At 40.0% G+C, this 144,179-nt stretch overlaps 6 protein-coding genes and 2 long non-coding RNA genes across 9 annotated transcripts in view; 6 read left to right on the forward strand and 2 right to left on the reverse strand.

Moving 5' to 3' along the window:
• Positions 1–3,287: 3,287 nt before the first annotated feature.
• On the reverse strand, positions 3,288–25,593 carry LOC146700007 (uncharacterized). 2 transcript variants are annotated; one of them, XM_085469998.1, is made up of 5 exons: positions 25,508–25,593; positions 7,645–7,826; positions 7,394–7,519; positions 5,481–5,828; positions 3,288–5,405 (listed from the first exon to the last, which is right to left on the reverse strand). In XM_085469998.1, the coding sequence occupies exons 3-5, from the start codon at positions 7,464–7,466 to the stop codon at positions 5,299–5,301; spliced, it is 528 nt and encodes a 175-aa protein (XP_085326124.1). In that variant the 5' UTR covers positions 7,467–7,519; positions 7,645–7,826; positions 25,508–25,593; the 3' UTR covers positions 3,288–5,298. The 2 variants fall into 2 exon arrangements, with proteins under 2 accessions (XP_085326124.1, XP_085326123.1); XM_085469997.1 differs by lacking the exon at positions 25,508–25,593 and having other exon boundaries at positions 7,645–8,360.
• Positions 10,699–13,725, forward strand: thy1 (Thy-1 cell surface antigen). The gene is made up of 4 exons (XM_085469994.1): positions 10,699–10,765; positions 11,282–11,325; positions 11,411–11,734; positions 11,871–13,725. Exons 1-4 carry the CDS (start codon positions 10,752–10,754, stop codon positions 11,975–11,977), a joined length of 489 nt encoding a protein of 162 aa, XP_085326120.1. The 5' UTR covers positions 10,699–10,751; the 3' UTR covers positions 11,978–13,725.
• f11r.1 (F11 receptor, tandem duplicate 1) lies at positions 15,239–23,844 on the forward strand. The gene is made up of 10 exons (XM_085469996.1): positions 15,239–15,516; positions 19,581–19,640; positions 19,985–20,101; positions 20,666–20,815; positions 20,910–21,112; positions 21,203–21,305; positions 21,424–21,531; positions 21,694–21,706; positions 21,838–21,895; positions 22,279–23,844. The coding sequence occupies exons 1-10, from the start codon at positions 15,465–15,467 to the stop codon at positions 22,312–22,314; spliced, it is 900 nt and encodes a 299-aa protein (XP_085326122.1). The 5' UTR covers positions 15,239–15,464; the 3' UTR covers positions 22,315–23,844.
• A 71-nt stretch (positions 25,594–25,664) lies between the features above and the next one.
• ubash3ba (ubiquitin associated and SH3 domain containing Ba) lies at positions 25,665–45,895 on the forward strand. Its single transcript, XM_085469995.1, has 14 exons — positions 25,665–26,516; positions 39,123–39,176; positions 39,425–39,611; positions 40,464–40,662; positions 41,365–41,534; positions 41,650–41,858; positions 41,948–42,092; positions 42,279–42,399; positions 42,497–42,619; positions 42,768–42,860; positions 43,164–43,308; positions 43,402–43,508; positions 43,779–43,888; positions 43,997–45,895. Exons 1-14 carry the CDS (start codon positions 26,389–26,391, stop codon positions 44,132–44,134), a joined length of 1,929 nt encoding a protein of 642 aa, XP_085326121.1. The 5' UTR covers positions 25,665–26,388; the 3' UTR covers positions 44,135–45,895.
• A 4,587-nt stretch (positions 45,896–50,482) lies between these two features.
• Positions 50,483–69,594, forward strand: LOC146700011 (uncharacterized). The gene is made up of 3 exons (XR_014922662.1): positions 50,483–50,778; positions 53,866–54,027; positions 67,546–69,594. It is a non-coding gene; the product is annotated as an uncharacterized LOC146700011 (long non-coding RNA).
• Positions 69,595–91,606: 22,012 nt separating this feature from the next.
• LOC146700012 (uncharacterized) lies at positions 91,607–103,614 on the forward strand. The gene is made up of 2 exons (XR_014922500.1): positions 91,607–94,035; positions 99,647–103,614. It is a non-coding gene; the product is annotated as an uncharacterized LOC146700012 (long non-coding RNA).
• A 20,061-nt stretch (positions 103,615–123,675) lies between these two features.
• LOC146700013 (carotenoid-cleaving dioxygenase, mitochondrial-like) lies at positions 123,676–135,337 on the reverse strand. Its single transcript, XM_085469999.1, has 12 exons — positions 135,183–135,337; positions 133,560–133,743; positions 133,262–133,473; positions 132,801–132,916; positions 132,601–132,703; positions 131,955–132,083; positions 131,693–131,853; positions 129,517–129,684; positions 129,133–129,270; positions 128,309–128,491; positions 127,359–127,469; positions 123,676–126,593 (listed from the first exon to the last, which is right to left on the reverse strand). Exons 1-12 carry the CDS (start codon positions 135,208–135,210, stop codon positions 126,477–126,479), a joined length of 1,650 nt encoding a protein of 549 aa, XP_085326125.1. The 5' UTR covers positions 135,211–135,337; the 3' UTR covers positions 123,676–126,476.
• A 1,584-nt stretch (positions 135,338–136,921) lies between these two features.
• The window catches only part of snx19a (sorting nexin 19a), an 11,831-nt gene continuing 4,573 nt past the window's right edge, over positions 136,922–144,179 (forward strand). The window contains exons 1-9 of the mRNA XM_085470001.1: positions 136,922–137,081; positions 138,968–140,461; positions 140,554–140,689; positions 140,777–140,877; positions 140,957–141,076; positions 141,380–141,498; positions 141,660–141,756; positions 141,863–142,004; positions 142,503–142,626. Coding sequence (XP_085326127.1) covers positions 138,992–140,461; positions 140,554–140,689; positions 140,777–140,877; positions 140,957–141,076; positions 141,380–141,498; positions 141,660–141,756; positions 141,863–142,004; positions 142,503–142,626 — 2,309 coding nt within the window. The 5' untranslated portion in view covers positions 136,922–137,081; positions 138,968–138,991. The remainder of the gene's footprint in view (positions 137,082–138,967; positions 140,462–140,553; positions 140,690–140,776; positions 140,878–140,956; positions 141,077–141,379; positions 141,499–141,659; positions 141,757–141,862; positions 142,005–142,502; positions 142,627–144,179) is intronic.

The raw sequence follows: 144,179 nt of genomic DNA on the forward strand, positions 1-144,179 counted from the left end.
TCCTGTACTGCAGGATGAGGGTGGTGGCTGGGAATTCATTATGTGTATACTTATCTTATTTAACCCATGAGTACTCAGTGTCAGTGAGATCTACAAACCTGTCCTTCATTTTAAACATAACTATATGACCTCATGTTAAACATGATATTATACAACAAAAGGCCTAGGAGCTATGCTGGAGATACTAGTTAAAATTTCCCTTTGGATATTCCTCACTTTGGATAATAGTCTGTTGAAATAGCCCAGCATATTACATTGCCTTGAGAAACTGGTATGTGTAATATGTGTAAACCGGTATGTAGCTTCATATGTTTTAACATTACGCTCAACAAATCTACAAACTAAACCTACCAGAAAAAGTCAGCAGATTTGTGTTGGGCTGATTATTTGTTGCAAAAAAGCTACTTGATAATAAATATTATACTGTTGCAAAGCCTTTTTATTTCCTCTTAAATGGAACCACATTTGTAAGAAAAATTGCATTTTTGGGTTGAGCAGCAGAGTTGAGTCTGTGGGTCATGCCCATGAAAAACTTGACAAATCGTCTGAGCCAATGCCAAACCGCTAATGTATAACAAACACAACCACACTGACTGAAATGCTGGTTGAAGAAATGGGAAGCCACCCCACAGCAGAGTGTGACCAGGCTGCTGATCAACATGAGGAGGAGCTGCTAGACTGTTGTGGCTGTGTATGGCTCCTCCACATGCTGCTCAGGCCCCTGTTTGTCAATGAATAAATTGTTAAATTGCCAATAGGTCTTGTTTCTCCTCCGTATTATTGTAGGGTCTTTATTTTACAATATAACGGCCTGATGGCAAATTTTGTTGTGATTTGGTGCAATATAAACAAAGTTTCCTAAAACTTCACCCCATTCAATAAACTACACCAAACAGTTAATAGCAGAATCAGCTGTTTGGCATTTGCAAGGAAGATATGGCAAGTTTTTCATGGTTGTAACCCTCAGACTCAACTCTGCTGCTCAACCCACAAATGCATTTTCCTTAAAATGTGGCTCCATTGAAAGGTAAATAAACAAGCTGTCCAACAGTATAACAATTTCCACTAGCATTGTTACAACAAAGAAATAAACCAAACACAAATCTTCTTACTTTTTGTGCAAAGTTTAAAAGAGGAGCTAACAGTTTGTCTTTAAAAGTGTTGTCAATGTTGTTTCTGTCATGGTTGGCTGTGTGGCAGGCGGGCAAGCAGAAGTGGTGGATCCAAAATGCAGGACTCAGACACAGAAATTCAACTTAAAGCGCAGCTTTAATGCTGGAAAACCTCTTACTAACTAAACTCACCAAAAGACAAACAAAAACGCTGGTGGACTAAAACACTGAACTGGAAACAAAACACTGGCAACACGGAGGCAAAACACACACAGCTTGTTGAGGGTACGACGCAACACTGACTCAGAGAAACACAGGGACTAAATACACTGGGAAGTAACGAGGAGAATGAGACACAGAAGGAGAGCACAGCTGGGGGAAATTAGAACTGACGAGACAAGCAAAGCAGGACACATTCATATAAGACACGGACCTTCAAAGTAAAACAGGAAGGATCACACAGAGACGCGAACTTGACACAGTGGAGACAGCAACTAAGAAACACAGAGACATAAACCATAAGGCAGAGGACTCTAAGAACCGAGAGACACAGAGGGGAAATCAAACATGCAGACACAGACTTACACAGAACAGAGGGGACATAGAGAAACATGAAGGGCAAGGGATCGAAACTAGAAACTCACACCAAGTACAATAATACAAAAATCACAAAGAACTAAAACGCTGGGTCAGGAGACCCAGGACCCTGACAGGTTCTCACTGTAAATTGGAAGTCTTTCTTCCACTACACTAAGAACCCATGCCCTTTCTAGACAGAAGACATTTCCTCTGGTTTTTCTGATCTATGTTTATTATTACAGGAAGTGACATCACCTTTACCGTCATTCTTTACTATTAGTGCGTCTGCACCAAAGTTTTGAGGCTTTGCAAAGGGCTTAGCTTTAGGCCTGTGTGAACAATCACAACGAGAAGATTACTCAATTATGACCTTTTTGAATGCTGAAACATCAGATAACCACCTATCGTCAACCACACTTTCAGTTGATTTGGAGGTGTCTAATGGAAAAAATGACGAAAGACTCAGTGCTGCACAGCTGAATTGCCTTTTTGCACAGCTAGGGCTGTGCCCAAACCTGCAGTTTCCTGAGCGGCCACTTTAGGGTGGCTCCAAAAATGAGTCAATCCCAATATGCTCACATGTGAATATACCAACTTATAGCGTGTTACAAAAAATGTCTTTGGTCTTTATATCTAAAATACCCAACTGGCCCTTTTGAACTCTATCGAGGCCTTTAGCCAGCTGCCAGTCAAAGCTCTGTTGGTGTCTCACTAAGAAATAACATGGCTTGCTGTCCTGTTAATGAACAGACTGTCCAAGAATGCTCTGCTCCAGTTTTAGCAAGTAAAGTTCTCCTTTTTTAGTGTGTTATTTGTGTGTTATCACTAATTATAGTAGGTATCTGTTTCTGGGTGAGGCACAATCAGTGGATGCAGTATTTCTCTCATCTAATTATGGGCACTTCTGGCTCCAAAAATAACACGGCAGATGTGAACATATTAGTTGAATCATAACATTACCACTTTAAAATGGGGTCTCACTGTGACAGCCAAGAAAAAAAATCATGCATATGACTCTGACTAAATAGAATAAAATAGAATTCAACTTTATTGTCATTGCACATGTCACTAGTACACGGCAACGAAATGCAGTTTGCATCCATCCAGAAAGTGATTAGCAATAATATAGACATATTACAAAATATATATTACCAATAATATAGATATATAGCTATATTACAAATATGGGTCTATTATAGGTATGTTACAATGTACACGGTATGAAGGTATGTTATGAATATGCTATAACTATAAGTATGTACAGGCTGTAGTGAGCTTACAAGTTATGTACAGGCTATGAAGAGGATATAAATATGAAAACTATACAGAAATATGAAATATATTGATATATATGAACTATACAAGTTATAAACAGTTGTAGAACTATAATTATTGTATTATGATCTATTATGTAAATCTATGTAAATCTATTATGTTCCACCAACTCGTAATCACACTAATTATAATCAGGATGCATGACACAAAAGATCTGGGCCCCCAAAAAACAAAAACTAATGTTGATAATATTAATAATTACACCTGAGATTTCCTGTAATATAGCCGTGTGTAGTGCCGGTAACAAAGACCCACAGGCAATACAATATGAGACAAGTTTATTTTTACAGCACCTTTCAATACCAAGACAATGAATGTGCTTTAAATACATTAAGTCATAAAAGGCATTTTATGTATAGGTCTTTATGGATACTATACTACACATATAATGGCTTTCTATATATTGCAAAAGTGCTCTCTCTACTGGACAGAAATAGTAAGGTAGCAAAACCAAAAAGAATCAGAATCAATATGGCTAACTTGTTTTGGTAGTGTTTAGACATGTGTACACGTGTTCTTCTATCCTAACCTGAAACGAGTGCGAGATAAGACTCACCTCTTGTCCTCCAACTATATTTTAATTTGTTTCATACATTTCATTTCTGTGAAATGAGTCGGCACAGGGCCAAGCAATAAAAACAAACCATAACACAATAAATTAAAAAACACATTCTTTCAAAATAGTGACTTGTGCCGAGAAAATGCAGGTAACGTTCATAATTCATTATCTTTATTTTTCAATATAGTTTAGCAAACCTTAGTACACCTTTAGTGTTACAGTAAAACAATCAAAAATGATGACTAGAAGAAAAATATCAGGCCGTCTTCCAAGAATCATTTTCTAAATAATACTGAAAAAAGGTGCCTTGAAAATAGTTAAATGGAGAAAAACTGCAGACACAATTATTCGTACACTGTGATCATTAAAACTAAGAAATGCATAAATACAGCCTAGCAGGGCCCCAAACGTTGGTGTTGGATAGTATGGAAGGTGAGTACATTTTAAAGATAACATAATAAAATTGAAACACTCTAATATTACTTTCATATTTTGCCAATACTATGCACATTAATGTTTTAAGCAATAGCTCGTTTAAACACCCAAGGTGTGCTGCAGCGATTACTTGAAATGCAAAAAGTTACACTTCCAATATCTATTGCTTATGTTTCATATCTTGGAGATGTGTTTCTGCTGGACTGCTGCTATTTAAGTTTTTATTTAATCAATGCAAAGCTGCAAAAGTCGAAACAGCTACACCAACTCCGTGTCTTTTTGAGCTTTGGGGTGGAATGATGATGATAATAACATGAGAAATCCTTTAAAGTAAAGACTGAAACGCGGTGGAGTGACTGCAAGATCTTCTCCGAGATCTTCGAGGGAAGGAGCGATCGTCCCAGCTATGTTATTGCTCTCCAAAAAAAGGTTTTATTTGAGTGATTTTCTTATTATCAGGTGGGCCGTCTGTGCAGATCCAGTGTCCAGGTTTAATTTAAATGAGCTAAAGGTCAAAGAGGTCCAGTGCTAGCAGGAAAGGCAGTGTTAGTGCAGTTATGTATTACTGTCATTCAAATGTCATAGCGGCCACATGAATACATCTTTAGGTTTACAGACCGTATGAGCTCTTGCGCACTCTCTATTCTTTTATAGATATGTCTCTATGATAGAAGAACAAAAGCCCTCAGAGATGACCTCCACTCTTAATATAGGCATATATAGACTTCTTCTGTCAGCTTCTCTAATATGATAAAACGTATTTGTAATAAATTTCATTAACAAAATATTTGTATATCCCAAAACTTATTTACAAGAGAGACCTAATAAAGACAGACAAACAAACGGAACCGATTACGTACTCCCACCATTTGGGGTGAGGAAAAAAAATCTGATTTAAAACAAATCATAAAAGATTTGTTAGGGAAGAAATCTTTTATCATAAAAGAGAACGAACACCCTTTAGCGCTGCATTCATTTGCCGTGTTTGCCATTTCCACTTGTCATGAATTCTTTTCCCTTGTGAAACAAAGGTGATCAAGGTACTGAGGTGACAGTGAGGTCTAATACATACAATCTCTTACACATCAGCGGTACATTTTTGAAGAGTAGTCCAATGCTAAGGGAGAGGTTATTTAAAATTTTTTATTCAGTCTTCATTTAGAGAGCTTCTACTCTCTGCCTATAACTTGATTTAATGCACAACCATCATGCCAGAGAGAGAAATAAATCATGTACTAAAAAAGGCCCACTGAGTTGCTATCCTGTGAAAGCAAGAGATCAAGGACTCAGAAGACCCACAGCCACAGGAAGTGAAAACACCAGCGATAAAAGCCAAGGTGCTGATTTGAACATAACACTGATTGCAGAGCAGATTGGAAGAAGCCCTGTAAAGGAGAAAAGCTTAAGTTTAGTTTCCACCGGTGTTTGTGGGAAACAGATAATGAGTAAACGCTACTCACTGTGATGAACGGCCATGCTGTTCTCCTTCCAAGTGCTCCCCTGATAAACCCTGCAGGTGTAGGTGTACGGCTTCTCATCGGCCATCGGCGCCCAGGTGAGGCGGCACAGATTAGGGTGGACCAGGCTTACGTTGCTCCTTCTACGGTCGTCTATGGACACGTAGATGACCTGGTTGGGGAAGGTGGTCCCCACCAGCCGGCTGTCCTGCCGATACTCGCAGTAGGGGCCGGGGACCTCGTAGGTCTCCGGGAACTCACAGTCCACCCTGACATTTCGCTCCAGGTAGGTGAGACATGGAAACATCTGGGGCCCACGTGGAGCAAACAGGAATGTAGTCACCGGGTTCACTGAAACAGAAGCAGCCAGGATGTTTGCTCTGTGATGGAAATTTTTAAGATAAGACGATAAGATTTCAAATTTAAGACAAGAACACACAGAGAGCGCAATTACCCTGAAAGTCAAAGGTTATACTAAAACTTTGATATTTTATGCTAAGGTCAGCAGTGGTAATACGGACCGAGCGTAGTATATTAATCTTTTGGTGTCATTGTGAAGTTATATAATGTTGTATTGAAAAAATAATAATTAGTGCTCAGACAAAGAATGTGCTTATCTCCCCCAATATTACTTTTAAAATTTGGAGATAGTCTAACGGAAATAAAAGCTTTTTCTTAATTTGTTTAACCTTATGGTTTCTTCTTTTTTTCAAGGTCACCTTTGATCTCAGGCGCTAATATATTGCGGTGAAGTTTGAAGACGATCCATGAATACAAAGTTTTTACCGGTTTTCACATTTGGTGTGATCTTGATCATTAAATCAGTGAGTTCAAGCTGTTATTAACAAATTATTATGAAATAGAATTTCATTACCCTTAGTGTTATAACATTACAACTGAAGTAGAATGTTTTTCACTTCAAGATACAGAGGCCATCATTCACAAGGCTACTCACTGAGCTAGCTAACAAGCTAATTTAGCATGTAAACATAAAATATGACCCCGCAAATGTTTTTATTCACATTCCAGTTCATTCACACAACAGTGTTGTGCGTCTTTCTCAGATGAAGAGATTAAAAGTAACCCTCAAATATCTGTAACTCTGAATAATAAATGAATGTCAGCTGCTATCGAACAAAGTGCTCATGTGCCAAGATATTCAACAAGCTAGCTGGCATGTGTATTGTTGTTGGGCCAAAGTAATTGTAATTATTTGATAATTTACATTCTTTATTTTGTATTAGTTTATTTTGAAGAAATAGCTTTGCTGTTCACACTAACTTAAGAGAGCTGCGGGCTTCTTGACTGGTTGAAAAGAGAAATGGCAGGGACAGCAAAAGTGTCATTGGGAAATAAAGCCAAATTTATTACAGCTTTGCTTGAAAAATATAGTTTATGTACAGCCTATTCATTAACTAATTATAATATTAGACAAAGACAACAAATAAATACAAAATAGAGTTTTTAAATGATTATTTTATTAAGTGCCGTTTTTATTTTGAACATTGCTCTCTCTTTCTCTCTGTATATATCTAACTATATCTATTCATGTGTGCCTGTGTGTTCTCCTGTCCACTCAGGTCAAAAGTTATAACAAATAATTTGTGATAAAAGACTCTTTCCTTGTATATTACATAATCTATATGAATCTTTACTGATCTCTGTGGTGAAACTGAGCAACAACATCTTCACTGCAGTAACACAGAAAGATTTTTGACTCGATCACAAGGACTGTGGAGCTTAAATTTCAGTAACGGTTATATATCTATATATAGATATATAGATATATCTATATAGATATATAGATAGATAATATCTTTCGTGTTATCAGCATTCTCGTCCTAGTAATAAATTCCACTTAAAACGGGGCTGGATGCCAATGGATGGTAACAAAAAGAGTAATTAAAGAGACATACTGTGAGTCGTCTGATGCGTTATCATTATGTTGCCAAAGAGGAGACAGCCTATGACGGACAGGTGCAGCTCCATGGCGATAGACAGGCTATCTGTCGGATCAGATCAACCTTCACACCAGCCGGAGCCTGGCAAAGTTCATCATGGGACAAAACGTTAAAGTTACGCTGCCGCAGAATGCCACCACAAGATATGTCAGACAAACACATATACGAGCATGCAACCTAAAGGTGGGATAACCTTCAAATCGCACCTATTAGCCTCCTGTAGCCTCTAATAGCGTAATTCTAACAGGCCTGGATGTGGGACTCTGTCTGCAGCCCGAATGCCGGTAGGACTACGCCCCTGCGGTGTCCGTGCACTGCAGCAGACTGCTGAGCGGTCCACGTTTCAGGCGGGTAAAACTGAATTCTTGCCGCAAAACAAGAGTTCCCCCTGCAGGTCAAAAAGTAGAAGCACAACCGAGAAATACAGCAGTCACTTCTCTGCAAGTACACGCGGGGAAGCATGCTGAATCCAAACTCAGGGGAGCTTTAAGCATACTGATAGCTGACATCATTTCACTTCAGTAGTCTTAAAAAACATTTTACCCACGGACAAGTAAATGTGTAGAGGTGGTGTTTGTTATTGCACTGTACTGTATATATTTGCTTCCCCTAAATACTGACTTCCTTATATTTTTAAGGACTAAATGTCAAATCAGGCAGTGAACCCTAATAAGTGGCAGAAGAAGCCTTTAAATTCTTAGGACAAGTAAAATGAGTTTGGCATTTCAGTAAAATAGAGTACCTATAGTATTAATATCCCTTCATGCTCTAGTCTGGTGTGATCAGTGTTTGTTGGTAAAACGATATAAAACACCTAAACTAAAGAGAAAGACATTCTAGCAACTGAAGACGCTGATATAGAGCTATATTTTATTAAACTTTAAGACATACATATGACAAATATATATAAACAATAACCTTTATTATAGGTATATCTTGTAATACTGGGCTGGACCTTCTTATACCTTCAGAGCTGTCTTAAATCTTAAAGTCATAAATTCAGCAAACATTCCTCAGAGATTTTGGTCCATGTTGCCAAGATGGACTGTAGTGTTTAAACGGTGCTCAGTTGGTAGTGAAGGACCCAAAGTGTCCCTTGAGCAGTGTTCTTAGCTGACAGCAGTGGCATCTGGTGTGTTCTTCTGCTGCTTCAGAGATGGCATTCTGCATACCTTGGCTGAAAGGAGTTTTTGTTGCCTTCCTATCAGTAGTCTAGCCATTCTGACCTCTGACACCATCAAGAGTTAATCACACTGGGGCTTCCCCCCCCCCCCCCCCCCCCCCCCCAGTCTGTGAGCTGGTTCTCTGAGAAAATCCCAGTAGATCAGCAACCTGTCTATCACCAAGGAGCATGGCATGTTGAAAGTCACTAAAATCAGCTTTTTTCCCCCCATTCTGATGCTCAGTTTGAACTTCAGCAGGGCATCCTGACAATGTCTGCATATATTAAATGCACTGAGCATCTGCCATTTGATTGGCTGATTAGATGTTTGTGTTAACAAGAATTAGAACAGGTGTACCTAATGAAGTGACTGGTGAGCATATACAAAACATTTAAAAATAAAAAAGGAAAACGAGGTAGTTTTTCATATATGGACATTACATTTTTAGATATAAATGTGACATTTAACAGAGACAGATGTATGTAGCCTATCCACTGTCACACACCTGCATTCAAAGTTTACTTTGGGGTCGCTGTAGCTCAGGAGGCAGAGCAGGTTATCCACTATTTGTAAGGCTGAATAGAAAGCACTTAAGCATAGAAAGTGTTTGTATGAATAAGTGTGAATGGGTGAATTAGGCATGTTGTATAAAGTCCTTTGAGTTCTATATAAGAGCCAGTTCATTTACCATTTTAGTTTCTTCCTTTCTTTCCTTGGAAAGGATAACACACAATACACATTTGACCCAGGAGGCATACCTCTGTACACCAAGAACAATAATGCTAAGTTTCCTAAAGTGGAAGAGAGATACCAGAAGCATGTATCATATTCTGCATAACATAAAACTGTTATTTAGTAACAATTTCTTGATGATAATATAATACTAGCTATATGGTATGGCAACAGTAAAGGAGGAAAATACTTATTGGAAAAGAACAGGCGAGGGCTCGTCTTTCATCTGCAGTGTATTAGCAGCAGAGGACCAGCAGGGTTCACAGCTACAGAGTCTCTAATGAATACTTTTGGCATGCGGGGATCATCACAGCCTGCACTCTCAGCTATTTATATTCGAAAAGGAGAAGACAATAAGAAAATGCAAGAAAACATAGCATCAGAATATTAAAAGGGAGGAGAGTAGCAGGCATCCTCTGCTATCAGAGACTGCTGAGGGTTGTGCGACCTCTGCAACACTTCTGTCAGGGAGACTGCTTCAGCATGGCAGCTGTTCAGGAAGGATCTTGATGAAGTGGATAAGCAGTGTGATGAGGATGCAGGGCACACTGTGGGTTTGGCTCTGGGAACTTTAACAAAATCTGGACGGTGTTGAGGATTTTAGACAGTATAAGATGATGTTGGACGTTAGATACAATTTTTACAACCCCCCACCTGATTAAAGTGTTACCATTAAAAGTGTTTTGAAAAAGTAGGTGTGTAGTATCATATTTATGGCAGCAATTCAGCTTTACATGATATGGGTCTTTACCAGATTTAACTTAGTCCACAGTGCGGTTGTAGGAGTGGAAGCTGTGGTCTCTTGTTTGGTTTTTAAAAGCTTCTTCTTTCCACTTCCAATAATGTTTGCAGATTTATCCTCCCACATGATTCGCTATCAGGTTAATTAAATGACTGCTGATAAAGTATCAGCAGAAAGCTACTATATGATCCTGTCATCAGCCTCGTGATCTCGTGGTTTCTGTCTCCTTTTCTTCGTAAACGAATCTCCACATCTCTGTGTTTAAAATTCATGTTGGTGAAAGTAGCAGAGAAACTGCTGACACACATAGCGCTTGCACATATTGAGTAGATCAGCTGCGGAGGTGTGCCAGCTAATCAAATCCTCGTCACCACGTATCCCTTCTCATTCATCTGCCTCCTTCATTCTTTTCAGAATGAAACCAGAGGTTTGTGTACTGACACGTGATCCTCCGTCCTCTGGTAAAACAGCCTGAAAATCAATAGAAAACCGTACACAGTCCTAAGAAATGTCCCCAAAGTCCACCGGAGCAGCATTTTCTCCCCCTCCCCTCTCTGTGTCCCCCCCTCCACTCCCTTCCTCGCGCCCTCCCTCTCTCCCCTGCTTCTTCTATAAGCCGACCTCTACTGTATCTACCCCCAGCATCACACTGCAGAGCACTGAGGAAGACTCAAAAATGCATCAGAGAAGGTGAGAGGGATTCATGCGCTATGTTTGTGCATGCTGTTTAATCTGAATGGCAAAATATCGAACCGTGGCATGCACAATGCATTTCTGTCATTCGGTTATTCTGGATGAAGTATATGGTCCAGCTGCTCTAAAGCAAATGTTTGAATGCAGGAAAGGGTTGGTTTGCATCAAGCAAATAAAATGAAGTGCTTAGTCTATTCTTTCTACATATCGAGGACGTGAATAATTAGCTGGTATCCTCTAAAGAGGTTAAGCACGGAAATGTGTCAGTAAAGTTTGTACTTCGATTCTTTGCATTGTGAACCGTGAGGCTGGATTGTGATCGATTGTGTAGCGTTAAGGGTACAGCGACTTTTCTGTGGTTTAGCACAGAGCAGCAGAAGTGTGATGTTCATGTCTCCGAAGTGACTTGACTCCACTCTTTACAGCTGACTCAGATTTATTTGGAATCCAGCTAATGTCGAGACAAACACAATAAAAAACTCTTAACTTCCTCTTTTTTGTTTTGTTTTTTAGGAACCTCGGGAGAATGTCTTTGTTTACCACCATATTACTCTTTGGTAAGACACGCATCCTCACGTGAGCAACCCCAAATGTATACGTTTGTGTTCTTAATTCGGATCATCTCTTCCTGCTTCATTATAGGCTTTGCATCTGCTCAGAAGGTGATTCAGTTGTCCTACTGCTCTATAGACGAGGACCACCTCAGGATGGACTGCAAATACTCACTTCCTTCTGAGTCATCAGAAGTCTTTTGCAAGTACACGCACGGTGAACGCCTCTTCGACACCACTGACCCATCGGAGGAGCAGCACGCCCCCTTCAAGAAACGTGCCAAAGCCCGCATCTTCCCAGGCAACATCTGTCGCCTGCTGTATAAGAACCTGCCCAACGGCAAGTCCACCTTCACCTGCAACATCAAAGTGGGCGACTCGGCCCCTGTGACCAAAACTTCGGTAGTCGAGAAGAGTAAGATGCTTATCCTCATGCTCGTTTGACCCATATGTGCACTTCCTGTTATTTTTACAAATAAGAATAGAACATGTGAGCTTGACAAACAAAACGCGCGTCCTTGTGAACCTGTGTTGCTTTTTTCTTATCGCAGAGCTCCTCCTCCCCTGTTCTGCATGGAGTGTCCTATTACAAAGCTGCAGTGGCCTACTGTTGACCTTGATGACCTTTCCCATGCTGCTGGAAATTCACTGGCTGTGAAGAAGGCGCCAAACTGCTGCATATCTTAACACTGCAACCATAACCATCTGGTCACTGATGCTGTACTCCCCCGAAGTTGCGTGTATGCACAAAGTGCAATAAGTTAAACTGAATGTACTCACAGTATATATTTGGTATGTCACACACTTGCACACTTGGCATTATGCACTCAATACTAAGCACACATACTGCTGCATATACACTATACTCTAAACTAATATTAGCTCTAAGCTATAAGTTACCTGTTGTATCTGGCAGACTTTCAGTAGGGTTAATGAGAAAAAAAGCATGATTTAAAATTGAAATCCTAGATTCTGCAGTGCTCACTATCTAGATTCTATCATTGTAGCAGATGTAGTCAAAGATATTGACAGATTGCTTCTTTAATAAGACAAAAACTGTCTGATTTAGAGGGTTTTTAAGAAGGGATGGAAACTAGTTTTGCTGTTCCATCTAATGAGTGAAATCTTCACAGCTCTAAAGTGCAACGCTGCACTCTCCAATGTGAATTATTGCTGAGTCACGTCGCTCGTTAAGGTAAGCAATCTATTTTGCCTGACTGAAATCTGTCCCTAGTGTCTCCTCCTGGCTGTCAAAAAATGACAGCAGATGGCAGTGACCTTGTGCTGCACAGGCCCACTAACGGGAGACCGTGCTGTGTATTTGTCAATAGAAATTGGATGGAGCAATGAAGATAGCTGACAGGGTTTTAATGTAAGCTTCAAATGATGTTTTGACTTACTATTGCATGCAATCAAGTTTCTCTATTCTATCGTGTTCTATTCTATTCTGAGGAGAGGATCAATAGTCTGTATCAAGTCCCTCAACTACAGTTGCAAAGACACCCAAACACAGTTTTTTTTAAATTTTGCCTTTCACGTGTGCCTAAAACACATAAGCCATGTTTGGCTGAGGCTTATTTAGTACATGTTTGAAACTATAAGCTAAGTCAGATACTCAGTCTTTATGAATTTATGAATTTACATTAAAAATTCTTTCACTGGTGCAGTGTTTTCTCCTGAGGTCAGCCTGTTCTGATGGCTGTTTCCAGCAGGATAACGCACCATGTCACAAAGCTCAGATCATCTCAGTCTGGCTCCTTTAACATGACAATGAGTTTACAGGATTCAAATGACCTCCACAGTCATCAGATCTCAGTGTCATCGGCAGCTGTGGGATGTGGTGGAGCAAGAGAGTTGCATCATGGATGTTCAGCCAGCAGTTTGTGCCAATACGGACCAAAATCTCAGAGGAACGTTTCCAGCACCTTGTTGAATCTGTGACATTAAGAACTGAAGCGATTCTGGAAACAAAAGGGGGTCCAGTCAAGTAGTAGAAAGGTGTATCTAATTAAGTAGCCAGTGAGTGTATACAGTGTCTGGTATTTCATACTATACTAAAGGCGCATATCCTTTGGCTGAGCCAAGTGAGTCAAATTGTATTTGAAGGTGTTGAAAAGCAACAGTGAAAGAGAAGGAAAAGAATATCTCGTTTCTATAAAAATCTGTGACTGACAGGATCTGTTTTGAAATTGCATCCTTTAACTGAAAATGAATGAATAATAAAATGAATGAATAAAATTCACACTTGAGTTCAGCTTCTGGAAAGTAGTCCTTGTAAACAAGAAATACAGTCCAACTACCATTTAAAAAAAATGATTTTACTGATTGTTTGTATTCTGCCAAAACAGGAAGATGATTAGTCTATAGTACTGGTACCCTGTATACAGAATAAAGAAATAATATGGATTTTCTTTTATAAAATACATTTTTTTATAAAGTTGTATCATTAAACTCTCTTTTAAATAGAAATAACGTTGTTAAAATGCACATATACATTTCATGATCACAAGTATGTGGTGTCTGTATGCCCACATACCTTTGGCTGCATGATGTCATTGTACACCGACAGGCAATTTTAAAAATGCGTCTTCCTACGATTGAGCAGAAGATCTGATAATATGTTATCGGCATGCGGTTAAACAGCAACATTTCCACTGAAGTGCCAAACGAACCGAGTAACTCCTGTCATCGTGTTGCCCAATCCCGTGTGCCTGTGAGCATTATTTGAACAATTACTCAGTAACATGCTGGCGTTGCGTAACAAAGCACGGTGTCATCTCGGGGTCCAAAGTACCGAATCATGTACTGATGAATCATTTGCACAGTTTTACTTTCCAGCACTTCTTGTGAACTTTATCTTACAAATAACAAGTGATAATATGACAAAGTTTTGAATATTATGATGCAAGAAACAGTCCATATCAGCCAGATGTGGGCTATATTTAAATCATGAATTAAATATTACTAATTGATTAAACATAAATTCCAATACAATTACTCATGCAGGGGAACTTGCCTTTAAAATGAGAGGAAATAAGAGACACACAAGCTAAAAATACAATCTGATTCATAGATTTTGAAAGGTGAAAACAGATGGCAGACAGAAAGTCAGGCAGCAGTTTGACTCTCATTGTTTGTCCAGATTGCAAAAGCAGTAAAACCAGGCTTACTGGAGGTGGTTTCATTGTTTGTTTGGTTCACATTTATCCACTTTTTTCTGTTTCTGTTTCAATAAGGATTCATTAGTTAATGTACCTAAAATAAACATGCATTTAAACACACATGCTTAAATATGTATTTTTTATATTGGTGTGTTTATTAGCAATTCTCTTTTTAATCTCTGTACATATGTTTAATAAGACAGATTGCTCTCTTAGGACTGAATTGTGCTGCATACAGCTCGGCTGTACCTTTAGTATAATGACAGCAAAGCTTGCGATTATAATGTTAAGCTATATCCCGATTAAAATGAAATGTAATGGTGCTAATAATAAACTTTATTTATGCAGGACTTTTCTTAACAAAGTTAAAACGTACTTCACATAAATGCATTAAGAAAAAAGGGGCCAAGAAGCACACACAAACATTAAAACAAGGTAAAAAAAAATATAAGAATCTGTACGAATCTATTCAAACAGTGCCATCGAAAGTCTACTCTGTTCCTCACTTCTGACTCAGCTGGAAAACACCACGGCAGGACCTAACTGCAAGCGCTTGCATGGCCTACAAACACGCACATCAGTTTCACGCAGAACCCACACAGCTGAGAATGTGTGAGGGTTAAAAGACTGGAAATGTCTACAGTATTGACAAACTAGCCATTGCACATGCTTTCCTATCGGGGAGATGTAGTTTCTATTGGGCGTGTTCTAGTCAAACCTGTTTTTCTCCATCAGCCTCTGGGCGGCACCTGACAGGATCTTATTACCGGAAGTTAGGTGTTTGTAGTCACCTGCGCTGATTCTTTAGGTAACAAGAGGTGTTTACTCGAGCTGGAAACGTCGAAATAAGTGAAATAGGAGTCGGTGAAACGGAGACCATTCGTTCTTTATTCGACACAAAGAAGATTTTTGCGTACTTTCGGCTTGTTTTACTCGAGAATTTTTAAAGGAGAACGCCGTCGAATAATAAACAAGAAACCCGACATGACTGTGAGAGGAGTCCTTTGGCTGCTTTTGTTCTCTGGCGCAGCAATAGGTGAGAAAACTTGGGATTTCTTTTTAGTTATCTATTAATTTTTTAAAAATGTTTATTTATGTGCTGTTCTTTTAGTCTTTGTAGCCATTCAACAGTTGAAGCTCCGTGTTTTGTTCTTTTTGTTTTTTGTTTTTTTTTGTTTGTTTTTTCATTTTTAAAGAAGATAGTAATCTTGTTTTGCAGTAGTTTTTGCCAAACCGTAATTATAAGCTTAACGGTTCTTTAAAAATATGGGCAGGTTCAGTTACAACGCCCTAGTCTTGAGCAGAACCATGAAAGGCCATTTTGAATTATTACATGACCGGAATTGTCCTACTCTTAAAACATCTTAACCTTCCGTTTCCACACCACCATTACTTTTACACAAATGTAAAGATGTTTAGCGAGGCCATATTCAATCAAATGTAATTCATCAAAAGAGCTGCTATTTACTTTGGTAAGTTCTTAAGTTTCCTGTCACATGCCCACTTTAAAGGGGTCAGTAGGTATCGGTCAGTATCGTTTGTCCTGTTGTAATTCTCTGTGAGGTGCAGTGTGTTTTATATACAGCTCGGCTTTTTGATAATCATCTCTGCAGAAAAACAAACAAACAAACAAAAAAGGTGAATCTTCATGAAAAAATCTCTTTATGGAAAAGATAAGTTAATCGTAAAAATAAGAATACTGATCAGGGACAAAAATCAGTTTAGTTTAGTGATTCATCCAGATAACCCCCCCCCCAGACCTGAACAATATGTGACAAATAAAAATTTGAATTTGAAATTTGAATTTGAATATGTGTAATATTATTTGTTCTTCCGCCTTAATTTAAATGTCATCTCCTCGTTATTCTGTATTTTCCTTCCAAGTTTCCTTCCGCTGCTTGATGGTCATTTGTGTAATAGTGTAGTTATCAGTTTTGAGTTTGTGTTGTTTTTTGTTTTTTTTTAAAAAGGTTAATCTGGAGCTGCTGCTGCTTTTGTTGTTTTGCATACAGTTTCACATTTGTCATTATACACATGTTGAGTGGTTTTTTTTTATCCTTATACTGTCTCAGATTTTCTGAATTGCTTGCAAGGTGTCAAGTATTTTTACAGTAATTTTTCTGGATTGGTATTAACAGTGAGTAAACTCAAAGTCTGTTCAGGTTATCACCTGTGTATGTTATGTACAAAAATAAAACAACTCCCCCTCAAACTTGTAAAGAAGTGAGGATTTTCGTCCCCTACCATTCCTCTGTAGCCTGTTTACAGCTTGTGCAAAATGTGAGCAATACAATAAGCACACTCTGCTGTATGAATCAAACTCTGGCTTGTCAGACGAGTTCCTTTAAAACTTGTTCCACTTCTCAGGTACATTTGCTGTCAGGACTTCTCAGTATGTATGTACACTGAAACTCTAAAAGTATGCAAACAAGGAAGTCATGGTGTGTTCTTTCAGTTTGCACTCCTACCTCATCTTTCCATCAAACTTATCTCGGTTGAGATTGCCTGTAAGAAATGCACACAGGCTTTAGGTTGGTCTGCTATGAAAACACATGCCAGCAGTGTATTTGTATCAATGTTAATCTGAAGTTTAGCTTTATTTTTATCAGCACCTTGAAAAAAAACGTGATGAATGCTCACAGAATGAATTTGCACTGAGTTAATGATTATCTGCCTTCTGCTGTAGTTGAAGCTTCTCTGTGCTACCTAAGCTTAGCAGACAGGGCAGTGGTTAATCATGTAACTCTAAAGTAATGGCAGCTGTGCAGTGTAATGTGGAGTGGGGCAACAGATGGACATGTGGTGTGACAGAGAAGCTTTTTACTGGCTGCATTAATGATTTAGTGTCCCCGAAGCTCCGCTGACGTGCCTGAAAAGACCCAGTTTCACCCAGAGAGCCGATAGTTTCACCGGAAGCTTCCTGGTTCAGCAGACAGGAATGAGCCACTTTTGTTTTGATGTTTTGCTTGACCACTCCCTGAAAGCTTCTGAGCATGCTCCAAGTGTTTAGGCAAAGGGTGTGTTTTTTCAATCCTCAGTGCTGTATGCCTGATTATTTACATAATGGAAGATTGTGGTCTACTGGGAATACCTTATAATTTTCCTGGTAATACAGAGGGAGGACTTGGGTTTTCTGATCGTGGCCGTCAGCCTAGAATGATTATTTTAGTTTATTTAAATGAATGAAAACCTTCGATTGATTTTTAGACACCATTAGGTCTCTTTTGTTAAACAAAGTACAAAAAAAAATTAACTTTGAAATGATGTTACCTTTTGAAGCCTGAGTAATAAAATCTCCTCCTGGCGTCTCTTCACCTATTCCTGCATGCCATGTTTGTGGAGTGTTAAAACTGGGTTTATTAAAACCCAATTTTCAAAGCAGCTTAAGCAGAGCACTATCTGTGCATGTGTGTAGGGGTTTTTTTCTTTTCTTTTTTTAATCTGCTTTTTGTGTTCAGCAAATGGTTGGCACAAACTTCCTACTCACGCCATGCTTCACTTTTCAGACAGGTTAGACCAGCGGTCCCCAACCCCCAGGCCTCGGACCGGTATCGGTCCATGAGTCATTTGGTACCGGGCCGAGAGTTGACGATCAGGTGTGAAATGTATGGTTTTCAGGGTTTTTATCGGTTTTCAGCGTTATTTTGTTATCGTTTTTATCGTTTACTCGGTTTTCCTGGGTCTTTTCACGTGTGTTATAAATAAATCTTCTTTTTTTCGGTACCAGTACTAGTTTTATTGTGTTGTGTTTATCCGCAACACCTTAAAGGCCGGTCCGTGAAAATATTGTCGGGCATAAACCGGTCCGTGGTGCAAAAAAGGTTGGGGACCGCTGGGTTAGATTACACAGAGTACATTGAGTACACAATGAGTATTTTTAAACCCAAAAGGTTCCTATCCTGCAGGGCCTATTGTTAGTGTGTGTTATCAATAAGCTTTTTTTAATTTTTCTTTTATAAACCATTATGGGGTCTGTGTGTGTCCAAGTAAATGGTAAGGATATTGCTTATAGGTTTATTCAGTAAGCTTATTGTATTTTATACACTGGCTTATTTTAATATTATGTTGTTGTCTCTTTTGGTCATGTATATATGTATTTTTTTTATTTACACTGACAGTGCACATGTAATGAAACGTGTATAAATTACATTTGCGTTTCAAGAGTGCTTGGCCCGTATGCAGCCATACACACAAGCAGCATATAGACAAAAGTATAGAGCCACCTGTATATTACGCATACAAGAGCTGCTTAGTTGTGGAAACCTATGCTGTAAAGCTCCTGGTGCACATTTTTTTTGTGTGTGCGCTGATATTAATGCTAGAGGTGGTTTGGATCGCTGGTGACTCAGTAACTGCTTCCACACAGTAATAATAGCACTTACAGCTGATCATGGAACCAGGGGCACCTCGAGAATGTTTTCATAGGCGTGGCCATACGGGGGCCACTAAAAATATTCGGGTGACACAACAAAAAACAGAATTTCCGGTTTTATTATGCTTTGGTCAAATATAGGTTACCTGGAAAATATAGCAAAAAAAAAGAAAGAAAATAAGTTGATATCACTAAAAATATGAAAACCAAACAAGATTTGATGACTATCATCCTTAGGCCCCCAAGTTATTGTTTCTGTTACGAGTTAGTAACATTAGTTTATGTTAGTTAACTATTGGCTGCGACCGACCAACCAACCTGATGATGAAATGTTCCGTGCTGACAGAAGATGACGCTAAACATGTTTTTAAAAATTTTACTTTAACCACTTCTTTCTTAAATAAGCTTCACAGACAGAGTTGCATCCATGTCAGCTTTTATGAACAGGGCTCCATGAAGTAAATTAGTCATGTATCGCTACATGTCCACTTCAACACTTGTACCGATCACTCATATCAAACCTTCCATTACACAAGTTATGCTTTCCCTGTTTTGTAGTTTATTTCAGAGACAAAGAATGGTAGCTCTATCATGACCGTGCATTCACTTGCATTATATTCCTTTAGGCTACAAGCCGGTTCGCTTAAAGGAAGTGAGTATTTTGGACTTGACACTTGATGCTGAGTGTTCTATTTATTTACTTGTTTTATTTTAATCTGTGTGTCTAGGTGTAAGTGGATATTCGGTCACTACTTCAAAGGCAAATGTACGAGCGGAAGAGAACACAGGTGAGTTTTAAAACAAAATTTTGAATACCATACCACCTTTATTTATAAAGCACTTTAAAATAAACCAGGGTTCACAAAGTGCTGTTCATGTAAAAAATAGCATAAACAGAAAATGAAATCAAACATGTTAAAAATAGAGAATTTAAAAAAACAAAACAAAAAATGGGATTGTGAATGATTACCCAGGAAAATTGCAAACTGTCTATGATGTGTCTGCTAAAATCACAGATTCAGAGGTTTTCAAGATGAAGTCATATAATAAGACAAAACTGCATTTAAATAATAGACTGCAGAATTATGCAGGTTAATGGTGTCACCACACAAATTTCCCTCTCTCTTTCCAGATGTGGATTTGACATGCTCATTTTCAGGAGACTTTGGTTCAAACATTTTACTTAGATGGAAGTTTAAGGACCGAAAAGGCTCTCAGGTGTTTGTGGTTCACGATGGGAAACCAACAGGTAAGTTTGACGTTTCTTTCTTTTAACTGACACTTTAATTAGTTTAACTAAAAAACAAAAACACATGATGCATGTGAAATAAAACCACAATTTTCCAAAAATTCTATTTTGATGTCACTGTTGACAAAATTCGGTGAATGTAATATCATCAATATCAGTCACGGTGATCACATTGGTGCCTGCCATGGTCCGTTTTATTTGACAGATCCAGATTTAGATTAAAAGAAAAAACTAGTTCTGTCAGCATTAATCTCGTTAAAATGACGTTAACGCCAAAACTGCATTAACGCGGAAAATCTCTGTTAGCGAGTTACCGCGGATCGCCCCATGCGTGGGGCTGCACGGCGTTAACGAGTTAACTGCACTAACACGTTGACGAGCTAACGGCGCTCGCCGAGTTAATGCAGTTATGGCGTTAACGTCATTTTAATTAGATTAACACTGACAACACTAGAAAAAACCTTTTTCTGTGACCAACCAAATAACCTGTCCTGAAACCCATCTGCTGAATGTGGTGTCTGAATACTTCCATGCTGGTTACGTAATGCTGCGTTTCTTCCACAGCGCCGTATGCTGACCGTTTGAATGTGTATGGTGGTAGCAATCTGAGATTCTCCAAAGTCACTCGTAAAGATACTGGAGTGTACACCTGTGAGATAACCAGCGCTGACAAAACCCAAGTTGGGGAAACAGAAGTGACTCTGACTGTTCTGGGTAAGACTATGTATCACATTTACTTGCTGTAATGAAGACCGTATGTTGCCATTTATAAGTGGTCCAGATAAAAACTAAACATTTTGTCCTACAGTGCCTCCATCTGTGCCATTTTGTAAAGTCCCCTCATCGGTAACAACGGGCAGCACAGCCATCCTGTATTGCATTGATGAAAGCGCTTCACCGCGCCCCACATACAAGTGGTACAAAAACAACGTTCTTCTGCCTGATAACCCTAGTAACGTTGCTGGCTTCAAAAACGCCACCTACAAGTTGAATTCAACCAGTGGCGAACTGGTAAGCTTTAGCTAGTTACATGTGTAACCTTTACTATGACTGATATGGTGTGTTGGCCTTTAAGTTTAAAATATACCTGTGTGGCCACAGAAATTTCCTGCTGCAGCCAAGACTGATACAGCTGACTACTACTGTGAGTCTGTCAATGATGCTGGCCCTGCTCAGAAATGTAGAGCTATGAAGATGGAAGTTCGTAAGTTCCTTTCACACTTTAAACTCCACAAAATGCTTTCGCCTGAGCCATTTCTTCCTTACCTCACAAAGAAAGTGTGCTGGTTCACCTTTTTATGTTTCCCTGTGTTTTCTTCAAGGCGACCTAAACACCGGAGGAATTGTTGCTGGTGTAATAGTGGCTCTGCTGCTTGTGGCCCTACTGATATTTGCCGTTTGGTTTGCCAAAAAGAAAGGATATCTGCCTGGTTAGTTTTCCACATTATATTCAAATCAGACTTTTACCGTCCTCATTGTTCTGACGATGATCAGCGAAAAGTTAGTTTGTTGATTCAGGCAGGCAGAGGTCTAAAAAGTGTATCTGTAAGAAGTACTCTGTGCTGATGTTGTTTCCTTTCTTCCTATTACAGCAAAGAAAGAAAGGTAAGTGCATATTTCTATGCATTTAAATGTTACTTAACATTAGTGCCTTTGGTTTAATAATGTAAAATTGATAGCGATCTATATTTGGTGATGTCAATACTGGGTTTTTCCCCCCCTCATTTTTCTTGCAGCAGTTCAAAGATGAACCAGTCTTACCAAGCAGCACCTAGTGGTGGTGGTGGTGATGATGTAAGTACAACGTTGCCTTTCATTCCACTAGCGGATTCATTGTTATAATAAGTACTTCTAGCTCTCGTTATAATGAAGTGTGCTTGGTATATTTGAACTTTGAAATTGCCAGAAAATTGAATTTTTTTTTAAAAAAATTGGAGTGTTACTTGAACCTTCTAAGCTAAACTAAATATCAGTTTGCTTTATCGAAGGTTAAATTTTACATCTGGTATTTTTTTATTTTTATTTTTTATTTTTTTTTGTGCAACTAGTCGGCATAAACTAACTCATGTGTCACATGTGATACACTTTGCATACAGGGCTAAAACATGGTATCTGTGCAAAAATGGATGAAGCAGAGCTTTATTTTGATTGTGTTGTTTGATATGCTTGTTTCTCAGGCGGATTTCACACAGAAGTCATCATTTGTGGTATAGTGTACGAGCAGCAGTGGCGACAGCAAGCGCTCTGAGCGAGATGTCTCTTAAGTGTGTGGTTTTCCAGGAGTTTGAAAGTTTGTACAATGCAGTTTTTATAGACCATTGCAATATATATATATATTTTTTAACCTGAGCCAGCTACAGTAGTCTGTCAAATGCATCAACACGTGAGGTTCATGCAGCAACACCCTACAGGAAATAAGGAAATAGATAACTAATGAACCTTGTACTGTATCTATCTTTACTGAAATGAACTGTGGCCACTAGTGACCTATTTTCAGCAGAGACCAATTTTCTGCTCATCACCGATGTGTGCTTTTCTGTGTGCTTTTTATCTTCTGTCTTATGAAGAACAAGATTTTAAAGATATGCGCTTACTTGTGAAAACAAGGTTAATTAGAGTACCCCTACACCACTACCAGCAGCAGTAAATGAATAAATATATTTATTTGTTATCTTTACATTGAGGACAGACGTATATTGCTGCATTTATTATATTTGCTGTCCCATCACATTCATTTCCGCTAGCACAACTCTCTTATCGGTCTTTGTGGGTTAGCTGAAATGTTAACAGAGCCTCAATATCACAGCCACGTTTTTAAAGGTGTTTCATTTTTTTGTTTTTCCTGCTTTTGTTTTTTTTGTTTTTTTAATTTCTTCTTTTTCCAACCACAGATCTGATGTAATGTACATGATAATTTTTTTCTCTTTCTTTGTAAATAAAACTAATTTTAAAATTTGGATAGCTTCTTGGGATTAAATGGTCACTCTTATACCCCTTTCACTGCAGGAAAATGGTTCAATACTGTTTCCAAATTCACATAATGACTTCAGTTTATTTTAGAGGGTATGTGTCTGCGTCTGTGCGCCTTTGGCAACTAAAGTCATGAACTGCTACATTCCTTGTGATGTTTGTGTGTGTGTGTGTGTGTGTGCGTGTGTGTGCGTGTGAGTGTGAGAGAATATGCCTTTCCTGCTTAGTAAAAAGGCTTCCACTTATTTGGCATAGAGCCTGTTTAGGAAGGGTGAGACTTAATGCTGAGAGTGCGCAACCCTAAAGCAGTATTAGCAGTAAGCTAGCACACCCACCGATTTCACCATGATTCACACTGGAAAAACTTAACATCCATTTTATTCCAACAAGGGACCGACTGTCAGGTCCCAACCAGTTTATTTTTGGCTAGAATGCTCTGAAGGCTTCAAGATTAGGTGTACAGCCAGTACTGAACCGGTTTCCTGTTAGTGGAAAAGGGGTAAAAGTTTACTTTGTGAATAGGATTCATGGAGAAGGTTGTATGAAGTCAATGCCTTGGATCTACTTGCTTCTTACACATTCAATTTTCACACAACATATCTTAATGAAATGCTGTATACCTCTGGACGCTAACATTTAGATAGTGGTGTGATGAGATCCAAGTATATATTGATGGCATTCGATATTTAAGTGGATGTTGTTTTGTCCTTTTTGTATAAGTGTATAATTTTTCTGTGTGCTTATTTATAATAAACTCTTTTAAAATAGGTCTACATTTGTCTCGGAAGGGTAATATTTAGCTTTTGTGTCATCTACAGACTGACTGTTTGACTAGCCAACCCTCACTGACCCTATAAATACTGCTCTTTTTATAAAAATTAGTTTTACTTGCAAATACATGCTGATCCAATAAAGTTAAAGCACATGTACATCAATTCCTTATAAGCCTATTGCCGCATGTTAGATTTTTTTTTGTCTGCCATGTATAGACTAAAATGACAGTGGAACAGCACTTTTATTTTTGAAACTGGGGAAAGTTCATTATACCCTTCTCAAAAAATAAATAAAGGAACACTTTATATCATATGTGTGGGGGAAAATCATGCTGGATTTCTATTTTAATATAGATTGGGTAATGTGTTAGGAACGAAAGGATCAACCTACAGAGGGCTGGATTCAAAGATACTCTTAAAATTAAAAGTACATTTTACTAAAATTTCACTGTAGCAACTTAGAATTGTACTCAGGAGTTAGACTGGACAGTCTAAGGTGCAACCTGGTGGCATTAGATAGACAGAAACGTAATGTCCCAGAGGAGTTCAGCTGGATTTAGATCAGGTGAACATGGGACCTGTCAATGTATTAATTCTTTCATCCTCCAGCAACTGCCTGCATACTCTCACCACATAAGGCCCAGCATTGTTGTGGACTCAGGAGGAACCCAGGAACAACTGAACCAACGTAGGGTCTTACAGTGGGTCCACAGATTTCAACCCGATACTTACTGGTAATCAGGGTGCCGTTGCCTAATCTGTAGCGGCCTTTGCTTCCATCCATGGACATTCCTCTCAAGACCATCACTGACCTACCACAAAACCGGTCGTGCTGAGCGATGGTGCAGGCAGCATAGCATTTTCCACAGCTTGTCCAGACCCTTTCATGTCTGTCACCTCTTCCCATGTGTGAAAAGCACAAGGCAAAAGTGTTGTACTTTCAATTTCTGGTATTCTATGGCAAATGCCAATCAGGCTCCAAGGGGCTCAGCAGTGAGCACAGGGCCACCTAGAGGACATAGGACTAACTAAGAACCCTCTCTGTTATTTCCCTGACCACATACAGTATGTTTAACTAATTTAATCCAACACTTTGATTAAAAAGTGTTCCTTTTGGTTTTTGAGTAGCGTCCATCCACCAAGCAACAATCCAAAGCAAATGCTGCCCGTCAGCTTTGAGTATGGAGCGAGGAATCCAGGTCATCGTAAAACATTTTTGTTATAATTCTGAAGTTTTAACTGTTGTTTCAATTTATAACTATTGGGATGTATGGAAAAATATGCCTACTGCTAAGTATGTGTGATGGACACGATGGGCAGTGGACTGAATAAGAAGTAAACATTTTTGTCCATTGAGCTGTATGAGACATGTCGCCCTTCATTTTCAATACATGGCCACACGTGCACAAATATATAATCATAGTCATGCAGATGAGTTTAAAAATTAATGCTTCGTTTCAAACACGATGGGGTGCTACTTATTATCATGATTATCTATTTTTATTGCAGTTCTTTGCTCTATTTTCTCCTTTAAAAGTGTATCTCACACACAAGCTGAAATGCTACAGCTGTCAATATGAAAGAAAATAAAGCTACCATTAAAAAAAGTTGTGCTATTCTCTACACAGATACATTTTAAAATGACAAAAATCATTCACTTAACTGCAGGAGGAATTCACACATCACCGCGATCCGTAAGAGTTAGAAGTACCTATATTTCACGTAGTAATGTAGGGCAAATTGAGCGGGTTACTGTGGCAACTGATGGTGCTCGGATCCCCTTTGGAGTGCACTGCGCATGCGGAGTAGTGTCGACACAGACTTTCGCAGACAGGAAGTGTGACCAACTTTTTCCACCATCCAGCCGTACCTCGGCTCTTTACATCACCCTTTCTCAAGTAATCTCATTACTTTCATCGCACACGTATATAAGCAGAGGAGTGGGCTTTACTTTTAGTTTCACCCTGGTTCCGTTTATAACAGCTTTCCTGTCCTCTCACAAACAAGCGTATGCCCCTTTAACTGAGAGAGAGGGGCCGCGCAGTCAGACCTGCGACCGTTTACAGGCTGAGCCTTCCCCTCGCTCCGGGATTCATTCATAAATAAGACATCGTTTCGGCGTGGAAAGGCTGACTTTCTCACTCGAGAGCACCGGATGCGAACAGCGAGCGGGAGTCAGACACTTTCGCCTCCGCGCTCGGCGAATGTGGATCGGGGGCACGGCTGACAGCGCAGAAGTGACTTTCCATGGCTGAGCCCCCTGCTGTTGAGTTCATGTGCGAGTCCGTCAGGAGGCAGCTTGACAAGCTAAGTGCGTTTAGACCAAGTCTCACCATGCTCGCTTCCCCGCACTGTTTCGTGATTTCTACGCGCTTCCTCTTCAGCCGGGGCAGCCTGCTTTAAACAGCTCGCCTCTTCCTTTCTTCTTCTGGTTTACTCTCTACACCCATCGGTCTATCTATATCTATACACATCTATTACTTCCAACAAATGACAGTACATCGGAGGAGGGGTGGACCTGACGTACCGATGGAGCAGTGAGTTATGGCAGCTAAAGAGGAACTGTATGCCAAAGTGACCCCGCGGAGACAGCGCCAGAACCGGCCGAACACCATCAAACATGGGTCCACTCTGGACGTACTGCTGTCCATGGGCTTCCCCAAGACCAGGGCGTGAGTAAACGCAGCTTCACACACTGCTCACACCATTAAACACTGTAGAGCTGACCATCAGCAGCCTGTCAAAGTTTTCCTTTATCTGCCTTTCGGCGTCAACACCAGCAGCTGATCAGCAGCATCTCTGCAGCTGGAAGGAGAGGCAGCGAGTCTGCTCAGCTGTGCGTGTTTATTGATACATATTATCGCCCGTGGGGTCTTCTCAGATGACTCCCGTAAAGAAAAATGCTACAGCAGCTTTACACAGTAGGATTTCGGCTTATCTATTGTGCCATGCGTTACTTTTTTTCTTTTCTTTCTGCGGTGCTGCAGAAAGTATTTAGTCCAACAATATGAACGCAAGCTACTCAATCTCAGCTAAAAAAGACAGCAACAATGACTTAAGCTCAAGTGTTACCTCCCCAGCAAACCAAAGTACCTCAGTGCTGCTGTGCACGCACCTGTCCGTGTGTTGTTAGGTCTTCTTCCCACTGCTAGGGTAATAAAAAAATGACAGGAGATGTTTAGTGCTGTCTGAGGCAGTCTTTTTTTTTGCTTTTGTTTTTTTTTTAATGAGAAGCTGACCCCCTGGGCCTCTCCTGGATGTGCCTTTCAATACTTCTTTTCATTCATCCCTGAGCAAAGAAGTTGCCAGGAAACAAGCAGTACTGGCTTGTGATTGTAGTCTGTGGATTATGTAATTATACTGGAAAATGACAATGTGTGATCTGCTTACTACTATTGCACCCCCGCCCTCCCCCCCTCAAAAAAAATCATATAAATAACACATTTTCTTATAAAAAAATGAGGGTTAATCAACAGAAGGATGTGTTTATTGAAACCAGGAAAGAAGAGAAGTTTAAAAAATGGATGCGCAGCTTTGTTAGTGAGTAAAGTTATGAACATTTCTGTCGCTGAGCCTTTTATTTCACTCGAGCCTGTGGGCAAAGGAGCGTTTTATCAAACATGATGTGGTTTGTGTAACCCGACATACTGAAGAGGTGTCAAATTTGAAGTTCTGCACAGAGCTCGGTTTTTACATCTCAGCCTCCTCTCGCTGCGCAAACTCCACATAATCACATAATCTGCAATCATAGTGTCTCTCATTGCTCGCTCTGCCGTTGACTCCCACATTACATATATTTCAGCAGCCTCATCTTCTCACACAAAAGCCTTTCTGTATGTTCAGCCTCTCCCCAGGTATCAAAAGAAAGCTGAAATTACTGCCACAGCAGACAAAAGTGAATTACCTGAGAGCGCCGCGATTAACGTCGAGCTCTGATGCTTGTTTTGCCGTCTGGATCGTACAGATAGAAAACTGTCTGACCATTTAGAACAAGGAGTCAGAATTTAGCAGTGACAGTTGGCAGAGTTTTGCAAGTAGGCCGAAAGTGTTGAACAGTCTTTCGCTTTTGTTTAAGATGCAGCGTCTCCAAAATTAAGCCTTTTTATCGTCTGCAAAACTGGCTGAGGTCATCCCGGCTTTGATCGCTCCAGGCTGAAGCTCTCACTCGTTCTGCACAAAGAACCGATGCAGACAGAGCAACCTGTTTGCCAGGGCTCGCTTCTATTATTGATGACAGACTGATACACTTTGATTTGATTGAGGCTATTACATTCATAATGGAGCAGGATTATTAGGAGCCACTGCCTTCAAGGCTGTCTGGCCTCTCTGGCCTATTTATGATATTAGAAAACAAACATAAAAGGTGTTTTGTGCAACACTAGAAAGCCTCATGAAGTGTGAGGCTCCTTTTTTACTTATATGACTAGTGATACCAAAATATAACATGACATTTTTATATTTTTGGAGCCTAATTACATGTGTGACTGCTTGCGGTTCTTTATCCCATTTTATTTTTAGGGAATCAAATATGCACAGGTTTTACTAACCATTTTCTGGTCTTGAAATAACTGCACACAAAGCTATTTGTTTTTTTCTCTAAGTGGAACATTAAAGACGTAAAAGATGAGGCGATAATGTCGCTCTGTATCTGATCGATGTGTAAACAGGCAACTGCTTTCGGACACGCTTGTCACGTCTGCTTTATCAAGCGATAATGCAATACGTCCCAGTGTTGTCTCTGTACCACAGACAGCTTTGCAGTAACCCTCTCTAAATGAAATACTCGTGTCAGAAACGGAGAAATCCACGATTAAGACATTTGGGGGCTGTAGTTCGATTCACTTAAAAGTTATCTGTGTTCTGCAGATGTGTTTCAAACGGTCAGAATCTACTCTGACGACCACGCCAGACACGTTGCTGTAAAATATCAAAAATAAACATCTGCTTATTAGGTTTTGTTGTCAGCTTCTCTCCCAGTTGGTATTGTGTGTGGGAGAGGTACTAATAGGAAAATCAGTTATCAGTCATGGCTCGAGCGAACAGCAGCTTCATTGTGCTAGAGTTCTTTTTTTTTTTTTTCAGGGAGTAGGGAGCATGAATCATGTACACACACGCATACACGAACACGGAGAATTGGGCTTTCTGTTTTAATTGGGCAGCGAGGGGTCTGCTGAGTCATCCAGGAACTGGCTTGTGTAATCAGATAGGACATGGACGGACAGTGGTCTCTCTTTCTCTGCGATAATGGTGTCAGATGGTTGGAAGACGGTTGGAAAACTGAGCCTTACAACACAGACTTGCCATAATAAAAGACCGAGGACATGATATAGAGTTAAGCTCCTTTTATTTGGATACTTTTTCTTTTCTAGAAAATAAAAATGGCAAATATAATTTTATTTTAAATAAAATCTATGCCATAGTGAGCAATGTAAAGGGGCTGGACCTCTACTGAAAACAACTGGTGTATGATCACAGCATCTTTTCTATGGTAAAGAAAAGTGCTGAAACTCTCCATTATGTAGGCTCATCATTAACTAATCCCTCTGCAAAGAGAAGACTTCAAGAGAGAAAAACGTAGAGATTTCAAGGCGCAAAACACTCATCAGCCTCAAGAACAGAAAGGTCATTACAGAGCCGAAAATGGCCAAGCCGATCACTTGACTGACTTGGCCAGTCGAGCATGCATTCCACGTACTGAATGCAAAAATGAAGGCAGAAGTACAAATAAAGAACAGCTACACACAGCTGCAGCAAAGGCCTGCAAAGCATGACAAAGAAAGAATCTTTGGTGAGGTCCACAGACTCCAGACATCGTGCAAAGGATCCTCAACAAGATCTTAAACTGAGTCTTTTTACATTATAGTGTGGGGGGAGGAAGTGCGTGCAAAAATAGCTGTAAATGCAATATCTTTGTTTACCACGTCAACACCTTAAGGGTAAACAAATTCTGCACATGAAACAGAAATTTGTGTCCAAAAATATGGAGCAACTGTGAGTATCGGGCTAGAACTACCGTTTTGTTTTTGAAGCTACACCGAGCCATCTTCTGGACTTTTGGTGATCTTTTGTTGTGATGTTATATCCAAGCTTCTGGCCACTTCCAGATATGGTCTGTATAATTACAGATATTTTGTAAACAATATGTTCTGGGAAATTCCTTGATAAAACATTTGCTTGCATTACTGCCACCGTAGTTAAATATTAACTTTTGCCATGAGTTTATATCCCCAGTATTCTCCGGCCTGCTATACTTTATCAGTAAGGCAGTTGCTCTGTCTTCCTTCCTCTGTCCTGACTTGGATCCTGACTTTTCTCTGACCTCCAATTATCAATAAGTGTGTAACGTCAGAGCAGTGTATTACCTGAGGCTAAATTTGACATAACTATGGTATCGGCTGACTGTAGGTACCTGTGCCGATGGCAGATTTAGGCGCAGTTTTACAGCTCGTGAGAAAGTCAAGAGAGGAATTAAGCTCTTGATTTAAACAAATGATGAACTATGTTAAGAGAAACTACGAGAAACAGACAGCGTGTCTGCGGCTTCTTCATGTCAGCCATGCATGAAGCACAGACCTGCCTTGAAGCAGCTGTAAGAAAAAAAATGTGACTGAAATAGAAACAAATTAGGATATGAGCCAGCATACTAATTCGTTAAAATGCCTTACCTCAGTGTTTATTGTGGCAGTTTGGAGCAACTGAAGCGTGAAGCTGATGACCACAATGCAGCAGAACAAGAACCGCAGGAACAAAGAGCAAAGCGGGGAATTAAAAGAGTAAATAAAATATTTAGACACCCTTTTGCTCACTTTTACTTTCATGCTAACAGGATGTAGACAAACTAGAAGCGGTGAAGGCTTTTGTAATGAATTATGCAGCATGACCACTTCTCAGTCAGAAGGTCTGTGCTTCATCCCAAAAGTCACATAAACTCTCGTGCATCCAGGATTGTCACACAGAATCCAAAATCTGAAATAAAAATATATGTTATGGGGTAATCAGGTGATCAGGTTTTAATAAGTGGCGTATTAGAAAATATAACATCATAACTAAACACAAGTTCTAAGAAAATTGCTGCTTTTGAAAGGCTGGGTCTGTCTAATATCTGGCAGTTTAGCATAATAAATGCCATAAATGTGCCCTTCATTTGTTTATTTGGCCTAAATCTGGTGTTGATTGTGAAATAGAATGCAGCCCTTCTGAGCTCCAGTATAAACCCTGACAAATGCTGACCAAAAGCCTCTGTTTTGTATTCCTTAACACGTGCAATTATCTTCAGGCACTGCCATGTCTGTTGGTTTCCGACAGTGTGTCTAAAGTGAAGAGGGCGATGGCACTGCGGTTGCTGCGCTCTAACGTATCTATGCTCAGATAGCATAATATGTGGTAAATTTGTCGTTTCTGTCTTTGTTTCTGTTCTTTCTGTCTGTAAAGGCTTTTGTTTGTTTAAGAGGAAGTCTGTGTGGGACAATGTTCTCTTGCCTGCATCGGTTTCATAACTCCCGCCTCAACCATAGCAGCTACATGCATTAACTTTACTCCCGTGTAACACGCACCAAAGGCATCAATGAGGAACCGTTTAAGTTTAACTGAGGAAATCTTACAGCAGTCACTCAGTGTAGCTCACGAGTACATCAGACGTGTTAGTGGCTGCTTGCAGTAACAAACTCTGAGCTTGCATTGCAGACGGCCAAGAGGAAGTCGCCCATTTCCGGAAGTGGCTTGTGACCTTTAGAGTGTGCTCGTTTGAGGGTTGAAGGGTGGCTGACGCAGGGGATTCGCACGTCTCTTCTGCATTGTAAAAGCCTTTTATACCTCTTGAGTTGCTGTACTTTTTTTCTCAGTAGACAAATGCAAAACTTTAGGAAATGTAAACAGTTAAAAACTCTTTTTAGATTAAGCTTGTATTTGTTAACCTGTCGACAGGCCAATTTTAATCTGACCTTTGAGACCTGGAAACAAAATTTTCAGGTGTAATTTAACCCCAAAAAACCCCCAAACTAGAATAAAGATCCTGATTTTAGCTTTCAGAAAGCATCCATGTGCGTGCCAACTGCAACTCTTGAACATTTGCTGTTTTGCTTTGCTTTGCATGACACATCCGCGGACTTTTGATGAATGCTGTGCTATGCGTCACAGTTTTGGCACCGAGCCTCACATATTCTTAGTGAAACATTTGCCCTGTGCACTCATTTCACTGACGTCACGGGGCACTAAAAATAGCATGCTAAAACAGCACACTTTGTTTTAGTTGTTTTAGAAGCATTTCTGATCAATTGCTCAAACGGCAAAGCTCGGCGAGCGACTAAACATTAACTTTAGTAACACAAACGGCTCACAGTTCATTAACTGGTGTCAATCTCTGACTTTCTCCGTCAGATCTTGTGGATTTGATGTGTCGATTGTGTGGAAATAATGAAGAGTAGAGGCCCATGTCACGGGCCGTACACTGCTTGCTTTGTACGGCAAGCAGTGTACGGTTAGAGGGGTGATACTGAAATGTTGCTTTGATAGCTCTAAAGAAAGCTCTGAATGTACAACACCAAGAGATCAAAGTATATATATTTATGTATTCTCTAAATTTATTTCTTAATTTTTTTCAGTATTGAGTTTTTGTTTTAATTCAGTTTAGTTTCACTTAGTTTCCTTATTGCACTTCAGTTTTTATTATTTGAAAAAGCTAGTTTTTGTTTAGTTTTCAATATTTTTAGTTTTTGTGTTTGTCTTTTTAATTACTTAAATATTGAGAGTATTTGTAAGGGGCAAGATTTAGGAAAATCCGAATTGGTATTTTAATAAACTGCTCAAAAAAATCATCAGATCTCAGTGGGAAAGTGATCATGCTGGATATCTATACTGATATGAACTACGTAATGTTTTAGGAACACGTTTGATGGAAACGAAAATGATCAACTTAGAGAGGACTGAATTCAAAGACGCCCTGAAAAAAAAGTGAGGTTAGGCGGGTTAGGGGCGACCGTGGTTCAGGGGGTTGGGAAGCTCATCTTGTAACCGGTTCAATCACCAGCTCTCTCTGTCTTGGTCGTTGTGTCCTTGGGCAAGACCCTTCACCTGCCACCTACTGGTGTTGGCCAGAGGGGCCGATGGCGCGATATGGCAGCCTCGCTTCTGTCAGTCTGTCCCTGGGCAGCTGTGGCTACAACTGTAGCTTGCCTCCACCAGTGTGTGAATGTGAGAGTGAATGAATAGTGGAATTGTAAAGCGCTTTGAGGGTCTCGAAAAGCGCTGTATAAATGCAATCTATTATTATTATTATTATTATTTTGCTGAAATGTAATTGCTGCAATTCAAAACCTAATGGCTGCCACGGTGCCGTTGCCTAGCCTGTAGAGGTCTGTGACCCACCACCAAACCAGTCATGTGATGTTAGAGGCAGTATAATTTTCTACATGGCTTTTCCAGATCCTGTACATGTGCTCAGGGTGAACCTGCTCTCATCTTTGAAAAGCACAGGGTGCAAGTGGACCTGCCAATCCTGGCATTTCATGACAAACGCCAGTTGGACTCCACGGTGCTGGGCAGTGAGGACAGGGCCCGCTAGAGGACGCTGAGTCCTCGGGCCACCCTCATGAAGTCTGTTTCTGATTGTATGGTCAGATACATTCACACTAGCGGTTCCTAGCAGATTGCTGCGGTCACCTCTAGTTTGCAAACACAAACACTACAAACACTCACAAGCTGAGATGCCGTAAAACTAAAGAAAGTGTCATTAAAACTTGAAATATCATTTGTCATATATAACCTGGCTTCTACACAATATATTATGTTGAGAACCAGTTAGCTACCAATATATCTTTATGTCATGTTATAATGTCATCATGTTGCCTAACAACTGCCTAGCAATGGCTTAAAATATTTATTTGTTGCGGTTATGCACCTACAGCACCTTATAAAAGCATCATATTGTTTTCATTTCAAGCCATTTCAACAGAACAAACAGGCCAAACAACACTGATGCACGGGCATCTACTAGTAGATTAAACAGACAAGATAAAACAAATTAGCTGTAGAGGTGTTAGCAGGCAAATGTCTAAACATTAGTGTGCTTACAACTTTGCGCTGCTTCCACTTTTTGTGCAAAGCAAATTGACCTCAAAGATGTGGCTAGTTTAATAGTGGGATTTTCAAACTTTTCAGGGTCAGAGATGGATCTCTTGATAGAAAATTTTGCAAGGACCTTTTTATAATCCTACCACAGATAGCTGGCTTAGTGTCACTAACTCTAAGGAAACAAAATAAAGCATCTCTTTCAACATATACAATAAACCTACATAATGGAAATGTTAAGTCGGTGAGCATTATTGCTTTGTTGGCATGAATGCATCAGCCTTGTTGTGTATAAGGATACTTGTAGGCAATGTATCGTGAACTATAATGATGAATCAGCTGTTCCGGCCTCATGTCTGGCGTGGGCTTACCACCCATTTGCATAGTCTGCTAGATTGGCCGAAGGGGAGCCCCTTTCCTCTCCTGATGGGGGCTTTCCTCAGGCTGCAGTCTGGTTTTAGCAGCATCAGTCCTCTCAGCCCTGTGGCTGTAATAAGTGGCAAAAACTGTGTGGCTTGTAAACAGGAAATGTTCATTTGCCTATTGAGTGAAGTCAGGAGGGGGCCCCTGGGAGCATTTAACACATTTGTGTGTGTCCTAAGATGTGTTGATATGCTTCTTTTTTTAACTTCTGTTCTTCATTTGTGGTTTGCTACTTCTTTGGAAATTTATGTAGCTAACCTGCATGGAAAAATATCCAGTTCAGCTGTAATAAATAGTCCGCTGTATGTTTACACGTGTGAAAAACCAGAAACACTGCTGTTTTAACATGCAACACAACACTTTATCTGAAGTGGGCTTAAATGTGGAAACAGGAACTAAACACAGTTGCCATGTGTGGCTGCCATGAAAAGCTGTTTTCTGTGTTGCGTGCAGCCGTGGTGCATGTGCAAATTAAGTTAAAGCTCCATTCAATAATAGTCACTTTCTCTTATACTTCGGCGTGACAGAAACTATTACTAATCCAGAGTGCGTTCACTAACAAATATATATACTGGAACGACATAGAAAAACCATTTGAAACATGGAATTAATTCATGGTAAAAGAAAACGCATCGACCACTATAGTCAAAAAGTCTTTGCCTTTTTTGGCATTTAACATTTTTAGTAAGTGAAGGCTGGAATAACTGTTTTGTTTTCTGTACTTATGGCAGTGTTGTCTTTATTTATCATTCTACTCTAAAGTGGTTAAGGTGCGTATATTTATTTTTAATGAAAAAAATAGACAATATTCTGTCTGTCAAGACTCTACATCTTGTCCTCACTTGGTCTTAAAATTAGTTAAATGTAACCATTATATTATTTATTTAACTTATAGATTCGCCTTTAGCACCAATCCAGCCGTTAAGTCTGACGTCACTAGCCGTGTCTGGGCCTAAACTCCGCTGCAGGTCCATATATCAAACGATCACTATGGCATTACTGAGAGTTGAAAAACTGTCTAAAGTCTTTCATCTTTAATAAAATGATCAGCGTTCTGCTCTCCCAGGTGAGTTTAACATCTAGGCATCCATGAAAACGGAATTTATGACATTCAACGGAGTTAGAAGTTAGAAGCTAGCGAGCTAACTCCCTGCTATCTAAATACAATATAGCATGTCCTGACTACCGGGTTTTGGAAACAAATTAAAATTATCACTTCCAACATAAATGAAGACAGAAAACTAAACAGCAGTGACGTTTGTAGGGTTACTGAAGTTTGGCTAGCTGGTATATAATGATGTGCTACGTGACCGCTAGCGACACAGCTATTTTAGGCCGGGAAATAGGATTCATCATGTCATCACTTAACGACCGGATAACTGTATGACTGTCTCAGTCTCTCACATTGTTGTGGAGGATGTTTGACCCACTCTTCTTTCCAGCGTCGCTTTAGTTCAGCTGACTCTGTAACATTTTGCCATACAGACGACTTCGTGGTCGACTCAACGGCTGCGAGGTGCTAAGGTCCTTTTACTGAAAAACAAGCTGAAATCATCACACCTACACCACTGTGCTTGACAACCAGTATGAGGTGTTTGTCCTTATTAGAAAACCTTCGAAATGTACTCTCTTTTTACCAAGACTGCATCCAAATATCTACACTGATATGATCTACATGGGTTGTGCGACGCCTAGTTCTTGTTATCAGTCATAACCACTCTGTAAAGTAGGCACTCGTCTGAGGTTAGATTATGAAATGCAGACAGGCATGTAGGAATTTGCGGTGGCGAAAGTATACATGACACCTTTAAGCATGCCTGTTGGTGTACTACGACTTCCTTGTGGTCCCGCATGTCAGTCAAAATCAGACCATGAAAGTAAGGCTTTAAAAAAGTTAAAGATATTTCTGAAAACGGCCTCACCACAGCTTGGAAATGATTGCAAGAAATACCAAGAACAACGCATACTTAAATCAGCTCATTTCTTTTTCCAAAACTATTAGAAATGTGGGAAAGTTTAATAAAGAAGGCACCAAATTTGAAAGTGGGGTTTTGAAAAAAGTATTGCTACATTTATAATTTAGTATGAGGATATTTCATTTTCAAAATGTGGAGCAGTTGATTATAATATTCCAATATGAGCGTTAAAAATTGTGGAAAGATTACCTTCTTTATTAAACTTCTGGCGAAGGAATACATCACATGCATGTGATTTCTTGCTTAATCAGTATCTTAATATAAAGATATTCTTTTCTAAGGGAACTATGCATGGAAGAGCTCATCGTGAGAACATTACACTTACAAGTTCCACCAGAGGAGTCACACTAGAGGTTTGAGTGTGAATACTCTGGCCACCTGTATAACGATTCCAAAGTGAGCCATCAAGCACAATCATGAAGAAAAATGGTAGCAAAAAAAAAAAAACACAGCACAAACCACAGTGAAACATGCTGCAACGAAGCAAGCCTGGTGGTATTTAGCACGGCTTCCTCACAGGAAGAGGCTCCTCTGTTTCTCCAGGCATGAAAAAACCTGCTCGGTTACTGTTACCTACTTCAGTCGAGGACACTCTCACAAAAGACATTCGGAAATCTCAAGAATTTTATTTATGGATTTAATAAAGGAGGAAAAATCGACAAGTTTCAGGCAGACATATTTCTGAATCGGCTGTTAGCTGAAACGTATGATTTGATCAAACGTGTCAGCATCGATGTTTTTACTTTGAAGTGTTGCCAGAGTCGGTAATGATGTCCTTTTCACGTGGACTGATCCACGAAAAGCTTAAGCTTAAACTCCAATCTTGTGCGTTACATTTTCAAAATACACACATACAAAAAAATCTTTTGTTTAAAACATTGCCCTTTTTAAAAATCTGTGCCACACAGATGAATAAAAAACGGCAACACCATCCTGCTTGATGTTGTGTTATTGTTTATACATGGATCGGGGGTTCTTCTCCTTTGAAAAGCTTTAAAAAAAAAGGAAGATTAAATTCAAGTGCCATTGCATCAGTTTGCTCTGTGACTCCGCACTAAGAGCATTACTATTATTTAATATCGCAAGGGTTCACTCTCATAAAATACCAAGGAGATAAGAAGCAAGAATCCAATGTTCCAGCCTGGATTGGATTTTGTGACGTCTCAGTCACATCTGCATGTAATCCCATCATGCCTTCTGAGAGAAAATCCCCTTCTTTTCCTCCTCCACACAGAACCAGGTGGAATCTTTTGAAAAGGACAACTGACTCTTTCTTAAAACCTCCTCCTTACAGTGGTGGTGTAGTGCTAAAATAGCATAAATAATAGATTAACCATAGACTAACCAAATTTTTTGACTCTCACTGTAGCTGATATATAACTCAAGTCTTTATGTAGATCTGTGTGAGCCATCTGTTAGGATCCTGTAGGCTTGACGCTCTCAGCGTGCACGCTATGCTCTTTCAGTGCGCACTGCCCCAGGGTTGGGGGATTTCGCCGTATCTAGGACCCTCTCACTGGGACAAATTTAAAAATAGCTCATTGAGTTCGAACATCAGGGCGGCACAATGAACTCTGTCCGCATCACGCTATAAATTCAGTCAAATGGTGACCATACAATGATGCAGAATACGACCCCTTGTTCAGTTTTATGGCTCATTAGAACTGCCATTAAGAGTACCAACAAGCAAAGCTCTCTTATGTGAGAATAGAGATATCATTTAGAAAAATGTGACATTATTTTGAAGGTTTTGCTTTTAGGGTTATCTGTTGCAATGAATGAGAGCTAAACAGACTCAGAGTTCTGCTTTATTTTCAAGCACCCTACAAAGCTCAAAGGAGATGGAGTTGGGTGGCTTGTAGCTGAGCTTTAAAGCTTAAATGCTACAAAGCAACGTGCAGTTACTTAACATGAATTCCCTGTTGTTTAAACATGAAACTGTCTACTTCCTTTCTTTACTCGTTTATCAGGAATCCAGCTCTTACAGGCTGTAATACCAAGCATAAGATATATTCGACAAAACAGCAAAGTTTATGCTACAGTGCACCAAAGATTTGCAGTGCGTGTATGCTCTGAACCTTCTAAATTACCGTCTCTTGCAGATATAATCTGTGTTAGTCCTCTAAGAGCTGAAGAAACCTCCTTGAATCAGCAAATCCCTTCAGAGGCAGCCTGCGATAACAGAGCTTTTATAAAAAGATGCTAATTAGATTTTGAACACTCGAGAGTAATCATTCAATCAGCTCTCTGTTTCAGGAAAAAAAGAAAGAAATTAGAGTATAAAATGACACAGATAAATCTTGTGGTAGGAACCGTTCATTTTATATCATTTTAGAACCAAAGGCGTTATTTTATCTGTCATTTATAGCAGATCTTGGTATCGTGACACAGGGGTTTTGTTGGCCTACATTTTTAAGCAATGAGACGAGTGATTTGAATGTGTTGTTACCGTACTCGAGTGTGCTCGGCTTCAAGTTCGACCTCAGTTAACACTAACACAGGGAGATGCATCTCCCTGTAGGTGGCCACACCTAACTGATGATAGAACCAGACTGTCCTAGTGCATTCTTAGTTCTTAGCAAAGAAGCTAGCTGCTTCAAGTCAGAGTGTTTCATGAACCTCTGGTATGAATAATGAAAGAATCATTGTGTGCTTTCTGTCTTTTTACTGGTCTCTCTGGATGTTTGTTCTTTGTTCACAGTCACACGGAGACGCAGCAGTCTCTTCCTAATAAATACAGTCCGGAAGAGAAAGTATTGATTTGTGTGGCTGTGCTTTGATCTCCCCCTCTTGCTTTCTCTTCCTGTTTTGCAGCCTAAAAGCTCTGGTTTCGACAGGAGGGAAAAACGTCCAGGCGGCTTGTGACTGGTGAGAGCAACACATGCGCACACTCATATTTACGCTCCCTGTTGTTATTGCTTAACAGGAAATCAAATGGATATTCTTGACATGGCAAAAATATACTGACCTAATGTAACATTTTATTGACACATCAGATTGCATTTACAACCATCGCTGCCCTCTGCTGGACATTAGCTGCTCCTTCCTTTTTATCTTCCATTATCACAGCTTTTTTTTCTCCCTCTTTCCACTTGACGTGATCTTGGTCACTCCAGGCTCTTTTCCCATGTCGATGACCCCTTCCTGGATGACCCTCTACCCAGAGAGTATGTGTTATATCTGCGACCAAGTGGGCCACTGCTCCAGCAGCTCACGCACTTCTGGAAGCAGTCCCGCCTGTCTTGTGGCAAGAACAAGGCACACAACATCTTTCCCCACATTACCCTCTGCCAGTTCTTCATGGTCAGTCTCAACTTCCTGTGTGTGTGTGTGTGTGTGTGTGTGTGTGTGTGTGTGTGTGTGTGTGTGTGTGTGTGTGTGTATTTAAATTATTTGTGCTCACCCAGAGGAAGTTGTTTTCAGTTTCTGCAAATGTACAGTAAACATTTAATGTATGCTGTCACATTTCCGCGTGAAGCTTGCTGCAGAGAACGCAGTGAACAGTTTAGAACTGAAAGAAGTGCTTGCAAATACAACATGTTAGATTTGAGTTTGCTGGATTGGTTAACCTCCTGTAACCTCTTTGTGGTCTTCAAATTTAAAATCTGTCCCTCAGTTGTTAGCTAACTTATGACCCAAGTTCCTCTTTGTTAAAGCATTACGTCTATGTGTAGAATTTCAGCCCAATTTCTCCCAGTTCAAAGCCTTGCATGCATAGACGTGCATTGTGAGACAGGATTTGAAAGTGGTGAGTGTCACAGATGTCAAGGTGCGGAGCTGAGCAACTGAAAACTCTACTGTAAACATCATGGTAGTCAAAGGGACTGTGAGAAGAAGACCTTTGGGGCCAGTCAGGAGAAAGTCAGAGTTGCAAGCAAAGCAGATTTCCTGGAGGTGTCACAAGTGGGAGAGTGGTGTTAGGTTTGGTAGACAGGTAGAGCTGGATGTCATCAGGATAACAGTAGAAGCTTATATTAAAAAGTTGATTAAACTTACAGAAAATATATTCAGTGGAAATAAATAAGTATGTATGTAAGTATGTTTGCACTAAACTCTATATTTGCCCATGTACAGATTGTTTCTGAGATCACTAGCAATGACAGAGTGTTCAGTATATCACTGAGTTTCCTGTGTTGTTATCTCCTTTACACTCAGTGTACTGATGCGAAGGTGGAGGCTCTGTCCGATGCTCTCCAGACCACCATGGCCAAGTGGAAGGGTCGCATACCTATGCCCCTCCCCCTGGAGCTCTATGTCTCCTCAACCTTCATTGGTCTCTTCGTGGAGGAACAGATGGCAGAAGTTCTGAAGAGTTTTGCTGCTGACTTTGCCACTGAAGCCGCAACAAAAGCAGGTTCAAGTCCTCTTTTTCCCTTTGGTTAAGAGGTTATACATGAACGCTGTCTTGCAGACGCAGTGTTGGATACTAATGTTCCCAGGCTCTCTGCAGCAATGATTTAGTTCAAAGGAGTAGACAGACATTTGCATGCCTAATTGCTTTCTGACTAAGAGTTTTATGAAAGGATCAATACAATTCTCTCTTGCTTATCCCATGTATTAGAATTATTTGGGCAGAACTGCTTAATGTATTATTATTTGGGGCTTGGTTCGCTAGTTGATACCATATCCTGGAAGTTCCTTTGCCTGGTTAAGAGAGTCCATCATGTAGCCATTGACGAAAAACTACAACCATGGAACTGTATCATGGTACAGAGCCAGGCTAGCTAATAGTAACATGAGAGATAGGCTGTATGCTATCGTCAAGGTTAAAGGTCAGAAGTGGTACTAGTATTTTCTATATTTTCAACTGGTGCATCCCAAGAAACCCTTAACTTTTGCATGGAAAAGGCACATATTAGAGTTAGGCTTAATATGGTTGGGCTGAATTGGGGGTACTTGTAGGCTTTGGAAAGATGCTGAAGGCCAGGATCCAGGTTTTCCCACATAAATATACCACTGTGACACGATCTGTAGTGTTAATTACTTTACCTGCCAGTGCTTTTATTATTGTGGATAACTGGTGTGTATATGCTGTTCTTTTTTATCCTTAATCCAGATGTTCATGTTGAGCCCCATAAGAAACAGCTTCATGTCACGTTGGCTTACCACTTTCAAGCCAGTAGCCTTCCGGCTTTGGAGAAGCTAGCCAAAAATGTTGACGTGTCTGCAGGGTGTGACTGGCTGGCCGTGCTCTTCTCCAGGGATATTCGGTTTGCTAATCACGAGGTACACTCTCATTTAGTGCCATCTCTTAACAAGCATGTTTCCGCTCCTCAGTTGTAGCTCGGGCACTTGAAATTGCTGCCGTCTTAATGGCTCTTAATCATCTGGCCCCCCGCAGACACTGCAAGTCATGTACCCGTACATGCCTCAGAACGATGACGAGCTGGAGCTGTTGCAAGGAGACTTTATTTTCATGTCTCCGATGGAGCAGAGCACCGCTAGCGAAGGCTGGGTGTTTGGCAGTTCGCTGAGTACAGGGCTGTCCGGCCTCCTGCCTGAGAACTACGTCAACCGTGCCGATGAGTCTGATACATGGGTAGTCCATGGGTAAGGAAGGGAAAAAGGGTTGCTGTGCCCTTTTTAAAACTATTAACAATTTAAATCATTTGTGTTTTGTTTTTTGTTTCATTCTCTAGGTCTTTCTCCTTTCTTAACTGTGCCTCTCCATCGAACTCTAGCAGCACTGTTGGTGGGCTATTTTTTGATGGACAGCAAAATGACAGTTTACTTGACAGTCTTGTGGATCCTCCCAGCCTTCCAGGCCTCTGTCTTCCTATGCAGGTACAGCCCGTGTTAAAGTAAAAAAAACAAAAACAAAAAAACACCACAAACCTCACTGTTGTCCTGTAACAATCCCAGTAAAGAGTTTGTTAATGACAATAATTACTGCGTGGGCTCCTAGCAGAGGCTCCAGATTAGTGCATGTTGTCTTTAATGACTCACAGTTTCAAACAATTCTAATCGTAGGTGTCAAGACCAGCTAGTCAGCCGTCCCTGTCCAAGATGAGGCTGTTTGTGTGTCGCCATGGAGAGAGGATGGATGTGGTGTTTGGCAAACACTGGGTCACTCAGTGCTTTGACTCCAAAGGTAAGGGTTTAATAGGGGGATGACCATGTTTTTTACACATCAGTATGGCATTAAATACGTTTAACTTGATTTATTATATTTTATTTGTGTTGTGCAGGCAGATACATTCGCTCTAATCTCAACATGCCAACCAGTCTCCCAGCTCGAAGTGGTGGGCACCGGGACTTTGATAAGGATTGCCCAATTACTGTCTTTGGCGCCACACAGGCCCGTCTTGTTGGTTGGTATATTTTACTTTTATATCATTTACCAGTGTAAAGCTATCTGAGATTCTGAAGAATTGAGCTTTTTAAGACTGAAATGTTTTATTTCCCATACTACATGACATTCTTGCCTGTGGAATCACACTGTATTTTGTCCTATCTCAGGGGAAGCCCTGTTAGAAAGCCATACAACAATAGACTTTGTTTACTGCTCTCCTTCTCTTCGATGCATTCAGACTACTCAGCACATTCTTCAAGGTAGGACCTCATCTTCACAGGCGTCAGTGTACTGACACCAGCACCTACTCAGCTTCTTTCTACTGTGTGATATTTTCAATGTTAGCTTTGAGTCATAAATCTTTAGTTCAGGTCTTATCACAGTGAGGCTTTTCTAGGTCCATTTTATAAAGTGTAACGGGACCTTCGTAGTATTTAGACACATCAATATGTCTGCTTTAAAAAGGCAAATCCTTTTTAAAGGTTACCTCGTTTGCACATATTTATACATTTCCTTTACATTTTACTCCAAAAAGAGTAAGTCTCAGTTCAACTCTCTGCCAGGTCTCCAGCAGGACGGAAAGACAAAAATCCGTGTGGAGCCAGGATTGTTTGAATGGACCAAGTGGGTTTCAGGTACATGTTTACCTTCCTGGATCCCTCCAGCTGAGCTGGCTGCTGCTAATCTGAGTGTGGACACAACATATAGGTACACAGCAACACTAACACTATGGAGGTTGTGCTGTTTTCTCTGATCCTACAATCTACTTCACCCCTAGTATCTATTTCGTTTTTCTCCTAGACCTCATATTCCCATAAGTAAATTGACAGTTTCAGAGTCCTATGACACCTACATCAGCAGGAGCTTCCAGGTGACCCGAGAGATCCTGACTGAGTGCAAAAACTTGGGTAAAGTATAATAATTAACATGTATCCAGGATTTTTAAGTAATTGCTTAGTAAGCATTAAATGTTGCCAACATTCACAGGTTAAAACAGCCACTTTATGTAGATAAAACTGTAGTTTTCAGTGTTGTACTTTTAAACTTCTTAGCTAGACTTTTTAGCTCGTAAAACACGCGTATCCAAGAAACTAAACATCATCAATGGCTTAGTTTGGGACAGAAAGCTTATGGTATCTGAGGAATGTGACTCTATGTTCTCTACCTCTTTCACACAGGAAACACGGTCCTGTTTGTGGCCCATGCTTCCTCCCTGGAGGCCTGCACTCGCCAGATACAAGGCCTCAACCCCCAAAACTCCAAGGACTTTGTCCAAGTTGTTCGAAAGGTCAGTGTAGCGTTTCAGTTTCGGCGCTTCTTTGATTTCCTTTGTAACTTCTCCCTTTCCCAATGCTTTTTTTGGACAACATGCACATCTGTGTCTTCTTTTGTCCAGATTCCTTACTTGGGATTTTGCAGTTGCGAAGAAATGGGAGAGACTGGGGTGTGGCAGCTGGTCGACCCACCGATTCTGCCTCTGACACACGGGCCCAATCACAGTTTCAACTGGAGGGAAATGCTAATGCAAGATTGAAGGATTTGCTCTTTGGCTCTCTTATCTTGAACTGCTGAACAAAAAGTGGCTTCCATCAAAAGACATCATGCAAAAAACAAAAAGAAAAAACAAAAAAGAAGCGCATAAATGAAGGCAAATGTATTCAAACACACTGCTCAGGAACGGGAATGTACAGTTTGTGTGGAGATTACAGAAAAATGTGTTACAGTTTGGGCGGGACTTTGCTGCATTATCCTCAGCGATATACTTGTTAACCCAAAATGTAGAGGTGCTGCGAGGAATGGAGATGGCTGTTTGATTTGTTGATGGTTGCCGATGAATCAGGTTTTATGTCACGAGAGGGTGCCTCATTAAACTGTGTCTGCGGGCCCCTCTTTGGCAGAGAGGGGAGTGGGTGATGACTTTGTGTTCTGCTGCCTTCTCACACACTGTGACCAGAATTAGTTGAGAAAGACTTGTGTATCAGAAAAACTATATTGCCGTGGGTCAAAAATAACTATTTAACTTGTAGCTGTGACCCTCTGGTGAAAAAAAACAAACACAAAAAGCACAAAAGAAATGTTGACAATCAGACAGGGAGGAACTGATCTTCATCGTTTTTTGGTGCTCAGGTGGGTAGCTTGTTATAGGTTTGATTCCTGTAAAATGTCATATCATTTTCTTCTGTGTTGACATTTACATGGCCACATGACTCATTTAATCTTGCTGTAAGCCATGGCCTGTGGGATTTGTCTGGAGACAACCAAGTCAATATGACCAAGAAAATTTATATGATAATATACAGAATGTTGCTGTGTTGTTGTTTTTTATCGACTGAACCTTCTGCTTGCTTTCTCTGACCACGACAGTACTTTTTCGACAACGTGATGAATTTTACTTTTTCTGGATTACATAAGATATCAGTTATTTGCTGCATGAATCTGAAAATCCACCGATACTCTAAAAATTAATAAAACAAGGTTGTGGAGCTACGAAGGCCAGCATATATCAGCCCTCCATGTCTTCTGTAAAGACCTTACTCCCTCTTCTCGTGCAGCAAGAAAACGAGCATAAGTGGACACTGCAGTGCAGTAGAGCAGTGCTGCCAATATCCCCTTACTGTAAACTGTCTGCACAAATGCATATCAAATAAGTTTAGTTGCTTTAGGGTTTATTCTGTACCAGTTGCAACATCTGATTTGTTTTTAAAACAGTAATGAATACAGGGACATCAAACTCATTTTACACTTTGATATTAAATCTCTGAGCACAGGTTTAATGTATTTGTATTTTATGTTATGTATGTGTGGTGCTTTTGCACCACTATATTTTGGATACAATGTACTCAACACCATTTATTTGAAGGCTTTAGGTTTTTCTTGTGTTGCAGATAAATTGCATTTTATTAGAGCAAGCTATTCAGCAACATATAAGTAATTAAAATTATTAAAGAGACATACACATGAATGTATAATTATGACAATATGTATAATAATAATATGTATGAGTCTGAAAATTGCCATTCTACATAATTAGTACAGGTACTATTTGAGGTACCTGTACTATATATGTACTTCAGGTATTTTAATGTTTGATTATACAAACTGAGTACTGTTAGGCTACCAAGTAAGGTTGTAATTTTTACTAAAGTAAAAAGTCTGAATGCTTTTTTCCACTTTAAAACAACTGTCCACCGCAGAGTTATATTTAAAGTCTTGTGCAGAACCCCTGCGCATGAATCTGAAAATAATTCTTTTCTATGATAACTTTATTTCTGATTAAATATCTGGATTTCCTGGAGCCCCCTGTGCCACCCTATTTTTTTTAAACCCAGTGGCATACATCTCTGATTAAAAACACTTGTGCAAGTCATAAACGAAAAGGAACTAGTTTTTTGCAGATACTTAGACCATTCACACATTTTATTTTCAGACATCATGCTGCCAGTTGTGGTTTATAACATTTCAGACTTCCGTTTCTTTCAATTGCCTACTATGAACCTTGCACTGCCTGCAAAGAGGATTTCTTGCTTAATGTGTGAAATTTATCAACATTTTATGAATCTGAAATATTAATTTAGGACATAGTATTATTTGTGAGTTTATATAATTCTTCTATGCTAGCTAAAAGTAATTGCGCTAACCTGTTCACCTGAATTTCCTCCTAATTGTTCGAGGCGCTTAGTATAATGCACTTTTAATATTGACGAAACTTTCAAAACTACATTTTATTTTAAATCCGTGGGACCACTAACAATATCTTAAACTCACTACAGGTTAAAGCGCACAGGTGAAAAGCACCTGGGACATGAATAACTACTGTATTAGCATGGTAGCCCCACAAATGAAACTTTCTAGCTAATACAGGCTCTTCCACGTGATATGAGAAGCTGAGGAGGATATAAGGTACGTTTGATTTATGGCCTACTGCTCATTGCATAGTCTAGTTGTCAGAGTAGTTAAAGCCGATATAGTGTATAGCAAATATTACATTAACAGTATATCTTGTAGTATGTTAAGAGGATTGAAGATTCAAGAGTCAGTTGCTACAGGTGGCGCAAAAAAAAGAGACTTAACATAAACATACTGACATAGTATAAATAGAAATACAATAATTAAACACAATTTACTGACATGTAGTAAAAAGTAGAAAGTGTGTGTATACACACACATATATACACATATGTTTATGTCTACGCTATTTACAGGCTGTGCGCATGTCTATGTAAAACGTATTCAAGAGGGTTGTAATTGTGTGAAGCTGAGCAGTATAAAGTGCACTTTACATGAGTTATTTAGCACATTATAAAATGTATATAAAGAAATATGTCAGATTGAAGCAACATAGCTCAATCCGCCTTACAGTGTTTTAGATACTGTCATATGAAGTGCCTTTAGTTTCAATTCTTGCTGTAAATATGTAGCCTCAAACCTTTTTTTGTTATTACTGGCTTTTTTGACAACTGTAGGGATTATCTAAGGATATGCATCTTGTTCTAAACTGTATAAAAAACGGAATTATTACAGAATTTTAAATATAAATTATCACTAGGAGTAAATTGAGTGCTTCTAAAATCTTTGTCTGCGTTGCCCGCATTTCACTCACACTTAAACTCTTGGCATGCAACACAGCGCCTTCTAGCACTCACGCTAGATGGCGCTGTTAAACCAATCTCAGAGTCCCGCGTAGTCAGTTACTCACAGGCTCACGAACACTATGAGCCAGCAATTTCTAAATTCTGCCCCGGGTAACATGTAGATTAACACTGATCCTGGTGTTTGATTTGTTTTGCCTCAGAGAGCTGTGTGTTGGGCCTGAGTGGCATTTAAACTAATTCAGTTGTAGGTTCCCTGCACTAAAATCTAAGAAGAAAAATAGGACTTTATCTAAAATTGTCAAATGTAGTTTTTTGACAGTGAAAATTTTTATTTTTTTAAATTGGGAATCGGAAAAACATGGATTGTTTTACTTAGCAGCGATTACTTAACAATTGCTTTTGATTGTTATTAATAATACATTACGAAGTAGTGTAAAAGACTAATGTTTAATGATAGCTGATCAACACATCATAAAGAAAACATCTACACAAAAACAGCACAGTAGATATTTTTTAGGGCTTACTGGTTCGGTTATGATGGTTTACATTTCATGTATACATTCTTTGGTAAGGCGCTGAGGGTAGTCGCAATCTTGACCAACATCCCTTTAAGTATTCTGCAGGTGTTCATAACTTGATCACACATGGAAATAATCTCAGTCTATTAGTTAATTAATTTAGACAAATTAATGTTCAATTCAGCACAAAGAAATGCTTTAACAAAAGTCTGTAAACACAGTTCTATCCTCTCTGTTGGTGCAGAGGTCAAGCACAGGCAAAGAAAGAAACCATGCAGAAACTGAGCAGATATTTTTGTTCAGAGGTGCGCGATTAGGCCTTGGCCCAGTATGCATTCTCCTTCGTCGAGTTATACAGCCGCTGTGCTACACTTAAGATTGAATAACTAACTAATTGGGGTTAGGGGTTTGGAAGACCTTAATTTTTAATGCTGAACAATGAATTGGTATTTTTAAAAAGGATTTCTTCCTTTATGCATGTATTTTCTATCAAATGAGTCTTGAAACATCAGTATGATTTTTTAAAACTTATTGTGTTATTACTACTTAGATAATCTCTTAACTATATGAGCTGTTTTTATACATCGAATTTTTAAGTCTGTCCTTCTTTCCTGTGAAAGCGCATTAAAGTTTTGGGTTTTTGGGGGGAACTTTGGGCATGGATTGCAGTGTAGAAACTGGAATATTAATTTAGTCGTTACGGTGATTATAATGTGAAACAGTTACCTGTTTGCACATCTGTCTGGCTTTCATTTTGCAGTTGTGTCAAATTAAACTCAACTCACTCTTGTGTGAGATATCCTGCTCTTCAGTTGCTAAATGCTCCACTGTGTTCACAAGCTGTTTTCCTGCTTTGACTGTGTGCTGTTTGAGCAGACCACTTAAAGTGTTTTCCAGAAAAAAAGGGTTTTTGGGTGGGAGCAGTGAATCAAAACTGTGGAGCTGCCAGCTTTAAAACCCAAACGGTAAGCTGAAAAATGCTAAAACGAAGTTAAAAACAGAGGTTTGTGACTTCTTCCATTAGAGATAAGTGCTATGAAGACTTTCACAGTCCAATATTAAGGTGATCTGTAAATAATAGAAGAAGATTGTCGTTGATGAATATTTATGGGCTTGATTATAATTTAGATTTTACTCTGGGTTACATGTGCCACAATTACATTGCTGGTTTTTTTTTATTTGTGTCCTCCGTCTAAACTTTTTGGAATTCAGAGTCATTGTGAGAGGTGTCTCTTGGCAACTTTGAAGGTCTTCAGACACATTGCAGAACAGCATTGGCAGTTTGCATGTTAGAGGAATCTAAAGTGGCTGTCATAAGTCCTTGGGCCTTCGTGTTGGCAATAACATGAACCAGATTACTGGGGGTCCTGACATATAGCTAAGTCAGTTTGGAAAAGAGTCAAAATTCTTGCTCTGTGTAGCGCCTTGGCTAGTTTATGACAAAACCAAGAATTATAAAAAAAACATTTTTATTTCAGTCATTTTTATTTCAGTCATGCTTGACAGCATGACATCAAATGTGAAGTCATTGGCTTGTCACTCGAGCAAAGCAGCTCTAGCAAATAAACATGAAAATGTCAATTTTTCACAGAAGCACAAGCTTAGGATTAGGCAACCAGTTCCTGCAGAGCTAGTCATTCTGACCAGCGATAAGGTTGGACACAGCTGTCACGAGTTAAGTGAGGCCATAACACATCATCACGATGAGCTGAAGTGCCTGCAGAGTACAAGAACAGAAAAACATGGATATACTGTACTGTTACAGATTGACGGATGTCTTAGTGTTAGTGCTTCTCAGTGTGGGGTACAGTTATTAATCGACTTTGGATATGTGGATGGACTTAAGCGCAAACATCATCAATCATAGTGGTAGCAAATGAACAAACATTTTTGAGAGCTAGCAGAAGCTATTTGAAAGCAGCATCCCTCCGAACAAAAACTTTTCCAGGAGCCTTCACCTTTACTGATTTATTAAAACAGGTTTCACCATCATCATGGCGAGCATTCGCATCTGCTCTACTGAGCACACAATGCAAGCCATTACTATAGTATAACTATACTATAGTCTAACTAACTAGTCAGTCGTACTGAAAATTCGTAAGAAAGGTCAGTTAATGTGAGAGATTTCTAGCTGTTTGCCAGGATTAATGCAGCATGTGAAATATATGACATATAGCCATGCTTATAGGTCTTTGATTATACAGATATTTTTCATTCATGTATCTCTGTGACGAGTCACCTGAAATTGTGTCAAAGGATCATGAAATCTGGGCTATTTAAAGTAGAGCAGCTAAAGGATTACTGTGCATATAAAGTGTGTATCTTTTTTTCTCCGCACCACTGAAAAGACAGAAGCAAGCAAAAGGTTTGAGCTTTTTTTTTAAGGATTTAAAACGCTCGTGAAAATTCAGTTTGACTGTTTCTGATTTTTATGTCAATAAAGAGGATCGTACTTTTAAACAAGTGTGGATAAAAACAAACATTTCACACTGTTTTGCTCTGCTTTGTCGTACAGAAGCAGTTCGGTGTTTTTTTGGTTTTTTTGTAACCAGGAAAAGACGACAGTTCTGCATTGTGCGTTGAACCGTTAACAGGAAAAAGTTGAAGAAAAAGAAACTTCTGAGCCCCTTTCTCTTTGTGTCTTGGAGCTGTTTAGGAGAGAGGGAGGGGAGGTGCGTGGAGGGGGAGGAGGAGGAGGAGGTAGGTGGAGTAAGGTTGGAGTTCCACACAAGGGGCGAACTGCTGGCAAAGGAGCTGTTTTATACTGTGCTTCTCTAAGCTGTCTATGCCTTCTCTGTTTGTGTTCACTGGGGGTCTGCGTGCACCTGTGTGTTTGAGCACTGGTGTCTGTCATTCCAGTTGGTTGTTTATCAGTGTTGTCATGTTAGCAGCTCATGCAGCAGTCAGTAGGAGAGAAGCAGAACCGGACCTGCTAATAACAAAAACTCAGAGCAAAGGAACGGTGTTTGGAGAGTTTCTGCCTCCATCTTGAGACGAAAGAAATCTGAGGAACAAACTTGCCTAGCTGGAATGAAAGACTGACAACAAGCAGACTTGTGGGGAAAAGGGTAAGTTTCACAAACAGCTAAAGTTACTTCAGGTTGTTTGGTTTGAGCCAGGATCACTGTGAAAGTTTTCACCTTGTTTATTTTGTTCCAAATTCTGTCACAAACCTCAGTAAACTGTACAGGACTGTGGCAGTGGTACACTTTTCTTGGACTTGAGCTTCTGTTTGTGCTCTTTGTGTATATGTGTGTGCCAACACGTTTGTGGGTGTGTGTTGAATTTTCTGTTGTCTAGTTTGTGGTTAATCTTAGCTGCTCTGCTTCTTTCAGGATGTGTCTTCTTTTGCTTTTCATTTGTTGCGACATCTCACATGTCCAGAGGTTAAAAAAAATAAAAAATAAATAAAAAGAACTGCACACAGGACAATGTGACGGCTTCACTCGAGAGCAGACAGCATTTACCCCTGCTGGCTTAAATTAAGGCAGTTCACTAGAAAACCCTTAATCCATTAGCCCTTACTGAAATGATGCTCACATGTTTAAAGTGGAAAAAAAAGTGTTGTTGCTAGATTATCTGCATTTGGAGATTTCAACATAGGGCCAGTCCGAGCACAAATGACAAGATATCGCAGCAGGAGTGGATCAGAGAGAACTGTTCTGCTAACTTTTCCAATGATGTTGCTGCTTTAAGGACTGTAGTGTAAAACATTTTACTTATTGGTAGCTTAAATGGATGCCAGCAGACAAGGGCAGAATTGATCAACCTGGCAATGACTAAAGAAGGTGGCACCAAATGACAGTTAACTCATGGGTCAGCATCATGTTTTTGAATTAACTATGCACAGTTATTTAATATGTTGCCCTTAATTATGTAATACTTGATACTTACCAAAACAATCATATATGATGGATTTGCATATCTGTGTACCAAAAGAGGGAAAAATTAGGAATTAAGGATTCGTTCTTTACAGTTCGGTGTGTTTGTGCATTTTGTTTTGATAACGTGTGAGTTTGATCTCTCCTCGGTGTCCACACTGTCCCCATCATTTTCCCCTGTGAATTCATTAATTTGATAAGCTCCATCACGAGGAGTCATGAAGTAGTGACTAAGTAAAACTGTTGGGGTAATGGGTTAGACCGCCTGAGTGTTTAAAATATTGATGCTGTTTGTTGACAGTATACTGATAACTTTTTGCAGGAGGAAGCTAATGGCGAAGCAAAGGAAGTTGATATTGCCTCACTGATATTTTTTCACCCCTAGGCTGGGTTCATATGGTCATAGAAAGCTTTTGGTCATGGAATTGGGAAATGGCAAATAAATATACTGGGAAACTTTAGAAAAGGCAAGACTGTGAATTTCTGAAGTACCTGGAAAATGCTAAATTAGGTTTCTATTGTAAAGTTATAGGGCATGACTTGAAAGACCAGTACCCAGGACATGGAGTGAAGACTATGTTGACTCATTTGGCGCTTTTAGAATGAGATAGCTAGCTAGCCATTCGATTGTAGATACGCTTTTGGTACCTCAAGAATATTAAGTCTCTTCTCCAGAACTGTCTCCCCCCCCTTCCTGGTGTGACACCTGCTAGCAGATGCACCGTTTCCTCTTGCCCACCATGAAGCAAACCATTGTGAGGAATGTGTCCAGAAATGTACCCCAATTTGCAAAGGAACTGTGGATGCTAAAGGTGGCTAACAGCTAATTTAGCTCTCACTTGCTATCTTCTCTGAAGATCGTTCCATTACAAGGTGGGGTATTTTTTCCAACGCTCCTACAGTAACTGTTTGTTAATTATGACTACACAATGAATTATCGTGGTTTGGCACATTTTCTTTCTATAGACATTTTCCTGGTGTGTTGACCTTAAATGTTTATTTTTTTTTATCCCTTGAAAGGCTACTTGAAGTCATCCTTGAAGCTCTTTTCTGAACCCAGTGATTTCTGTCATATTTGAGGGCTTCTTATTGAACAAAATGACTGGGTTTAAATCAGAAGTTATAGTGAGGGTAGTCTCTGCCTAACTACCCTTAGAAAAACCCAGAAACTATTTTAATGGTCATAATGATATAGACTGAGGTGTCAAAACTCATCATTATGGGTACTGGGGAGGTTGTCAAATGTTGTGTTTACGTGGGAAAAAGTTGAGACATATTAAGGTATCACTGTAATAGATTTAATCATTTTTATTTTCATTTTCAATGCAGATATTTTACACAACCATGCATTTCAGAGAATATGTGGTGATGAACATTTGCTTAAAAGTCAGGGAAGTTTTGCTGTATGAGCCTAGTCTGACTCAGCATTGTAATAGAGGACTATTCAATGCTACTCAATTTGCCCTTTCTCCCAAAAGTCTTCACATTGTTCTTCCATATAACTTTCAGATTCAGAGAAAGACAGTTGGTAGTTTTATTTATTTTTTTTATTATGATGCTAAACAGCCAAACCCATTTCTTGCTTACCTTACTTTCTTACTTACATGCACATCTTTTCCTCAAGCACACCCCACACATAATAATCTTAATCTTAAATTTAAATGTCATGTAAATTGATGCTTCTTTGGTATGGGAAATAAAATAAAAAACCCATCAACAACATAGTGACATTTAAAAACTGGTGAGTCTTTTGGATTGTTCAGAGCGACCAAAGAGAGGACTGAATGTTTGTAGCTAAGCTAATGAGCAAGGTACCGTCCATATAATGTTAAAATATTCTTCTGGTACTCTCTACACAATGTCTGTGTTTATGAGGGAAGAACCAGAACTTGGTGGTGCTGAAATCAGCTTCTGGGCGGGATCAGTGTGTGAAGCATCCACTCAGTTTATCTTCATTGAAATTTTGTGGGGATTCATTGAGATTTTCTACATTATATTTGTACACTTACCAGTAACCTCTACATTAGAGTGCTTTACAGAACAAAAACAAGAAGAAGTAGTCATGTTAAGGATGATTAAAAGCAATGAATTCTAGGTTCTGTGTACATGCAGTGCTGAGATGCATAATTTAAGATTGTGAATGCCACGAGCTTGAATGCACTCAGAATGGCTCGACTCAAGTTAATGTCTGTTGTGTGTGATTCTGTTTGACATGCTGTCCAAGGATATCCTGCAGGGAAACAGATTAAAATAGCTCTCCTATTTTTTTCTCAGGTCTCTCCAATGATTTGCTACTGTTCTTCAAAATACTGACCAGCGTCACCATGACATCCTATTTAGTGCTCACAATAGGGTGTGCTACAAACCTGAGGCAGCTGACAGTGTAGGACAGGAAGAAAAAGCAGAGGACATATAGGATGGTGGAGTTACCTCAAGGTATGCTTCAAAATGTGCTTGGTTTCAAACAGAAATGAAGGTACTGTATAGGTATAGTAGAAATGAAAATGTAGAAAACAGTGTTGGGGGTTGTTGGGAAGAGAAAGGGATCTTTCAGGCTCTGCATGCTTCACATTCTTAGCTGCTGATCTCTGTGGAAAATAATAACAGCCGTACTTGAAGGTCACACCACCACAGCCAGTGGTGGAGTCAGCCTCGTTACTGGCTACAAATTGGATGTTTATAAAGTTATAAAGTGCACTTGTCTTCTCTAATTATCTAATTATAGCGGGATATTACAGTTAGAGATTACTTAAGTTATTTGGAATGATTTTGTTGTTGTGAAACTGTCAAGTACTAAAGGTGTCTGCTCAGTACACTGTGTGGTCGATGAGACAGGACTATTTCTTATAGATCTACAGTAGTTAAGCAATTTCATAGAATGTATGAAGTACCCATCACAAGTGTTTGCCTGAGGTCATATTATTTTAGGGCTCCAAGGATATCTGGACATATTTTTTTCCCCTAGAAAATGTAAAAACTGAAAGCACCGTCACAGACTAAAGTTTAGGTGAAGGTGAAAGAATGTGACAGAGCACCTTTTTTTCCTGCGGTAATCAGCAAGAGGCTTAGGTCTGAAAAGACAGTATCAGGCAGTGATCACACACCATTTCACTAAACGGTTTAGAGTAATCCCTAAACAAACCAAAGGCCAACCAATGCATTAGTGTCTGTGAAAACCTCTGCTTGGCTGGTTGCAAATGTGGGACATATATCTCTTTAAGTATAATCCTGGGGTTTTTGGACAAATAGCTTCGATGTTCTACCTAAATCTTCCCTAAAAGATTTCCTGTATATTTTTTAATGTGGTTGATTTGATGTATGTATTCGGGAAACTAAACACAAAACATCTGTAGCATCATCAGAGTTTCCTCCACATCAGAATGACACTAGAGAGGACAAATTTGAAGGGTAACACTTTGTATGAATTATTATTTGTCGACATTTTGCAAGCTGTAATCCTCCATAACCTTTCATCTACTTTTCTTACTTTCCCTGCTCCTTGTGTCTGCTGAGGTAATGTTTCGTAAATTAGTGCAGTGATGCAACATGTCATATCCTTTTTTTTTGGCTTCTCTTTACATTAAACAAAGCGATTGCAATGACTGTCATTTCATCTCATTAAGATGAACAAAACTAATTTAATCCAAATTGTGCTGCTGTCAGACTTGTCAAGTTTTAATTGTTATGTTCATATCACAGCCTAGCATAGAAGTGTGTGCAGTCACTTACAAAGAGTAAGATTAGGTCTTGCTCATTTATGCAGTGATTTTTTTTTTACATGCAGATCTATGGATTGAGTCAAATAAAAGTATCATGCTTTTAAAGACAGTGGGCTGAGATCAGTGGTCTGAACCGGCTCTTTTTTCTTTAGGACAACCCCTCTTAAAAGGACTAACGCTAATAAACGAACTCCTTATGTGCCTGCCACACCGCACGCCTGCTATCAGTGGTAAAATATGACCGTTTTACATTCCTTTTTCACTCTTCACCTCGCTCGTTTGACGAGCTCGTCTTTTTCTCTGTCTCTTTATGTTCTGTTTTCTCTTCCTTTTCTCTCTCTTCCTGTTTGACTTCTATCTGGTTTCTTCACAAATATGTTGTCTGGCTGTTTTGTCTCGCCTTTTGTCCCATTTCACCACGTGGTCGTTGCTGTAAACTAACCTCTGTTCTACTTCACCCTTTTTAATGCCAAATGGGAAAGCTGTGTATTTATTTAAACAAAGAGTTTAATGAAAATTTTAGTTGAATTCTTAAAACAATGGCAAAATTAAATGATGACTTGATATGGAGTAAGTAATACATCACTGTATCCTTGCTGCAATGTCTCTAATAATATACGCCATATGGACAAAAGTACCAGGCTGCCTACTCATTACACCTACGGGAGCTGCTCAGCCATGGAAACCCATGCAGTGATGAATGTGCAAAGTTTTTGTGCTGATGTTAATGCCAGAGGAGGTTTGGAGCTCTGCAGCTATTTAGTCAGCAGTGTTGGCAACTTTTACGCACTGTGTGCCTCAGCACTCGGTGACCTCACTCTGTAACTTTATGTGGTCTACCACTTTGGGGCTGAGTTACTGTGGTTCTGAAACTCTTCTAATTTGCAGTAACACCACTTACAGCTGATCTCAAAATATCTAGGAGGGAAGACATTTCACAAACTGACTTGTTGTAACCGTTAAACCCTGTTACGGTACCACGCTCAAACTCAGTGAGATCTTTAGACGACCCATTCATCCACAAATGTTTGTGAAGGCTGACTGCAAGGCTAGGTGCTTGATTTAACAATACCTGTGGCGACAAGACTCAAAACACCTGCATTCAAAGATTAAGAAGTGTGGCCCAATGCTTTAGTGCACTTTTGAATTTATTCTAAAAACCTGGTAACACACAGATGAGACTTTTTACTCCCTGCTCCTTTCAAGTTATAGCCCCCCTTTATGTAATGAAGCTGAAAATCCCCCAATTAAAGCATAATTAAGTGGTAAATTTAGTCATTATGGCAGCTTGCGGGATGAATTGCAATGAAATCATTTTTATGGATCTTTCTGACTTGTGCTCTGCTTCTGAGAAAGAACTTTTTGTTTTGGGTTAATGCGTATTTAAGCTAGGAAAAGTTTGTAGAGTGGGATTTAATTACATTTCTCTGTAATATTGAAGTTTTTCCTTTTTAATTGAATTTCTTGGTGATTACTGGAAAAACGAGTACGCTGTGATATACTGAACTCAGCTGAGTTTCTTGGAAAAGATAAATCTGTTTGCAATGTTGGATGAAGCAGACAAAATGTACCTATAGATTAGTAATCTTTAGCTGGAAAAAATGACTGCTTTTATTGTTTCCAATCTGTTGCATATATTAGGCTCAGTATGTCATTCCCTTTGAAATGCTGCCTGCTTCTTAGAAAATCTGGCTATTGACGAAAGAACATGACCAAAATAAATAGCACACTGTGAGGGGATTAAGGTTGTTTAAGAGCTTCTAAAATTACAGCCCCCAGAACATATCCAGATGTTGTCTTCCTGATCCTCCTCAGGTAACACAAGTGGCAGTGGGGTGGTGTGTAGAGGAGCTAGAGCAGTTCATGCAGAGCACCCCTCAGGTGTGAACACTTAAGATTTTTGCTGTCCTAGACTCCAGCTGATGTGACTATCATGCAGTATGGAGTTGGCTCTGTGTGTCCTGCTGATCAGATGTTGAGCCGGTTAGAGAGAAAAAAGAGAGAGGTCATGATTTTTCAGTATATTAATCTTTGAAGTTACTCTAAGGTTAGCTTCTTAATACAGCAAAAAGCAAAAATTTGTTTTGGTGTAAAAAAGAAAAGAAAAACGAACATAAAAAGAAAAGTACTGTTGATTTTACAGAGAGAGTGATGTGACGAGATTCTGTGTAAGAGGTGGGAACTCGGAGAATTTTCTGAACTGATTTTCCGACCAGCACATTTTTTTCTGAGACTTTTTTTTCTCAATGCACAAAATATATGGAGAGCAATGTTTCAACCAACAGATAATTTACTAATGTTTGCAACACAGACTTTCCTGCTAATTGTATCAGTATTTTATTGATTGCACTTCACCTTGAAATGAACTGAGTGCACCTGTGTTTTGATTGGCGAAGATTAGGTATAAGTGAAGAATTAGTGAGTCTTCTTCATAATTCTAAAACACTCTTTCAGAGCTACATATGGGATATCCTCCAGCCTTCCACATGAAAGAAAACGAGAGACAGATTTGTCATTGTATAACTTAGTAGCCAATATATGAAAATTACATGTTCAAAAATATGTTTCATTGAAGAAACATATATCTGAGAGTTCCTCTTAATTAAGCATTTATAAGGCGTTAGACTTCTGTACTTCAGGAGGTAGAGAAGGTCATCCATTAATCGGAAGGTTGGTGGTTTGATCCCTGGCTGCTCCCAGTCTGATTGCTAAATATCCTTGGGCAAGATACTAACCCCAAGTTGTATGCATTTGACACATTGAAGTATGAATGTGTGAGAAAAAGCAAAGAAAAAGTGCTTGTATAAATGGGTGTGAATGGGTGAATGAAGCAATGTGTGTAAAGAGATTTGAGTGCTCAGACTAGAAAAGCACTATATGAGAACCAGCCCATTTATTATAACTTAGAGAAATCATTTACACAGAGAGCAAATTTGAACCAGGGATAAATGTATAACAGAGTGAAGCCATGTAAAGGTTATTGCACATTGCTCTTAATACATCAGCCTCCTTGCTATGGAAACTACTGGTGTTACAGAGATTCCAGTTGTTTTTCAAGTTGGGCAACATTCTCATCAGGATGACAGCTTTTACTTAAAAGAAAAATGTTCTCCATTCTTTACAGTCTCTTGTGTGATTCAGGACATATGCTTCCGGTGGAAGGAAACAATCTTGTAAGCTAGCATTTTGGTGTATCCACAGACATTCTGGTTGCATTCGTGAAGCCACATAAAGTCACACTACCACCTCTGTGTTTGAGTTGTGGGATAGTGCTCTCCCTGAGCGCTCACTGTGGTTGTTTTTTTCCCACCTCAAACATGCTGAATCCCATTTGAACTGAACAAATTTATCTTGGTTTCATCTGCATCTGACCATAGAATGTTCTCCTAATGTCTATCAGATGTCTCTTCATATTCTGTAGCAAAGACCAAACCTGCAAGGTTTTTGTTTGTGTCTGCAGTGTATAGGTTGACATTATTCAACGTCCTCAGACTGCCTGAGCGGTTACAGGAACATTAGTAACTCCTCTGCAACGTCTGAAGCACTTTTCAGTTTGTCTAGCATTTTTTTTCCACATATGGAGCTATGATGCAGGAGGGCCTAGAATTGAGTTCTGGTGCTCACAAATCATAATTATGATCAGGTAGTTGGACTAATTTGTATTTACACATATATATTTTTTCAGTGATCGGGGTTTTCTATGTTGTTGGAGTGGCTTCTACTTCTACTGGTGCTTTTTTTTTCACAGTCTTACAGTCTTTCAAAAAATATTGTTTTTTTATTGTTCATAACAGGAACTATGCTACTTTCAATTATACAGAGGTCAATCTCAGCATGATTGATTTTTGTATAGGATGGCAATAGGAAAAGTACTAGGTAACTCTGAGATAGGGTTTAATAATTGGAGCGTGGGCAGCAGGAGCTTCATTAACTGCTCAGCTGTTTAGTGTTTAAACAGGAATGTTGACTAAAGTGATGACAATGATGCTCATGCATTAGTGCCACATGGAAGAAACACAGAAGAGCATGTTTTTCTCAGGTGACTGATTCAAGGAAATTATTAGTCTAGTCAGCAAAAAAGTAATTTCACTGACACTTATGTAGAGAAGGATTTTATGGTAGGAATGCAGTGCATAAACCCCTTCGTTTTAAAGAGGCTATTGTTCATCTTTGCATAAAATCTCTATGCATATTAATTGTAAACTACTTTGTATATTGAAACAACATTTAATAATTAAGTCAACTTAATTTAAGTCTTTCTTTGGTTCTGTTTTGTGACTTGTACATAACTTTTAGTGACTTAACTTTACTAGTTTAAAGTTTTTTATTTTCATATTACCTAAAGTGGTATAGGGCACTAGGAGTAACTGTCTATTATAATTAAATCGGCTCTCCTGCTCTCTGTCTTCTACTGGTAAATATGCAGTGAAACAAAAAGTTGAGAAGAGGTGTGGCTACACCACACCAAACTAAAAACAATACATACCTTATGTTTTCTCTTATTTTCTTCTCATTTGATATACATGTGGCACATTTAATATGAATCTGTTAAATTAACCCTTTCACACATAGCGGTCACTACAGTGGACAGTCATCAAAGGCTTTTTTCTTGTATTTGTGTCAGTGTTGATGGTATACTTGCACATAAACCACTACATTGGACACTGATGTGTCACTCCATACCCTGCCACCCACTGGTCGTTTAATGTTACTATAGATGTATGAGGTGTGTCATTGCAATCATTGTTATTTAACCCTGTCAGGATTTTTTTCTTAAGTATTTTAATCATCTTTTCATGTCTAAAGATGAATAAAAATACTTGATTAAAAACTAAAAATCCTGATTGAGGTTGTCATAATTCATTCATGGAAGGGTTAATACAATAATGGAATAACAAGCTTAAAAGTTGCCATGATTGACAAGCGATTGGTGATTATCTGGACCATCATTGATCCCCAAGACACAGCACTATATGATTAGATTGCTTCACAACTAATTGTTTTTTTATGTCTTTGTGACAACAAGTAGTTACAAACAAATTCTGTTCCTAAGATGGAATTTGATTACGAAAACTTTTACAGTTCTTTAGAGAAAGTATTAAGGAGCTGGAAAAAAGCTGAAAAAGCTGTCAAAGCCTGGGGTCAAAATGGCTACAAGCACAACATCAACACAAAGACACAATGTGCAGGTCTTATTAAAAAAAACATCAAAACACCTGCAGAATTCTTTACAACTTCATTAATCATTTGCTCATTTAACCACTACAAGAAAAACTGTAAGGATGAAATTCTACCTTAAGAGAAAGAAAACACTGGTACCTTAAACCAAAAGGTATTTTGGCATATCTTGAGTTTGTAAAAGACAGACAGAATGTTCCACAAATTTTCTGTGGACGGATGATAAGTTGAAGAAGAGCTTTTTTTGTCAAAAATCCACAAAGCTATGATATGAATGCAAAAGGCACCACATAAAATCCTGCTCGCACATCTAAGCCATGTTGCTGGGAGCAGCACAGTTTTTCAACTGCCTTGATATCTCAGAGCCTGGACATCTTGCATCAGTTAGGAAGCAGTTCATTTTAAATTATATCAATAAAATTTACAGGATGCTGAGGAAGCAGTGCAGGATAATAAGCAAGATGGTTGAAAGGAAACCATAGGAAAAATCAGAGTCCCAATCTTAATCCAAAGGAAATGCAGTCACATGACCTAATGAACTAACACAATAGTCTGTTTTTTAAATATGTGAGCTACCAGGGTGTTTACTGCTAATTTTACAAGCTTAGCGTTAGATAAAGCAGCTATTAATCATCTGTGTATTCTCAGTAATAATAAGTTCAGTAGAGGAGTTAATCAATTTGCCACAATCTTCTTATTTTACTGCTCTAGGTTATGAAATTAAACTTTCTTCTTTTTCCTTTACTGTCTATTTCTCAAAGTAAGCCTCTGTGTTGTTGGCTGAATCAGCATCTTGAGTGGAAATATAGACCCTTGGGCCAGAGAAGAGGCATTATATCTGCCTGCAGGATGCCCTTGCTGAGTGTGCAAGCTATCTGGAGAAAAAACACAAAAGTGTACATTTCCAAAGATTATCCTTACTCTGAAGAACCTGTGGATACTATATATACTTTGAAAACTGTATCTGTGTAATTTCATTTTTGCTAAAATCAAGCACAAAACAAAATGTGAAAATTAAATAAGTGGAAGAAAATATGTGGCTAGATAAACATAAACATACATATTGAAGATTGTTCACCCAGTATCCGTGAGGTCAGTCTCAACATTACACATGCATATAAAGTGTGTTATAAATAGCAGTTTGCTGCAGGCTCTTGGTCTGGAGCAAATCATTTTTCTGAAATTCTTTCTAATTATCAACAGATACAAAAATGGTACTGTCATCTGCATAAATGGCAATGCGTAAGTTATAGCAGATGTCCTAAATAGCCGCCCTGATCAACTTTACATTGTCATAATTTTAATGTTTGATTGTAAATCTCTTGGATTACTAACTTTCATTCATGTACCAGCTGATGATTTCAATCCATATGCAGATTGTTTAATTAGACCATGATTTAAAAGATTAAAAGCAGCACTAATATCTACATGTGGAGTAGCAGATGTGGGAATTTAGAGTTGATATTGTTTTCAGTCAAACTGAACATTTTTGAACGCAATACTCTCCCGGAGTTTACTTAAAAAAGACAAAATATACTAGGAGCATGATCTTTATATTTATTTTTTAGTCAGTTTTGCTTTTATTGGATAGTTGATAGCACAGAGACAGACAGTGATTTATCCACTCTGTGATCAGAACATTATATGAAAGCAATTTAATGTCCCTGTATATGAAATAATGGCTGCAATGTAACAAATCATGGTCAGGTTTGTTGACCTTATGAGACCTATGGCACACACATTTTCAGTTTGCACACTTGGTTCGAAAGTGACGAAATTACAAAGCCAGTCTGAAGAATTTGCTTTGAGATTCCTTTTTTGTTTTTTATATTGGTGCATAAGGTTTTAAAAAAGCCACAAAGGTTTTAGTTGTGCAGTCAGCACCAGTCTCAGTGTTACGATGGCCTAGCAAAGTGAAGACCACATTTTTGCTTGATAACCAAAGGGTGGTTTGTGCACCATTAAAAAGCTTTTAGTTAGATTAAGATGCATCGACTGATTGGTGGAATATTATTTTAAACGGAGCCGGAGACACTGCCTTTAGTTTCATTAAAGAGATAATAATAGTACTTTGAAGTAACTTAACATTATTTCAGAAACTAAAATTGAAAACTACAAAGGCAAAACAGGTATTATTACCTTTTGTATTTCCTCTAAGTGTTATCAATTTATTTATTTTTTAATTCAAAATAAATCATGCCTACTTCTTCTAAAATTAAAGCTCTTTGTCCTTTTTATTCTGGTGGCCAAAAAGAATCTTTAATAACTTCACGGCAAATGTTTTCTACAGTTTCAGGGACAGGATAATAATTTATACTGAATAAGTTAAAACCAATTTTTTTTTACGTCCCACTCACCAAAAAGCCTGTTTTCACACCACCACTTATCCACTTTTCGCACTTTATTATTTTGTTGAAAGGAAGAAAAGTATTTCAAGGATATATGAGATTTTTTTTTCCCTCCTCCATCATTGGAGTGGCTTGTTGTTTGTGTTTGACAGCAGTCGGCATGCTGATCTCTGGTAGGGGCAGAGAGAAACAAAGTAAACATACTTGTGCTCGGACATACCTGTCGAGACATTGATGTGCTGTGTTAGCAGTTTTATTGTTAACAGCTGGATCGATGACTAAAAAACAGTCGGACCACTTAAAGGTTACAAAATAAACATTTGTAAATGAGGTTACAGAGTTGGTCCACCCTCTTGACATCTGTTGGATGGATTAATATGAAAATTTGTACATGTATTGGCCCAGAGGTCATCACTAATGGCTTGGTGATCCCCTGAATATGCAGCTAAATATCTCATGAAATACTTGGTTTGTCATAAATTTTGCTACGTGGATCAGTTTTAATACATGTTACTCAAAACGTCTGCTAACCGATGATCTCCCCGTTACTTTCAGCTGCAGTGTGAACATGGTAAACATTAAATCAGAGGGGTGTACTGTGAAGTGAGGTTAATGAGTCAGTGAGCTACGTGGAGCTTAAAGACATGGCAACGCATACTGCACAGCTTACCTGGTCCGTTGGAGGGTGTGCTGTTTTGGCTTGCATAAGTATAAGTAGTATTTTCACCAGTTATTTCCCTGAAATTATGATCTAAGTGCGATAAATGGTCTCATTTGATAAAATATTTTATGTACGCAAAACTGTTGAGTTGCTACTGATTGAACCCATGCAGTACAACTTCATCTGTGTCAGCTGTATACTATGTCTTGCGAGGAATTTACTCAATTGATGATGTTGGGGTTGGTTTTTTTAATTTAATTTATTTTTTTTGCTTGAATTTCTTGTTTGAAGCTCTCAGATTAAAAGACTGGTCATTTAGAGGTATTTATCACATTTTTTTCACTTTCATGTCTCATCTAACTATGTTTTTTTCTCCATCTCCTGCTAAGTCAGCATTATCCCACAGCCTACCCAAGTGGTTTGATTAGTTTGGTATCAAGTGCAAAGTTGTTTGGACCCAATATTTGAGTGGCGACAAGTTATTAAGAATGAGGCCAAATGTTTAAAATGCCCGAATTTCCTCTTTCTAAACCTGCCTGATTATTTGCATTTAATTGGCTGCAGCTGTTCTGGTCTCTAAATGAGACTGGTACCTCTGAATTGTGTACCCTTTCACTGTGGGCTGTTTGGATTTATCTGGATGAAAAAATCTCAGCTTGTACTCCTTTGTATACTTGATAGATTTGTTTGACATGTAATTGTCTGTGCATGTGACTTCATTTTTTCCCCCATACGTGCAAACAAACATTTGAGTACACACAGTCAAGAAAATACTTCCTACCAACCAGTTAGTGGAGCACCGAAGGGCCTCCTGGTTCCTGTGTATTTCACAGAGCTTTACTTTTAGGGCGAGCCTCGCTACTTAGTTAAACAAAAGGGCCTCCATGTTGGTCCTCTAGGTAAACACACTTTCCTGAGAAAACACGGACACAGTTACACTTTAACCTGCCCGGGAGGCCACAACTACATCCTCCCGGACAGTTTAGATCGAACTGGGCTATAGTTCAGACCCTCAGTGAGAATCATGTGCTGCACGTGAAACCATGCAGGCCTGTCAAACAATGGTGCCTTTGACAGCCGTGCTCCCCCTCCCTAGTCCACAGTACAGTCAGAGCACTGTCTCTCTAGGGCTTGGATGTCACTCCCCATCTCTGTTGTGCTCCCCTGGAGCTGACCAGCTGGCTTCTAGGCTCTGGGATGTGAAAAGCAGCAGCACAGAGGAGCTACAGTCAAAGTTTAGCCCGCATTAGCTCTTCAGAGAGGCCAGCAGCAACTCAAGCCAACCAAGTTGAAGTTGTTCCACGTAAATAACCTGATAAGTTCAGCCACTTGAGAGTAGCCTGAGCTGGTCCTTTGACCCACCTGACATAATATCATCTTTTGCCCCTTAATCCTGCTCTGCAATGTTTTTCACATTTTCACACACATTTTTTTTACATACACACTAACCACAGTGTAATAATCCTATACAGACAATATGCAGAATTTGCTTTCTCAGCATGGCAAAAATGTGAATTATAGTCTTTTTTAAGCAATGAACTACAATTAAAATCACTCCCGGTTAGCAAAGACTGCAGGGATTGAGCAATTGCCTGAAGATACACAAGTCAGTCAAATTTTAATAAAATGCAGATGGCTAAGCTCAAATGTGTTTCATGCTCTGGATTCTCAAGTATCCACGAGGCATTGCAGCATTAACAATTGTTCAGCTCTATAAGTCGCTGGCGTGCAGTGCAGGTACTGCATGTCGTGTCTAACTCACAGGTCATTCTAACTACATGCAGCAATGTCGCTTGTTGAAGTATCTCTGCCTGTAATGCAAAATAGAGAGAAGAAAGCATATTACTGTGCCTCCATTACTGCACAAACAAAGGTTTGAGTGTGCTTTGAAGCCATTGTGACTGGAGACCTTTTTGTACACTCAGAATGAAGTGGCTGACTGAAGTCTCAAGCTTGAACAGATTTCAACATTAGGAACACTGAATAAAGCATTCTTATCTCTCTGCTAGATGATGGACATATAGGCAAGCGATGAGAGTTATATGATGTTATAGTTATGCAGAGCTGCCACCTCCCCCAGGCAGTGGCGGTCATGTAAACAGACAACGCTCTAGAGGAATGCTGGACTCTGTGACCTCCCGCCCCGACTGCTGTTACAGTGCACTGAGTTCAGTTAAAACAACCCTCCCCACGCTGCGCCTCCCCAGAGCTCCGCCTCGCCCGCCCTAGTCTGAGGCCCCTCAGGGTGGAAAAAACACACCTCTTTCACCCAACACCGCAGCCTGTTCACATATACATATACACGTACATGAACAGACACACACAGAAAGACAAGTGGCCCTTTTTTTTGCCATCCCAGCCATCAGGACATCAAGCTCCGGTTTCAGGCTGCCTTGTTCTTTGGTTAAACGTACTTGGTCCTCCTTTTATTCCTTCGTTCCTGTAGAGTTAAAAAAAAAAATCATGGGTATACTGTTCAGTCCTATATTTTCAGGCTTAGTTGTTTGTTTTTTGGGAACCGGAGAATTTAATTGTAAAATTAGCCTGTCCCTGACACTGAGGAGCTCTGAGGCATTCTTTCCTCTTACCAGTCAGTATTTCAAATTCGCTAACTGATAACACTGACCTCAATTTTTGTTAGAAAATAGAACCGAATGAATTTTTAAAAAAATTACTTTTGTAAAAAGCTTGTTTTTCTGATTAAACTCTTTCCCCGCTTTAAATAAACATTCAGTGAAATGTGGTTTGGGAGGCGTATACTACAGTGTCAAGCAGACACTGCCATCTGCTGGAGTGCAAATTGAGGTGAAAGAGCAGGTCAGCAAGGATGAAGGCTCTAAGATGCTGGTTTGTAAAGTCAAACAGACTTACATCTGACAAAGTGCTGAGCAGCAGAGGAAAAGCAAGACAGACACTGAGAGCCACATCTAACAGAAATTCACTCTGTTTCTCAGTCACACACGAGTTGTAACCCCGCTAAGATCCCTTGAATAAATCAAGTCAGTCAGAGGGAAGACCTAGTTAAAACGTAGCATGAAGCTGAGCTGCAGCTGCTTATATGTCATGGTTTATGAATCTTAAGTGGATTTTGTAATTGATTGCAGAAGCAGAGTGATGATTATCGCTTTGCTGGAACTCGTCACATTAAACACGAGAGGCCTAACACATGTATGCGTTACTTGTGCACACAGTTAGACATGTGGATGCACACATACACAGAGGCACACACACATGCAGACACACACACACTCACACGCACACAATCACAGTTAGCCGTTGTCTGAGGAAATGAGGAGCTGTCTGGTGCCATAGCAACCAATGCGGATATCCCACCCTTCTAGAGCAAGACAGAAAAAAAAACCCAACAAAAAAACAAAAGTGGCAATGAGAGATTGACAAGGCCCTAATGAGATCCCTGCTACAGAGATTATCTATCTATTTATCTGTCTGTTTGTCTCATCTAGCTACTGTCTGTCTTGTGGTCCCATTCGGTTTATCACAGACCGAATGGGAAAAGTAGAAAACGTTAAACCGCAGCTACGGCAACATCAAGAAATTTTAGGAAACAAAATGTAAGGAACAGAATAGCCACGCGTGGGTGAGAAAGGTGAGCGCACACTGATGTGGAAGGAAAGAAATGAAACAAGGCAAGACAAAAAATGCTCAGACTACTCTCTGGGGCACGTCTGTCTGTTGTGAGCACTGAGCCATTGCCTAAAAACACAGACACTGCCGCAGTCTGCATCAGCCTCCCTTTCACCGCCGTGGCTCCCGTTTGAACTGCGCTCATATGTAATACTATTATTCTGGCCCATATACCAGGTTACATAACACTCCGAGCCAAATCCTGACCTCAATCTGCAAAACAGTCACTCTTGCACTGATCAGAATGTTAGATTCCTTATGAGCACTGACGTATGTGGAGCACAGCAACAAAAAAATAGTCAAGACGTCACAGGACTGTTAATAGCCAAAGTTTGCTGGTTTGGTACTACCTACTCTGCATATGAGCTAATGACCATTGTTATTGTTTTTTCCCCTTCTGTAGGTGGCTCTAAGAACTTCTGGAATGGATGGAGAGCACCAACTGCGTTACCCCCCACCCGGTAAGTTTAGCCCTTATCGAGTCTCACTTCCTGGGCTGGCCTGCAGGTGGAAGTCACACCCACGGCTATGTACGCCACAAACAACATCCCTGTTGGAAAAAGACTCCACTCCCATTTACTTTTCCTATCTATCAAGTCTGTGTGATGTGATAATCATTGTTTGTGGCCACTTCATATCAGTAGTACAGCAGAGTGATAGTCTGTGTGTCTGTGTGGTGCTGATGCTATTTATGTCAGCAGCGTATGGCAGAAGACCACAAGAAGTGACTCACAGCACTGACATGACCTAAATCTTTTTTTTCTTTACTGCAGTGTCATTGTGTTGTCTTTGTGTGAAGCCAGCCAGCTTTGCTCACACTGTTGGGCTTTGATGTGCTGCCCTGAAGTGAGTGTGGAACATGTCAGTGAAACTGTAGAGTCAGAGAGATGGCTGAATGAGACTCGAGAGAGGCCGTGACTTTGACTTGTGTGAAAAAGCGCTTTATAGATTAAAATAAATGTGTCTCTTGTTAGACTGCTAGTCAGGGATCATCGTAGGGGAGGTAACCCCTTAGTACAGATCCAACTTTTCCCTAAAGATATATATTATCCTCACATGACCTAGTTTTACCATTTCAATAATTCTTTGTGGATGAATTTACAGCCCTCGAAAAATCTTAGTAGAGGTGCCTCAGTCCTCCACTGCACCTTTACACTCGGTCCACTTGTGAATGAAGTTTATTGAAAATCATTGGGCCGTTCATCTGCCTCCATGCTGTTGTTCTGTTACCTGGCGTGGCCCCGAGTGCCTCCTTCTCCTCTTCAGGAGTGCAGCGGCTGCAGCCCCACCTGACGCACTTAACTGTTTGCCTACTGATCTACGCCTTGGCTCGAGGAGATGGATGGAGTGGGGATTGGACTACCAGCCAATAACAGTCCTCATTCTGACAGCACTGAAGTGACTTGACACATGTATTCAGCCAATCAGAGAACACTGCAGCAAAGGAAGAAGGAGCCGTTAAAAAAAGGGGGGTGTCTTCGGTGTCCTGTGCTTTCACAGGTTTTGCAAGTCACAGCTAAATTGCAAAACTGAAATCAAACCAAGTTGTGCGGTTATTAACTAGCACGTAAAACCTCAACACGGCACTACTAGATGGGATTATTCATAATCAATACTGTCTTTGAATATAAGGCCTGTAGTTGATAGCAAAATGTCGGTTTTATGCTACATTGTTTAAAAGTAATCACTGCAGCTATTAATAGGCTTTTATGAGCAACACATCCCTGTCACACTGTTACTCTTGACTGCAGTGGCTAAAGCACCATGGTTTGCTTTTCACTTTTGAGACATTTGAAAAGGTTGGTTTTGATTTTTGTTGGTTATCATTCACTCACTCATAGCTTGGATTCACTCTCGGCTTATCTGGATCTAAAAAGAGACCGTCTTCCAGCAATGATGATGCATATAAAGGAAAGAAAAGCTTTCATCTGTGGGGCCTTTAGGTATATTCACCACCTCAGAAATATGGAATGCCGTCCTAAAGAATCAACCCAGGATACAGGTTGTTATCTTTAGAGTCTGTAAAGTCAGTTACCGCAGTAAAAGGTCTATTACCTTGTCTGACACAGCGTGGCAGTGCCGTCTTAACGGCTGCAGACACATGCCACATATCAGTGTCCAGCCGGCAGAGGACCTCTCTATTAGTGTGCCCCTAACTGCACATGTTACAGTCCCCTTATCGGTCAATATTCCCTGGGAGCTTAGATGAGAGGTGGTTGTCTTGAGTTTTTATCTTGCAGTGCTGGTTGGCGATTGTGTTCGAATGATTTTTGCATTTTAACCAGATGGATACACGTTTATTTTTCACCAACGTGATGTGTGTTATGTAAGTAGGGTGTGGTCTAGTTGGCATCTGTCGGTTTACATTTAAGTACAATATTTTTAAAAAGTAATAAATAATCAACGCTGCTTTTTATTACTCAGAAATATGTAATATATTAACAGCGTGAGCATGCGCGCTTTATTGAGAGGTGATCCCGTGTGGTCGCTGCCTTTATCACCTTTGAAAAGGATATTTTTTGTTATTAGTTTTTAGCTGATTATTAATGTAACATGTTAAATGAAATTTCAACAAACTTTTTTGGAAAGTTCAGCTGTGTGGTTAAAAAAAACAAACAAGTAATTAGTTTGTGTTGTGAGTCTGGATCAGGATGCAGGTCAAGGATTATTTTTAATGAATTTTTAAACACTGAGATATGACAAAATTTTTAAAAAGAAGCATTTTGCTTTTGCTTCCTGAGCATGAGTGTGATTGGGTTATTTTGACAAAGATTATCAGTGTTTCGGAATTCTTTGTTTTGTTATCCTGACTTTTTGGAAAAATGTTCCTTCCATGAGCCTTGTAGGGTTTACTTTAAAGTCACGATATGTCCGTTTTTTTTTAGTCTATAAAAAAAAAACAAAGTTTCAGTTCTTGGGACGAAAGTCACAACAGCCGGTCCAATAATCCTTTGGTTCAGAACCTATAAAATCTACTTTTAAGTGACATATCATCATCTTCCGAACAACCATGTTTATATTCCTTTTGTGTTTGAACACTTACGTCGAAAAAAGGTCATGTGATACCTGGGCCACAGGATAAGTTTATTTGTCTGCGTGTTGTTTTCTCTGTCTATATGAAAGGTAAAGCACTGATTTAAAAAAAGAAAGAAAAAAGCTTCTAAAAAAGTTGCTTATTAGATCCATGTTCAGTTTGCTTCAGCCAAACCAGTTTCTTTCTGCTACGGTTTTAATGGCAAAGCACTTACAGGCTTATTCACAACTGGATCTAGTGCTGGGTGTATTGAAAACAGAGTTTGAAAAATATTTGTATTTAAAAAGTTAAAATGTTAGATTAAAAGATCAAAAACACCTCCTAGTCTCTTACTTAAATTGTCATTAAGGGAGCTTGTCATAAGCAGCGATTCACCTCTCTGTAATATCTTACGCTACTGTTTCTGCAGACCAGCATGAATTCATTACTCTGCACTGTTCTGCATGTTTACATGACTCATTTACAGACTGTAAATAATCCGTTCAAAATGAAGGGCTACAAAATTACAATTTGAGTTCTTTTTTTCATCTAGAAAATACATTTCTTGAATTGCTTCATAGCAACATTGTTATATTTTACAGGTAAAACAATCACAGGACAGTCTGTATATACAGTGCACTCTCTCATTCAGAACGTGTTGATATTTAATGATTTCTGCATATCTGTGCGACTTCAGTATTCAGGTACCGATCAAAAATTAACATGGTTTTTGATTTTATCCCGTGACCGCATCAGTATTCACGTTGATGATCAGCTCTTTTAAAATTGCATTGTGAGAGCCTGCAGACTGTAGTAGCTCTACTCACTGTGTGTATCTTTTTCCTGCCTCCATCCTTCCAAGCCTTACAGCTACAGTTCATGACTCACAAGGTACTCTGTGTGTGTGTTTTCTGTTTTATTTGTGTGCCTGAGCGTCTGAGTATACTGGAAAAGGCTATAGAGGACACAGTCCTGCATGGACTCTCAACGCTGCACAGGAGTACAAAAAACAGACAGATTAGAAAATCTATGTACTTTAGTGATCGAGGATATGATTCAATGTTCTTTGGGCGGTGTTAATGTGGTTGAATGACCAGTGTTTTTCATGTGGCCTCAAGAAGTGAAAGTGCGACTGAGTCATCAAATAGAGACACAATAGAACAGGAAACCACAGTGGTGCCTACACACCCTAGTGCCGTAAGCACACAGTTGGGTTACTTGATTGCTAAATTTGAAGAATTTTGCTTGCTCATTATGGCTTTCCACTGTTCAGAGTCATGTCTCACGTGTTTGGAAAGACACACCCAACAAGTGGTCTGATTTATTGCTTTGGAAACAAAAGGATTTGTTTTACAGAGAGATGTGCGGTGTTGAATCTTTCAGGCGAATTACTCACCGACATTTGAAAAAGACAGCAATTGTGCTTTTTTAGTGTTAACTGTGGATGAATATGTATCGAAGAGAAATGAAGTAGAAGAAGAAAAAAATGGTACTGTACTGGCTCACATGGTGAATAGTGATTTATATTTTAGGAATTAGACAGTCTATTAAAAGTCAGGTGAAACAGAGAGGAAAATTTGTGAGGTTGCCGAGAACTACTGCTGTCATTTCCAAAATGCGGCGTTTCAAAATGATTAGACTAAATGCAAAAGTCCTACAGGGGAGAGGGAGAATATGTCAGCTACACAGATGTAACTTTACATGTTACTCTGAACATGTCTCATGCAGAAGAATAGCTTTCAAAGATTAGTTCCCTGTAGGAAATAAATTAATCTCAAGAACTTCCTATTCAAAACAATACAACATATAAAAAGAAATGAGATTTTCCTGACAGTTTACAGACCATTTTTACTCTATATTATATCTTTTAAGGCATAGTGGCATCAACTATACCTATATGTCTTAAAGCGATATGTGAATGATTTAAAATTAGAATTAAAGGGCTGTTCCTATTTGTTGGATAAAAATAGCGAGGGATGACTTAGAGTCTGCTACTGATAATTATCATGATTCTCCTTGAATGTAGCTTGCGGTCAGTGTACCGCTGTCTGGGGAATCCTGCATGCAAATGTTAATTTTTTCTTGTTTGCTGTCTTAATCTGGCTTTCATTCTTCCTGACCAATTGCTGTCATCTCAGAGGTTCAGATTATTGGCTCTCCTTTCCCTCCTCCACAGCAGACATGTGTAACAGTCTGGTAATGTCTGTGTAATATTTGGCATTTTCCAGACTAGGGTGATCCGCTTGGTGTTTATTAAAATGACTCAGCTTCCAGAGAGTGATGTCCAAAATAAAAAAGAGCAACTTGTTTGAGGTGAAAGGCGTGACCACACGCTGTAGACGCTACAAAGATGCAGTGTCTATGACATCACCCACAGGTTTGTGAAGGGAGGTTTTCATGCCAGGATCTGGGTTAGCCAGCCCAAATTTAGGCAAAGAGGAGGTGCATGGAAGGATATGCAATAATGACTGACTGTGAGAGGCTGAGACGCCTGCCTGTCAACAAAGACACTAGAAAGATGTTCTAGATTTAGGAGCCTATTGGTCTTTGAGAGTCTGTCACCTGTCCTGAATCTTACAGAAACATTTATCAAAATTAAGCAAAATTCATTTTGTTAAGAGGGTAAACCTCTCTGTTTTAAGAATTTGCCAGACCTGCTGTGCTTTTTCAGATTCTTAAATATTTAGATTCGAATTTTGGTGACTGTTAAGTTACGTGCAGGTGACGCATGTTGAACGTGACACGCGAAACAAACGCAAATAGGTGGGATGATGAAGTGAACATAATACACAGGAAAATCAAAACAACTGGGACTTCAAATAAATGTTTTTTTTACACCCCCATAGATGTTAATAAGTGCTGTATGTCCGATTGGCACACCCATTATGGAGGAGATGTGCTACAATCTTTATAGTAAGATGTATTGTTTTCTGTAATAAAAGTCACAAAATGAAATCTTTGCTAATAGGCAACCAGTATGGTAACACCTAACAGCAGCCTTTTATGGGCAGATATTTTAAATTCCATAAATTAAATAGAATTTGGTCACTGAGATTAAAAGACTGCATGTTTAGAATTAACAGGGTTTCTTTTTGTTTGTTTTTATTTTTAAATTGAAGGCTGGAAAATTTACCCAAAGTAAAGTTTACAAAGCAAGTTACAATTGTGCTATGCATGTGCAAATTTATAGGTTATGGCTTTATGAATGGCTCAGTCTAATGTGTTGACACTATCATGTTTCCCAATATCTGAACAAATGCTATTCTAATGAGCACTAGCGAGGCAATTACCAAAGAAGAAATTATGGCAAAATGTCTTCTTTGTAATGTCTCTGCTAATACGAAGTAGTAGATGTGAAGTTCTGTTGTTGTTCTTGGATGATTTAGACTGAGTGTACAGGACTGTCTGGTTAGTCGCTCACGTTTTCCCTGAAAATCCTCACCTTGATGCGTGTCTGACTTCAGTACTTCAAGCCCTTCACCTTTAATCCTCATTTAGTGTCATGTGATCATTTTATCCTTTTCACACTAATGGTGTGATTTGTTTCTGTCGTGTAACAGTGGGTAGAATTTTAATAGGAACGCACTGTTATTGTGCTCAATGTTTGTGATCTTTGACTTTTTCCACTTTTTTGATATGATCTTTAGCAGCTGCCCAAATAGCATAATTGTGTGCACAGTTGCACAAACTCTCTTGATGATTCACTGAGACATTTGTGCAAATTAAGTTGTGGCACAAATATGACTCCCAAAATAATACTTGAACAGAGCAATTTAGATCCAGTCACAGCTGAAGCATACTTTACACACAGATAGATTGATCTCTCCGTCATGTGCTTGGCTCATTGGTTGCTGAGGTCCTGTGGTAATAATTACTTGGTGAAACTTGGTGTAAAGTGCACAGTGTTTTAAATTACCAAGAATAATTTAATGAGTAGTTCTAGTGCTTATTCATATCTATAAAGTAGCTGGGTCCTCAAGGTTTCTGGATAGTGACACTTTTTCTGTAATTTTGCCTTTGTTTGCAACCACAGTGGATTTTAAGTCAAATAATCAAGATGAGATTCAAGTGCAGGTCAATTCACGTTTAATTCAAGAGGTTTTACCAAAGTTTTAAATGAAAGGTTTACACTTCCACATTTTCAGAAGGTCGAAATTAATTGGACAAAAGAACCTAAATTTAAATACAAGAATCGTTTTCTCCCCCTAAAAGGGAGGGTGTGCAGTCGGTTCCATTTGTTTGTCTGTCTGTTTGTATGGCATCCACAGTTTTCATTATATAGTGTTCAAATGTTGTGTGATGGTAGATAACAACATCTTAGGCTAGGGCTGTTTGATATAACGATATATATCGGATGACGATATAAAGATGTCTATCATTTCATTTTACGCTATCGTTTGTTTTGCGGTGTCGCAAAATAAACTGTTTACAGCAATATTTTTTCGTCGTTCTGATGGTCACTGTAGTGGCTATATTAATTTCTTCTTTCTCTCTTTCTCTTATATTTAATATAACCACACTACAGATGGACAAGCGCATGTTTTATGCGTTGTCGTTAGCAACAACGACGGTAACACCATCGCATGTCCGCTTGTTTATGTTCCACGTAAACCTTTCACATCCTGGGCCATCTGACCTCAGGAATTCGCATGATAAGGTGGGGCCAGGTTTCACAATGAACACACCCGAAACTCTGGCTGATTGGGACCCACGCCCAGTTTCCCACCTTGGCTCAGGCGATTAGAGGATCATCAGGTGGTCCTTTTGTCCCTCTGTGGGGGGTCACTCCCACTAGGTTTATATCTGGGACTCTCCACCATTTGACCTTAGAACTGAAGAAGCTTCTCGGATGAGAGGTGAAACGTCTTCAAGCAACTTAAAGAAGTCCAGACGCTTTTCTTTGCAAGCTCCTTGGGCCTTTCACAATAAAGCTCAAGATCCTGTTGAGACTTTTCAAAATAAACTGAATCATGTGAAAGAGCAGATTATTTATGGATGAGAAGTAAAAAAGAGCCGTCAGGTGCTAAAAAATAAACCTTAGACTCAAACGTTAGAACAGGCAACTCGCAGCACGCCGTGTAATAAATACTCACAAAGAAAACGGCGGCCTTTACAACTTATGTCTAAAAATGTATAGTTTCATGCATCGGTTAAAACACTCGACTCCAGCTACATGACGCGCAGCTGGGAACACTTCCCGCAAGACGAGCTGCCCGAGATTCACATAATTTACAGAAAGTGTTACATTTTTGTGATTTATATCGTTATCGGGACGATAGAATTCTTATATCAGGATATGAGATTTTGGTCATATCGCACAGCCCTATCTTAGGCTGATTTCATTTTGGCAAAAATCGGGTCAATCATTTATGGATCCTCTTCAAACTTCACAACACTATACTAGAACCTGCAGGATGTGAATACTTCGGACGACTAAGCATTTAACCTTGATCTAACATTGTTAGCGCCCATGGACCTTGGAAAAAAAGTCAAGAAACCAAATCGAGTAATATATCATATGAGAGGGCATGAAGAGAGCGGTACGATACACTTTTTATTTTTTCGATGTAATGCCCTGTGACATCACAATGACACCATAAAGTTTCGCAAAATCACACACTGCATAAATATATGTTAACATTTACAGTTTTACAGTTTAGAAAAGCCAAAGATTTCAGCCAATTCTGTAACGATAATAAAATACACAATTTTAATATGTAATGCTTTTAGGTCATAGAGCAAATTTACAAATCCTTTACTGCCTTGACTGATTGCCTGAACCCTAGAAACCAAATATAGTTTTCTCCTTTGAGATGCTCCAGACCTTGACTACAGCTGCCTCTGTAGTAAAGGGTTTCTGTTTGTCTGTGCGTCTCACTGACCTCAGTCAGGTGACTGACTTGAATGTTGGAGAATATTATCTTTCTTTACTTTAAGAAACTCTTGGGTTTCTTTTGCTCTAAACTTTAGATCATTATCTGTTTGCACTGTGAAGCTCTGTTTGATCGGTTTTGCAGCATTTGGCGAAATCTGAGCAGAGAGCATTGCTCTGTACACTTTATAATTTACCCTGATGCTTCTTCTATCTGCAGTCACATCATCAATAAACACTATTGGTGTGGTTCCAGTCACAGCCATGCATGCCCATGCCATAGCATGTTTGACATGTTTGACAGATGATGCGGTGTGTTTCGGATCACGAGCTGCTCTCCTTCTCCAAATTTTTCTCTTTCCATCATTGTGGTACAAATTAATATCGGTTTCAACTCTCCAAATTATATTTTCCTGAGCTGTGCAGTGTCTTTTCAAATGTTTTCTGACAAAGTCTAATCTGACCTTCTTTTTCTTGATTGTACCCAATGGCTGTTTCTTCTTGGCAGTGATACACTTACCTCCTTGAGAGTGTTCTCGACTCAGTCGTGAAGTTGTTTTTCCTGATATAATTCTATATCAAGCACTAAAGTTATTTTCTGTGGTCTTTCATGCTTTTGCATTTTGCTGAGCTGGCCACTGCATATATGAGATTGACGATAAGGCCACTCCTGAACTTTCCGCTACCTCTCTGATAAGTTTATGTTGGTTTTTTAGCCTAATCCGGCCTCCTTCTGTCACACCTGTATATCTTTGGATCTCATATTGAGAGTTCCAGTGACTACTACCAAATGCAAGATCAACACTTGGAATCAGCTCCATATCTTTTATATCCTTAATCTGTCTTGGGATAACAAGGGACCAGGCCTCACCTGGCCATGCAACAGCTTGTCAACTTTCCAGTTACTTTATCTGAAAATAGGGGACGGTGTATAAATATGGCTTACTTCTTAAACACAGGTGATATCTTTGTTAAATCCCTTAAATTAAAGCTGACATTCGATTGTTTGTTTTAATATTCACTGTGGGACCATACCAAAATATAAATTGCATAGTCGTGTCTTTCAATGTTATAAGGTGAAAATGTAAAATCAGACTACTTTAGCAGATTTTAAAATGTTTGCTCTGTTTTCCGTGGATAAAATGGGATCATTCTAAGCAGTAATGCTGTTAATTTAAAAGAAAATGCACCAAACAACTTAATCGTCTCCTGAAATCCTTTCGCACAATATTACATGTCAGATGGAGATCTATTAGGCCGGTCCTTCTGTAAAGCTGGCAAGAGACTTGTGGCCATCCCATCATTAAGTGGGGAATTATAAATCCTGAGAAGTTGTTAATCGCCACAGTCATTCAGATTCCATATAGACTCTACACGGCTGAGGACATCTATGAGCTGTGGAAGGGGCATGGTCCTGGGGAAACTGGGCCAATGCTATTGGACCCAATAGTGTTTAATTAGAGGGAGAGCTTGGCAGGGACCGATGAAGGAGAAAGGCTCTCAGGATGTTAGTCCAGGGTGAGAGGGTTCGCACACAAAACAGTGGCTTTTCATCACTGCATGACTCACTCAGTTTGTGTGTAAAGTATAGTGCATGTGCGTATGTGTGCGCATGTAGGGGGTGGGGGGGGGAGAGAAAGTGAGAAAATGTGTATGTGTGCTTGTACTGTTTCCGTGTGTGTGTGTGTGTGTGTGTGTGTGTGTGTGTGTGTGTGTGTGTGTGTGTGTGTGTTTCTTACCTCACTGCTCAGGCATTCCAGTAGAGAAAGTGGTGTGAAGTGAAAGAGTGGCTCTCACAGTGTGGGTATTCATGGATCGGGCCCCCGTGGGCCAGTCAGGGCTCCAATGTTCACAGACAAAGCCTCTCCAGCCGGACCCAGACACACTCATATAGAAAGGGGAGCAACAGAAGGAGAGGAACGCAGAAGAGGGAGACAAGGTAACAAGGGGAGAGAAAATTGGAGAAGGGGTGCGAGGGGGGCAACAGGAGAATGTCTGTTGGCAGCTCCCTTCTCCCAGGAATGCAGGTGTGATCGGTTACCATCTATAAGTGGACCAACCCAAATATTTTCTGCTCTGAGCTACAGCCTGGAGTTTTGTTTGGGAAAAATCTAAATGGATGCCTGTCTTTTTTGAATATTGTGTTTCAGATTTCCTAAGGGTTAAACCCGAGATGCTTTGTAGTGCCTCTCATCTTTACTGTACCTTTACTTTAAATAACTGTTACACTGGAAACCACTTGCTAACCCCGTATTCATCGGCACCTTTGTCCTTTTTTTTCTCTCCCTGCTGCCGTCGGACTCCATAAATCTCTCTCTCCCTTCTGAGGAAGTGGCTCCTCCCTTTCTTTTTACATCAGCCAATCCTCTCCCTCTCCCAGTCCCCTCTACTCCCACTAGCATTAAGCCAGCAGCTTGAGCTCTTTGGATTCCATGAAAGTTTATTCCACTTGGCCGTCCCGTCACTGCTCCCCCTGCCCTGGCCCCTTCCCTAGATCGGGTAGCCTGGTTCACTGTGTCCTTAAACAACCCGTGTGCATGTACAGGAAAGGGGCCCCGAAGTAGGGAGGCCCATCTCTAATCCTTACTTTTCGAAGAGACAGACTCGCACTGGAAAGTCTTTATACTGGCTTCTCTTTATTTATTTCTGGCTACAGTCATCACACAGTCTAATTACCACAGTCATCAATAACAGTGTTATCTGGTAGAACAGATGTGGTAAAACAATATAATACAGTGCGTACGACGACTGCTTAGCATGTACTCTGCAACTGATAGGAATCTTTTAGAAAAGATACAAAAATATACATCCTGAAGAGAGATGTTTTTCTTCCACAGCATCTTTTCATGTTAATATCTGGAACATACAAATATTTTTTTGTTTTCCCTTTTGGACAGTTTAAGAAAGACCCCTACAGTGCAGTATTCACAAGGCGTTTGTGATGCTTTATAACAACTTTTACGTTCCCCATGAAAATCTCAATCGAAGGGCTCTCGTGCATCATGACTTTTGAATCGAATTTGCATTTTTAAAGAAATCAGGTGCAATTTTCTTTGAGATACATTACGTATTTCTTAAATACATTTATCTCATATTGAGCTGTAGCTCTCCTCCTGCTTGCAAACGTGGAGCCCTTATCAGTGTTAAAATGGATGGGTGGGTGGCACCTGCTACCATGAAATTGATGGCCCTGTCCTGAAGGTGCATAGTCACACAAATTCTAAGTGCACAGCAGCCAAGAAATGGCCAGAAGACAGATGATATTCGATATTTGAAGTTAAATTAATCACGAGTCCACTGATATCCAACAAAAGCTGTTGATTATGAATTAAAAATGTGTATTTTTTGAGGCTTTCCTGAAATGTATTGTTTACAAAAGTATATTGCTCAGTTTGTCATCAGTTAAGAATTTGTGGGGACGTTGTAGTAACGTGGAAGATAAGATTTTTCCAGTTACGGCTGTGAAAGCATAAAGTAACAAGGATACTTCCCATTAGACCTTGTTAAAATATTTTCCCGTGTGTTGGACAGAGCATCTGGTTTGTTAGAATTCCTCGCCATTAGAATTCCTTACTGAGACAAGAATTGTCTCTAAGCCATGAATTCACCAAACTGCTGAAAACTGGAATAAAAAAAATCCAAAAAAAAATCACCAAGGTCACAGCACTGGCACAAAAATAAGATTTGCAATATGCACATCTTAAAAGTTTGATTACAAGCTGGTTAAATGAATGTGCTGGCATTAACAGTAAGCTGTTTTTTGAATGATTCTGTTGACAACTAAATGCATAAACCTATTATAATGAATGGAGCACCGTTCGATTTGTGCAGATGTTTTAGGGTCGACTGATTTGATTACACTTTAGTAATAGTAATAATAGGTGATAAATTAATCAGGATATGGCAGTACAACTCACAGTAGCTATAAAGATGCATAAAGACGACTAAAAATATACCTAGTTATATTGGAAGGTATAATTAACTCAATTCATTTAATGATATTTTATCTTCCTGTTATGGATGGTGCTTTGATAACTTCTAAAATCTGTAGATGAAGCATACATGATGTGACTTCAGTTTCTGTGTATACCGAACCTACAGGTGGATGTTGGGTGTAGGTATGCCTTGTAAAATCCTAAGTTGGGCAGCTAAAGCGGGGGGTGGAGCATTTGAGAAAGGGGGTGATGCAGTATAAGTGGTGCAGGATGCTGTCTGCCTGAGCTGTCTTAAACTGCTATAGCTACACCCCGTGTTTAGAGATGTAGCTATTTATATTGGGTTTAACTGTAAAACCAGGAAAGCCAGAAACCACAGTTACAAATCACCTATCCAACAATGTTGGGCAACTGTTCTACAATACAAAACAGGCACAATCACTCTTTTACATTATAAACTAGGGCATGAATGGATGGCTATTAAATATGAGTATACTGAAGGCACAGTAGACACACTGTCATATGGCTCTACGATCCCAGTGACTCCTGATCCCCTCAAATCCCTGATGAGCTAGAAGCCATGACCCTGGCATCTGCCAGCAGTAGCAGAAGAAGCAGGAAGCTATGACTGAGTCACACCTAGACAGATGCTGCGTATGACAAAGTCTCAGCAGTGAAACTGCCAGCAAGCTCTCTGCTACTGAAACTCTCACAGGGCAAGATGAATCGTTAAACATCGATCCTGACTTCTTTGGCTCCAAACTACACTAAATTATGCGAAGCAGCTGCTTTACATATTTGGATCACCCTATAAGGTTTCTGTTTGGTCTAAAACTGCTGTAAAATGTGGTCGTCTGAGACGTTCATCAGTGATATTTTACAGTATTTTTTGAGTGTGTCCTAAAAAGGGATACTATTTAAAAGACAGCAATAGTTGTGTTAAACCTTAAACTCGTGTTGAAATTCTGTCCTTCAGATGAACAAAGTACTTAGAGATGCCTGAGAGAACGCCTGGTCAGTCACTCTGTGCTCCTGCTGGTATGTGTTGCAGAGGTGCAGCTGATTTCAGATGCAATCTTTGTGGAAGACTTTCTTTTTAGCAGCAGTGTTTAAGTTGATACTGCATATGTCTCAGATGGAAGTAACCAAGCAAACAAGCATCACACTCAAATTTAGCAACAAGCATTTAAAAGGTGCGGTTTAAAGTCGTACAAATACAAAAGATTTGTGGCGATTACTAAACCCAAACGAAGGCTTTTACACACCCATACAGGACTTTTTATTGGATTCCCATGCTCATGTTTTTAAAATATATGTGTCTAACTTGTTGGATTGGTCGGGATTGGGGAAACTAGTATCACATTAAGCAGGAAACATCGTTCCTGAAAAAATTCTTCAAATTCAAAGATGCAAATGAATATCCAGTGAGACATGAGATGTAGCAACACTAACGATCATCTATAAAATTTGAAATAGCAGAGACAAACAAATCAAATGTCTGACTGACAAGATTTAAACAGATACACTTCTTTAGCTGTATAAAATGTTAATGTTACTCATTGGATTCTGCTATAGTTACGGTATAAACCTAAATAAAAATGCTTGCTTTTTAAGAAGAGGTTTACTCTGGCTTTCCATTGACTGCACTGAACACAGAAATGTCACTAAATACTTCCAAGTCATTGCAAGTCAGGGTGAATTCAACCACCCCAGTGTGTCAGACAACACTTTGTCCAGTCAACCAGGTTTGAAGACTTTATTTTCCTAAATTAGTTCTTTGGTTTTTAACATCTGTGCTGCACTAATTTGTTTTTCCAAAGTTGCGATTATTTATTGTTATAAATTGCAGTATCACTCCTGACAGTTAAATGTATTGTGAATTTAGATTTTACTCCTCACAGTTCAAGTCTTTCTATCTGCGAACACCAGAATTTAGAAAGAGGATTCTGTCTATGATTAAATAAAGATTCATGTTTAGTTTTTAGTCACATGGATTTAAAAATGATAGTAATGAGATTATGACTTTATTTTTTTTCTCATAGCCACTCTGATTGTACACTGTGTGGAGGCCAACGGTATATGAATATTTAAATATACGCACATGTATTTTCCCATTTTTAGTTTGCTGTGTGTGTTTGTGAGCAGGTATGCATTTGTGCGTACATACATGTGGTGGTGCATGCATGCGAGTTAAGTTTGATGTGCGTAAGTGAAGCTGTTTGTCTCGTTCTGTCCTGTGTGTTCAGAAATCTCCTTTTGCTGCAGACAGTCTGGGGTGCAGAAATGGTGCGGGGCGTGGGGGAGGTAGGCAGCGGACATGGCGGCAGGCCAGAATCAATTGGCAGTGTAATGAGATGGCCTGGTGCCAGGTAACCATGGAGCTACCCTCTTTGCCTGTCTCCCAGTGCAGAGTTCAAAATTAAACTGAATGAATGAGAGAGAGAGAGGAGGGGGGGGAAGAAGGGGAAGGAGGGCAGGGAAATGAGGGTCTGAAACGGCAGGAGTGGAGGGTGAGAGAAAGAAAGAAACGGCAAAAGAGGAGGGTGGCTGATGAGGGGCTGTGTACTATTTCTAAGCTCCGCTGTAAAATCTAACTTGAGCCCTTATTTCTGAAAAAGAGGAGAATGGAGGGGGTAAACTCAATATCCAGCCAGGGTTTTTTATACTCTGGAATATCTCAAAATGCTGTTTCTATCCGTCTTCATTTTGCTTCAGTGCGCTGCCAGTTAAAAGTAGACTTTAAAGGGAGGAACAAGTGCACTTTACGTAGCAAAAAAAGAAATCAGACTCCATGAGTTTTTATCCTTGATGTTGTCCACGTTGAGCTGCTTCCTTCCTTTTGCGGGTCTCAATTTCTTTCTTTAATTTCCCTGCAAATCTTTGCATTTCTTCAACCCCCCTCACAGGCCCCACACTCTTCTTCCTGTCACAGAAGATGTGTTAATATTGAGCATTTGGCTGCTTTCTTAAAGTGATTAGTTCAAGTCAGTGGATCCTTCAGATGAATAGAAATTAAGTAATTAATAGAGTAATTACATCTTTTTCTTCTTCCTACAGCCTTTACCCCTGCTATGTCATTGTGCTTGCTCTTTTTTTGTATCTCTTCCTGCACATCATCTTCAAGAAGCCACATTGGGTAGTTTTTCAGTTCTGCTTTGGCTGACGTATACAATGGTGAAACACTGGTGTACAACCATGATTACACCAACTGAAGATCTGTCAAAACCTTTATTAAAATAATAATAACACTGAATGTGAAAATGTCACATTTCAAAGGCTCTTAGTTTATAATCTGCATTGATTTAAATGTGTTAAGTGAAAACCAAAGTGCAAATTAAACAATTTTTTGTTTTTGTTTTTGAATGATTCGCACTATGAAGGCAGTAAAGTCAAACAAATGAAGGAACATTTTTTTGCACAGTCCATCACAAATCCGAAACTCTGTATAAACTTATTTCCAGTGACAGCAATTGAGTTTTCTGCACTAAAGCTTATGTCTTCAGTGTGTTAGAAACTGGCTGAAACAGGGCAGAGCAAGCCACATATCACCAACATTTCTGCAACAAGCCACTAGTTTTTATGTGGTGATGAAAGTAAATAGATGCTATATTTATGTTGCCACCTGTCCTGATATGACCTGCGCTTTCACTGGGATGTCGTCTTCATTTTCTAGCATATTTAGAGAGGGGGAGTGCTTGATGTCCTGTCTGCACGGTACACCCTGTACAGTAGAAAAGCATGCTCAACAGTAGGCCTCATAGCCTGCGAAAAACGGCCAGGCACTCTCTGCTGAAATGGCCCAGACTTTGAGACTTTTGAGTGCACATTGACAGAGAGACGAGACAGTGGGCCAAGATGTCTGTGGTGTGGATTAATGGGGAGGACTGGAGAAAGGGTGCCGCAGTTGTGCGTGAGCAGAATATTTGATGGGAGAAGCGAGAGGAGGGAACAGTGAGGGACAAGCAATTGAAAGAAATGGGTGAGATGAAAGGGGGAAAAGATATAAAAATTGGACTGCAACATTCAGAAGCAAAGATGTAGGAGTGTGAATGAAAAAATATAGGAAAAAAAATATATGTTGCTGCTGTCTCATGTATCCCACTGGTTCTTTATCCTGCTCTCTCCTGCATGAGTGCGTCTTTTCCACATTCATCCTGCTGCACTGGGTTGATTATGGGGATGAATTCGCCATGAAGGCCGTCCTCACGGACACCTGAAAATACAGGCACAAAAGCAGAGAACGAACAGTTAATTTTTGTGGGTACTAAGTAAAGCAAATGTCGAAAAAACTGTCATATAAAACACTTTAATTATGAAAATTATGACAAATTCTTTAATCGACTGCACATCTTTAATCATTAAGCTATTTTATTAACTTTTATTAACTTCCTCTTGTGTATCTAATGCCCTTATCTGCTTTTATTTGACTCAACCAGCAATAATTTTCCAAAAAAGACAACATTTGGGGAGCTTAAAACATGATATTTGCATGAATGTATGTACTTGAGTAAGCTTAGTATGTTCTGTAACATTATTTAACAATTATACCAAACCAAATTATAAATCCTACACAACATTGTTTTTATTTCACTTTTATATATAGATTTGACCTAAAATCTCAGCCTGAACCCTAAACTCTGGTGGATTTCACAGGTGTTACTGCACGTTTGTGGAAGTTCATGAGAAAATACATTTGGAGTGGGCGGTTATTTTATATTTTGACTGCTATACCCAAAAAATTAAAATCACCCATTATACTTTTTTATTTTTAGGTACTCATGAAAGGATCATTATTATGTATAATGCTATTAGACAAGACAAGAATCATGGCTGACATCACTGGACCATCCTTTTACTGTGGGAAGCACTAGCTGCCAAGAAGTCACTTAGTGCCAGTAACAGGAGTAACTTAGGGTGATATATAGGTTCTTGTAGAAACTTCTTTATCACAGACGCAGCTATGACTCAACTGTGAATCATAGCCTTAACATGATTAGACATTTACCAATGAAGTAATAAAACAAGTGAGAGTGAACTATTGATGTTGCCTTTCCTGTAATCTTCCACATATCAATATTTGCAAAATACACAGTATATAATTCTGTCCCTCTAAACATTTGAATGGGTTAAACATATTATAAATAATGTATTAAGCCCAGAATAGTTTCATGTTAACATTTCAGTCTACTGATGTAATGAATTCAAAGGAAGCAGTGGTATTGTTCATGTCTCAGTGTTCTTATCAGCACATTCTTTCCAAATAAAAATATTACAGCTTATCTTAAAAATGCTGTGGCTTTACAACATGGATGAAATAACAGTTTAAACAGTGCATCATGATCCTGAGTGATCTGAGTAATAAATACCCCCTGTGATGTGTAAATATTCATGCATTTTAAGGCATTTTACATACTTTAAGCTCATAATGAGATTAAACTCCAGCAGCCTGTTAAGGGCCTGTCTTAAAAAATGCACAATGCAGTAAAAGTACAGAAAAGAAAACCAGTGTGAAGTTTTGATTCAACAATCCTACAGGTTCAGTAGTAACACCCCAATTATAATGCTGAATGGTGTTTTAAGCCCAGTGGATATCAAGAGCTATAGCTAGCATGTCATTATAGTAAAGTGTTAAAAAAGGTCATTATGTATTAATAAAAGCCTCACTCCTGGGGTGGAAAATGCAAGTTGGTTGGATGTACAGCATCCAAAGAGGCTACCGACAGACCGGTGCAGCAGGACAATAATAAGGGCACGTATTGTAAGGAGTCAGTTAAAAGGTCACAAAATCTAATTAAAACAATGAAATCCAGTTTTAATCTATGTGTCTAAGACCTGGATTATGCAGCGCACTTGTCACTGCATTCACTGACATAATGTTACCATATGAAAAATGTTGGTAATGATTTTTTGCCTATTGTTGGCAGCCCTCTTTCTCTTCCCCACTTTCCCAGGCTCTGAGAGTGGCTTTAAGGGGTTACCTTGTTAGAGGTTTGGGGTTATGCCCATGTCGGTCGCTCTGTTTTCTCCAACCTTCTGTTTTTGGAGAGGCCCTTCTCTGTGTCGGCACCGTGACAGGGTTCTTGGCAATATCCTGAAAGTCAAATCTGTTCATTTAGATTCAAGTGGTGACCATGGAGCAGACAGCAGCCCATTGGCATGCTGTGGCAAAACTAGTATCCAGGGCAGTTAATATCCTGAACCCAACATTTGTCCTTTTTCATAACACTAACAAGCTGATATGCATGGAGGGGATCCGTGTGTGTGTGTGTGTTAGTTGTTGTTTTTTTTAAGAATGCCGCATACTCAGGCTTTCTGTGCAGTTTTTACCAGATTAAATTTTGCTTTTAAATTAGCTTATTCTGCAGAGGTCAGGGTCAGATACAGCAGCATCTTGCTGTTTTTCTAATCTCTTGCTTTAGGAAACTTTGGTTGGGTGGTTGCTTATTGGTATGAGCTTCACTGAACACGCTTCCAGTCAGCAAGAATGTGAGGCAGCCATTTTAAAATCTGAAATGGTTCTTCCAGTGCTGGTGAAGATGACCTCACTGGGAGGTCAGTCCCTCAGATTTATGTTGGGTATATTATGTGTATGATTAGTGATTTGTGTAAAACAAATGTAGACGCGCATCTGCTGAGACGCATGAGAGAAAAACCTTATTGCTGTGAGTGATAAAAACAATTGTATAGATTTAACCCGGAAAAATTTCAGATGGCTTCGCTAAAATAACTGCAGCATCTTTACTAATTTGGTTATTAAATATGATGTTTGGAAAATAAAATCCCTTGCCCTTTTGAATGTTTCTAGTAGAATTTTGGCTTTATATCAGATAGGTAGTGCTTTTTATGCATCGTGACTGCAAGCAGCCAGTAAACAGTCTTCAGATACTCCACTAGAAATACCCAAATGTAAATGTAGTACTACCGACTGCAGCAGCCATGCTGTTTAACTACTGTACTGTTGTGACGTCAAGAGTGGTGCTGAGTTCAAATAGTCACGAGAGGAGACTGTTCAACATAATCAGTGATGTTTTTATTTGAAATTTGGGATTCAAGACGATAAAAGTGAGAATATAGCACAAGATTACATTTTGTTTTTAAAAACACTGAATTTATGTAATATAATAAAATATCCATTATTGATATGCACATATTTTTAAAATAGAAATTATATAGTGGTTGAGCAAAAGTCACCTGTCCTGTGAGGCATCTGAGAGCATTTTCTTAAAAACAGCAACAACAAAAAAACAGCAACAACTTGCAGAGCATCAGGATTCGAGCATGTGCACGACGAACAGTAAACCACATGAACCTCACTCATTTACAGTTGTAGCTTTCCCCTCCCCACGGTGGCCCGAAAAGAGTTTCCAATGGACCGACAACACAGCTGTACGCCATTCGTCCGGTGTGAAAGACGGCTAACGGGACAAAGGGCACGAGTGAGGAGAGGGAAACGAGGGAGAGATGCTCGCTGAATCGCCCAGCCCACCCCTGTGCAGGACGGGGAGCACCTCTCTTCCTCTCTGCTCATAGCCGCTTTCTCCCGGCCCTCAGCCATTTTGGAGAGAGCAAAAAGTGGCTGCTTTCTCTCTCCCTCTCTCACTACGTGGCATAGCTTTAGAAAGGTTTCGGCTGCTGTGTTTGTAGCAGCAGAGAAGACACACTTTGCAGCTTGCACTTTGGGAGATATTATGTTTGCAGAGAAAAAATTCTGACGCGAAAACAAAACCCTTCCATCTCGACTTTTTATTTTTTAATGAATTTTTCCTTTTTTTTTTCGTTTCCCTTGAATTCAGCTGCTAAGCCTCTCTCCTCCTTGCTGTGCACTTTTCACTCATGCTGTTTCCTTTTCTTTAATAACTTGCGCTGTAGTTTTGGTGGCCGGTCCAATCCCTCTTTTCTTTTTTAAAGTCATGTTTTCTCATCTCTCAATTTGAGTTTTTTTTTTATGTAACAGAGTTCAAGACAAAGGGATATGTCCATATTTTGGCAGCGCTAAGAAGAGACAGAGCAGCAGCCAAGGATCCTGCTGGGATCCAAAAAAGCCAAGCAGAATGAAGCACCAAAAAAAAAAAAAAGAAAACACCACCCTTTCCTTTGCTTGGTCAGAAATTCCACTTTCTCTGTAGCCAGCCCTGCGCTGCCACTCCTCCTCATCCACATCTTACCGCATTCAACCTTTTGCCATTTCTCTCTTGCCGTACCTTTTTTTTTAAAGCCGATTTGAGGTTTTTGTACCCCGGAAAATGGGGACTGGACAACGGGTTATGAGTGCGTAACTAGGAGAGAACAAGGGGATGTTTTCTTCTTACTTTCGGTTGTGATTTAGCGTTTTTTTTTTTCTGCTATTAGTGTTATTATTGTTGTGCTTCTTATAGTTTTTAGTAGTTTGTGTTTTTAAGGGTGTGCTTGGATCACCACGTGTTTGTGTGGTTTTGGGAATGTGTGTGAACGGGTGTATACTCCCTGTGAATGTTAGACTTGCTGCTCTGTTCCCAATCAGTTTCTGATGATTTACATTCTGCTTTTTTTGTTGTTGTTTTGTTTTGGGTTTTTTTACATTTTTATTTTAGGTTTCTTGATTTCTCCTAAAGCGTTGGCCTACACTTCTCTTCGAGCCTGACTTCATCTGAGTGTAGAGGACGTTTGACCACCAGGTCCAGCTTATGCCTTACTGGTATGTTGGCGATTTACGAAACTTACAGTTTTCTTTTTGTGGAAGCGGTTCAAAATAGGGTCTAACCCACACAATGTGACGCGTGCGTGATTTTTATTTGATTTTTTTAAACTTTGCTTATTTTTCGATGGTGTTCGCTTTATGTTTTCTCTCCAGAAAATTTTCTAAGGTCCAGAGAATTGCATTATTGAATTTACTTTATTAGGTCATTGCAAATAAGAATCACTTTTATTTTTATAATAAAAAAAATACTTTGTATTTGGCAGCGGAGCGATTAAATGTGCTTTGTATTTTGTCTTTATTTTGTCTTATTTAAGAATATATAACTGCATGTGCTGGATGTGTTGTAGCATTTGCTTTTGCTGCTCTGTTGGAGACGTGGTACTTGTTTTTATTTTAATCATAGTGTGATATTTCATAAAATTCGTGCAGCGCAAATATGCCTTTTTATTCAGTGCAAATTCATTTTCTTTAGTAAAATATTTCCTAGCGATGTGCGTTCTTGTGTTCAGATGTAAAACTATTTACAGTATACTATCCTGACATTTCAAAATTATACCTCAAAAGAATGTGATCAGTGGGGTAAACACACAAACACCGCATCTATTACAGTCATGTGCCCCGGCCTGTCCTGTGTACCATGGCCTAATTTCCACGCTCATCTCTATTAGATGCTTAAAAAGGACACATTGTATATCCCCACACTGAAGCAATCTTAAGAAGTACAAGAAGTGAAAAATACATGAAAGGATTGATACTCAACGCGTGGATTTATTCTTTAAATATCGGTGAAATAGACTAAACTTTTTAATGTTGATGCATATTTTAGTTGCAGAAAGACCTACATGCAATGAAAGCTGTGCCATGTTGAGCCTTATCAGAGTTACAGTGTTGTCCATTGTGGTTTGAGCACCCAGTAAGAGGAGTGCCATGATGAATCAGTGGAGCTGAAAGCTTCAGACAGTAGAATGAGTTGTCTGCTTAAATGTTTGTTGATTTCTCTGCTTCTTATCCGCTCTCAAAGTGTTAATGCCAGCTGCCACGAACCCGTAGATCCGAACTTGTGGTGACTGGCTGCACAAGCTCGTATCTATAGGTATGTGTCTTCCTGGTAAAAACAGCATCTGCCCAGTGCTTTTAAGAAAGGCGACTAGATCACTGGAATTATTTTGGAAGCAGGTTTTGACTGGATAACCATAAAGAGTGGCATTTCTTAATCCTTGATTCCCACAATTAAACAGCACTGACCCTGCGTGACCCTGTATCCTAGGATGCAGGATATTCTCTACCAAACTTATCCCACGTGTGCCGCCTCGATGCAGTGACCCCACCCAAATTTGTGGGTTGGGCTAAATGACGATGTGTCACAACATTGTACATGACAGACTATCTTTGGCCTCTACGTCAGTGTTGCAGTTAAGTAAGGAGGACGACTTATTGGTGAAATTTTTCTTCAGTTTCTGGTAAAATAAAATTACATTGCTTGTGGTAGTTTTGAACTGCTCGCCCGGCCCTACAGGGCAGCCATGCTGCAGCTTCCTCCAGTGTTCCGCAGGTTGAGGTAGTAGGTTGTATAGTTCAGAGTGACACCACAGGAGATAACTGTACAGCCTCCTAGCTTTCCCTGAGGAAACACCACACAATCTGTACACTGATGGATTATTTCATAAATGCCAACATCTGTGCAATATTTGTGTATGAGAGTTTTATCGCCTGGTTGTAAACACAGCTTCTCTGTCAGGTGGTTTTGTGTCTGTTTCTTAATACACTGAAATTTCTTCTGTTTAATTCAAAGTGTTGTTTTGGGGTTTTTCGTTTTCTCCTTTAAGCAGATATGGGAAGAGATAAAGATATTTTGCTAAAGACTTGCATGAACATGGCAAACACTGCATCTCGTTTGACACTTGGAAAACAAAGTTGAAACAATGACAGCACAGATTAGGGAGGGGGGGCAAAGAGAAATCATTTCAAAATATGAGGAAAAGCACTAGCATGCTGCTGCAGTGATGTTTGCGGGACGCTCTAATGAAGGAGATGTCACTGAAGGGAAACACACCATACAGCCGCAGGGGAAGAACAAGGTCTTGGCGGCCAATTATGCACAAAGTTCACTTTCACTTAACCAAAACGATATACTTCCTCTGCGCAGCTATGTGGTAAAGACACTGCTGTGATCAAAACAGCCAGTAACAACTTTCACTGCTTCAAACCAAGAAAACCACAGGCCCCTGAAATTATCTAGGTTCCTGACTGCAATTTAGAAATGCGCTGAATTACTTCTTAATTTTGGCTGTGTTCAGTTTCTCGGGCTTCGTCTCAGACCGTGTGACCTATATCTGCTCTTCGGGCATATTTTCATTGCATACTTTTGATCTCTGTTGGATACTACATTTTTTTAAACTCCCACTTTAAGGTGTTGACATAGACGCTGCCAGCTATGCATACACAAGAAATTAATGAAAGTGTTGTTATTTAATTTGTTTTAACTGTTTGGGGAAATATGGATCTTTATGAGTAAAAAGCAGTTTTTAGTTGTCCTGCCATGAAAGTATTTAACGTGCACGTAATCTGTTAAGCCTGAACTGTAAATATACATTAGACACTGGATGTAGCGCCGCTAGGTTAGAGATGGTATCCTACTCCTGTAGTGCGGTATGCTGCTGTGTACAGATGTGTAGTGCGGGGAGTGTCATGATGATGAAAGACTGTTTCCACTTAAACTCTATGCTCTCTGTCCTAAGGCCACCGGGTTCGAAAGAGGTGGGGTAAGGAGCTCTTTGGGCCAGAATGAAGAAGGGGCCCTTGGTACGGGGCAGCTTTTGCAAGAGCGCAAGCATTCAGTTACAGTAGATACAACGTGAATCGACTGTTGGGTTTTTCACTGTGCCTAATTATCCTTGCTTACTTTTTTCTCCCCCTCGCCCTTCTTCTAGAAAAGCGTATTCACACTTCTTTCTGTGCTCGGTGGTTTGTTGTTGCCATGTGGTAGTGCATTACATTATACAGCAGGAGGCATAAAGGAGCTCTCCCTGACTGACCCCCCACCCAGCACACACGGCCCACTCTCGCTGTGGAATCTGTGCAGGTTTTTTGTCTTCTTTGGAAATTTCTATAAATAGTCCCGGTTGACTCTTGTCGTGTTAGTGTGCGAAGACAAGGTGGAAGTAAAACTGAGCATAAATGAAGGGACCCTTTGCCGCACTGAAGCGCACGTGATGCCTTTCAGACATCGTGACATGTGATGTCCGCGAGCAAGGAGAGATGCCTTAAAAGTGAATTTTCGATTCAAAAAAACGAAGAAGAAGAAAGAAAAGAATGAGGCTCTAATGATACAGAGAGAAATACAGCAAAATGTAAATGAGAGCTGAAGAAGTGAGAACTGTCTGCCTGATTTATTATTTTTAAATTGACTTCAAAATAAAAGAATGACCTATTTAAACCAGCAGGGGGAAAGGGTTGGGGGGCGATAGTGTTGAGACCACACAGGCCATTTTTCTGCTGTCACTGATCTCAGCCTATTGTGCGCTGTCCGTCAGAAGAACCCTGGTAATTCCCTCTGCTCCCCATTTGTCTCGCTTTCCTACCATCTTGTCTCGTGTCTTCCCCCCCTCTTTTTTTTACAAGCCTTTTCCACTGCTTTACAGTGACTAATACTGATAAAATATAAGACCACCACACACACCACAATGCTTCCAGTTACATTTCCTTTGAAGCTCCCTGAACTGGTGCGTTCACTCTCTCTTGCTCCCTCCTTTTCTCTTGTTCCCACCCTCCTTTTCTCCATGAAACGCACGCTGTAATACCCAGTCACTCACAGACACAGAGGGCGAGAGACACAGGAACAGAATACTGGACATGCTACTGGAGCAGGATTTTTCTTTTTGTTTGCCTTAAATGAAAAAGGAGCTTGAAAGAGACATTGTAAGATAAAACTGTGACTTCCTATTTGACTGTCTTTGCCTTCTCGTTGTGCTACTGTATGCTTTTGTTCTCTTCACGTCTCTCTCCCTCATTTCTCTACCTTCCCTTATCTCTCTTTCTCCATATACTAGGCCTTTTGTCTGTGTAATTTCAGCTGTGGGGAGGGAAATGAATGGGTGATATTTAGTTCCTTTCCCACACTGCTACTGCCGTTTTGATTCTATATGTAACAAACAGAAAAAAAAGGGGCAAGCAGAGGCTCTTCGGTTTTTCAGCCTTGGGGACTTGAGCCTGCAATCTATGAAGCATGGAAGGCAGAGGAGGGAAAGAAAATACAGAGGCACAGACACAGGCCGAGAGGTGTGATACAGCGAGACTAAAGCACCAATCAAGTGCAGAAAGAAAATATGAGACAGATGAAGCCAAGAGACGAACAGACAGACAGACAGAGGAAGAAAAAGATGGGTAGTAGTGTCACATGGAGAAAGGGCTGAGCAGCAGTAGGCAGAGGGACTACAGCAACAGGCGTTACACATTTTTTCCTATTATTCACTCCTGTCGCTGTTTTGGCACACTGTGTCTCAGTCTTTTTTTTTTCACAGCTACTAACCAGATCTGCCAAATTCTGACGGTAACCTGAAAATCCTTCTTGTTTTTGATTTCTCATGTAAAGCTGTGACTCATATGGGGGAAGCTTTGGGGAAAGCTGAGATTGTACATTATTGAATGTGCGGGGCGATGAATATGCGCTTTAGTGCAGTAGAGCTCTTTTTAGTTAAAAATCAGACGTCTGGGGGGTTAAAATATTACTTTATCACTCTCTAAAATCCTGTTTTTCTCTTTCTGGATGGCTTCCTGTCATTTGCTCTTATTCTCTTGTATTAGTCAGCATACGTGTAACATTACTGGGCTGTGGTTTTGCTGTTTATTTTTGTGATTTTTACTGTTGGACCCAAGCTAAACAGAATATTTTTTCAATTCTTATGCTGGTTTCTTTTTCATGGATTGTTTTTGATTTATTATTGTGCATTTTTCCTTCCCCTGTAATACTAAATGTATTGTTGTCTCAGTCACCCTCACTGCTTTTCTATTCTATTCTCTTTTTCCCCCCATGTTCACCTACATTAAATCGTTAACCCAACATCTGCCCTCCCTGCCATCTCTCCCTTCATGTCTCTGTCTCCTTCTCTTTCTCTCTCTCTGGCTGCACATGGTACAGTCTTGCATGTCTGAGCAGCAGACGGCTAGACGGCAGCAATCTGCTAGAGCAGGCTCATGTGCTAGCCCGAATTATCCATTCAACAAAGCCTGAGCTAGCAGCACTAAAATCTTCCTCTATTCTTCTCTCCAGCATTCATTTTTTTCTCCCCTCTCTCTCTCCGATTTGTGCCCTGCTACATCCTCTCTCCCTTTGCTAGGCTGACCGGCACAGGCGTACAGAGAAGACTGCGGCAGCCTCCGCCACCTCGGTCAGCTGGGTGAGTTTTATCTTCTTTTTTCTTTTCTCCTTCCTTGCATCTCATCTTACCGCTCCTCCCAGCCTCTTATTCCTCCTCCTCCTCCTCCTCTTCATCTTGTGGGTAGTCAGATTTTATTCTGCGACCTGACAAATGAGCTTTCCCTCCATAAAGTCAAGGCGGCATGATTGACAGGTGCGGTCTCAGAGGACTGACAAGCCTGGCATGTCACGAGATCTCACTGGCATAGAGGGAGTAAGTGGTAAGGAGCTTGGACTTTTTTAGTGTTAAGGGTGTATTTTTATCAGCGTGAGACACTGGCGTCAATTTGTAGTCTCTGCTGCTGTAGTCATCTGGCTGCTGCTGCTGCTGCTGTATGCGTTCTCAGTGCGGGGTTTGGAAAAATATCAAAGATGTTTTACACAGATTATTATTCTAGGTTTGGTCAGGTTGTGACAGGGAGGCAGAGCTATCCTTATGATTAGTGATGGTAAAGTGCTTCTGATTGGGTGTGTATGGCTAGAGTACAGTGTGCACAGCATGAGTCTGTTCAGTTATCATAAGATTATATATGGTTAGGTTTTATATTACATTTTCAGCGTGTGCTTACTGATGCATATCGATCTTTTGACTCATATATAACGATTTTGTTTGTAAATGTGATCATGGATGAGCTAAATGCTAACGCATGGTGGGGTTGTGCATTTTACCGAGACCAGACTCGACTTAAGGGGCAAAACTGAGACTTAAGGTAGAGCACCGCACAAATCGAGGGATAGAGGGAGCTGTTTCAGTCTCAGCCACAGTGCTCGTGCAGCAGATGATCTGCTGTACGTTGCACAGAAAAGGCCAGACCAAAAAAAAAGAGCAAGCTGTACCTCTCTCATTCCCTGAGACCCTAACTTGTGACGTTTTGCTGTGATGTGCACGGGTTGGGTTCTTGGGAGCTGCGAGGGGCACTCACACATCTCTAACTCAGAACAAAAAAAGGAAAAGGCTTAACATGGCGGAAAGACACAAAGCACGATGAAGAAGGAACAGTTTCGCCTTTTCATTTATTTATTTATTTATTTTTAATAAAAACTAGACACGGTGACATAAGGTTCATTTAATCCACGAATAGTGCAAAAATAAAGCGCGAAGGGAATGAAAAGTACGAACATTGGGTTTCTTTCAGGATATTGAGAGTCTGAGAGCCAGAGGCAGGCACAGTGTGCAGGGCACTGGGTGGGGGAGAGGGCGGGGGAGTGGGATAGATAGAGAAATGTGGGTATAAGGGGCATGTGACTGAGAGGGGGGAGGGACGTCCAGATGAGGTGGGGTGACATGGTGAAAACACCCACATTTACAAAATCCTTGGTACAATGAATGAATGAGGAATTTGTGAGTTAGGTTACACCCTCAGTGACTAATGTTGCACATGCTAGCATAGACAAACCACACAAGAACCGCACCTCGCTGTTTAACCCTGCGTCATAAACCGTATAGTCATACATTTAAAGAAACATGATGTTGACAAAATAAATGTAATTTATACGCAGCGGGGAGGAAAATTATAATATAAACAGCATAACTTGAACACACAGCAAAGTGCAAAATGAAAGTCAGTGCTTTAGGGTATTTTATTTCCACTACTCAATCCGCAGGCTCTTCATGCCTTATCTTGAGAGCAGCACAAAGTACTAGTGAGAGCGTGACTCTGAAAGCTCAGTACACTTGTGTTTGACCTCATGAAAATAATCGTCTTCCTTTTTCTATTATATCATCGATACCTACCCTTACCTGCATTCGGCCCGCTGTTTTTTTTTCTTTTCTTGTTACAAGCGAGTGTGAAGATAATGGTGCAAAACAGAATTACACAGTCGAGTGGGAATTGTAAGACACCTTGGCGTGCATGTCATAAGGTGACCCCCTCATCAGCTATGGATGAAAGCACAATTGTAGCGGCTCTCAGGTGCATTAAAAGGCTTTTATATAGTTTGTTCTGTGTTTCAATGGGCATCATTGGAGAGTAGGATGAGTGTGGCAGAACTGCTTCCTGCTTTGACGCATGCGTGACAACTTCAGGTGTCAAACTGCTGAGGACTAACGTACAGTCCTCTTATGTTATATGTTTTCTATAACTAACATCCTTTGTGTCAAAATATGCACAAACGTGCGTCTGTTTGCGTAGTCGATCGGCGAACGCAGTAACGGCTTCGTTCTTCCTCTCCTTTTATTCATACTTGGATGTCCCCCTTTTGCATATCGCCTTCCTCCTCCTCACCCGCTGTGAAGTTGCTGCAAGTTTTCCAGGGAGCTTCAGCAGCATTTGAACCGGGATACTGTTTGATGTTTTGTCCTCATTCTTTCATTTGCGTGGATGGGATGTGATTATGTGCTTGAAGGACAGGTAGCTTTGAGCTCCGATTCTTTTTCTGAACCTTAATTTGAAGCTGTGTTTCACCATTTCTAACTCTAGCAGCAGCCTTTTTTTTTCTTTTTTTTTGGTCCATACAGCATCCTTGAGGAATTTTGAGATTCATTAAATCGGGCATTTTTACTATGCGGTCAAACACTCTTAATGAGCAATGACTTCTGTAAATGTGCAACTCATTTGCATTGTCACGCACTTCATATCTTATTGAGCGCTTTTGTCCTCTGCCTGGTTTCAGTTTACTGTGTGAGGATGAAGCTGGAAGTAAGGATGCAAGCAGCATGTGATGCAAGTTAGCCAAGTTTGTATGAGGGTAAAGAAGCAGAGCATGCTGATAAATAATTAACTACCCTGTAGAGTAAAATCTGACTTGCTGATTTCTTGAAGATGTTTTATCTTTTGTTAACTTGAATCCACTGCTGCAGACAGCTCCATATATTGAGGACGTTTTCGCTGTAATAGTTTGTTTAGAATAAGAAAACACTTTTTATTCTCAGTATTATCCCAACACTGTGATTTCCCATGTGTCTACAGAATATGCCCGCCACACACTGGATGCACATGGACGTTGTTTTCTGAGCTCATCTGGTCAGCCACTCATGGCCTTCATTTAGCCCCAAAACAATCAATGAAAATCAGGCTTGAGCATCTAGTCCATCTATTTGATCCAAATTAATTCCTAGATGGGCGTCCATTGGACTAAATATAACTGTACAAATATGATCACACCTCACCCAGCACGAACTGATTGAAAAGGGGCAGAAAAAACAACTTTGACAGACGTCTCAACAACTTTAAAACATGAAAGGTAAGAGTAGCTTCTTTAGGTCAGAGGGAAAGAAAAGACACTTAGAAAAGCGTTCCTTCACATTCAAACTTAGTTGAAAAGAGAATGATGAAAAGATGTCTTTTCAGGGCATTGAAAAGATATTTCTATGCATATAAAACTACTGAGTAATTTTCTGTTCTTTACAAGTCTAAAAGACATTTAAATAGTACACAGCTATTTAGGATTTCATCATTTAAAATCTAGTTGAATAGTGAAAGTGCTGTAGATGACTAGATTGTATAGTTGCAATAAGATACACATACATACATGTCCTAGGTGTGCTGTGACCGCTATTTTGGGCTATAGCAACCTGGAAATGTTATGTATATGCCTGCATAGCATGTAGAAGCTAAATGTGGTTCACCTTTAAACCAGTTACTAAATGGCTCCCTTTTTTCCCACTGTGAATCCACATTTAATGGTGCTTTGGTGAAAATATGTTATATAATAATGCTGGGTGCTACATCCTTGACTGTAGCTCTGCAATCAGCAAACTATTTTAGCACATTCAGTAGATTTCAGGTGTGCGTGCTACATATTGACACTTGTTTCTGCTCAACTCTGCTGGTGAGCTCAAGTCTTTTGATGCGGTTGGGTTTATTTGTCTATCAGTCCCAGTCTTTGGAGATCAATTCCTAGTCTGAAATAGGATCAAATTTTCAAAGGGATGGACATTGGTTATCTTTCACCTTTGACTTTTCAATCACATCTCGATGTTTCTTAGAACCCTGCAAACATGAACTTTTTAAGTGTTTTTCCTGGGAGTCTGTTTATTCTTCAGGTTTTGTTTTTTAAATGTAAATGTGGTAATGTGATTTTTTTTTCTCAGTTTAGTGGGGGTTCCTGCATGGAGCAGTGCATTTGCAGCAGTAGGTTATGGTGTCAGTGTTCACCTTGTTCAGCACAAACATGGAAAGGAAGATTAGTTTAGACAGGCGGCGAGAAGGAAGGAAGAAAGATGACTAGTTGTAGAGTGTTTGATTGTTTTCTGCCATATATATTTATTTATTTATTTATTTATTTATTTATTTATTTATTTATTTATTTATATACTGTATGCACTGTATCTGATTGGTGTCATTCACCCACAGTTGTAGGCACACCATGTTTTTTAACCAGTCCTCTATGCATGATTATAATTTAATCAAAGCAGTAGTGCTGTGCGATACTGAAAATGTTGGTACTGATCCAACGCCAAATAAATACAGGCCGCATACTGCCGGTAACAGTACCAATACTTTTAATCTATGAAGGCAGATTGTGGAGGGGAGAGCAGTGTGTCATCATTTATGAGAAGAATGTGATAATTCTGAATGCATTTTAATGACCACTAAATAACTCTGATTTTTACTTTCCACGATAATTATCCAACGCAGTAAAACACACCTTTTCAGCTTTTCATGCATTCTGAAATTTTTGACGACCCTGAAGCGTCAACCTCTGTTGTTTAAATGTGCTTTAGGCTCTAAATAAAATAGATATGACAGTCAACAAAAAAGGTTCCCACATTTTTCATAGTGCATGTTTGAGGTATATATTTCTAAAGAAATTATTTCTTTAACACAATTTAGCGGGCTACGTAGAGAACGTAGAGGATAGAGACGAGTATCGATGCTATTGCGCTGGTATTGGTATCAGATCAATACCAATACCAGCGCAATAGCATCGATACTGGTATCAATACTATTGATATTTGGATCGATAGTGATTTAGTGAAGCAGCAGGTAACAGTTCCCTGAGGTTTATGTGGATTTAAAGGTGCTGAATAAAGAGCTGATACTGTAAGTTACAAAACCATACACTGTGCACTTACTGTACTGTAAAACTCTTTAAATCTCATCAATTTAGAGTTTTTTTAAAAACTTTTTTTTAAATCTCTAAATATGTGAATAAATGTGTCTAATGTGAGTTATTAGTATATGTTGGGAACTGCAGATGTATCAGCTCTATATCTTTCTTCACCAGCCATTTCCTGCTCTCACCCCTTACGCTGTGACCTCACTGCTGCACTCTGAGTCCTGAGATGCCCTCTGATCGCTAGATGAGAGGCAGGACTTGAATTCAGCTTACTCTTTGTCTGCTGGTTGTTACACTAGCTGCTCCAACAGCAGCAGGAGCAGGTGTGTCTACCTCCTGTGCCATTCCTCTCCCCCCCCCTCTTCCTGTTCCTTCATCACTGCAGTACGGCAGCTCTGTCTGGGAGGCAGCCATTCCATTGTTCTCGCACCCCCCTCTACCTATGAGTGCTCCTGTAGGTGCTGGTGCCGCTCTGCCCGCCCCACCCCACCCTGTGGAACAGGCTGGCTCCAAATCACTGTTATACTTTTCACTTACGTGCCCTGAGTAGGTTACGCTTATGTCTTTCTGTCTCTTCTCTCCCTGGACAGAGCTTGCTACACTCGCTGCTGCACACCGCCGCCATCTTGTTACTGCCTGTGCTACTGGTCTGCCTGCCTTTGCTGCACTCAAACCAAATCATCAAACTCAGCCTGCGGTTGTTTCCATGCCACTCCTGTTTGTGCGCAGCTTTGTCACAACGCAGTGCTGCGCACCAGCTACCGGACGCATGTCGTTGCTGCACAGAAGCACCTGGAACTTTTATCTGGGTGTTTCTTTAATAGCTGCCACAGATTGGATGCTGCAGACGGTGTTGTCAGCATCTCTCAAACCATCAGTAAGATCTGTACCATTGTAACACACACTATGCCCGATGTAGATTTAGCTAAGGACTTGACATGCCGTACACCATTAAAACAAGTAAAAATAAGTGAAATGTTATTTTACAAATTTACAAATGATTCAAAGTGGCATGTCTTCTTCGCAGGATTTAAGAAAATTGCTCCCGTCGAAGAAAATCAATAACCACAATCTGTCCCTTATTCTGTGTATATATTTCTCTCCAGAGCCCATATGCCTGAGCACATATACTGTATATGCTATCTTTGTGAGCTTGTGTGCTGTAAAGAGAGGGTGGGAAAGAGAAAGGAGGGGAGTGAGAGAGAAAGAGAGGAATCAAGCGTCGGTAAGAAAGTCTTCCTAATTCTGTTTGGCAGAAACTGTGCTGTTTAACCATATGTGCAGAGAGCAGGCTTTGCACATGCTCAGAATGACTCAGAGGACACGACTTTCACATGTCTCAACGCAATTAGATTAACTAATAGATAATTTTCCAGCAAATATAAATAAGTTACAGTGAAGTCATAAATAATTTAAAAAGTGTGCACTCTACCTTGAATTATTTTTGTTGTACTCACAGTATGAGGTTAAAACATGGGCATTAGAAGGAGAGCGGGATACAAACACAGCAAGTATATTCCAGTTTATGGAAATCTTATTCCTGCATTTAACTGTGCTTTGGTGCAAAACAAGTGGAAGTGTGTAGGTGGAGGCCACAGTGATACAGCAGTGAGTTCAGAAGGTCTTCAATCCTCTAAGACTATATGCCAAGAAGACACCATGCTAATGAAATCATAAAGACGGTGAAGAAAACAAGCTGTCCCTGGAGAATACATCCATGCATCGGAGGTTGCCAGTTTTACTTTACTTGCTTCTAGGTATGCATGTACTGTAGCTTTGCAGTGATACTGTATTTATAAGGTCAAAGGCTGCTTTGCTTCAGGGTTAAAATGCTCTCAGCCTTTATCTTATGATTACCTTCATCAGGTCAGTGAAGATCACCCTTTGCCCCACCAGCTGAGTGGGACAGCGGGTTACAAGAGGTATGCAAATCACAGTAATATTTATTATGTATAACAAGGAAGAAAATGTAAAAAAGAAGAAGAGTTTAAATCACTGCTGATATTCCTATGAAATACAGGGTACAATTAGAATGAGATAGAAATGATCAAGATGCAATTAACGTTCATACTTTAAATATTGGACAGAAATATGACGTTGAATAATTTTGGCCACTTTTATACACAGTCCGCCATCTTTAGGTGCTTAAATGCAGTCGAACGAACGCTCGTTATAAGTTGGGGGCGGTTACAGTTACAGAACCAGCAGTTCTGGCCTATTCAGAGAGCTCAGGTGGTGGAGCAGGTGGTGGAGCAGGTTTGGGCAGGACACTGAACCCCTAGTTGCTCTCGATGGCAGATGAGCTGTCTGAACACGTGTGGCCTATAAATGCCGATCGTCTAAAATTTGTACTTTTAATACTTTGTCAGGAATCATTTGCGGGCAGTCTGATTTCTGAAACCTTCGGATATTAATGCTTCTGCGTTTCTGCAGTTGTTTGTTTACGCGTCTTGTTATCAGGGAGTGAAATTCATACTCAGTCAGACTGAGATTGGCCGAGAAAGTTAAATCGTCTGCATCATGGTTGACTATAATCAATGCTGACATTGCTTGTTGTCCTCATTGTGTAAGGACGGAATCATTAGAAACACCAAGTAACAGCGTATTACGTAGAGAGCAAAGAATTCGTAGTTTATCGAGCTACCAGGTCTCACGCAGAGTTAACTTTGAATTGATGATTAAAAGCAAACAATAGTCAACTGATAGTTTTCATGAATGTTATTAATCTAGTTTAAAATTTCAAATTCAGTTGGAGTTTCAGAGACTTCAGAGCAGATCGCTGAAACAATACCGAAGCAATATTGCTGCATTTTAAATCCGTCCGTCCAAGTCATCTTTAGGCAAAATGCAGGATATACTGTGGACTCATTACCAGTCTATCACGTGGCTAATACAGAACACTTGCAGTCCATCAGCTAAGAATGGCTGCATGATTAAATCCCATTTAGAGGAATTATTCACTGTCAAAAAGTCCAATTTATGCAGAAAGCACATAAGAGCAAATATGAATTTCTTACTGGAAGGTAAGCTCCATACTGGAACATCACAATACAAGTTCAGAGAGCCTGTCCAATGAAATAATTCATTATAATCCAAAGTGAGCCTTCATCAGCCTGGGAGTTGTCCTGCTATGTTTTTATGATCCAGTTAACAGAAATAAAGCCCTCAACTCTCCGGCTTGAGTAATGACGTAAGCAGTTAACGATTGGAAGAATTTCTTTTTGGACAAGAGCGGAGGACGTTGATCATTCAGGGTCAACAATGAGCGCCTCATTTGTTCTTTTTTTCCCCATTTGTAGTATATTTATACTACAAATGGGGAAAAAAATCAACTGTCCTGGAATCCGTTACACCATTTCCCAGAATTGCAGTCCAAAAAGTATGTAAATCCCAGCTGGGAATGGGTGTAGAATCCCAAGGTTTGTGCACGTGACATGAACTATTCATTCTTCTTCTTTTTCTGTCAAAGCATGACTTCTTAAAAAGAGTTACAGGTGTATCTGGGCCCACCTTCTTGTTACATATATATAATGCACAGCTGTCAAAAGTAAATAAAGTAGAAATCACAAACGTCCTTTGTCAGGTGTTCACATTTAATTGCTCCTTCAGAAATAAATGCAAAATCTTTGGAAAACAGGATAATCTGCTAACAAGTGCCATTTCCTTACCCAGAGGACCCATACTTGAGACTTTGTTTCTCCCAGAATACAATGTTTCCTCATTTTCAGTGAGGAACCAACCAAAAACCAAAAGGTTTTGACATTCATTGTTCTCCCAGAAGATGCATCTGCAGGCAATCCCTAACTTTCTCCTCTAGTGCTACCAGCACAATGATGTACAGGTGTATGTGGTTTTAAAATTCATAAGTCACCAAATACTGGATGGATTTCCATTAAAGTTTGTGCCGATATTCATATCCTTCAGTGTACCTGTCTGCATTTTTTTAAAAAGTGTCCTGTGTTCCAGTATTTTGGCTTGCGATTAAACAACTGCAAAGCTAGTGATTTGCTGCATTACTTACATATTGCAGTCATGAATAAGAGAAGAGACTAGTCTTTCCTGGTAGACTGCAGTGAATTATCTTCACAGCAGCAGAGTAGACATAGATTGCATGACATGGTGCAGTTTGCACATGGAATGCAGAAAGATTTCAGGCACTGAGTGATGAAGGCCAGATGTTTGAGTTATGCATAGGAAGTCAGTGGCCTACAGTTGGTACTGTATGAAGCGATGATGCCAGAAACCATCGCCGGCATATACCATGTAATTAAATTTAAGGAAGCCCACTCACATATTACAGCTTGTATATAAAAGCAATACATGTTCCAGGTTTGAAAAAAACAGACATCAAAAAACATTACATAAACACAAGTGCCTAAATAAAAATAGAAACGGTATATGAGTAAGAGGTGTTGCTTATGATTCACCTGGTTACAGTTTGCATAGCAACTAATTCTAGTTTTTTTATATATATATATATAAAGTTTTGCTCAAAAATAAAAAATAAAGAAAAGCTTAAGAGTCTGAGAGGTTGTTGTGAATGTTGTGGATTTAATGATTGGTCAAAAATAAATAAAACATAAATATAAGCGAGGTCATTATATCGATATCTTCAATTTTGTCCTTCATTTGTAGATGTTACGGAAATTAATCTTTTTAAACTTGGAGAAAAGAAACAAGTTCAAAAGAGGACTTGTTTACCAGAAAATATTCCTTGCACATTGATTTGCAGCACGCAGTGTGGTTACATTATTAAACTATAGACACCCAGCAATGGTAAATATATACTGAAACTTACCTCCTCCTCCTATAGACGGTTTTCTCTTGTTCTTTCTCCCTCCTTTTTGTCTCGTCTTGCACACAGTTACACATGCACACTCCCAGCCTGTCTGCGTCTCACACTCAAACACGCACACACACACACACGCACACACACGCACCGTCTTTTGTTTGGAGTCAGACGGCATTGAAGGCAGATCCTGTGGCCCTTCTGAGGAGAATGTTAATATGCCCGCTCTGGTCTCTCTGGGGACGCAGAGAATGGACTCGGGCTGCTAATGCACTGTCACACTAACCCCGCTAAGTATTCTCACAGTTAGCAACAGCAGCGCTGCTCCCAGAACTGAAATGTATTTAACTAAACTCGCAACCTACTGAATCGTAAAGACTTACTTTAGATTGTCCTTTCACAAATAACTGCCTCATTTGCCCACCTTTCTGTGCCTGCAAACAGAGATATGGCAGGTGGGCTATTTGTTGAGTGCAGTTAGACTTATTTCACTTTCATTAGCACTTTATTTATGTGGACTCATTAGGGGCAGTTTGCTCCCCCACACTGAGGTAGGCTTAATGGATTATACTAACGACCTACACAAGCACACGGTATTCAGTTACATGTAGAGTTTAAACAAGTCAAATTATCTTTAAAGAGTTTGGGCTCGGTATCGTTTTTGCTAACTTTGGCTAAAGGATGTATTTTTGCTTGTGGTTCAGTGAAATCCTGCTATTCGAACTGTGGTCACCTGAGTGGAAGGAAAATGTTCCCCACTTACCAAACTGGTGTGAGGAGTAACTATGTTTTCATTTATGTCATGAATAAAATAAAACTATTTTTGCTATTTAAGAGCATTAAAAATGAAAAATAAATTAATAACATTTACTTCATGTTGTATATTGGCTGTGGTCATTGTGTCCATGTGCTGAGCCTGTGGATCACAGTTGCATGCAGTAATAGTCAAAGGATATTTAAGGTATTACTATATAAACTATGTATTATCATGGATTAAATATATTATATAAGACATTTTATTTTGTGAGCAGTGTTTTCCTTTGATAATGCTGGTTTAGTACTTTAAAAATCTAAACTATGATCAAGATCCTGTTACTCACTACTTTTCGAGCTGTCTCACGCAGTGAGCAGACTGTGGATCATTGACATTGCTGCCTTGATTTCAGGTGTCGACGTGCATCAACATGCGTCAGCGCTTTAGAAAAGCACAGTTTGCTTCCTAGGGTCTTGACTACTCAACAAGTCCTCTGTCAAACCGATTATATCGGCTCTTTTTAAAATCTGACACAACCCTGAAACAACATATAAGAGTAGTGCTATTTGCTAAAAACAAATCCACCTCACCTTTGACCAGGAAAGCAGAGTTTGACTCTCATCTGAGACAACTTTCACTTGTGGTTTGCTTTCATGTTTACTTATTTGTTACGGGAGGATTCCGGGTCACCTGCACCAGCCTTAACTGTAAGTTTTATCAAAAAGTAAAGTTTCAAGCCAAATCACTGACATTGTAATTTTGGTTAAAATATACATAAATAAGATCATTTTAATATGTTAAAGCATTTTTCACATTTCAACATGCTGTAGACCCTTCTGAAAGCGGAAGAAAAAAAGATGAAAAGACAACGAGGCTGGCAAAATGGAGAACATTTCCACCTGAAGCCGCTAACAGCATCCTCCATGATAATTACTGTCTTTGCTGTTATGACCTATTTTAGGTTTGAGATGCTTCTTTTCAGACTATTTAGTTACTGGTTTTAAACCCAATTTGCAAAACAAATATCAATTCAAGTCATGGTGGAATTTTTAGCACCCATTCAGTCACTGGCCGTTTTGCATTAATAGTCATGTTTTTGTCGTTAATGGTAAACTTTTCAGCTCTATGCTGCGTGTTGCAGCTTTTGCTTTTACAGGTTTATTACTTTTCCTCCTGTTTTCTGGCTGTGAGCAAGGAAAATGCAGCATTGCACTATCTGTCCCGCTCCCCACCCCATCTTGCTCACCAACTGAAGCCCTTTCATAATGAATGGCAAGGTGCTATAATAGCATTCAGGTTGCCATAGAAATGAGACTGGGGCCTGCATGTGATCCCCCCGCCCCTCCCTTCCCTTTTTCTTCTTATTTTGGAGTAAGGACTGAGGACTCTGAGGTAAACTCTTCCTAAGCCCATCTTTACAGTCAGCTTGACATTTTACCTCCTTTCGGCTGCTGGGCCTATCTGATCTATCTGAGAACACATTCCTTCAGGATCCAACAGTGTTTTTCACTCATTGCTTGCACCTTAAACAGCCTGGATAGTTTTATCCCACATAAATGAAGCTGATCTGTGGCAATGCAACTTCAAAATGAGTCTGGTCTCACTGTCATTAGCTGCGATGTGATTTTTCTGGCTTTGTTCTCAGACACTATTGTTTTTTTCTCTTTAGCCAGACTTTCTCCTATTTCCTGCTCATACAACAACTTTATGGTTTTTTCCACTTAAGTAAACATGTTTCATTATATAGACGAATGGAAATTATCCAGATTGTCACAAGCCTGTTGATTTAGTCTGTGTAGGTTCTCAGTCATACAGGTCATGGTAATCAAATGAGCTTGGAAAGAAAAGCAACTGGACTCATTTATGCTTCTTCAAAGTCACTGGTACAGATATGTGGATGACACTTGGGTCAAAATCAAAACCCAAGAAGTGGAAGCCTTCACTGTTCACATCAACTTTGTGGATAGAAACATAAAGTTCACCAGGGAAGATACAAAGGATAAGAGTTTGTCATTTCTGGACTGTGCAGTGTGAAGTTTACCTGAAGCCCCCCACACATGGGCCAGTACCTACTCTTTGACTCCCACCACCTTCTGGAACAAAATCCTGGAGTAATCAGGACCCTACAACACCGGGCAGAAAATGTTCCCTCTAAGCCAGAAAAGAAAAAGAGGGAACGCACAAATGCAAAGAAAGCTCTTAAAACATGTGGTTATCCTAATTGGGCTTTCATCAAATCAGCAAAGAAGGTCAGACACCAGCTGGGGAGAAACAGAAGGACAAACACAACAACATTGTCATTCCTTATTTAGCAGGTTTGTGTAGCGAGGAGTGCTCAGACATTGGAGAAACCAAACAGCCACTTGATAAACGCATGGCACAACACAGAAGAGCCACCTCGACAGGACAACACTACAGCTGTACATTTGCATCTAAAGGTCAAAGGTCACTCTTTTGAGGATGCCAGTGTCTACATTTTGGACTGAGAAGACAAATGGAAAGAAGCCATCTATAGCTGTGTCCCAAAACGTCGGCTGCATCCTCCGGAGGCCGCATTTGAAGGCTGATTACGTCACGGCCAGGCGACGAAGGCTGTCCCAATTCGTCGACTCCTTCGAATGCGGCCGACAAATGCGTCCTTCATTTCCCCGAATTTGAAGGATGTGTCGGGTGTGTCCTTCGTGGCCCATCATATCCCAGAATTCATAGCGCAGCCCAGCCAAGTTTCAGCTGCCAACAATGGCGGCCGCTACTAAGTTTTAAAATTAGTCTTATTAATCTTTCTGCGTCACAAAATAAACTTTTAACATATTTTCAGGCCAGAAAGTAGCCGTGTAAATTACAAATATCTGCTTGGTTTATCAAGACATCGCATATTTGCCAAAGTGCGCCAACGTTTTCGGAGATGTCTGTTACCCACCAGCTCGATAGCAAGCCAGGGGTTCAATGGTCACTCGAGCCGGCGAGAGCAGCGGACTCCCGGCTTCATCGTTTTCAGACCCCCGCAAAGGCCGGGTCCTCCGAAGGATGCAGCCGACGTTTTGGGACACAGCTTATGTCCACTGTGAATGGCCATCTTTGAACAGAGACGGTGGGTTAAGACACCAACTGTCAGCCACCTACAGTCCAGTTTTGAGACCCCTTCCCTGATGCTGTAACGCCCACTCACACCTTGTGTCAGTTGATCTCTGTAGGTCACATGATATGATGAGACAAGGCCTCACAATGGTTTCACATGAAACCTCTGCTGATAATGACCCACACCCTTTTTCACATCTTGGCTCATGTGATGAGGAACATGATCAATAGTGGGTAAACGACTCTCTTAAGGAACAACTAGGGCTTAAATACCTGGGACTGTCCACCATTCGGTCCTAGAATTGAAGAAGCTTCTTGGATGAGAGGTAAAACGTCTTCAATAAACTTAGAGAAATCCAGTGGCTTTTCTTTCCAAGCTCCTTAGATTACCTGTTGATTTAGATTGATTCTGACTGACCAACATAAGCATGGTGGTAAGAACAAACTTTACCAGTGTACATATTTTATAAATCCAGTGATAATTTCGCTTGTACAGTTATTTCTTGGACAGGTTAAGAACATTTCTATACACACACTATTCGCTAGGCCCAATATGATTATGGATACATATAATGTGAATACAAGAAAAAGCAAACTTTGAAAAAAATAACAGCAAAGAAGTGGATGTGCATGCAAATTTAGCCAAAGGTCAGATTGTGCAGTGCTCTGAGAAATTGCAAAAAACCTTCAGAGCTACATCTCAGACTCTCCAAGCAAATCTGCAAAAGAAAGGCTGAAACAGAAAAGAATCAGGTGTTGCAGCTCAGTCAAAGTCCAGATGTCAACCAAATTGAAATGGTGTGGCGAGCCCTTGAGAGTGCTGTGCATAAATGAACTGGCCACAATCCTCAGTGAACTGAAGTAATGCTGTAAAGGAGAGTGTGAGAGAGAGAAACTCATAGAAAATGATTACTTCAAATTATTACTGCTAAAGGTTGTTAGGCTGACTCATTAGGTCTGCTTAGTTGTTTTCACTCCTTTTGCATTTTTATTCATTTATTTTTTGGGTCTGAGATGTTATTTACTGAATTTTAGGACCTGGCAAAAAAACAGATGATTTATTTCTAAGTTAAGAAAACATCCGCTTCAGACACATTTATAAGCATCATTTAATATCAGTTACACAAACAAATGAAAATATATCTCCAATACTTTATAAAACCATCCATTCGCTTCCGCTTATCCTTTTTTTTCAGGGTCGCGGGGGGCGCTGGAGCCTATCCCAGCTGTCATAGGGCGAGAGGCGGGGTACACCCTGGACAGGTCGCCAGTCTGTCGTAGGGCTAACACACAGGGACAGACAACCAGTCGCACTCACATTCACTCACGCATTCACACCTATGGGCAATTTGGATTAACCAATTAACCTATCCCCACAAGCTGCACGTCTTTGGACGGTGGGAGGAAGCCGGAGTAATGGGAGAGAACCCACCTTCTTACTGTGCGGCAACAGTGCGTGGTTTTGTTTTTTTATAAAACCAAAAGTAGATTATACATAAAGATTAGTTCATAATAATTTATAATATTAATAAACACTGGTCAACACTTACAGTGGGGCAAAAAAGTATTTAGTCAGCCACCGATTGTGCAAGTTCCCCCACCTAAAATGATGACAGAGGTCAGTAATTTGCACCAGAGGTACACTTCAACTGTGAGAGACAGAATGTGAAAAAAAAAAAAAAAAAAAAAAATCCATGAATCCACATGGTAGGATTTGTAAAGAATTTATTCGTAAATCAGGGTGGAAAATAAGTATTTGGTCAATAACAGAAATACAACTCAATACTTTGTAACATAACCTTTGTTGGCAATAACAGAGGTCAAACGTTTACTATAGGTCTTTACCAGGTTTGCACACACAGTAGCTGGTATTTTGGCCCATTCCTCCATGCAGATCTTCTCGAGAGCAGTGATGCTTTGGGGCTGTCGCCGAGCAACACGGACTTTCAACTCCCGCCACAGATTTTCTATGGGGTTGAGGTCTGGAGACTGGCTAGGCCACTCCAGGACTTTCAAATGCTTCTTACAGAGCCACTCCTTTGTTGCCCGGGCGGTGTGTTTTGGATCATTGTCATGTTGGAAGACCCAGCCTCGTTTCATCTTCAAAGTTCTCACTGATGGAAGGAGGTTTTGGCTCAAAATCTCACGATACATGGCCCCATTCATTCTGTCCTTAACACGGATCAGTCGTCCTGTCCCCTTGGCAGAAAAACAGCCCCATAGCATGATGTTTCCACCCCCATGCTTCACAGTAGGTATGGTGTTCTTGGGATGCAACTCAGTATTCTTCTTCCTCCAAACACGACGAGTTGAGTTTATACCAAAAAGTTCTACTTTGGTTTCATCTGACCACATGACATTCTCCCAATCCTCTGCTGTATCATCCATGTGCTCTCTGGCAAACTTCAGACGGGCCTGGACATGCACTGGCTTCAGCAGTGGAACACGTCTGGCACTGCGGGATTTGATTCCCTGCCGTTGTAGTGTGTTACTGATGGTGACCTTTGTTACTTTGGTCCCAGCTCTCTGCAGGTCATTCACCAGGTCCCCCCGTGTGGTTCTGGGATCTTTGCTCACCGTTCTCATGATCATTTTGACCCCACGGGATGAGATCTTGCGTGGAGCCCCAGATCGAGGGAGATTATCAGTGGTCTTGTATGTCTTCCATTTTCTCATGATTGCTCCCACAGTTGATTTTTTCACACCAAGCTGCTTGCCTATTGTAGATTCACTCTTCCCAGTCTGGTGCAGGTCTACAATACTTTTCCTGGTGTCCTTCGAAAGCTCTTTGGTCTTGGCCATGGCGGGGTTTGGAGTCTGACTGTTTGAGGCTGTGGACAGGTGTCTTTTATACAGATGATGAGTTCAAACAGGTGCCATTCATACAGGTAACGAGTGGGGGACAGAAAAGCTTCTTACAGAAGACGTTACAGGTCTGTGAGAGCCAGAGATTTTCCTTGTTTGAGGTGACCAAATACTTATTTTCCACCCTGATTTACGAATAAGTTCTTTACAAATCCTACCATGTGAATTCATGGATTTTTTTTTCACATTCTGTCTCTCACAGTTGAAGTGTACCTCTGGTGCAAATTACTGACCTCTGTCATCATTTTAAGTGGGGGAACTTGCACAATCGGTGGCTGCCTAAATACTTTTTTGCCCCACTGTAATTGTAAATGTTTCTGCTTTTACCTTCGTCAACCTCAAAGAGTTTAAACAATGAAATCATGACAGTCAAATCTGCTGCCTGTTTGTTTCAGCTAGTGAATTATTCTCCTTTCACACCTTCATATTTAATGTTGACAGGGGAAAAACAATCTCAAGTGGATATTGGTTCTAACTGGTTCACATTCCCCTTTACTCCCCTCTGCCCTGCAGTCTTTCCAACGGTACGTTTAATGTTTGGTGTGCTGCCAGCGCCTTTTTCATTTTTCATTTCTTTTTGCTTGTTCAGTACTAGTCTAGCTGTTCTAAAAGCCATTTAGTGAGCTATGCAAACATTTATTTTATTCAAATACAAACAAAATGGGAAAAAGTAAACCATTTAGCTACTGCAGTTGTCTCATTCCATGGTGAAATGTCCTCTCTGCAGCCACAAATTCTGTTTACTCACTGAGTAAACGTCAGTTTTACTGGTAACCACTGGCATCAAGGGTTGTAGGTTGTAGACCCAAATTCAAGCTTCTGAAGCAGACTTTATAAACAAAAAGAAAGCTTTATTGAGGTGATGCAGGTAATCCAAAAGGCAGCAAAAAAATCAAATAAAGAACAAATTCCTCAGCACACAAACAAGAGACAGCAGAGAAGAACATCGTATGACTCATCAAAGAACACACGAAAACCGAGGCTTTAAATAGATAAAGTAGGTAATCACGAGATTGGAAACACCACAGTAATGAGACACACCTGAAACTAATTAAGACAACAACAAGTGATGAAAGATTAATGGCGAGGCACAAGAGACGGAGGACTAACAGAATAAATCAGGAGCTAACTAAAAGGTGAAGCATGCAATACAGAGAAAGACTTGACAACAAGGCAGACTTGTTTTGCAAGTCTCAAGTAAGTCTCAAGTCTTTATCCTCAAGTCTCAAGTCAAGTCTCAAGTAATGTCAGGCAAGTCAGAGTCGAGTCTCAAGTCACTGGTGTAAAAGTCCGAGTCAAGTCACAAGTCTGAAATTTTGAATTTCAAGTCCTTTCGAGTCTTTAAAAAAAAAACGAAAAAATAATGTTGCAGTTATGCTAAATGTAAATATTAGACCATGTAAATTTTTAATCTGTGTTTTTCTCAACACATGACAAAATAGTGAACTTAGAAAATATACACAAATTGTGAAATTGCACCTCTTTAAAATGCAGCTCAATTAAACCTAGCTCCAAGAATAATTTTCACCGACATTTCTGAGATAAGCTGCATGTTATTCTTGGATGCGGTTGTAGGACCGGCTTTAAAATCGCATGACAAAAATATCATACATATTAAAAAAAACTGCATCACCAACGTAGCCTGGAAAACATTTGCTAGTTAGATGAAGTCAGCTAGCTCATCTTAGCATATTTATATGCATATTTATAATCATACGGTTCTTGGAGTGAGTGCACACACTCATGAAGTTTAGTAACTTCCGGTCACTGCAACAAGCCCAGGTACAGTTTACCGACGGATGGGTACAGGACCTTGAAATGCACCGTGTAGAACGAAAGACCATCGTACGTATCATAAGTTTACCAGTCTCACAAATCGTCGTCATAAATACACATTCGTTAACCGTTTATTAATAGGACCTTTGAGCTCAACGGTAATTAATTAGTAGTGGAAATAATTTCTGGTACGCATCACAGAAATGTAGCAGTGACAATAATACTGTATGCTGTAATCATACTGGACAATTAGTGATACAAAAAACCTGTTTTATCCTGTGAATAAAAGTATATGTTTTTGTCAATGTACCATAATAACAGAAGCGAAACGCAATATTGTGTCAGGACAATTCACTATTTATGCACAATAAATAAAGGAGCATAGCGCGACAATTTCTGTTCAGCGCCAGACTTGCTTGTAACCTATATCACCAATTATGTTATGAAAATGACGTATTAAGTACTAAAAGACACTGACCTTTGTGGAAATGCTTGGAGCAGACTAACCTGTGAGCTGGAGTGTTCTGGGACGTTATATTTGATCTTTGAATGGCTGCAATCCAGTCGCGTCTTTGTTACTTTGGAAACATGGCTCGAACAATTTCTCTTCAACGACATAATCCGATAACAACCGATCTCTTTACTCGTCGGCTTCCCGTGGCTGTCATGCGACCGGCTATTGCAGTTAATAATACAACAGCTTCTTGACATTTTTGTGTTTCTTTTTATCGCTGTATAACTGATTTTAATTGAAAGCCTGCGTGCGCTAGTACCGCTTGCCACGAGTTCCCAGAATCCTTTGCGGTTCTACCCGTGAATGACGTCACATTTTCAATCTCTATATAATATGCATGTTAAATTTTATATTTGGGGTAAAATATCAAGTCTTTTCAAGTAAACCGGTTCAAGTCCAATTCAAGTCCCAAGTCATTGGTGTAAAAGTCCAAGTCAAGTCACAAGTCTTAGAACATTTTTTCAAGTCAAGTCTAAAGTCATAAAATTAATGACTCGAGTCTGACTCGAGTCCACACCTCTGCAACAAGGCGCAGGATGACACCATGGAGGCTAGACCAAACTAACACTTACAAAAGAAACAAGAACTAAAAACTAAATGGAGTCGAGAGATTAAGCAGAAACTAGAGACAATAAGCACGACCATTTTAAAAAATCCTTACTATAATTACAGAAATAAAGGAAACTTTAAAATAAACCAAAAAATCTCAACAGAAAACTGAAAATAGCCAAACAAAACCCACAGATGTGGTCTCAAAATTTAGTTTTCTCATTTTTCTTTCAAAACGCCCCTAAACAGGGTTCTTTAATTTAATTTTTAACCCTACTGAACACCTTGATATCAATTTTTAAAAAACAATTGCAAAAACTTGTTGTTAATTATAGTAGAAAGCAACATATTGAAATATCTGCTGCCAAGACATTCAAAGCAAGCTAAAAGTACCAAAAACTAATCGGCCCAACTTAAAAGATGATACAAAATGCTTTCACTGTAGCTAATTTTCCCCTTCATAATCACTGTACAGTTATTTTATTTTTATTTATTTATTTATTTTTACAACTCCCACTTCAGGATTGTTAGCTGAAAATTAGAGGAATGGCTGTTTGCACTGAAAATATGAGAGTAGAGATATACAGTCCCTCGCTTATAAGATAAATAAACATGTGTTGTTATTACCTATGGATTTTTTTTAACAGAATTATGACAGTTAATGCAGTTTGCTGTGCAGTGCAGCAATTGAAGAAATTTGTGCATGAGGTTTGGTGAGTGTATTTCTCCTTTTTTTTATTTGTATTTGATTCAATCATTAGATATCTGCATCTGTGTTTTGCACTAAAACCTAAGCAAATTAACGAAGCTGCTAGTTAGCAGTGATGCCACTGTGGCTACATCCATCTTGCGTATACAGTCCTAGTTAAAAACAGCAGAAAAGAGAAAGCTGTGTGCATGACTACAACCTCAACGTTGCCATATAAATGTGTAAAATAAAAGCTATGATAAAGTAAGGTGTCTGAAAACAACTCGCCTCTCCCTCACACAATATATCTGTTTCTCTCTTTAAAAAGGTCTCGCTGAGCAGAATGGGAGCCTGATATAAGCATCCAATTCAAACGTAACCAAGGTTGAAATATCTGCCTGGATAAAAACCTGGTTCATCATTTTGATAATGTAACCTATTTTTTTTAAACTCAGTCTGCTTTTATTTGCAGGCCACTGAATAAAATCAAGGAATTTAGTTGTGTGCAATCTGAAATTAAAAGAAGTGCGTTGGTGAATGTCGCACAGAACAAACTTTCACTCCAACAGGCGTCTTTCATTCATCTAGCATTTACAATAGAGAAGATGCAAGCACAGCGCGAGGGGACTAGAGATTAACACAGAAGCAGTGTAACCTTTAAAGTGTTGTTTTATTTACAGAAGGCTCGGATATCAGGGGTTTGGTGTATATTTCTCAAATAATTTTTATGATTTTTCAGGATATTGGTTGTAATATTGTTCATACAGCCAGGTCAGATTTATAGCAATACAAACAGATTACCCATTGCTCTGACTCTGTGTCGGAGTAGCTAGTCAGACTTTAGGAGCTTTCTCTGTGGCCTGCTTAACTGTTGTGTTGGTGTCACGTGCTTCACAGCTGTGACACACAGTCTCTGGATGGCAAGTAAGATGCACGCTACCACCTGAGGAAATTTTTCCAAATTGCTAAAACCTTTGCTAAAGACATTTTATCACACATGCTTTTACAACAGCTCAACAAGCAAACAGTTAGTGAGACAATGAGTCTGGTCGTTAGTTTGACCTAAACTCTGTTATTTTTTAGTTCGACACAGTTTTATTTATATAGTGTCAAATCACACCAACAGTTGTCTGAAGATGATTTATATTGTAAAGTAAGGATCCTACAATAACAGGGAGAAAGGTTTTATGGCCCCATGTCACGCAGAACTTAGCTCAAATGGTATGTGAAGATGAAAAAGTATAAATGTGATCCTTCAAGAACTTTCGAAACACGACCCGCGTGCAGTAAAATACCTCCGTTATGAAATACTATCTCTAAGCATCAAATAATCCAATCCCCTGCTGAGGATGAGGATAAAGGAATTATCCGTGCAGAGGGTAAGACTGCTGAGAGGAAAGGTGGGATACCAGCATGAGCAATATGAATTAAAGTAATAGCAGTTTATGCATACAGAAATTACAGGTGATGAATGGATTCCACATTGTATCCAGATGTTCAGAAGCTTCCGATGTCTACGTCTAAATAGAAACAGAAGCAAATCATTTCAAGTGAACCAAAATTAGCCAAACTACATGTAAACCCACTGTGATCTTGACTGTCAGAAGTGCACGTTCGATTTGGCGCTTGTGCAGTCTTACCTTTGCACAGAAACCGACCGCAGGTTTGTACCTTGATGGCTAGCGAATCGCGAGACAGCCTCACTGAGGAGTCTCCGTGTTTCTGTCATGGACTTGTTTTTCGCAGGTCTTTGTGGCCATTGCAACCAAAGGCTCTTTTGGCCAAAATCCACGTGGCACAAAAAGGCCGCAGCATTCCTGATGTCTGTGGCTAATCTGTGGTGTCAGCTTGTGTTAATGCCGCACCGCCACATTTGAGGACACACAGGGCCGGGGAATATTAAAAACTCCCATCAGCAGCATTCCTCCAGAAGAGGGCGGGCCTGATGAGAGCAAGGGTCACCTAAGGTTAAACTCTGGTTGTCTGTTAGAGCAACTCCTACTCCAACGGTTTGCTCCACTGGACAGAAGGTGGGGCAGAAGCAAGACGGAGGGAATGCACTTCAAAGAGCGAGTGCTTTCTTCTTGTCCGTCTTCATTGAAACTGGGGGAAACGAGCTCCGTGGGGGATTTTTTCCCTGCTGTTTGACAATTTAGATACTCGACCGAAGATGCTGAAAAGGACACGAGGTCAAATGGGTACTTAATCATCTTCATCTCAACACGCCAGACACTTTCCGCATCCCACCCCAATTGACCTATAATGACCATGAGATATTGTTCTGCTAAATTTGAGAAGTCTAGCAAGTGTAAGGTCGGACTGTTGCTATAATTGCCACATGTCAAATTTCACACAGCCATGACACTTTTGAGTGCGGGCATTTCTCTTCAGGTATTCAGCCCTGCAGCTTTCGAGCCTAATTTGAATACACAAAGACTGAGTTAGCATGCATGGGGGGAAAAAGACAGCTTTTTCTCTCTAGCACAGCAAACTGCAGCCCATAACAAGTCATACGATAGCTGAAAAATTCAAGTCATTTCTGGTTGTTTCAGGCTGCTGTGCAGACATGTAACATGTGCTCTGCTCTCCCTAACTCCCAGAGGGGCAAGGACAGGAATGCATTTGGGGTCAGGGGTCGGACACGTGCACTGCTGTAGCCTGGCAACAGGTGCTGTGCAAGAACCGCAGCCAAGTCATTAAAGAGTACAGCAATCCTTCAATTAGGCCAAACATTTTCTTCGTTTTCATCTGACATGACAGAATTTGCTCCTGTCTTTTATCTGTTCTGTAGTAATACTGCATGAACATATTCAGCTGCCTTTATTATTCTGTTTTCTGTTGAAACTCTTTAAACGAGCCGAGCTGTAGCTGGAACATCTGCACAGAAAGAGAAGCTCATAGCTGAGAGGTTGGTAGTGTCTCAGGGAAAAGATAGCTCTGTGCCAAGGTATTCCTTCCCTCCTGAGAGAGGCCCCGCCATTCAGCGCTGTGAGGTCAACAAGTACAGACCATTACCCACAATGCCCTTGAAGAGAAAGAAAAAAACAAAAAACAAAAAGAAAAAATATTCAGGGCTGTTCCTTTAAGATGGTAAGATGGGAGCTGCCTGAATTCACTCAGAGGCATGGCTGCAGCCAAGATGGAGAAGAGGAGGGAGAGGGAGGAAAAGGCAGGAAGGAAGAAAACAAAGATGTTCCCTCGATGTGGAAAGGGACAGACTCGTGCTCCTCTGCTTCTTCTGCAACACTGTAAAGTTACAATTATTCATATTGTAAAATTATAGGTGTCAGTTTGCTGGTTGCTTCGCTCGCAGAGAAGGAGTCTTGTTGCTAGGAGAGGAGAGAATCAGCCTTCTCTTATTGGCCGCTAGGATGCGTAAGATGGCCCAATGAGAGCCCTGCCCTGAGCAGCAGCGCAATAGTAGAGCTACCCCCACATGCAGACCTGATTAATATGTCAGACATGTTTTATGGGTTAACGTGAATCAGGCTGGATGTATTGAAAACACTGCAGCAGGGGTTTAGTGTACGGGTATTTGCTTTTTGTGTGCAAGTCCACAGAACACGCATGCCAGGGAACTGCCAGGCTGACAAATCATACACAGTGCTCTGAGGTCAAAGGATGCTCTTGATTCTGAGTAGTGTTCACAGGCACACATACACAGCACACTCACTGTACTAATGAACTGAAAACAGACTAGACTGGAAATAGGGTTCCTCACCTGTGCGTGATTATCATGAGAATGCAGCACAAAGGAGGAGCAGAAGTGAAAAACTTAACTCTGTTTCAGCAGTCAGATGCTCCTCAAAAGACGGTTGTTACGAATTGGGAACACACTGTACAGTTGTTAATATGACGTGCATCTCAAAACAAATCTGTCGGGAAATATCTTGTGTGTGGGGGGTTTCTTTTAACGTGACAGGTGGAAAAAAATACTTTTTTCTTTTCAATGACAGGGTCAGTAAGTTCGAATTCTCTGTACTTTTTCAAATAAATTCTTGAAACTTTTTTTCCATGGTAGGCACATTTATCTCCAAGACTTGCTTAACCTTAACACAACAACAGCTTTTTCAAAGTGAAATAAATACTGTCTTACTTACATTTTGTAGTAACTGAAATGCTAAATAAATGCTAAATAACTTTTCATATACCGGCATCCTGAAATCAAAGCAGCTTCATAGAAACTCAGATACTATTACTTTTATTATTCACACCCTATTTATCCTTCATAAAGACATATTAAAGATACCGCAGCTGTTGGAAATTTCATTCAGCCTCCGAGTTAACTCAGTAACCTGCAAAATGTGAAATACGTACTTTATGTATCCTTCTGCTGCTGAGTTATGGAGCTGAACGCCAGGGAAAGTGTATTATTTGCAGAAAAATATGATGTAACAGTTATCATTTCAATATGTTATTCTGTTAGACATTTGTATGAAACGCTGTCATAATAATCCAATGAAAATGACCATTTACTACTAAATTCTTACTCAGCCTTCCTGGAGCTGAAGATTCTCATGAGCTACACCTGCACAGGCAGACATACATAAACATAATGGCGTCATTTTTTTAAATCAAATTTCCTTTTGTTTTTTTGTGTAAGCTAAACAACGCACAAGTAACGCCATATTTATTATGTTTTGTGCGTTTTCTGTGTCCTTACGTCTGACCCGGTCTCCTGAACATAGCTTGTCTTTAACAGCTTAAGGGAATTTTTTTCAAATTTGGCACAAACTCTCGCTTTGACTCAAGAATGAACTTATTAGAATTGTGCTCCGAGGTCACTGTGGTCTCATAACTCAAAAGAAAAGAAAAGAAAAAAAGTCACACAAACGATGCGATTGATACGATGTGATATCGACATAAAAAGGCAGATTGGGGCCATATTTTAGATATTAAATTGGTTACAGTAATCTTTGTGCCCACCTTTCAGACTCCTACGATATTATGAGTCTGCAGCTTGATGGGTTTACAAAGGTGCGCAACCACAAAGCAGTAATTGTAGTCTGTTTTTTTTAAGCATCACATGTAGTTCCTACTCCTTCTGTTAAATAGCCTCCTGCAGCCTCCTTTTGCACACCAGAAATTAGTCCCCTTTAGATCATTGCAGGTTTATGTAGATTTAAAAGCGCGAACACGGTACAGTTACACAGGTGTTTTCACTTTCACTGATTAGACCCCTGCTCAGAGCTGTGTGGGCGTGTCCCCACCGCTTCACTGACATCCCTCCTTAGTTTTATTTATTGCGCGTAAACAGACTGACAGACGCTGATGTTGTTTTCATGTACAGTAACATCCCAGTCAGACCCTCATGTGTTTTTGCATTTACATATATTTACATGGAAATTCTGTTTCATTGGCTGCTTGAGCAATCTCTCTGCTCCACGTCAACATTATAAATCTGTGGTGTGGTGTGCGTTGGCTCGCTAAGTTGACTAAGAAGTGAGAGGTCATCGGTTTAAATCTCCATCGCGATGGTTTTGCTTTGCACACATTTGCTCTTCGCTCAAGTGAGAATTTTATCTTTTCACATTTGATGAAACAATTACAATTCTTGTAAACTTGATTGAAAGTCCATTAAGCTCAAGGATGGCTTAAGCTCAGGGGGTAGAGTCAGTCATCCCCTAAGGACGTTTGGTGGTTCAATCCCTTCCTGCTCCAGTCTGCATGCCAGAGTATCCTTGGGCAAGATACTGAACCCCAGGTTGCTTTCTGATGCATTCATCAGAGTATGAATGTGTGTAAATGGAAGATTGAAAGCACTCAGGTGTAGAGAAATATTTGTACATATGTTTTTGTATGAATGAGGCTCTCCGAGGGCTCCCATAGAGTAGAAAAGCATTTTATAACAAAACAGCCCATTTACCACTTTCATTTCTATATTTCGACTAAGAGAACAGTGACATTCACTATCAAAATGTTTGCTGGGCGTGTTTGTTGAGCTAATGTAGCATCCATCTTTACCCAATGTCCGACTGGGCCGAGCTCCATCAAAACACATGAAAACAATCGTGTGGTTGGGCGAAAGTGCCAAATTTGAATTTTCATGTGTAGGGAAAACGTATCAAAACACACTGGGAGACGCTCTTTTTCTCTATGATGTTGCCATGGTTAATTTTTATGAGTGAAATATTTATGGTAAATCACAGCATATTTATATATATGTATTTTGTGAGTGAGTTTGTGGTTGGTACAAAGCAAACAGTTACAACGATCCTGCATAGTGACTTTCTATGTATTTAACAGCTTAAAGATCAATGAGGATTGTTGGTGTGATGTCTGTCAGTTCTCCTGAACTCTGGGATTTTTAGTCTCTTTCAGCACATTGTTTTGGTTTCCCAAATGGCAACTTTGCTCTTTCAGTTCAACCTCACTGCTTTCTGCATTGATTCCAGATGCTGCTTTTAGCCATTGATGGACAAAAAACTCACCGCAAAGCACGAGTACTTACTGAAGACTAAATGATAGAAACACAAAGACGTGAAGAGTAGACCAAAGATTAAAAAAAAAAAGAATATTGGATTTTGTTGGTCAGGTGGAGCTTAAACTAGAAACTCATGTTACCTGCATAACCTGCAAAATTTATCACAACCAATGTATTGCAATAATGCACATTAAGGGCTCATCTTCTAGTCAAAGTATTTTTTTTTAAAGCCCAAAAAACAAAATGGTAATACATGCAGTTAAACTATATTTACATTATTACACTCTGTAGTCATTCTGTAGTCTGCTGTATATAATACAACAATATCCAGACTAAAATCCAGCTTCTAACATAGTAACCCTCCTGAGAAGACTGCAGCAGCACTGTTCTCAGGGGTGTCTGGCTTCACACATTTGTGATTTTATACAAAAGGCAGCAGCTTTTTAGAGTTATTCATATCACCATCAAAAAACAAGCTAAAAATAAATGTTGTGCTTTTTATGCCACGACTGATCACAAACCGCTTTCCTGCCAGGAAAATCACAATTCGTGACCCGAGACTCTACCGGCTGCTTCAATAGACATTATTCTGCTTCCACAGAACCCGCTGCTTTGTAGCAGCAAATCAAACAGTGGGTAGTGCATATGAGCACAGTCGTTCATGTTACTTGCTGTCTGCTTAATGTTTGTGCTGTAAAAGACTGAGATGAATTCAGCGAGAATCTTTAGGTATACATTTCTATTGCGAGTGTCTGCTGTGTGTTGAAAAGACAGCAGGATACTTTGAGGAGAAAGTTGATTAACTGAACTGATTAATATGAGGATTTGCTACAGGAAAGACAGCAGCTGTATCTGCCAGCATGTTTTTCCTGCAGAAAAGAAATCTGAAACAGTTGATCCCTGAGCTGTTCTGACTAAACAGGGTGGATGTAAAAATAAATCACATAATTCTAATTTATTTAGTGCCGTCGTTATTCTAGTCACTAACTTTTCTATTTAGATAAAACAATACCAAAACAACACACCAGTGATGAGCACTGATTGAAGGTTTGATCAGCCGCAGCGTTGTTGTTAAAGTTTTTTTTGAATCACCATTGTTGTAACAAAGTGCCATCTGCAGCCCTCCTGCAGATATTAAAGATGCATGTTCTGTCCTACAAAAGCATCCCAAAACTTTAAAAGCTAGTTAGAGAACCCCGCCCCCCAAACTTCTACATTTGGAGGTGTAGTTTTGGGTCCTGTTGCTTTAACCGGCTGTTGGGAACAGTTTTTTTCTTTTCCTTTTCTCCTTTTCCCCTTTGTACAATCCTCTATGAAAATGCGCATCTGTTCTCTGGCCACACACGCAGACTGAAAAGTGAAGCTTGAGTTACTCTGCTTTAATCCACAGTTTCGATAATAGTCTGTTTGAAATCCCTTTTTTCCCCTCTTTAAAAAAAAGTTCTACCCCTTTTTTTTTTTTTTATCTTATCTTTTTTTTTCCCCTCAAAGAGGCACTCTTTTCCAAGTGTCCTATAAATACAGTTGTTAAGGTCACAGATTTGGAAATAACCCCTGTGAAGTTCAATGCCGGGCTCCTCCACTGTTTGCAGTGTGTTTTTGAAGTGGCAGGGTGGGCTGGCAGTTACAGATTGTCCCACTGTCACAGGGTCACAGGTTTGATCCCTCTTATAGCCCGTGTGGCCATGTTGAGCCCACCTCCTTCAGAGACGTTGCCCCTGCCTCACCCCTTTGTTCAGACTGTTGTATGAGACAGAAAATGGGTCCGTTACGATTCACAATCGCAAAGCTGAAAACAGCCTTGCAGTTCACGAGGTTTACAATACAGAAAGCGAACATGGTTACAAAACACACACGACACAAAGTGGTATACAACTTTTTTCTTAATTTATAAATTAATTTAAATAAATCCTGGTCAGGTACTGAGTCGTTGTTCCAACTCTGCAGATCCAGAACGTGACTGAAGGAAGGTAAATGTCATCACATGCTGACCTCTAGTGGATGATGTGTGGATCTCTTATAAACAGCAAAGAAACCAAAAAACCCTCCAAAAAGCCACACCTCAGTTACAACTGTGTAGAGCTTTTTCATTCATGGGTTTTCAAATTCATCTTCTAGTGTAAGTGCAGAGAGTTTAATCGGTTTTTGAAAAATAGCCTCTATTGAGTCATAATTTAGAGAGGACCTCTAATAAATTCTCTACACAGTAAAACCATTTCCTAGCCTATTACATTTACTACAGAAATACGTCTGTGAATGATATTCTGTATACTTCTGAAATCTGGGTGAAGCGCACCCAGACTTTAATAAAGCATGCGTTTCAAATTTAGACCACTATAAATGTGTATTATGCATTAGAATAGTGGAGGAAGTACAAATGGCACACACAGTTATCACTTACATGTAAAATACATGTGCTTACATAAGATTTACATAATCAGAGTTGGCACTTAATGCAGAAATGTGTTATTTAACTGTGACAAAATTATTTTATTAGCACCAATTTTTTTTTTTTAGCCTTCTAGTTGAGCCCTTGTAAAAAAAATTTTAGGTTTATACCATCACTAATGGAATTGTGTTTTATTCATTTATTTAAAGACAATCCTTACTTTTGAGGAGCTGGAGACCTCGATGTGTCTTTTAAATGTTTAAATATGTAGCATGTTTTATTGTAACACAAAAGAGTAATTTGGAAATTAAAAGCTGTCAAATTGTGGATTAAGAGTTATGTTTTTCCCTACAGTGGAGCAGAAGTTAACAGAATTAAAAACTGTATGGTAAAGAAATGCCACTTAGTTTTAATACAATTTTCAATTCTCAATTAAAAAGACCCCATTGTTATGTAAAATAGGGTCTGTTTAGTTTAAGTGATTTGTGTGACACTTAGTCTATTTATGGGCTTAATGTATACTGTGAAACAAGTAATCTGAACAAAGGTAATAACAAATTAACGATTAATATCTATATTAATGTCAAGGATGCAAATTTGATTGCTATACAAATTGTTATAATTAGCAACACATGTTGACTTTATAAAACCTGGGGCCTTAAATGTACCACTTGCCAGTAAAAGACTGTAAAAGAATATTTGATGTGAGGAATCGTACTTATGTACATTATTCTCAACCATGTGTTTTGACTGATTCAGTGTGTGAAAAGAATCCAGACACTTCACCTCTGAAAAGTGTTAATGTTGAAACTTTAATTAAAAAATTATATTTAAAAAAAAACAGTACAAAAGTCAGATTTGTAAAAATTTTTGGAATAAATTTCTTTAAAAAAAAACATTTTGGCACTTGGGTGACCACAGATTTACTTTCAACTGTACCCTACAAGTCCTACCAGAGGTGGGACCAAGTCATTGTTTTGCAAGTCTCAAGTAAGTCTCAAGTCTTTATCCTCAAGTCTCAAGTCAAGTCTCAAGTAATGTCAGGCAAGTCAGAGTCGAGTCTCAAGTCACTGGTGTAAAAGTCCGAGTCAAGTCACAAGTCTGAAATTTTGAATTTCAAGTCCTTTCGAGTCTTTAAAAAAAAAAAAAAAAAAAAAAGTATGTTGCAGTTATGCTAAATGTAAATATTAGACCATGTAATTTTTAAATCTGTGTTTTTCTCAACACATGACAAAATAGTGAACTTAGAAAATATACACAAATTGTGAAATTGCACCTCTTTAAAATGCAGCTCAATTAAACCTAGCTCCAAGAATAATTTTCACCGACAGTTCTGAGATAAGCTGCATGTTATTCTTGGATGCGGTTGTAGGACCGGTGTCGTGCCAAAAAGTGATTGTCTGCCAAAAACTGATTTCCGGTATTTGCCAAAAAGCGATTGCTCATATTTAAAGTGCTATAAGTAACTTGTTGGGCTATAATATGTTAAACATATGTCAAATGCATCCCTTATGGATGACATAAAGTCATCTTGAGCCACAAACAACATTCGTGTAGCAAGATACAAGCCGCAATCAGTTTTTGGCAGCGACTTTTATATAACCTTTATTTATGCAGTAAAAAAAATCTCATTAACATTAAAAATGTATTTTGTAAGAGTAAGTTGCCCAACAGGACAGCAGAAATGGCAGCAAATATTACAATAGTTCTGTAAAAATATTTTAAGTGGGGATAAAGGACCGGATTGGTTATAATGTAAGTACAAGTTGTAAAGATACTTAAAAAACAGATAATTTTTTAATTCTTTATGTAACCCCTTTGTATCCCCTGTTCACCGAAGTCTATTTACGAACATACGTAAAGATATTACACATAAAAAATACACAGAAACACTGGAAATCACTTTTTGGCAGACAATCACTTTTTGGCACAACACCGGCTTTAAAATCGCATGACAAAAATATCATATACATTAAAAAAACTGCATCACCAACGTAGCCTGGACAACATTTGCTAGTTAGATGAAGTCAGCTATCTCATCTTAGCATATTTATATGCATATTTATAATTATACGGTTCTTGGAGTGAGTGCATACACTCATGAAGTTTAGTAACTTCAGGTCACTGCAACAAGCCCAGGTACAGTTTACCGACGGATGGGTACAGGACCTTGAAATGCACCGTGTAGAACGAAAGACCATCGTACGTATCATAAGTTTACCAGTCTCACAAATCGTCGTCATAAATACACAATCGTTAACCGTTTATTAATAGGACCTTTGAGCTTAACGGTAATTAATTAGTAGTGGAAATAATTTCTGGTAGCATTACAGAAATGTAGCAGTGACAATAATATTGTATGCTGTAATCGCACTGGACAATTAGTGATACAAAAAACCTGTTTTATCCTGTGAATAAAAGTATATGTTTTTGTCACTGTACCATAATAACAGAAGCGAAACGCAATATTGTGTCAGGACAATTCACTATTTATGCACAATAAACAAAGGAGCATAGCACGACAATTTCTGTTCAGCGCCAGACTTGCTTGTAACCTATATCACCAATTATGTTATGAAAATGACGTATTAACTACTAAAAAACACTGACCTTCGTGTAAATGCTTGGAGCAGACTAACCTGTGAGCTGGAGTGTTCTGGGACGTTATATTTGATCTTTGAATGGCTGCAATCCAGTCGCGTCTTTGTTACTTCGGAAACATGGCTCGAACAATTTCTCTTCAACGACGTAATCCGATAACAACCGATCTCTTTACCCGTCGGCTTCCTGTGGCTGTCATGCGACCGGCTATTGCAGTTAATAATACAACAGCTTCTTGACATTTTTGTGTTTCTTTTTATCGCTGTATAACTGATTTTAATTGAAAGCCTGCGTGCGCTAGTACCGCTTGCCACGAGTTCCCAGAATCCTTTGCGGTTCTACCCGTGAATGACGTCACATTTTCAATCTCTATATAATATGCGTGTTAAATTTTATATTTGGGGTAAAATATCAAGTCTTTTCAAGTAAACCGGTTCAAGTCCAATTCAAGTCCCAAGTCATTGGTGTAAAAGTCCAAGTCAAGTCACAAGTCTTAGAACATTTTTTCAAGTCAAGTCTAAAGTCATAAAATTAATGAATCGAGTCTGACTCGAGTCCAAGTCATGTGACTCGAGTCCACACCTCTGAGTCCTACCAGTCGAAAATCCATCCAACACTGATCACACTTCACTTGACAAAGCTACCTACCTCCTAATTCAGAACAAGCTAACAGCTCAGTCATTAGAGTAAAAATGGGACAGCAACCTCCAACGTCTATTTGCAGCAAACTACTAAAGAGAGATAACATAATCTTACTGGATATGATAAATCCGGTTATTGTAATACTCAGCACACTGCTTGTATTGTCAGTGAAATATGGTGATAACATAATGTCTGGTGATCCTCACCTGTAGTGAATATCTGTAGACAGTATATATGTTAAGCATAAAAAGCAGCAGCAACTCAGTACCATCTGATATATAACTGGCTAATGCTTATTGATGCGTTGTATTCATGGCCCATGAATCATGGGGAGTCTAAAAAACAAGAAGTTTATGCAGAGGCACTGAAGGTACCGTGGAAGCCATAAGCCATGTTAATAGGCACATAGGCTCTTCCTAGCTCTTCAAAAGTCTTGGCATCCAAAATCAGGAGGAAGGTCCCTTTATCCTGGAGAGAAACGATTGATGGCGTTAACACACACACAAAACAAATCACACTTCTCTACACACCACCACATAGTGAAAGACTTCACTTAGGTTCAGTACACCAGGTGGAGGTATGCTTGAGAGGTGTGCATGTCTTTAGAATAGCAGCTTTGCTTAAATTCAAGGACCAGAACGCATTGTGTGTACAAAAGAATAATAAAAGGGTCCTCATCCAGTGTTTCAGGGGTAATTAAAACTGATTAGGATTTTAAAATAAACAGACGGGCAAATGAACAATTGACATTTGCTATAGGGGAGATGGACACAATAGCATAATGCTCAGTTTTGATTCAGGCTGCCCAATGTGCTGTCAGGAAGACGGACACTGGGATGTAGTAGAACACCATTTTTGGGAAAGAAAAAAAAAATCTTACGTTACTCAGAAAATCTTTTACTGGCACCATTAATGTAGCCAGCAAGTGCACTTTCTGCCATTAATCTTGAAGGCTTTAGAAAGTTCTGTTTTTAAATTCCAAAAATTCACTCGCGTAAATTCAGCAATGAATATTTATGACTCTGCTCGTCACCCACATGAATATTTATGATAGATCGTGTCCAGCTGATTAAAGAATTTGAAGCGGAAAGGAATCAAGCTTAGGCGGACTTGCAGACATGCTGGTACCTCAAATTCAGGAAACCATAAACCTCTGATAACGTCATGAGACACAACAAGGTTCAGCACATTAGGTAGATGTATTTGCTACGTCTGTGCAGCCGAGACTCTTACCTGTGACGGGGTGAGAACCACCGAGAGGATGACACCATCATCTTCCTCCACAGCATCAGGTGACGGCACAAACACAGGCTCTGAGGGGTAGAAACCCTTCTGGTACCAGACCTGTGGATGATCATTTTCACAAGTGTCAGTGTTTTTTCAATTTAACTCCACATTTTAAAGTTGCTCTTGTTCGCCATCTTAATTTTGCTTCTTCAACTACTGGCTCAGTTCCAGTCTGGCGCGCGCGCGCACACACACACACACACACACACACACACACACACACACACACACACACACACACACACACACACACACACACACACACACACACACACACACACGAATGCTCCCAGAGCAGCAAATTGCTCACACTGATAATCACAGTTGCTATGGAAGCAGTCAGGATGTAGTTAATTTTTCCCAATGTTACTTCTACATTTTTGGCCAAGTTACGTTTAACAAGAGTAATGGTTTAATATTTCACGTGTAGTTCATCTGAGGCATCGTTTTGCCTAGTTTTAAATATTTTTTACTACATAAAACTTTAACTCTGAAAGATCATGAGCTTTTACTGTGACAGCCCAGATGTAGTTGAATGTATAGACAACTGTCTGCAGCAGTGTAGGAAGACAGTTGATATTAACCAGAAAGAAGCTGCAATAAACCATCCATCCATCCATTCGCTTCCGCTTATCCTTTTCAGGGTCGCGGGGGGCGCTGGAGCCTATCCCAGCTGTCATAGGGCGAGAGGCAGGGTACACCCTGGACAGGTCGCCAGTCTGTCGCAGGGCTAACACTAAACTAAGGGCTAGCAATAAACCAATATACCATTTAAATTATGTTAACTAATAATTTACACAGTATAACAGCAGTGAATGTGATCAAATTCACTAACGCTCTCTCATCGTCTCTCATGTTTAAATGAGGTGGAGCCCTTTGCACAGTATTATACAGACCTTGAATGTCTTGTCCTTCAGGTCCATCTTGAGCAGAGAGTCTCCCACCAGATGTCTGAAGCCACAGCCGTAGAAATAACGGTACGGATGTGTGTTACATCTGGCGTAGTTGATCTGCGGGAACTCCAGGCCACCGTACTCATGGAGGTCTTCTCCGTGGAGATCCTCGTGCTGGCAGAACACCTATTGAAAAAGAGGATGAACTACCACCTAAGGTCAGTCGAGCGTGCGAGCTCTGTGACCATGAGCTTCACCTTTAACTGGACTCATGTTTCTGCAACCTAGTTATGTGAACTCTGATTGCCATACATTTGTTCTAACATACTAGAAATTATGTAAACTTCCATACACACAGGTCAAAAACTACACAAACTGCAAAAATGATAAAAATCACTACAGAAACATCTCTTAAGATAACAGAATAGATTTTGTGCTGATGTTACCCATCAGTCTAAATATCCCAAATTCACTAATCAGTAGTTTTACAAATGTAGCGGTTACTTTTAAGCAGGCTTTTCTAATTTTATGAAAAGCCTTTTTTATGCGTTTCAACCCCCTCCCAAAAACCTAGTACTCATTTTGTTAACTTAATTTTCTGCATCTGTTCATACCGTAGTGTGGCGTTAACATTTCTACTCAAGGGAACGCTTTACTTCTGCCACTTAGATTAATTTCAAAATAAGAAGCTTAATATTTTCACTGCCTGCTTGTTGACTTGTACAACACTGTATGAGTTGTCAAGACAACTCATTTCTGGTTACTGCCTCCAGCATGTGTGCTACAGGTGAACTGTAAATGAAGGCATGAGCAAGAAGTCAACTCACCTTGTCGTCACCGATTTTGACACACGATGCATTGCTGCAGGGTCGAGTGTTCAGGTTCTGGTCTTTTGGGGTTTCATTGGTCACATGCAGTGGCAGAACAAAACGTCGAGGGAAAACCCTGCACAAGGTGTTGTACACCTGAGAGGAACAATATTTGCACATTTTAGATATTTGGTTAATTCAAATCTGAACAGACTGAAATCCATAAAGCTAACACTGAATAGCTTTCTCACTAAATTATTTAGTAAATTAGCAAAGCCAATATTGTCTTCCCCGGTTATAAATATTTATTATGCCAAAACTTAAGTACAGTGAAAAAAAAAAAAAATCTGTTTTTCTTGCTACATTTATTTTGTAACAATGTGTTCATGCAATTATACTGACCTCATCCAGCGCGTCTCCTGATTTACGCAAGTTCTGGATGAGGTAGTTGTTGATGGCTTGGCCGTCGTCGGAGCAACACATATCGAGCATCAAGAATCCATCCTCCTCAAAGGCGTTGATTTGATGGAAGGTGGAGAAGGCTTTGGTGTGGTACTTCACTGAGCTGACCTGCGGTACAGCGTATACAGTTACAGAATTTCTGTCAAGTACTTCATTTCGCTGTAAACTACAAGGACACTCTCCTTTAAGGACAGTACTCCTCAACATCACCATCACTTATTCAGAAGACAAATTATGTTAAAAACTTTAAAATAAAATCAACATGGAGTAATAAAAGCTTAATATGTACACACAACATGCTTATTACATCTGTTACATTACATTCTGAATCACCTAGTTTTCTCTGTGTAGCCCTTTAAATGGGGCCACTCTAGGGAGTTTTCCTACTGCAATGTCATTGCAAATTTGTGGCGCTAAGCAGAGATGAACATTTTCAGCCTAGGTGGCCCCCTAATGGCCTGGAGTGGAATTCAACCAATGTTTCAAATCCACACCCAATTTAAACGGATTCTGTCTTTGCCTCTTTTTACATTTACATTACATGCAGGCTTGCTAGTTCTTGCATAATCAATCAACAGGAACATCAGTTGTTATTGTATATAAATATAATATTGAAGTGCAGTTAAAAAAATATATTAACAGTCGCATCCAGTGGCGGTCCTAGCCTGTTTGGTGCCCTGGGCGAACACTCCCTCTGTAACATAAGGTATTGTTTTAGTCTGTTACTGTTCCTACTTTTACCATTTCTTCTTGGAGCAACTGTAACGGGGATTAGGGATTAATAAATGGCCTGTATTTGTATAGCGCTTTACTAGTCCCTAAGGACCCCAAAGCGCTTTACACATTCAGGCATCAACCCATTCATGCACTGGTGATGGCAAGCTACATTGTAGCCACAGCTGCCCTGGGGCGCACTGACAGAGGCCCACCTACTGGTGGTGGTCTGACCACCACCAGTAGACAACAGGTGAAGTGTCTTGCCCAAGGACACAACGACCAAGACTGTCCAAGCCGGGGCTCGAACCAGCAACCGATTACAAGGCGAACTCCAAACTCTTGAGCCACGATCACCCACATAATAAAGTATTCTGATTCTGATTGTTTCAGGATGACCTGCCATTATCCAATGACACATCTGCTTACCTGTATCTTTTGCTCGTTTCTCCTCCTCTTCTTTTCTCTTTTTTCTAAACTGAGCACCTGATGGCTTTGAACTTTTCTTTTCCATCTTCCAGTGGTTTTAATTTTGCACTCCAGTATGAACACCTATCCCTCAACCCAAGGATCACCACAACATGATCTAACACACCTACACCTTAGTTCACAGATTCACTTTGTCTAGGGTGCATTTCTGAGATTTCTGAGACAACCCAGGATTCAAATCAAGAATACATAATGGACTTGGATTTACAACATTATGAATGAAATGTGCTCTATTTGGCCCCCCTCCCCTTTCAATGGGTTGTGTGTGAGACTTTAAATCATCAAACTGTAAATTTTAAATTGTTATTGATCCCTTTATCCCTGGTCCTAAAGGGTATGTTTATTTTCTTACTCTTCTTATATATATTGTTTGTTTACTTGCACTGCTGTAACTGGAGCCTCGTCGTCTCGTCTCTGGACTGTATGCGGAGATGACAATAAAGTTTACTTTGACTTCAGCAGCGAGCAGGCGCACCGAGGGCTCTCGCCTCACTTTTCGTGTATAGAATTTCAAAAAAACATCGGTGCAAATTATAAGTCTGTATCATAATGTCTGGTGTTTTCGTCTTTGTTGGTTTGTTTTTATTTTGTTTTATTTTGCGAGTTGGTTATTAGATGCTGCTCCAGCCGGTCAGAGAATCCCCCGCCGCCCCGCCCTCTCCTCCCTGCGCCGCAAGCAGCAGGTGCACCTCGCAAACGGAGGGCGCCCTTACTCCCAGCAAATGGGCGATAGAAAACCGATCGGTGCCTATGCCATTCCCAATATGCGCTTGCTGACGTCGGGGCAGCATGAGTACGAGCATTTTCTTTTTTTTTTTTTGCCGATGCCCGTGATGCCGCCCCCCACCATGATGCCGCCCCGGGCAACCGCCCGTGTCGCCTGTATCTAAAACCGCTACTGATCGCATCTCACCTCGCCTGTGTGCTTGTTCACGAGGTGGAAGACTGTCTCCTGTTTGGGATCCCAGTAGATTCCATCACTCAGAGCCTTCCCTCTTAATTTACATGTGACTATCTTCAGCAGGTCCATCTTGACTGGCTGCTCGATGAACACCACGTAGTTCTCAGACATGGCTGGAAGCAGGAAGAAAAAGATTACCAAGCTTTGCAGATGAGGGTAGCAAATGGAAAAAAAAAACAAGCATAATGAGTGGTACCCTGGTGTGCTGCCTTACCAAAGCTGTGGTAGTAGGAGGGATGGGACTTGTTTGCAGGCACAATAGAACAGAGGATTTTGGCTCCTTGCAGAGTGTCTTCGCTTTCCGTCTTCTCAGGAGGTACTCTGATGATATTGTAGAGGACTCCTGGAAGGAGAAGTGTTTTACAAAAAATTGTTCCATCCATTTTCCATCCATCCTCTTCAGCTTATCTAATTCAGAGTTGCTGAGGAAGGGGGAGCTGGAGCCTATCCCAACTGTCATGTGTGAGAGGCAGGGTACGCCCTGTACCGTTTGCCAGTCTGTTGCAAGGATAACAGCGACAGACAACTAGTGATGTCTATGGCCAATTTAGAATCAACCTAATTAACCCAACCCAGTTAATCTAATGTGCATGTCTGTGGACTCTGGGAGGAAGCTGGAATGCCTGGAGAGGCAGAGATGACGCACTTTCCACAGAAAGACCTAAGTCGGCCAGTGGATTTGAATCCAGACACTTGCTGTGATTTGACACTGCTAACTGCTGCACCTCCTTTCTTCCAACAAAGTACAGTTCATTTCTTTTTTTCTAAATCAAGATAAAAAATAAAAATAAAAAAATAAATTTTAAAAAGCCATGTAACTGTGCAGACTTTAGTGTGGATACTTGACTCAAGGAACAAACCTCTTCTTCCATAGGAGTTGCCCATGTTGTAGGTGGTACCATCTGGATCATAGTGGGGGTGAGCAGTGGCTCCATTTACTGCAATGAACTTACTCCAGTCCACCTGCAAAACAACAGAATGATAAGGATGTATACTATGTTTATACCAGACTACACAATGACAAAGAAATGCGTTTACTGCACATAACAAATGACATTACCTTCTCTAAAGTTTCTAGGGTCTCTGGGTTCACTCTGTGCATGAAGTTTGTCTCTGTGCTGACATAGTAGTCCCCTTTGTATTTCACAAAGCTCACACTTGCATTGTCTGTGGGTTCTGTAGCAAAGACAAATAAAGGATGGCATGTTTTTTTAGGACTGAAAGCTTTTCTCCTTTTAAAGAAATTGGTCTGCTATATGATTTACAGTTTGTAGTTATACTGGAGGGTCCAGTGGGAATGTAAAACATTTTATGCTCCCCCTGGTTCCCCACTGTAAACTTGGGTATATACAGAACACTTAAGAAGCTCCATCCCAGGAGGATTTAGCAAAGCAAAGTTATAAACTTGATTTTATCTCTAGCTGTCGTGGCTCTTCTGCTTTTTTAAATTAACTGCAGCAGAAAACCTGCTTTTTGATCCATTATGCACATATACTTCATCCCACTGTCTTATTTACTCACCAAACTTCTCAAAGCGAGAAAGGAATCGCTGGAAGAAGTTTTTACAGGGGTCGGGCATGGCAAGCGTGCCAAACTCAGACATTATGATCCGGTCCCGCTCGCTGTTCTTTTTGAAGGTATCGCTCTGCAGGAACCGACTCATGTACGTCACCTCACCTCTCTCAATCTTGAACTGGTGCAGCATAGCCATCCCATCAAACCAATGGTTGTAGCTGTCATGAAACACAGATGTTAAGGCTCGACTCCATTGTTATAGAAATGTTCATTTTGTGCTTTGCAGCAGGTCTTTATAACTCACTGTGTTTCTCCAAACTCAAACTTCCCAGGGCCATTGCGGAGGAGTTTGCCATTGATCCAGGAGGGAATGGTTCCCTCTAATTTGGTAGCTACTGGCTCAGGGGTCTCTTCAACAGAGCGGACCAGGGCAGCAATTGTCTCCAGCCCCTTCAGTACCTTGCCATTGTGGGCATTTTTTGCCTGATCTGAACCCAAATGAAAGAATGGACAGAAATTACCTTTCTTTAGTGCAACTTTTGCTTTACACTTCTTACAGTTGGACAATATTTCCCTTTTACTTAGTAACTGCTGTAAACAACATTTCTGGCAACCCAAGTATAAACTTTACTTTACTGGCAGTTCTGCATGCAGCTCAATAAATTAAGAAAAAATAAGGAATGAAAACAAGCACTCAGGGTCAGTGCCACATTAGAGCTCTTTAGTTGCCCAAGCTTTGCTTCTGAGCAGAGTTTAAACACATTTGGCTTGGTAAGTTTTACGTAACACTGTTTGTCCTTCTGTCAGCATCTCGGGGATATAAAAAAATAAAAATAAAATAAACGACTCCCCAACTTTCACCTTGATTAAGAAACATTTAAAACCTGCCATTACTTTTTCAAGTGTGCATTTACTTGTCTTTAAAAGGTCGTTCATTTAAGTGTCACAGCTACTAAAACATAAAATATAAAGTATAAAATAACAGTGACATTGAAATCTGCTGTTCTAGTTTAGGGTGGTCCTTTGTTTCAGAAAAGCTACAATAAACAGCTCAGTGCCCTGCTGAGATCTTTAGGGAGAACCCCGTTTAACCACCGCTTCAGATCCTCAGTGAAAAAGTCACCAACTGCTTCTCTGACTCCAGTGTTAAAGACGCATGACTTAAATTATTCACAACAGTCAGCTGTACTGTTACCATCCACCCCTGCCACTACTGACAGGGAAGGGCTTCATTTTTACAAAAGCAAAAGCACATGATTGTTTAAACAACAGTATATTCTGGAGATCCACTCAGAGAAATTACAATGTACAAAAGTTTCATTTCTGGAGTTTGAGACAATGACAAACATGTCGCTTTAAGCTTGTTTATCCAAATACACCCAGTGCTGTACTACTGGGTGACAAATTAAAGAAAAACCTTGAATAAATCGGTGTTGAAACGATTAGTTTGATGTGGAGGGAAATTTTCTGCTATAAGTTATGGCTAATTATATTTGGCCTACAGCAGACGGGCTGTTACAAAATCCCCATAAACGTGGCGGTTGTGCTGTAAACAGCTAAGCAGCAGATATCCAAGTCTCCGATTACAGCCTCAGTTCTACTCTGTTTTCTGGTAGTGCAATGCCTGCCGAGTTTTTCATATCCACCGGCCTGTGAAATTAAATCCACACATGCCAACGTGAGGCTGAAAGAACACTCTGTACTGATATTACTCTACATACAGTCACAACCGCCCATCACCGCGCTCAACAGTCCAGCTGATTTATAGAGATGCAAATATGATAAATGCGATTTCATCAAGTGCGCTTCAAATGCTCGTGGCTTGTAAAACGTGCAGCTTCCTGTAAGTTATGAAACCAGCAGCGCATCGTTCTGTGCAATCTGAACTGTATTACTGTACAGTATTCACAACAAGGAGGAAGCTTACCTGCACGCTCGAGCTTCACAGATGACATGACAGCTGGTGGATGCAGTTCCTGATTTCTATATCCGTGTCCTGCTAGACCACAGAAACCCACTAGTGTGCGTGGAGCTGCGACAGCCGCCTGCAGCGATAAACTGCGTTATGTAAGCTATAAGAGAGAGAGAGAGTGAAAGAGAGAGGGAGAGAGTCACTTGTGCCTGCCTGGGCTTGCAGTCACACACGGTGCTAACAAAACAGAGGTTATGAAATAAGGTAGGCAGAAAAAAAAGAATAAACATTTACAACAGCAGCTACATACAGGCCTATACAATCATAAGCTACACCTGCTTTAAACCACGTGGTGTGCTAACAGGTGATTTTCCAGGTTTCTATGTTGTATGTCTAACATCTTTGCTTAGGGGCCATGTGACACATCAAACTTATTGGTAATGTCACAAGAAAAACAATGGTGTGCTTGGTTTCAACGTAACTTTATTCTTTCATGAGTTATTTACAAGTTTCTGACCACTTATAAAATGTGTTCAATGTGCTGCCCATTGTGTTGGATTGTCAATGCAACCCTCTTCTCCCACTCCCACTCTATAAATGTGTTTCTAAGGCCACAAGAAGCAGAACAAAGGCAAGGAAAGTCTGAGAATCAAATACACAGGAAGGTGATTAGGAAAGTGGAGACAGCTGAGGACACAGCGGGGACAAATCAAGAGTAAGAGAGGGGGAAGCAAAACTGAACATAGTGCACAAAAGACAGGAGCTACTAAAATAAAACAAGAGGCAGAGACAAAGACAAAGCTGACATAAAGAAAAGTAAACAAACAGACATGACTGACTTTACAGGGAGACACTAAAGGACGACACATGGGAAAGAGTTAAAGGAAACAGGAAGGGAAATCACTAAATATTGCACAACCAAGATATGAGTAGAAGAGAGATAAATGTCTTAGTACTTTTTAGGAGCACTTTAGACAACTTATTTACCTCCAAATGTTTTTAGCAGCAAGCAACTGACAAACTATGGCAGTAGCATCTATGCTAATGCAATTTATCTTAACTGTTCTCCAAGTTAAGGTTTGCCTCTACTCATTCGAAACATAGTGTAGGTGTAATAGAATATCGTTGGCAATTGAGGATAATAAACATAAAACAAGACCACTCAGAGAGCGCAACTCCCCCTGAAGGTCAAGGGCTAAGGACTAAAGCCTTGATGTTTTTATTACATAAAAATTCTGTTTTAAGGAGCTCAGACAAAGAAAGTGCTTACTGCATCACCCCCCCCCCCCCCCAATGTCTCCCATGACTAATATATTGCTTTAATATACACCAATAAGAACAATATAGAATATATGAATCAGGACTCCAAAACTTTACTTTACAGTTATGGGTTGCCGATCACTTTATTCCTACATTTATGTGTATCTATAACATTATATATATAGTTTTTGGTCAACTTGTAAAACAGATCACTCTCATTACTCTGCAGAAAACACTGGTGAAAACACAGAAGTACGCAATTAAATCAAGAAGAAATGTAGAGATAATAAATTTAAAATATTTAAGTGTGCAGAACTGTAAAAATGGAGTAAAGGAATTTAACTTATGCTAATTCAGCTACTAGCGCTTAAATGTGTATCATTTGTATGCTTGTTTTGTGTCTGTTCATTTATTTATGGTCACATAGTTTTATTCTCTAAAATCTGCATACTTATCGCTAGCATTTGTTTTCAGCTGCACATAGATGACTGTATTGCTCTTTAACTGTCTCAAGTAGACAACCAGCAGCCAGAGAGCTGTCCATATGGGCTCTGTGCGTCTATCCAGATAATCTTTGTTGGAGGATTAAGACCGGAGCAGGAAGACATTCAACACGACCTGCATTTGTCCAAAGAGAGTCCTTTAACCTTTCAGGTAATGTGTGTTTTTCTGCTTCATAGCCTAAACTAATAGAAATCCACTGTCAGTAGGCTACGGGCTAGCTGCATATAATAGGTGAGCTTCACTGACCTCTGCTCTGACCTCAGCTGCTGCTAGCCCACAGTACTTTTGTAAACACGCTCTGGATTTCTCTCGAGGTTTGACTGTTATGCGAAATATAGAAAGCAGAAAAAAGTTCAACAACAGGCAATACTCAGTTCAGTTCAGTTCAGTTCAGTTCATTTTTATTTCAAACATTTCAAACATGTGCCTTCACAATCATTACAAAATATCATTCCATTATTTGTTTGAAAAGGAGTAGGCTGAAGTATTTACTTATTTGTCCCTACCCCCTCAAGTTTTACCTCTCATTCATTTAATTTTTTTTTTTTGTCTTACTCGCTGTCCATTAAAGTTTATATCAATTTACTGTTGACATGGAAGAAAGTCCTCTGACATGATACTGTAACAGATGGTGCATTCAAGCGTAATTACATTGTCACGGGGCAGTTAATGGAGTAGAACATTATACTCCATACAAACAACATAATAGGTTTATAGCTGTCATATGGACCTTTTGCTTCCAAATGACTTCGGACATTATCTGATCATTTTTTATTATTCTCATGAAGGCAGTAAATATAAAACAGTCTCTCAGTAGAAGGGATTTTGCTGGAACTGTAATTTTGTTGGGTCAGTGTTTTGAATCCAGTACAGCACTGCAAGCCATCTAAATTTTAACATGTATAATGGTCAGTTGAATTAAATCACACGTCCTCCAAATTCTGTGGGCCATTTACAGTAAACGCAACACAACTTCTGCCTATGTCATATCAGGTGTGGTGTTTTATTAATTTTCTATAAAAACACAAAGAAAAACATCACCTTAAAAAAATGCTAAATTATTGTTCTAATTCCCTGCATATTCCGGTTTTACCGTTTTAATTATGAGGATTTAGATGCTTATCTCTGTGGAGGCTTCCTAGTTCTTTTCTTTTTTCTCTTTTTAGATTTTAATTTACAAAAAAAGTCTCAAATGAAAAAAGGAAATTTGTAAAATAAAACTTGAGGGAAATAGATTACATTATAATGCATATATTTGTTAATGGAAGGCCTATAAAGGGATATGCAAAAGCCCCATCATAGACACAAACACTGTGTAAACATAGATCTGAGTGAGAGTTGTAGCTGGCTGGCTTTATCATGTGAGAATTGAAGCCATTAAACCAGGGATGGGGAACTCCAGGCCTTAAATGCTGGTGTCCTGCAGGTTTTAGATCTCACCCTGGGTCAACACACCTGAATCAAATGATTAAATGGTAAATGGCCTGTATTTATATAGCGCTTTACTAGTCCCTAAGGACCCCAAAGCGCTTTACATATCCAGTCATCCACCCATTCACGCACACATTCACACACTGGTGATGGCAGCTACATTGTAGCCACAGCCACCCTGGGGCGCACTGACAGAGGCGAGGCTGCCAAACATTAGCGCCACTGGGCCCTCTGACCACCACCAGTAGGCAACGGGTGAAGTGTCTTGCCCAAGGACACAACGACCAAGACTGTCCAAGCCGGGGCTCGAACCGGCAACCTTCCGATTACAAGGCGAACTGCCAACTCTTGAGCCACGATCGCCCACGATTAGTTCATTGGCAACCCTCTGGAGAATTTAAAGACATGTTGAGGAAGTAATTTAGCCATTTAAATCAGCTGTGTTGGATCGAGGACACATCTAAAACCTGCAGGACTTCGGCCCTTAACGCCTGGAGTTCCCCCGCCCCTGCATTAAACAGTTACCGGTATACTGAAATTTAGTCATTACTATAATGTTCTTATTGCTTGTTATTTAACAGTATATGCATTTTTTTTTTCAACAGGACAAATCCCCACTGCCGATCATAATGTCTTTATTGGATTTTCTTGGGCAGGGGAAGCTGTTGGGGGTCGGAGTTCTGCTGGTGTGGCTCGTCCTCTTCCACCTTCTTGTTAATGTTTGGCTCCTTTGCGTCTTCACCAGTCTCCTGGTAGTTCTCGGAGGTTGGCTTGGGTCACGGGCTCTGCTGGATGCCAACAGCGTTCTCCACCTGGAGCACTTCTTGCCTCTTGGCAACATTAACCCACCTCAGTATTCACCTGAGCACGAGTGGAGATTGAACCATGAGATCCACAGCGCTGTCCACAAAGCAGTGCGTGACTTTGTGTCCTCGTGGTATCGCACTCTGCTGCCCGAGGTGGAGGGCGAGTTTGAGCGTGCGGTGCGTAATTCGATGCTGGAGTCAGTGATGGAACTGAAGGAGCGTGCCCGGCGAGTGGACAGAAAGGTCATGGTTCAGCGGTTGCTGGAGGTGTACGGGGGTCACCTGCAGAACTACATGACAGTAAGACAGATACAGTCAACACAAAAGGGAAGCATGAGCCTCTGGCAGCTCTACAGTGAAGTAGACACCCCTCATCCAGCTGTGAGCAGCAAAGCTGCTGAGCTCAGCTACTCCAGAGCTCTAGTTCACCTTGTACTACACGTGCTGGTTCCATACCCACAGATGGAAACCAGGACAGGAGGTTACATGGTTACAGAACTTATTACCTGCAACGTGCTGCTACCGCTCATAACCAGGATATCCGATCCTGACTGGCTCAACCAGACCATTGTAGACATACTTACCAGATGCAGAGAACCACACCAGGAAATCAACGTGGATGACCTCCCAGTAGATCCCCTATACAAATGTCAGATCGACCAGGAGTCCTGGGCCACCTGCATGTCACTGTCTTCTTCCGATCAAGCTGGTCTCGCCAGCAAAAGCGCCTCTGACCTTGATGACCTGAATGAGAGCCGGAGCACGACGGAGCAGACTGAGTCCTCACTGAGCAGCATGGTTAGCTTGGCGTCAGCTGGGAAATTTCAAAGCTGCCGCCCAGGTCTGCTCACATCATACAAAGTGAACTGCTGTCCGCTTACATCTGCCCATCACTCCAACTCGTCAGAGTCCAAAATAATTTCACTGGACTCGCTAACTCAGTCTGACTCGGATGATGATCTGAAAGGAGGCTTTTGCGAGTGTGGTCCTTCAAACAACTTCTGCAGCATGCTCACTTCTAAAGATGTTGAAGCCTATGGATGCTTCGGTCCACTGAGAAATCTAGGACAGAAGGTGGTGGTGCCGGTGGACTCCCAGTGGCCAGCAGGCATAGCTGAAGAGAAATCTCCAGGTTGCCCTAGAAGAAAGCTTTGTTTACCCTCTTATAACTTGGATTCCCCCAGCAATGCAGTGGCACCTGTGAACATCCAGAATGTCAGAATTGGTGGCACCGTCACCGCAAAAGACCAGCGTGGCACCGGCATACATCCCTATATTCTTTACACTGTAAAGGTACAGTCATGTCACAGCCTGGTACAATGAAGCTGTCTTATGAAATTGGATTATTGATGATTGCATACTGCACCCCTCTTTCTGTTTAACAGTTTCAGACAGCGACCAGTGATGGCAGCGCCACTCCACAGCATGCGGCCTGTCACGCTGTCAATCGCAGATACAGCGAGTTCCTCAACTTGCAGACACGATTAGAGGAGAAGCCTGAAATGAAGAAATTAATCAAGAGTAAGACATCGTCCTCTGCTTTAAGACATCACCAAACCCTAGTAGTCCAAGAAGAGATGCCACGTTTATTTATTTATTGCATTTCAGATGTCAAGGGCCCAAAGAGGATTTTCCCTGATCTCTCATTCAGCAGTCCAGACGGTGAGAAGGTTGAAGTGCGTAAAAGCCAGCTGGATGCCTTCCTAAAAGTAAGCATTGGGATTATAACTTTTGCATTTGCAGGGTTCTGACGTTTGTTCTTGTGGTATAATTTTTATTGTTTTCTAGCAATTAAGCAGCATTCCTGAGATAGCCAACAACGAAGACATGCAGGAGTTCCTAGCTCTCAATTCAGGTGTCTGTACATATTTTGGAAGAAAACCTTTTGCCAAGTCAAGAATTGATAAGGTAGGAACAAGCTAACAGAAAATTAAACCAATAAGTAGTTGCATTTTGTGAAATTTACTCCATTACTCCCCTGCGAGAGTTAAGTAAGAAGTTTTATGCCTTGTTCTTGAGCATGGAGTTGGACCTTTTGTGAAAATGTGTAAAGAAATTCCACATTGTAATACTCAAGAACGCACAAAATAGAGAAGAATAAATACTCAAGAAGCTAATCATGTTCAGAATGAGACAAAAACTGGATGCTTTTTCTTTCTTTTTTCTACAACTTGAATTTAATTATCTCACATATGTTTGATTGATTGAAAGATGATGGAAAATGCTTTGGACACTTTGAAGACAGCTTTCCCACATCCAGAACCCCTCAGCCCAACAGAGGACATTGATGGAGATCCTGATGGAAGAACAATGGACAACAGAAAATACAGGTAAGAGCTCTATCTGCCTGATACCAGTCTTCACACACATTCAAATCTACTTTGCTTCCTTATTATCAATTCGGTGAGTTAATTCTCAGCTTCTTTCATGTTGGATTTAATTCACTTATTTTTGTAACACGGGGATTCCTGTTTTGTGTTCTGTGCTTCAGGAGGCTTTTCCCAAGCAAAATCTCCCCAGCCTTCAATATACCCAACATTCCTGATCTACATCCTAAAGTGACATACTGCTTCAGTGAAGGCAGCACTGTAAGTTATTATTCCTCATGAACTATCAACACAAACATGTTTCAGACTAATGTGGGAGAGCGTTGACATTTTCTTCAGAAATCATTTGCTTATTCTGATTTTCTAGGTCCTCAATGGCATGTCACTGTCCCACCTCGAGAATTTTGTTGGTGAGCAGGAAACACTGTTATGTGGACTGAATGGGAAAGAGAACAAGCAGAGGTGTGAGCAAGATGTGAAGAAGACTTCAGGGAAAACTCACGGCACAGGTTGAGTTTGTCTGAAGTAGATTTATCCACATTGGCAAGATGCACTGACACAGTTTTACCACATGGGTGCAGCAAAACCCAATGTCTGTGGTGGCTTTAGCTGAGCAGTAGACGATTTGCAGCAATAGGGCACAAACACATTTTGGAGACTTTTTGAATCCACATTTAGTAAGAATGTTTTTTTTTACTTGCAGTGGAAAATCTTGACCTCAGCATCTATTAATAGATATTTCTCATTAAAAATTTTTTGGTTGATTGTTTATTAACAACACAAAGGTAACTCCATGTTTTTGCCCACTACCACTAATGGTGTGTTCTGCCTTTACAAGTAGTCAAATATTTTTTTAATTCATTTGTGAAGATTCCCATCCTTGTGCTGAAATAAATGTATAATTAATGTATAATTAATGGGGGTTTGTGTGTGTGTGTGTGTGTGTGTGCGTGCGTGCGTGTGTGTGTGTGCGTGTGTGTGCGCGCGCGTGCATGTGCGTGCTGCAGACACAGCTGTGGCAGATGTCGCTTTGAACATCTTGTGTTTGCTGATGAAGGATCAGTGGAGTTGGCTGTGCACTGAGAACATCCAGAAGGCCATCAGACTGCTCTTCGGGACTTTCATCGAGAGGTAAGAGTTCCTCCGCATCTGCAGCTGTTTGTGAACTGTTGTTCCTGATTTACTTACACTGTAAGTAAATCAGGAACAATTTACTTGCACTGTAAGTAAATCAGGAGTGAAGACAAAATCAACAATGACTTATGCCATAAGTCATTGCTAACCCATCCTTCCGCTCAAATGAGCTTGGAATAGTTAAAGGGAGCATTTTGGGAAACCACTACAAGGTAGAGGCTTTCCTCGGAGAAGGGGGCTATGGTATTGTAGCCAAATGCCGTGATACCAAAACCAACCGAGCTGTGGCTATTAAGGTGAACAAGAACAACCCTGATATTCTGCAACAGGCAAAACTGGAAATTTTCATCCTGGAGCAGCTGAGAAGGTTGGATCCAGATGCCGCCAACATTGTTCAATGGAACGGCTTTTTCCACGACGGAGAGCGTGTTTGCCTGAAATTTGAACTCCTAGATCAATGCCTGTGGGACTACATACGGGACCCGAATAATCGGCGTCTCCCCATAAGCGAAGTCAGGCCAATTTTAGGTCAACTCACAAATGCTCTGTCCCACCTGGGTTCTTTGGGAATAGTGCACGCTGACCTCAAACCTGGAAACATCATGGTTGTAAATCGCTATGAGTCTCCAGTCAAAGTCAGACTTATAGACTTTGGCCTCGCATGTCCTGCGTCTGCAGTGATGCCTGGTGACCGTGTGGGGACAGTTGGTTATAGTGCACCTGAGGTTATGCTTGGCCTTCCTTATAACGAAGCAAGTGACATGTGGTCTCTGGAGCTGGTGGCTGTGGAGCTTGGTACAGGGGTGCCACTCTACCCTGGAAAAAATATTATGATGTTTTGAAATTCATCATAGAGATTCAGGGTCAGCCGCCAGATCATGTTCTCGATCCTGGCGTGTACACTGAAGACTATTTCACAAAAGACAACTACAACCAACAACGCTGGACATTTAAGACCACTCAACAATTTAAATACGAGACAGGATATGAATCTTTGGAGACAAGATACATAAAACTGACACGTCTGGATGACCTCGAACAAATAATGCTGTTTAGACGAGGACCAGAAGATGGCCAACGCTTATTTGTCAGCCTAACTAAAGAGATGTTGGCCTTGGATGCACACCAGCGGATAACACCCTCTCAGGTTCTCCGGCATCCCTTTTTCAACCCTGGCCTCTCCAACAGGTTCCCAAGTATCAACACTGAAAAACCATACAGAGTCAATCTCCAGCATGGCATCTTCCACCCTGGACAAAAGTGATAAAAACACAAACTGGGGTTGGAAAAGGATATTATCAGCAAATTACACTGGAAATATTAATTAAGCTGCTCCAATAATTATCACTTTGGCTTTTTTTTAATTTTTTTTTTTATTTTCACTCCCCCCACCCCAACCAGTCGCGGCAGATGACTGTCCCTTCCTGAGGCTGGTTCTGTCGAAGGTTTCTTCCTTTTTAAAGGGAGTTTTTCCTTCCCACTGTCGCTAAATGCTTGCTCATAGGGAATCTTCTGATTGCTGGGGTGGCCAAAACTCTAGGGGAAGTAGC

This window comes from Copadichromis virginalis, linkage group LG10 (genome assembly GCF_057382275.1).
Source record: "Copadichromis virginalis isolate Kocher_CV1m ecotype Utaka linkage group LG10, C_Virginalis_male_GT1.1, whole genome shotgun sequence".
NCBI lineage: Eukaryota > Metazoa > Chordata > Actinopteri > Cichliformes > Cichlidae > Copadichromis > Copadichromis virginalis.

Excerpts from the sequence above, each read along its gene's own strand:
- LOC146700007 (XM_085469998.1), bottom strand. The coding sequence starts at position 7,466 with ATGGAGCTGCACCTGTCCGTCATAGGCTGTCTCCTCTTTGGCAACATA. Across the intron at positions 5,829-7,393 it reads AACGCATCAGACGACTCACA|TGAACCCGGTGACTACATTC; the intron begins GTATGTCTCTTT and ends CTTCTGTTTCAG. Across the intron at positions 5,406-5,480 it reads CAGCATGGCCGTTCATCACA|GGCTTCTTCCAATCTGCTCT; the intron begins GTGAGTAGCGTT and ends TCTCCTTTACAG.
- thy1 (XM_085469994.1), top strand. Across the intron at positions 11,326-11,410 it reads TACCACCATATTACTCTTTG|GCTTTGCATCTGCTCAGAAG; the intron begins GTAAGACACGCA and ends GCTTCATTATAG. Across the intron at positions 11,735-11,870 it reads AACTTCGGTAGTCGAGAAGA|AGCTCCTCCTCCCCTGTTCT; the intron begins GTAAGATGCTTA and ends TTCTTATCGCAG.
- f11r.1 (XM_085469996.1), top strand. The coding sequence starts at position 15,465 with ATGACTGTGAGAGGAGTCCTTTGGCTGCTTTTGTTCTCTGGCGCAGCA. Across the intron at positions 15,517-19,580 it reads GTTCTCTGGCGCAGCAATAG|GTGTAAGTGGATATTCGGTC; the intron begins GTGAGAAAACTT and ends CTGTGTGTCTAG. Across the intron at positions 21,896-22,278 it reads GTGGTGGTGGTGGTGATGAT|GCGGATTTCACACAGAAGTC; the intron begins GTAAGTACAACG and ends CTTGTTTCTCAG.
- ubash3ba (XM_085469995.1), top strand. The coding sequence starts at position 26,389 with ATGGCAGCTAAAGAGGAACTGTATGCCAAAGTGACCCCGCGGAGACAG. Across the intron at positions 26,517-39,122 it reads GGCTTCCCCAAGACCAGGGC|CCTAAAAGCTCTGGTTTCGA; the intron begins GTGAGTAAACGC and ends CCTGTTTTGCAG. Across the intron at positions 42,093-42,278 it reads GCCTCTGTCTTCCTATGCAG|GTGTCAAGACCAGCTAGTCA; the intron begins GTACAGCCCGTG and ends TTCTAATCGTAG.
- LOC146700013 (XM_085469999.1), bottom strand. The coding sequence starts at position 135,210 with ATGTCATCTGTGAAGCTCGAGCGTGCAG. Across the intron at positions 129,271-129,516 it reads CAGGAGACGCGCTGGATGAG|GTGTACAACACCTTGTGCAG; the intron begins GTCAGTATAATT and ends TGTTCCTCTCAG. Across the intron at positions 126,594-127,358 it reads TGGTTCTCACCCCGTCACAG|GATAAAGGGACCTTCCTCCT; the intron begins GTAAGAGTCTCG and ends GTTTCTCTCCAG.